Below are 142491 nucleotides of genomic sequence, written 5' to 3'. Positions count from 1 at the left end.
GCATTCGGTACTCCCTTTTTATACAGAAGTTGGCCCCAGATTACCAGGCAGTAGGATTGAATGTTTTCAAATTGCCATCTCCTCCACGTAGAACAGTGTCGTGTTTCGATATTCTCGGTTCTGAAAACTGTACAGCAGAATATATTTTTATACAGGTTTTAATCAAATAAAAAAAAATAAAATAAAAATTGCTATGGAGGGAAATATATAGAGGGCATACAAAGTACTTACACTTGGCATCAGTGCCTTGATATTTTTTTTGCACCTCTAGGAAAAGATCTTGAATGAGTCAGCGGTCTGGGATGAGCGTTGTGATGGATGGCACTCCCTGGTACAGTGAGGCATTACATACACTTGGAGCTAGATGTTTAAAATCAGTATCGGTTTGATTCTTTTTAGAAGATAAATGTTGCTTCATTGCAAGGATTTCTTCTCGCTTATTTCTTTGGGATTTGGAGAGCTTACGTTATGAATATTTAATATAAATGTTGCTTGGCCAGTGAGTATGTGTTGCTGAAAGGAGACAAATCAATAAAATTTTCAGCAGAGAGAACCTACAGCAGTATTTGAGGTAATACCTAACTCCTACCTTAATGATTACAAAGCTTTTAAAAACTAAAACGTTGCTGAAGTTGAACAAATACAGGCCTCACCTTCTCATGAGAAAATCAGAGGTGTAGGTGGTAACCCATGTGAAAAGGTGATTCTGTACTGACAAGGGTGTGTTTTATGTAAGCCATTTGTGTAATCTAATGAAAAGCAAAGGCCAGTAAATCAAAATGTCTCTTACAGCACTTGAACGCTCGTGAGCAAAACTTGAAGCATTTATAAATTGTGCACGTTTCCAAGGGGTTTGCTTAAAAGCTCCCTCTGTGGTTTCTGTTACAAGAAAAAAAAATCTTTATGGCAGTGCTAGTGCAAATGGACTGTTGAGCAGCTTGCTTGGTTTTCACTTTCAGTTGAATTTAGGGCTATTATGACATTGTGTATATTTAATTTTGACCATCAGCGAACAAAATAGAGCTTATCATTTTAAAGGGGCCACTTGAGAGATTGTGTGGGATTCGTCACATCTAATTTTATAAATGTACAGCTGACCTAATAATTTGTGGTTTTCTTGATAGTCAGTTGGAAGAAACAGATGGTTTATTCTAGAGTGTCTAAAGTTATCCTATTCTGATTTAGGATGAGGCAAAATATGCTGCAGAAATATGTGTTGCTTTCCATATACTGTAAAATGAATTTGCACAACCATTTCCCATGTAGACATCTACATTTGGGTCAGCTAAATCTTGCTATCTGTGTGAAAAGAATTCCAGACTGATTTTAAAAGTGTCCCCAACTGAGCCAACCGTTTTGTTCAGTTTTTATATTGGGAAATTTAGTAACAATAGCCAGAATTAAGTTGACTTCACTTACAGTTTTCTCAGCGTGTTACTGTGATGCTTAGGTTTCCAGCACTTCAGAAGTGTCTGTCTGAATTTTGCTTAATGAAAATTAATGGTCATATGAAATCAAAGCTCTGGATATAAAACCCGATGCTGATACTTTATTTTTTAAGTTCACGCTGAAGCATTTTTCTTTTATCTGATCCTCTGTCCTGGTAGCGTTTAACTTCACCCCGTGGTGACTATATCAGCACCAGAACTTGTTACCACATGGTTAATCATTTCAAAAGTGAATTATCTGGAAGCAGAGGTACAGATTGATTGAGAGGGGGTTGCTGAGAACTAAGAATACAGTGTGGTAGTCAGTCAGATGAGAAAACAGCTGTCTTTATAGAGCGCTCATAGACAAATAAACGATATGTCTGTTTGAGAGAGGGTAGGCTTATTCAAGACGAAATTTATCTCTCACAAGAGTGTTTTAATATTTTTGTGGTTATTTGAACAGCTGTTAGGTCATTTCCAGTTTCTCAATGAATTTGGCAGCCAAACTGTAATTGTGGCTTTACCATCTATACTTTCTGCCGAATTGTGCTTATTGGCTTGAGCATACTCTGAGTATGTTTGCTAATTTTTGATACCATTGTTTGCATCTAGCATTACGTTTTAAAACTCTGTTCACTGTAAGCGGTGCAGAACATACCTGCCTGGCATAAGACAGGTTCAGTTTTGAAAGAGTGGCTCCTCTAAGGAGTTTTCTACTGCTTGAGTACTACAGATGAGTTTTACTTTCATGTAAGTTCTAGCTATAAATGAGACTTCTGCAGAATAACTGCACTTGGGCCTGGGTGCCCCTGCGTAATGCGTTGTACCTGTGTTTGGTTTCCTGTGAAGTCCTAAGGGTGCTGTCCTGTTTTGAAGCTTTTAAATGAATTCTGGAGGGTGAAAGGAGGACGTAGTGACAGTATTTTTTTATATTTTTTTTTTTCTGTTCTCTGCTGGATGTTTTAGAACCTTTATTTGCAGTTTTCTTTCCCCTGAAAGATTATGTTCTTGGGGGGTGAGAAGAATAAACCGCGCTTAAGTTGTTTTTTAAATTCAAACCAGGTTAGCGTTAGAAAGCCTGCGTGCCTGGATATTTCTGAGACTGACACTACAGTGGGAAATACCATCCAAAGAAATGGGGAGAGGGGGGAGAGAGATAATGTTGCCCTTAGGGATTTAAATCTCCTAATTCATGACACACAGCAACTGAGAAGACAACCTGAGATCAGTAGCTTTCAGCCATGCTCCTGACCCGAAACCAGAGGTTAACTTCCAGCTAGAACTTTGTAGAAGCAAAAAGAATGTTGTGTTCAAAAAGTTTGTGCAGTCACTTAAAAATCCGCAAACTTTTGCGTCTGCACGTGCAATTTTTCCTCCCTTGGAAAGAGTCATCTGCCTCAGCACTTCCCCAGCAATGAACTGATGTTGCAAACCAAAAATTGTAGTGGGTGGGGTTGTTGAGAACAGTCCTTCAACTCGGGTCACTGGTTGAAATCCAAGCAGAGATAATGTCAAATGTTTGAGGGAATATGGAAACCATTGAATTTATGCAGTATTTGGTAAGGGGTGTGCATAATTGATACTGCTGCTCTAATGGCAGTTTTATAGAAAATGTCTCTAGTTAAAGATGGCAAGTGGGGTTTGTTGTAAGAGTCCCTCTCTTCATGAAGGACTATATACAGGTCTTTTAAAATTTGTCTTTAATCTATACCATTTTCCTTCACAGAATAATCTGGGGGGAAAAAAATGGATCTAATTAACACAAATTTTGAAAGTTAATGCAAGAAAATGACCGAGCTTTTTGAACAGGAAGAGCTATTACTCTTCCCTGTAGGCTGTCCTCCTGTGACCTTTCGGTTGCCCTCTTGAGCAAACTTAACTACTTCTGTCTGAAACTTTGGTCAGACAGTGGCCAAGTAAGGGTTTGCCTTTTAAATGAAGAGATCGAGTGGCTTTGGAATGTGACATATCGGTAGTGCTGCATCTCTTTCTGCTTAATTTCTGTTTTGTTAACATTTATCTGCATGTGTATTTATTGCTAAATGATCTTGGCGAGATGCCAGGTTTCTCATTGTGCTCCATTATTGCAGAAATCATTGGGATTTTAAAAAACAAAACATTCCCACCCCTAAAAAGTAAAAAAAAAAAAGGGGGGGAAAAAAAGAAAAAAAACCATAATGACTGCATCTGGACTTGATAATTTAATTTATATGAGAAATTTCTATATAGATGCTTGTGGTGACCATGAATGTTAAATATCCTTGGTTGTAGAAGTCATAAAATGTTGAAACAGTTTTTTCTTTCAGCGGCAAGTCTGATAAATGCAGTGTGACATTTTTTTATGTGAAGAGAAAGATCTAATTGCTGTGCCTAATACATTTTGCATTGCTTGATTTATTTTTCATTCCTCAACCCCTTGATCAGGAGAACTGGGATTTCCTGAAATAACACATTTGCAGCATGACCTAATGCATATGTGAGCATCCGACTTGTTGTGGGAGAACCAGAACCTTCATCAGCCTGAGAGCTTGAGTAATCGGATCTGGTGAGGTGGCCAGCTTCGTGCCACTGAGTCCCATCACGAGCCACTTCTGTCCCTGCTGTAGCTATAGGCACTGGCTGTGAAGTGTCAGCGCGTATCTGTTATCAGTGCTCTCTCTGGCTCTCAGAGCGTGCTCCTCTGAGGTGAGCGTGGTTTCCAAAAGTATACGTTCTATTACTGAAGTCTCACAGACCATGCCTAATTAAGAAACGTAACTGGAGTGATTGACGTCTGTGATGACCAAAGCAAGAGAGTAAGAGGAATATCTGGATTATTTTAATTTCTGCCTGTGCATTCCCTGGTTAAGTAGATATAAAAAGTGAAGAATAGTGTTAGCCAGTGCTGCCCTTAGGGGAAGCTGGCTTCTTAAAATCAGCGTTGCTTGTTGGTGGTCTGGTGGGGAGACCAAAACTAGGAATGTACCATCAACTTAATGTTGAATAAGGGTGATGGCGTTATAAATTTGAACACAGCAAAGTAGTTCTGCTTTTGCAGGAGCTGAAATCCCTGAAGATGTGTGCTGTTGACATCAGGATAGCGTTTGATTGATTCACGTAGAAGAAATCTCAGGCATGGTTCGAGTTCGAATGCATATGTTGAATGGTGACATTGGAAACTGAAACCTGAGCTTTAGCTTCCATTTCGGGCCAGGAAAACTACTACTCTGATTTCAGCCTATTGAGTCACCTTCCTACGTGTTTTGCCAAAGTTTCCTTTGGCTAAATGAGAGAAGCCAGGAACTGAGATGAGAGATTGCTAATATAAAAATCAAACTTCCCCCCCCCAAAAAAAAAAAAAAAAAAGAGAAAGAAAAAAATCTTTCGGGGGAAACAATCAGCACCTTCGTAGTTGATAAGCAGTAATCAAAATGGAGAAAATAATTGTTTGCCTTGTTACCTTTTCAAGTTGAACTGCTGTTTCCCTTGTACATAATTTCTAGGTAATTACAGGTCAGGATGAAGTAATTAGATGATGGAATTTTGAAAGAGAATGACTTGCCTTTTTATCATGAATTAAAGGAAGTAAGAAGACATCGCTCCTTGGAAATGAATGTTTGGCTTTGTAATCCATTAGTGTGACAGGTCACGTTCCAGATGTCAAACCTGAATCTGAATTGCCTCCTTCATGTTTCATCCGCTCTTCATTGGGTGTGAAAGCAGCTGAAACATGAAATTTTTATTCCCCAAATCATATCAAAAATTCTGAGAGAAGACTGGTGTGAATGCTGTCCTTCATCTTACTGCAATATTTCATGAACATATGTATTCAACTTTATGCTCTTAGTACACAGAGCTCTAGATTAAAAAAAAAAAAAAGCATCATCTCGAATTTGAAATGTCATTTATGAAGTACTAATTCATTTCAATGTGTTAGCAGTGTGGCTTTTTCTTGCTGCTACCCTAGATTCAGCAACCCCAATTTTCCCTTGCAGCACCTCTGCCTGGTGTTCTCTAGCTTTGTGCCTTCAGAGGTACCTCTAACCAGAAGGAAACACCTAGCACAGGGGATAAAGTGAAATTAAAAAGAAACTGAGGGTAGGCCACAGTGATATATGCTTGATCATATTAAATATATTCCTTTTGTCATCTCATATATGAAATTATTGCCTGACATACAATGTCTGATTTGAACTTCACCACCCATAAGATGGGTGCAAGTCTTTATCTAAACTATCTAATGAGTTCTAACATAAATGATTCAAGTTCTCACTTCAGTTTTATAGTCTTAGAGAAGCTCACTTAGTTTAGGTTTTCTTTAAGGAGTGCACTTTAAAATTCTAAATTTTAATATATACAATAAATTGTTAATTAAAATGCATGTCATTGCTGAAAAAGACAATTTGGGCCTCCACATTGAGGAACACATAAAAAAAAGCTGTCCTGTGTTTGCCACCAGTTAAACGCACATTTAAATTCAGTTGTCAACTACAGAGAGAATAGTCAGAGCTAATTGGAAGTAAAGGAAGTTAAGAAACTGAACTCGAGAAGTCAGGAAGGCTTTCTGGAATCAAAATTAGGTTGGAGAATGAGATCTGCTAACTCCAAGCTTTGTTTAACTGGGCCAGAGTTTTCAAGGGCTTTACAAGTTAGATGTCTGCAATATAGGGGTTGTTCAAAAGTTGTCTGATTTGAAGGGCTTTAATATTTCATGGCTTCTTTCAAGTGCTGAGATGCTATAAAAACTGTTTTGAACAGCATGTTTGTTCATCAGATGTATTTTTGTGGATTTATTAAGAAAAACTAAATGCTAGAAGTAACTCGGTGCATTTAAGCAACTTCTCTTACTCGATTGTTTTTTTTTTTTAAAAAAGACAAATCATGACAATTCAATCTGGCATTCAGATTTTCATTTAAAATCAGATATAAATATTTGCAAGCTTACGTTTCGCTTCACAGTAAAAGGAGTTCTGTTTAAAGGCATAGATTTTTACCTCACTATGTTAATGTCTAGTCAGTCTTTGTTGCTGCAAAAAAGTGCCTGTTTAATTTGAAGCATTACTAGTCTGATCATTCATGTGAGAAGTCGTTGAACAGTTTGATGCTGTGTTAAACTTGTGTTTCTTGACTATTAATCTCCATATTACAAATGGTGGAGATGGGGAAGTATGAGATGAGTCATTCTGGCAGTCATCTTGCCTATTAGCGGCACAGTACTGAGCAGAGCTCGCAGTCCAGTGCCTTAATTCTCCTAAGTTAGGCTAAATAGAGGAATACCATTTAAGAAATCGGGTTATGTACATGCTCAACACTTGCTTAGTCAGGCTTTTCAGGCTTTTTTCAGATTTCAGGCTTTTTTCTCCTGATGGCTGTTTGCAATGTAGTGTGTTGTCATGTTTTAATAGTCTCCTCCTCCATCCCACTCCGCTTAGTTTTATACATTTACCTGAAGTTGTTGTAGTTCAAACTGTGAAATTGTTTTTGTCAGGACAGGGATCTCCCCATGTATCCGTCAGTGGCGTTTCTGGAGATTTTTGATTTTCAGATTGCAAGTTGAAAAGTGTTGCTGAGTTAGAAGCAGGTGAAATTACTGTAATACCATTGAGACTTCAGTGTCCACAATTCAATATAATTTGGAATAGAATCATATGTCCTTGGTGCACAGATCTTAATTTTCTACCCCAGTTGTTAAGTGTTTTCCCAGTGGCAGAACCTGATTTTTCCACCTTCCCTCCCTGTTGTCTGTCCCTCCCTGTCCGTCTGTCCCCCACCCCCTGACCCTATTGCGTTTTCTCCTTCTATTCTGGCTGGTGTTTTAACATTTTCTCTGAAATTTTCCCTGTTTAATTTTCAAGGGTTGTTACAGCTGGAGAAAACGTGGCTGATGATTGTTTTAATTCTGGGAGTTTTAGCCATTAACCAGGGTCTAATTTTTTTTTTTTCCTTAATGATTTTGGTGATTAATGTGATTTGAAAACGTTCCTGCAAAAAGATAATATAAAGGAGAGTTATAGAGAGGATTTTTATCAAAATTGTTACACCTGAAATTTGGGTGGTGTTTTTGCAGCTCGTGCAGAATTTGGAAAAATATGCCCAAGACGAAGTAGTGGTAGCAAAGGATGTACGTGATCTGTTACATTCTTCAGTTAATGTAAATACAGTGTGAATGTTTGCAGTCACGTTTCTCGTAGTGTAGACAAGCTTTAGGACAGATGTTATCTTATGAGCTAATTTAGTTCCCACTCAAAATTACCCGGTATCACTTCAGCTAGAGCAGCACTTGATTCTGACAAAAAAGTATTGTTTTACCACCATAACGCTGTTGAGTAAAGATGTTGCGGGGCAATTCTCTGACTGATGCAGTGTGTACATGGGATTCTATTGAATTTTGGAAGCCTGACCGCACCTTGGTTTAACCTGATTGAGGTATTTCTGTACCACGCTGTAGTATACTATGCATTTTGTCCTACAAAAAAAGTATGAATCCTCCAACCACCCCTAAGTACTTTTTTTCCCCACTTTCTCATTGTTTCCTTCTCTTCTTTATTACATCATCTTCATTTGCCTCTGCTTTGAACCAGGTTATTGGTCCCCCTTTGGGGAGCTGAAAATTGTACAAGCACTTTGCACATGGGATTGAAAGGTTTAAACTGCAAAGCCTTCATCAGTGGATAAAATCCAAACAAGAAGCTCCTTTGCTGAAAAAGTTGATATTCCTGTTAACTGGAAACAGTTTCCTCTTTCTTTATGAGTTGGAAGCTCCCAGACTGACTTACGGAATTTAAGAACCACTGCAATAGTTCAACCTGTGAACTAGGAATTGGCAAATGTTTGCTGCTTCTTGGTCTAGCGTAGGCTTTAGCCGCGGATTGAATAAGCTGGTGGCTGAAGTTACTTGCTTCACACGGTTGCTTAGTAGAAATCATGTTCAAATGAGGAACCTCAATAGCGTGCTGTTTACTAGCCTGAAAATTAGCTGAGAAGTTTTCATGGTACGGTATTGGCAAAACATTGAACAAAAGTAGGAAGGTACTGCGTGAGTGGAGTCCTTTGCAACTCTGACATGATCCCATCGATTTGTGTGTATCCTTGTTTTGGAAACCCATTTTGGCCCAATGTCTAGAAGTCTCAGTAGAAGCTGATACTGTAAGGAAATTTTTTTAAATGCATTTGAAAGTAAGGATTCTCATAAAGAGGGAGTCTTTGGAAGTATCTTTCTGTGAAAATCTCCTGCAAAAAGTAGAAACTGGCTGTTTTGGGTTTTTTGGGGTTTTTTTTTAATATTTTACATTTTCAGAGGATATGCTGTTAGGACACTGATGTACCTGGGAGCCTTTTGGTACATGGCATTTGAGGGAGAAGGCACACAGGATCGATAGTTTTCTTGCAAGGATTACTTTTTTCCTTGTAATTCTACAATGGAAATTAGGTTGTTAAAAGCACTTGCTGTATTTTATTCAGTGCAATCAAATTCTGAACTACATATTGCCATACTCCTTTAAAAGACACTATTGATCCGTTCATTGTGTTTATTTGGCCAGATCTGAGGCTGTCAAAAATTTTGTGGAAGGCTTTTGTATTGTGTCTTTTGGTTTCCAGTTCTTTGAGATTTTAAGCAGTATTTGCTTTATGAATATTCTGTCTCAATTGTGTTTTCCTCTTCGCTTTGCTGCCTGTAGGCCAGTAACTATATGGAGAGGAATGGTATTTCGTGTACGTGTTTTATTCTGGAGTCTTTTGTTACCCTTAACTGTATAAAAGATAAACATTGGGGGGGGGGGAGAATGATGATTGCAAATTAAATGTATGAAAGGAAGATTATGAATACTAGTAGAAGTCCTGTAGCCTGATTTTCGTACATGTATATTGTATGGTAGATAGTTCCTAAGTTTTAACTTTACACTGTTTATTTTTTTTTAGTAATACTCTGCACCTATACCTGACCTTAACTAACATTTTTGCTAGTATTCTGGTGAAAACAGTATGGAGTTACCTTTCTTTTAGTTACTTTCATTGCATGTCTTAAGTAAAACCTGGTGGGTTTTGCAGGCCCCGTTTTAAAGAGTCTAGCTTTTATCATTTGTTAATTATCTGGTGTTTGGTGTTTGAATGGAATAAGGTTAAGTGAAATGCTGAAATGTAATTATTTTAGGCTAAATTTTCTTACTGTTTTTCTTCTAGAACAAATTCTGTACAACATAAAACAGGAGTACAAACGCATGCAGAAGAGGAGACACTTAGAAAATAGCTTCCAGCAGACAGATCCTTGTTGTTCTACTGATGCACAGCCACATGCATTTCTTCTTACTGGACCAGCTTTGCCAGGTACCCAGAGAATTCTGTGTAATTCTGCTCGGTGTTCTTAGACGCTGTTTGCGTAAATAATTTTCCCTGGTTCTCTGGTGGTTTTTTTCACTAGTTACTGTTGCTTTTTTTTTGGCAATACTAGCATTGATCTGGAAGATTGTAGCCTCTCATTTTAAGAATCAGTAGGATACAAAGCTTGCATTGTTTTCAAGAGAGCATCCTGTATACCCTGCTGCTGATACTGTAATAGGCTTTTGCAAAGCAGCTGTCTTTGCAAAAATATACTGCGCTGGAAATTTTACATAAAATAGAAGCTTAAATTTGTAAATGGCAACTGTCATGTCAATGGTGTTCACAGTGTTTGTGTGGCACGCCTCGTGTTTTGATACCCATGTGTATTGTCCATTGTAGATATCTTCCTTTTGAGTGTCCCATTTTACTTTGATAGTAATTATAAGTGTTCAAGTGGCAGAGAAAGACTTCTCCAAGTGTTCTGTAAAGTTCCTTTAATGTAAAAGATGTGAAAAAAACATTATAAAAATGGTTCCAAACTACTTGTCAGTTTAAATTTGTGTGCCCAAATATTTAATCTTAGGTACTTCATCTGCAGCATCATCACCATTGAAAAAAGAACAGCCGCTGTTTACTCTCAGACAAGTTGGAATGATCTGTGAACGTTTGCTGAAAGAACGTGAAGAGAAAATCCGTGAAGAGTATGAAGAAATTTTGACCACAAAACTTGCAGGTATGTTACAGTTCAAAATAATGTGTTAGGATGAGTTTGAAAGCTTAAAACTTTTCCTCGTTTTTGCGTTACACTGTTTTTTCTGATCTAATCTGATTAAGGAGTGAGATTGCATACAGAACAGAAAAAACGATGTGTAGTCTCTTTGATAGGTGTTTTTTCTTCTATGCTGCCTTGGATAGAAACTGTGACTCCTGGGTATTACTAATCAATGGAAACAGTGGTTTTATTTCAGATAGAACTTTCTCTTGCTATCATGTTTGAATTGATCATTTCCTCCTCGTTTTTTTGCCAGAAAGACTTTCTATTCTACTGGCTTAAGAGCTCTTTGTGAAGGACTTTTTTTTTTTTTTTTTTCCTGCTTGAGAACTGACTTCCTTTTTGTGGAATTTGGCAAGAAGACAGTACCTAAGATTTCCCTTTCTTTTCCCAGTACTTGCCATTACACTGCTGCTGGCGGTGTTTGGTATCTGCCCGAGTGTCAGTAGTTTAGCTGCATTTCTGATGCTCTGTGTTGAATTGTTGTATTTCACATCATTTGGCTGATACTTTTGGCGCCTGAGGCCAACTTACCTTTTTCGTAAGGATCATGTTAATGTTAGCATTGTAAATGTGACCCTTCTTTAGTTGTTGGGGTTCTCTGCTTCTAAGCATCTTGCCAGCATTTGAGCACCTAGATTCTGTTGCATTCAGAGGTAGGTGCCTTCACAGTGATTCAGTGTCTAATTTATTTGATGATAATGAACATCTGAGTGCACTGTTTGGCAGCAAACCTGCTTTTGAATACCCACGGCTGTTCTGCATCCCACCTGAAAACACATCAGAATCGGAGTTTGCAAATCTCTTCAGGTGTGGAAATAAACCCTTCTACAGGCATGTCCGTGCCGAAAGTCACTAGACTGGTGTCAGGCTTGCGGGCTGCCTGTGACAGAATTGTCTCTGCAGCTCAGCCTCTGCTCATCTTCTGTGCTTGCTGATCTGCCCGCCACTGCTGTGTAAGAAATGACCGTAGTTCTAAGTCCCTCTTAAGTCTACATCTATTTACAGCTATAACTAGAGCCCTGAACACTTCTGTTGCTTTGGGCCTAATGTTCCATCTCCGCATTTTTCTTTTTAACCCACTTCAGACCGATGAATGAGGACTTGCAGAGCTTTTTTTTTCCTTCTAATTTATGTATGTTAGGAATCGGGTCATTTCTTACATCCTCTTGAATGCGTTTCAGTTAGCAGTGATCATAATAACCATTTGAAGACCAGATATATTTACATTTGTTCTGAGTACAAACTTGTCGTTCTTCACAGCAGAAACCCCTCTGGCAAATTCCTTACGTGTGCTCCATCTGTCAGTCCCAAAGGGAAAAATCTTTGGGTTTGTTTTTGTGAAGGGAGGGGCTGGTTTCTGTTTGGAGGGTTGAGGGTGACAGTGAGATGACTTAGGTTTACTTGTTCTTATGGTGGTGGTCACCAAAAGAGCTGTTGGAAAGACCATGTTACTGCATCCCGTATATCAAGCCAATAATAAATTTTCAGCATTATATGGAAATTTTGAAAGAGAAGACTGCGAAAAGAATCTAGAAATTCCTTACGTAGAAGGCCAGTTATATTTTTCTACTGACAGAATGATTATATCTTTTTCTAAACTTTGTATAGTAAGGTGGTACTCATTCTTACAAAAGAGTGAAGTCAATGGAAATGTAACTGGAAATTCTGTAAAATCTGAATTGAATAGCTTCTTTCAAGTGACTTTAACTGAATGTTTGGATCTCGCATATTTTCCTCATTCAGTTCTCAATCACGGTTTTCTTGCAGGTAGGTAGCCAGATACTGCCTTTCTTTTCCACTCTCCCATGTTCTTTGTGAGCAGAGTTGCCTTTCATGCAGCATCAGGGTTTGATAAATGGAAAACTTGGATCACTGTAATGCCCTGATTTCCCCTCCTGCCCCTGGTACCTGATGAAACCGCTGTGTTAGCATAAACTTGGGTTTCCAAGATCCTTTGCGGATTTTAAAACTAGAGGAGGAGTTTAAGGGGCTGAGGGAAACTTTAGGTTGAAAGCTTTTCTAGAATCTGTTTGGGAAAACCAGCTTTTCATACTAAAAGTCAAGTTGTAGAGTATAGTAATCATATTTGTATTTGTGGCATTCAGTCATCTTTTGACTTAAAATAGCTACTGAGAACATCTATGATACAGGATGCCAGTGGTGTAAGTATCTTTACAAGCGTTCACTTAAATTTTCAAACAGTTCCCTGTAGGTTCCCCTTACCTTTGGATTGCTTAACTTTCCCAATCTGAATGTCACAGGGGATTTTTAGTAACCATGGATTCTTTAAATTTTCAAAGCCATAATTTTAACAAAGATGATGGTACGAAGCAGCTCGATGTGTTGACTTAAACCTTTAAAGAAGAAAGTTGCTTTCTGGCCTTTCATGCGTACTTTTAGGAAAAGTTTTAGTTGCTGTTATTTTTGGAAATGGTTTCTGGGCAACAGATCCTTCAGTGTGCTCTTTGTGTTATTTTGTTGTTTGGCCAAGCTCCTTGGCGTGGCTGATGAAAAGCCATCAGTGAAACAGAGGTCCTGCTTGTTGGGCAGAGGGGAACCGGCTACCGTGACCCCGGGTCCCTTCAGTCAGGGATGGATGTCCTTAGGTCATCGGGTCAGGTCCGCACTTGGGGCTGGTGCTGCTGCTCTACTTGCTGATTACTGATACCCTGTTTACTTCAAAGGTGAAGCTCATCCCTGCAAGAGGATGGGGACTTTAATGGGGCAAACCTGTGGGACTAGGAACCACTACAAATCTAACTGCATTTTTGGTTGAAGATTGCCTTCTTTGACCTTGCCCTTTTCTCAGAACACCCCACATTGCTGCACATGTATTTTCCCACAAGGGAGGAAGGGGAATGGAGAGGAGCGGCATCTGGTAGATATTACTCTCCTTGTTCAATTTCCTAATTCTGAAAGGTGATATCCTGCTGATGAGTGCAATATCGAAACTGAATCAAATATTGCGAATGTACTTGTATGGATGTGTGTATAGAAAGAATAACCTTTCTGGGAAATAACAATGCTTAGTTCAAAGCCAAATTAATACGTTTGATATCTAAATTTCATTTCAGATTACACAGTAGCCGTTTTCATGAACTCCACAGTCAACTGTGTCTCCTATTGTGGCTACTTCTGTGATTGGAATTAGTCAAGTGTTAGTCACTCAGCATTTAATCCTTTCAGTTTGCCATTTGCTTTTGATTCTCTGGTGGTCACCAAAAGGAATTTCTAACTCCGTAGCAAGTCCCTTTCTTGTGTCCCACTTTGTGTCTGTGTTTCCATTTCATTAAATTAATTTTCTTCCATCTGGCAGTGATAGGAGCGGAGGGAGGTTATGTTTCCAACTCAAGCGCTGACACCTTAATTCCACGTTTGCTTAACCGCTCTGCCCCCATTACGGATCTGTGAAATGGGCGCACTTGATTACTTCAAAATACAGTGTCTGACACTTAGCCAGGTGTTAGGTGTATTGAGGTCTTCGTGTACGTGCGGCATAATTCTCTTTGAGCACATTCCCGACTTTCCCATTACAGAAGTTTGTAAGGGAAAGTCTTTTAATTAAGGGAACGTGTGCTGCACTGTTGCTCTTGGGGATGAAATGGCAGCTATGAGCTGTGTAAAGTCACTTAAAACTGCTGTTAGTGGATGCGTGTTTTAATTGATATGATCTGTATGTATAAAAAAAGTAGCCTTGAATATTTTTCAGCTTGAGTTAAGCTTAATGTACTCACACTTGTGATGCTTCATGCTTGCAGAACAATACGACGCATTTGTGAAGTTCACGCATGATCAAATCATGCGACGATATGGAGAACAGCCTGCCAGTTGTGAGTATCTATTTCTGCTGGTTCCTAGAGCAGCGTTAAATTACTGAACCTTCAATAATTTAAGTGGCTGTTGTTTGTTGTTAAGCTTCAGCTGGGGCCCAAGTTATAATACTTTCAAATGGGTAGTATGGAAGACCGAGGTTGAAAGGAAGATGTGAGATAAAACGCGGCTTTTGTTTAAAACATCTAAAACTGTCTCCCGTAACATGCTGGGGTTTTATTTTTGAAGCAGCATTAGATATTGCTATAAGAGGTTTATGATAGAGCTGCAATTTGTTAAGTCCATCATTAACTCTTGGTTTGTTTTTTTGTTTTTTCTTTTTCCAGACGTTTCATGAATCACACTTTCTGCATATGTGGGCTGCCCTATACACCCTGTTTTATTGTTGCAAGCTGTCCCAGTAAAGACTTGCAGCAATGCCATATTTTTTTCCCCCTGTGAACACAGGTTATTTCAAGCTTTTGTCAGTGGCAACCACTCTTATGCAGCAACTGGTTTTGGAGTGCTCCCTGATGTCAGTACCACCTGGATGTGGACCTTTGCTACCTGTAATAATACCAGTGGCCTCATTTGCTGTATCATTACAATTTGGCTTCTTATGTTAATAAGTTTGAAAAAGTAAAGGATTAAAGCTGGTGTTCTAGAAGTTGCCCTTCACTGGTTGTGTAAATAAAAATGTAGAATGACACTTCTGACTGAAGTTAGTGTGGTTTTCATAACTGTGCACTACAACGAAGCTGTAATCACAGTTAAGTTAGAATGTAATCCCAGGACAATTTTAAGCAAATAGCCCACAGTACTGCCTGTGAAATAGTGAAGGAGGGCATTTCTGTATTCCATGACTTTTTTGGGGGTTAAGAATGGGTTTATATGATTTCTCATTTTTGTAGTTTTTATTTATTCTCTCAGTCTTTAACAAATGTTTATTGCTGCAATTTTTCAGTGTATCATTGTTTTACTGCCCTTGTAGTACTGGAATTTAGTTGGAAGAATAAAACATTTACTTCTAATCTGTTTGTTTTTAATATGCAGGTGGAACTTTTGCTGTGTTATGAATAAACTTAAATCTGCGTGTTTAAATGAAAACTTCATTTACTAGCAATAGCGGGGTGGGTCAGAATTTTAGATCAGGAGAAGGAGGTGGATGAAAATCTCAGGTAATTCTTCAGAGGCGAAGAAATCTTCCTCAGATTGGCTGTATCGTTTCCTGTTGTGGAAGCGTGTTTATTACAGAACTGACAGGAAACTGTTGGTTTAACTCAAACAGTTGTGCTCGTGTTCCTTCAGGTTTAAATGACACATCCAAGGAAATCTGTTCGTGAGATAGAGCAGGTGCTTGTCCCGCGAGCTGGAACTATGTAGGTATTGGAAGAGCTCAAGGTGTGTAATCTTTTTTGTGTTGAGAGTGGAGGAGTTTGTCGTTGGACGCGTTCAGCTGTTTCCAGAGTGCGGTATCGGTGCTGGCTGCTGCCAGCTGCGCAATTCCCAAGCTTGGAGTGAATTCCTGATTCCTGAATTACTACCTGGCAAGTCCATATGTGCCTGCTGGGGGTAGAAGTGCAAGCGACTTGGGTTATCTGCTTTGGGGACTTTAAAGTAGTTTCAAAGTAATCCTTCGATTATGAACCCTCGTCTTCTCTAACTTACTCTCTGCTTCTGGTGAAGTGGAAGCCTGTTGTGTAATAGGTCTTTGTACCATTTCAAATTAATTGGAAGAGTTTTAGTTGAAAGGTAATTGAAACTTCAGCTGGTAGATACATGTGTTAATTGGCTTGTGCTGATGCTTAAGATTTCAGAGAAGCCACGTGATGAGCTCTAGTTCTTAGTGAACTTTTACTCACTTAGAATTAGGTACATTGCCACAGTATCAGAGTATTTTCTGCTCACTTTCCTGAAACTCATCTTACCCAAATATTTGGATTCTTTTTACTGTATTTTCAGAATCTCGGAAATGGGAAACCCTACTAGACTCCCCTTTCAGGTCTTCTGTTACTGAAAATAAAACTATCAAGGGCTGTAATTTCTGTTGATTGGCTCGGGGTTCTCAGTCCCTCTCCTGCCTCCTCTTCATTGTTGCACCTCCTTTTATTGTTAATTTGCCCAGGGTACGAAAACCACTTCTAGGTGGACCACAACCCAAATTCCAGCCTCCTGATACATTTCCTGTATCTCCTGTGTTCTAGAAGATCCTTGTTCTGACTTGATAGAAATGTGTATGTGCCGAACTGATAATTTGAGATAGGAGTAGAATTAAGATACCAGCCATTGTGATCATCTCTGTGTCTCGGCTTATCTTTCCCTTTGGGATATTATGAGTTATTATAAATAAGAAGTGATGTCATGTTAGCATCCAGCAACTCCTCTGCTGCTCCAAATTAATGCATAATAAGCAGTTTTCCGGTAGATGGAATAAAATGCCACCGTGGGTGCTCGTGCATCACAGCTGTGGGATGCTTAATTTATGCCCATTTTGAAAACGAGGTTGCATTCTTCGAAATTTTTCATTTTTTTTAACCTGCTGCTTGTTCTGTCTTGGATTTAAACCAGATCCTTCTCCTAATCTCAGTGCCAGTATCTGATGTGATGAATTTCACATGAAAGGCTAGTTCTAACAGGTGCCTTACTCTTGAGCAGGAAAATGGCTGGCTGCTCGATTACTGTTGGAAAAAATGAGGGAAAGTGGAGTGCTGTGAGGAGCAGGCTGGTGCTTAAAACCAAACCTGCTTTGGAGAGCCTTTTCGAAGTCTTTCGAGTCAAGTAGAAATGGGTAAGATTGAATAACTACTGAATTCTTGGCACTACGCTTTGTGGTGGCCACATTTGGAATATATTTGTGATTTGTCCATTAACTGCAGCCCGTCCCAAAGCAAAGCTGAGGACAGTGAATTGCAGCTGAAGAGAGTGAAACCAAAGATCCCAGTTAACCTCCTTTTAAGGTAGCGATGCGTAAATTCTTTTCAGGCAGGTCTCAGTTACCGAAGGCAGCATGTCCATCCTGACTGCCTGTTGATTTTTGTGTCTAGATGTGAAAGATGCAGCCATAAGGTGCAGGGTCCTGCGCCTGGGACGTGGCAATCCCAGGCACAAATACAGGTTGGGCGGAGAACGGCTGGAGAGCAGCCCTGAGGAGAAGGACCTGGGGGTGTTGGTGGATGAGAAGCTCAACATGAGCCGGCAGTGCGCGCTGGCAGCCCAGAAAGCCAACCCCATCCTGGGCTGCATCAAGAGAAGTGTGGCCAGCAGGTCACAGGAGGTGATTCTACCCCTCTACTCTGCGCTCGTGAGACCCCACCTGGAATACTGTGTCCAGCTTTGGAGTCCTCAACACAGGAAGGACATGGACCTGTTGGAATGGGTCCAGCGGAGGGCCACAAAGATGATCAGAGGGATGGAGCACCTCCCCTATGAAGACAGGCTGAGAGAGCTGGGGTTGTTCAGCCTGGAGAAGAGAAGGCTCCGGGGAGACCTCATAGCAGCCTTCCAATATCTGAAGGGAGCCTACAGGAGAGCCGGAGAGGGACTCTTTGTCAGGAGATGTAGTGACAGGACAAGGGGTGATGGTTTTAAATTGGAAGAGGGGAGATTTAGATTAGATATTAGGAGGAAAATCTTTACTGTGAGGGTGGTGAGACACTGGAACAGGTTGCCCAGGGAAGTTGTGGATGCCCCATCCCTGGAGGTGTTCAAGGCCAGGCTGGATGGGGCTTTGAGCAACCTGGTCTGGTGGGAGGTGTCCCTGCCCATGGCAGGGGGTTGGAACTCGATGATCTTTAAGGTCCCTTCCAACTCTAACCATTCTGTGATTCTATGATAAGATTATTCAGCATTTTTCGAGGTCGAAAAGGAAGGAGATTCAAGCCACCTTGTGTGTCGATGCTTGGGAGCTGCCTGTGTGCTCTGGAACAGCAAGACCATGAGCAGATTCTGGTTAGAAACTATTTTGTGAAAGGTCTCTTCATTCCTGAGTTGGGAATTGGGAAGGATTTAGCTCCGTGATTCCACGGTAGAGAGGAAAAAAAACCGAGGCGAGTAAAGTATTGAGAATTTCTGCTCTTGTGAACCAGCGCTGGTGACCTTTGCATTGGAAATCATTCTCCGAGTTGAAGAATGTGAGGATGAGTGTTTGGCTTTTACAGGCACGTGGCTTATTCCTACGTTTTAGTGCTGTTGTAGGCTCCAAGATAGAAGAAAAATGACCCAAGTTTGTGTTTGAAAGCAGTAGCGCAGTAAAGAGGTGTCAAAGAACAGCATCTGTAACTAGAGAAAAACGGTCCTGTTCAAACAAGAGTTAACTTATTTTCAGGTCTGATTTTTGGCAGTAGTTCTTGTTGAAAGATGTGGCTATGGAAGAATGGAACACAGTTACCAGTTCAGAGGTGAGGCTTTACGTTGTTACAGTTCCAGAGCTAGTACCACAGTACAAAAATTGGCTTTTTTTTGTCTTGCTTTCAGTGAACATTGCAGACAGAGGCGGTTTCCTGGAGTATCTGCAGAACATTATTACTATGCGGACAGTTGTAGAAACCTACATTTAAAAATTACGTACGTATTTACAGTTGAAATCTCCTGTGTGTCTATTTCAGCTCAGGTATGTGAGGGTGAACTTGGAATATTTACAACAAAAAATAGTCAAATAAATGATGAGGGGAGCTAAATGTAAATAAAATTCATACTATGTAGCCAGATTATCTTCAAAGAGAAAGCCTGGTGTTACTAGACCCCTGGCACCAGGATTCCGTTCAAGGAGGAAAAGCACGAGGTGTTTTTTCATAGCTGCAGCGTCTCTGCTGTTACTGATGTCGTTTCAGAATTCGAGGATGTTTTTTCCAGGCAGGTCGGACTCTGACTACAAAGTCCAGCCTCCGAAGAAAGGCAAACTGAATGAAATTTATGACCACTTGGGCTTTTTTATAGTGTTTGTAACTGTCCAATTTTCCTGCCCTCCTTGCTGAAGAAAATTAAATTACACAGTACTTCCTACATACTTTTAGTCAAGTATGTCCCCTTTATGCATCTACCAGTGTGAAGTGCCAAATGCTGAATTAAAAGATTTGATCCTGAGAAACTGTATGTAGCATAGAAAACGTGTCTTTAAGCTTCAAAATTTATTTTGCTGGTTTAACGTCATGTCGCCTGCACATTTGGGGATTAAAAGCCACACGCCACTGGGGCTTGCTTCTCTTCTATTTCCAAATATTTTACCCTGCAGAGGTGTGAAAGTCGGATGGCGTGGGTGAGGGGAGGCTGGTGGCAGAGGACAGCTTGGCTCCGTGTCGACCGGTGGGACATGGGGCTGTTCTGCTCCCTTCCGTTGGGTCAGGTGTAGTGGGAAGATAAAGAGGTGATGTTTGGGACAGAGGAGGGCTACTGAGCATTTCCCTCCCACTGAAATGTCTCATTTTCCTCTCCACTGCTGGAAATCCTTACGTATAAAGACCACGAGGATAAAAGTGCCCTGGCTTGGTCTCTGGAGCGAAGAGCAGTTGGGGTTGTTTACCCCCATGTCCTGGTGGAAGAGAGGAACTTGAAACCGCTCCGCTGAGATCCCGAGAATTCTTGCTGTGAGTTCTCATGCCGTTTCCCAAGCTGTACGTTCAGGCAGTATCAAAGGCAATAAACCACTCGTCCTTCCTCAGCCTCTTCATTTGCCTGGCAACAGGGAACTGGGCCCTCCCCGAAGTGCAGCAGGAAGCGTTACTGTGTGTCTGCAATTACAGCAGTTGGAAAATACATGACTCCTGCCCTCTCTGAGGGTATTATTTCAAACAAGCCTGACCTATCTTATATACATTCCTGGGTAAGTTACAGGTTCTTGTAGTAGGACTTCCCCCCTGATCCTAGTACAGATCCGGTTTATGCGAGTGATTCAATCTTCGGAGCCGCGGGCTGTTGTTTTCAGTCGGTGTTGAGTCGGCTAAAGTGCCGGTGCAACCGAGGGGCAGCATCTGGATCCTACTGACAGCTGAACACAGGCGCCAAAAGCAGCGCTTAAACGCTTCAAATAGAAGGGAAATGACGTCCTTAATCCTCTCGGTCAGCTGAGGGGGTCTGGGAGTTTTTTGGAGGTACATACAGTCTTTTACAATAAACCAAGTAATCACCGTGTAACTTCTAAGTGGGTTGAGAGGGACAAAGTCTAAACATCTCTAACTGCAGCCCTTTCCCGGGTGATAAGACCGACCTGAAGTCTCCGCCTATACTGTTGAAATGCACGTGAGGTGGCCCTGGGGACAGTTTATCAACGTACGGCAGACACACAGACTGTTCTGGAGGGAAACGCAGCTTTTCCCCTTTGGTTTCTAAAGCTTTTTCCAGGGTTGGAAGACATGGGACACCGACATCAGCATAAACACATTTTTATGTTTAACCAAACCAAGTCTCAGGGGAAGCTGAAGCTGGATGCGGTAAGATCTGCAGCACAGCTTTTGAGTGCCAAAAACGAGATGGGGCTGGTTAGGACTATACCCATCTTACTCCGTACCTGCGTTACTCCAACACCTGGAATCAGGTGTAGGCTTTTCCTAACAACCTCAGCTTCCTCAGGGACCAGACCTCCAGCAATGGCCATGGGTTTTTTTTTCCCAGCTTTTTGGCACTGGATTTATTTGTGGCTTTTTTTACAGCATCGGGCACCGATGTGTGACTGACTCAAAGCAGAGAATAGCAGCTCTTTGGTCTGTCCCGACCAAAGCAGAAGGAGCCGTGAGTTGGTCCAGTCCTGTTCCTACAGAGGGGACAGCACTGGGAGCTCGTGCTCAGGTGGAGGCACCGCTCCGTGCATCCCAGACTTGCTCGCTGCCCAGGGCCAAGTGGCAGAGAAGGTTCTTTGAAGATGTATCAGATAAGCAGTGCTTTTTAACACTCGGCCAACAGTTATTTTCACACAGCTGTGTGCGTACAGCACAAATCCTCAGCAAAGAGAGACGTTACAGCGGGTGCTTCAGGTGTGGGTTTTACTGCCTTTCTCCAACGCACTCAGTCAGTCAGACAGCAAAAATCAGAACTTCACCAGAAAAAAGGAATGAGTTTAACAGTTTGCTTTTGCTCCTCTCAAAGAGCGAAAAATTTCTATCTTCAAAATTATTCTGTCCCTTTCTCCCTTCTTGGGAAGCAGTTTTAAGGGAGTTAAGACCAGTTTTGGTTTGAGGAACGTGCAGCAGAAGCTGAACATGGAAGCTTACTGTCTTTTTTAGCATACTGGTTTTATTTATTTTTAAATCTGTAGTTCGAGGATCTGGAAGGCATTTCATAATGATGACTCAAATCCTGTCGGCTTATAAGCAAGTTAATAAAGCTGCTTCATGGCTTCTGTAGCTTACACAGCCAGCGTTGTCCCTTTGGCTTCCTAGCCTGAAATATATCACTATAGTGTTAAATATCACACACCAAAGAAGATTAAAACTGGCACAGCGCTACAGTATTTGGACCATGAGCATTACCGTGAGGGAGGCTGAGTATGAAAACCCAACATCGCTATTCGAGTCTATCCAGGCCCTCGGAGCGGATCTGTCGCCGCTCAGTCCTCGTTGACTTTGAGTCAGTGCTCAAAGTGAGCCAGGACTGGTTTAGTGGGAACACGGCCATTGCACAAGGTTAGAAAGAACAGGTTTATTAAGATCTGGCTGGCACATTAACAGCCTCCCCATGTCAGCCTTGCCACGTGGTCGGTTTTCTGCTTGCTGGGCTTTATGAAGCCCAAGAGCTCCAGTTCGGAAACAGCTCGAATAAAACGAGCACTGGACGCGTCAGTAAAGGAAACTGAGTGTGTTTTTTATGACACTCGCTGATGGAGACACCGTTCTCTCTCTGAGGGGAAGACTTCTAAGTCACAGTAAGCACAGATGACACAAAATGCTGTGTTAAACACTAAAATTGTTAGAAATAAGGGCAGAGCAAGTCTTCAATCTCATCAGTATTTCTTTAGCTACATGCGTACAGTGTGGCAACGAAGGCAGAGTTCCTTTCCCCACTGCTGGGAGAAGCTTAAAGCCAACAAAGATACCGATTTTGTAGTCTCTCAGAAGAAAGAATTTATACTTTCATGCCCCATGACAAAAAAAAAAATGGGAAGATAGATAATTATAGAGGGTTGTTTTTTTTTAAGGTTTCATTAAACAGCATCACTTTTTCTTTACTCGCTGTTCACTAATGTTTCTTGCTGCCTTCCTGACACACAGCTCGCTCTCTATATATATATATACATATATATATATATATATATATATATATATATATATATATATATATATCCTTGAGTTAAATAGAGAACTTAGTTTTGTATTACCAGTGAAGCTTGTAAAAAAGGAAAGGCCTTACAATAAAGGAGAGCTAGGTGTAGTACTGGAGCATGTAGATATTCTTCCTGTAGTTAAGCCTCCTTTTGTACAACTATTCATCTCTTCTCTGTGGCAGCACGATTGTTGTAGCCACGAGTTTTGGTTCTAATGCTCATCCTTCAAATATTTTGCAGACCTCGCTTAAGAATCAGGACAAAGTGAGAAGCAAAATGTTTTGTGGGAACCAAAGTTCTCAGCTCTAAGGTCCTAGAACTTGTGCCTTCTACAGAGAGATCACTTTTGTAAGCATTTCCTCTGCCACTGCTTCCATCTTCCACATAAACTACCGTGTCTCCATCTGCTCTCTAGGTCACAGCTCCCCTGTCATCTGTTCCCCAGGAATGCTCTTCCCCTACAGAGCAGCTGCACCAAGTCTCAGATGATTTAAACAAGTAGAATAGATTCAGCTTGTTTTAGGGATTGTTGGTTCTGTTTGAGACCCAAAGACCTCCCCTGGACAAAAGCTGCTCTCTACTCTCACCGCCTCCAGCCCAACTACTTCAGCTGATCTATTTCTGTGACGTTTTCAGTACCTTAAAAGCCTGTTTAAACTATTCATCTTATTTTTCTGGAATTAGTTACCAGTGCACCTGAAGCTGTGTTTTTTAAAATCCTGGTTCATTAATCCTGTAAGCGTTTGAATGTAAAACCTGAGAGAAATAAGAAAGGATACTGGATAACATCATCCACCTGGTCTGAGGAAGCTGCATCTGTGTTTGGTCCCTCAGCTGCCATCACCACAGTTGAGAAAGCCTAGAAAGGGAAAAGCAGCACAGATTTAACACGTCACGGACAGACAGAGCTGCATATAAAATGATGAGCTCCAAGCTGATGACTGTCACTTGGGAGGAATGAGATCGTGGAATGGTAACTCCGGGAGAATGTCAGTTCAGCAGCAACCAAAAGAGCGAGCGAGGTTACATATTACCATGGCAGGAATGCAGAATGAGAGACATCACTCCATGAACTTGTGTGCCTGCATTTTAAATCCCAAAACAGTTCTGGGCCCTGACTCATTCTCAGAAAAAATACAGAACTGAAAAACATTCTGGAAAAACAAAAGAGAGAGTTGGCTGTGAAGAAATCTATGAAACTGAGGGACAGCAAGAGCCTGGGTTGGAATCTTCTGTCCACTTTTATTTCCAATACACAAACAAGGCAGCAGCAAACAAAACATACTCCGAACAAGTACAAGGAGTGTCCTCTGCGCTGCATGTAGTTGAGCTACTGAATTTCTGGCCAGAGGATGCTGTGGGTGCTAAAAAGTTATATTGGTAACATAATCCAGGTAGGCTTACAAAAACCAGTAAACCATTCCAGCTTAGGGAACTTCAGAGCTAAAACAGTTGTTAGCTATGGAGTTTTGGAGAATGTATCACAGCTGCCTGGCAGAAAAGGACCTGGGGGTGTTGGTCTGAACTGTCGACTGAACATGAGCCAGGAGTGTGCCCAGGTGGCCAAGAAGGCTAACAGCATCCTGGCCTGTATCAGGAACAGCGTGGTGAGTAGGACTCGGGAGGTGATGGTCCCCCTGTACTGGGCACTGGTGAGGCCCCACCTCCAGTCCTGTGTCAGTTTTGGGCCCCTTCCCACAGGAAAGACAATGAGGTGCTGGAGAATGTCCAGAGGAGGGCAACGAAGCTGGTGAGGGGTCTGGAGAATAAGTCTTATGAGGAGAGGCTGAGGGAGCTGGGGGTGTTCAGCCTGGAGAAAAGGAGGCTGAGGGGAGACCTTGTCGCTCTCCACAACTCCCTGAAAGGAGGGTGTAGAGAGGCGGGGGTCGGTCTCTTCTCCCAAGTCACAGGCGACAGGACAAGAGGAAATGGCCTCAAGTTGTGCCAGGGGAGGTTCAGATTGGATATTAGGAAAAATTTTTACACAGAAAGGGTTATTAAGCCTTGGAATGGGCTGCCCAGGGAAGGGGTTGAGGCACCATCCCTGGAGGTACTCAAAAGACGGGTAGATGAGGTGCTTAGTGACATGGTTTAGTGATGGTTTTTATCAGAGTTAGGTTGATGGTTGGACTAGATGATCTTAAAGGTCCCTTCCAACCTAGACAATTCTATGATTCTATATTAATGTATGTTTTCTTGTTATACTCTCTCTGCTTTTGGTCCCAGTGTGAGACTGGAAAGACCTTTGCTCTTCCCTTGCATAAGGATTTTCTCCAAGAACCCTGCACTCGCCAAGGAGCAGTGCTTGCCTGTTTCCATAAAAGCATCACAGAACACTTAAAGGGGGGAAAAAGGGTAACTTTGTGAAGCATAAAATCTGATCTCTGCCAAGCATAAAATAGAAGCAGAAGCAAAAGATTTTCATCACAGAGTAACGATGCTGGAAATAAATGATTTACAGTAGTCAGAGGAAGACTGTAGGGTGGTGACTGCAGTTACTGCGCGTTCTTGCACAGGAGGGACCGAGGTGGGCAAGGATTTAAGCTGTTGCAAAGGGGCACTGAAGAAAAGCAGACGTGCAGCAAAAAGATAAATCAGAACACTGAAAGCGGGTAAAGGCACCGTTTGCATCGTCACATACCTCTAACCAATCCACGAGATTAATCAATCTGCCACACTCCAAATGAAGCTTATAGACTATGCATATGTCCGGGACTTTATTAGAGATGCTTCCTCCGTCACTTTTCAAAGCTTGATTCTGATAAAAAACAAAGGTAGTAACTTCCATCAGTTTTTAACCTTGAACGATTTTCAGGGCTAGGTATTATTTCAGAAAATTCACGTTAGGTATTTTAACCAAATGTTTACTGTTTGTGTGTTTAATGGCAAGTTGATGGTACAAAGAAAAAAACCAAAAGCCAAACCCTCAGGAAAATAAAATAAAAATCCATTAAAAAAAACCCAAAAAACAAACAAAAACCACAACAGCTACTTCACTCCTGCTCCTTCTACAATTTTATAGATTTATGCAGTCTCTGCTTTAACGAGTGATTATCTGATTAGGCTTTTCCCCAATTCTTTCGCTAGTTCTATTTACGTATCAGAGAGAAATACTCCCTTCTGTGGATTCAGGAAAAGCAACTAGTCGCGATTTGCCTCAGACCACACGATATAGAAACCAGAAAAGTGTCCTTTCCCCCCAAAAGGAAAGAGGAAGCCTCAGTATAGATCTGTCAGACGTACTAAAAAGCAAAATTGCTTCTTTCATCACAGAGTTTTATCTTTGAAACATAGCAATCATTTTTCTCCGGCTTGAAACTCGGCACCTATAAAGGCAAAAATCTGATTCCTTACAATTATATGTCAAGAAATTCAGGTCATCGGCACTGAACCATTTACTTGCAAAGTAAAAAAGCCACTTGAGGCAGAGGCAAAGGTCTCTAGAGCTGCAGAAGTTTACAACATTTTGTATCGGTTCATGATTTTTTTTCCCCAGTTTTCAGTTTCATGCACTCTAAGAAGCCAGTTCTCTTAGCGTGAAAACAAGCACTGGTCATTCCTTGCAGTTCATGGGATTTTTTTCTAAAACTGCATATTTTACTAGCTTTTATATGCTTGTAAAATATGCAGGTTACTTTTGGAAAGTCTATAAAGCCCTAGGAATGATACCTTCATAAATAAACGCTTTTCAAGATAGGAAAGAAGGTTGGACAAAGAATATAGCTCTGCTTAAGAATCTGTAGTTTACCTTTCATAGGTCTCAATCCCTGCAGTTTGTCAGACCGATTCAGTTTGGCTGTAGCACTTAAGAGACATTTCACAATTCCCAGAAAGCCTAACGATTTTCAAGTTTATTTCTCCTGTATGAGGAACTCAAAAGCTGCAGACATTTAGGTTAATGTCTGTCAGTTCAGTCCAGATGGTCTCCAGATAAATTCAGACTAATGTGTTTAACCCTTCCAAATGTTACAATCCAGACATTAATTTACCAGACTATAATTCAGGATTTTACCATAATAGTTTAAAATAATACTACCATGTTACTAACTGGCAGAGGTGAAGGTACACCTCCTGGCTGATCCAGCGGCTCCCCACTGCACGGAGGGATAAACCCATACCCGTCTCCTTTCCCCTCTGCTCCCCTGTGACTTCCTACCACTCGCCCATGTGCCGACTCTGGCGTTGCTGGACACTTTGCACTGATTTTCTAATCTTAAAGCCAGAAGAGTTATCACAAACAAGAGAGGATGGAACTTCTAGAGCAACCACACTCCCCTGAAACAGGTTATCTGTAGAAATTAATATCTAGCTAGACCACATGTAAGTGCCGAGAATGATCCAGGAAAGATATTAATGGTAATATTATAGAATCATAGAATCGTCTAGCTTGGAAGAGACCCTTGGGATCATTGAGTCCAACCATCTACCCTACACTACAAAGTTCTCCCCCAACACCACATCTAAATGTCTCTTAAACACACCCAGGGATGGTGACTCAACCCCCTCCCTGGGCAGCCTATTCCAATGCCCGACCACTCTTTCTGTGAAAAATTCTTTCCTAATGTTCAGTCTAAACCTACCCTGTTGGAGCTTGAAGCCATTCCCTCTCGTTCTGTCATTAGTCACCTGTGCGGAGACCAGGACCAACCTCTCTACAGTGTCCTTTCAAGTAGTTGTAGAGAGTGATGAGGTCTCCCCTCAGCCTCCTCTTCCTCATACTAAACAGTCCCAGCTACTAAACAGTCCCAGCGCTATATATATGGAGGGATAACGGTTTTAAACTGTAAGAGGGGAGATTTAGATAGATATTAGGAAGAAATTCTTTCCTGTGAGGGTGGTGAGGCACTGGAACAGGTTGCCCAGAGAAGCTGTGGCTGCCCCATCCCTGGAGGGGTTCAAGGCCAGGCTGGATGGGGCTTTGAGCAACCTGGTCTGGTGGGAGGTGTCCCTGCCCAGGGCAGGGGGTTGGAGCTCAATGATCTTTAAGGTCCCTTCCAACTCTAACCATTCTATGATTACTGATTGACACTGCAGGGTCCCTGCCAGAATTCAGCCTCATTTGTGATAATTAGGCCATAGCGGGAGGGAGCTGCAGCTGCGTGCGGGGAAACCTCAGCTTCCTGAGGCGGCAGCACACACGTCGGCCCCCAGAGGAAATAACGAGACTGACAAGCAGGAAGCTGCCCTAGAACCAGCAGCCAGTTGTGAAACCGCCTGTACAGCACAGAGTTGCTGTTTCAGAAAGAGAAGAGCGTGGGAGTGGGAACAACCCAGAACACCACTGATGAGGGGCTTCTCTTGCTTGACCCTGTCCCCAGAGGCTTAGACAGAGGACAGACTTGTATCGTGCTCTGGAATCAACATCACTACCTTTCCTGAGGACCAAATGCTGGTATCCCCTTTCCCTGATACGGCAGCTGATTGCAACTGGAGGATTTTCATTTCATAGGGATCCAAGTATCTTCATGGGTAACAGGGCTCATTCCTTGAGATCAAGGTGAAAAATCACCCTTCTTACCCAAGGCCAAGAACAAAACTTGTGTGACCATCTAAACCCCAGGAAGATCCAAAATCAGATGGCCTTGTGCTGACACAACACTAAGCAGTGCCTTGCTGGTATTCCAAGCTACAACTCGTTGAATTTTCAAGGGATCAGTGAAAACAGAATTACACTTTTTTTTGTGGTGTGTTTTTTTTTTTTTTTTTTTTTTCCAGGATAAGCATGACCCTTGTTTCACGCTTTGCTAAATAAACAACTGGAGTGGATTCCTGTAAGAAATGCATCATATATTAATCATTTGCTGGTACTCCACTGAAGCAGATCCTTTTCTGTCCTAGGCTTCTGGAAGGAACAGCTCTAGAGAACTTTGCTCTGGTCATGGCCCAGGAAAGCACAAGCCAATGCAGAAGTCATGGATACAACTAAGAAAAAAAAAATATTTCTTTGACTCACACGGATTAAAATGCCAAGCGAGGTACTTGGCCAATACTGCTGCTGTTAGAAACTACGCCAAACCTTCACAGTCTACTCAGAAAACATCGGAAATACATTAAAGTATGTCAAAGAACAAAGTGCAGGATGACAGAGGGCTTTAAATCCCGTCAACTCATCAAAGAGAATACTTACTAAATACATCAGCATTTTGCTGTCTCTCCTAATCTATATTTTTACAGATTCGCTAAAAACATAAATCACTGAGGTTTATATTAGGCCTCTTTAATGGGAGCCCACTGGCTAACTACTGTTTTCAAAAATAAGCTCTTTAAGTGGTTTTAGAAGTAACTCCTGCGCACAGCAAAACTGACAACCCTCCCTCAGATAGAGGCAGGAGGCCAACAAACCCAACACGAATTGGGCCATACATTTCAAAGACTGATCTTTATCAAGTATGATTCCTGATACGTGTTGGCTTGGACTCCAGTAACATAGAATCACTCAGATACAGCTCCAATCAATGTTTTCTTCAGAACTATAATCACATTTTTGAAGGGAAATGTTAGGGCATGAGGATAACTCCAAGCAGCATCTATAACCAAGGACAAAACAATGGAATGTTTGTTCACTCCTTTTTCCAAATCCCGCTCTATTTCTTTCTTTGGGTCATCCCATGAGTTTGATTTATGAAAGAAGTGGAAAAGGGGCTGCTTTTCTTCTCTAGAAAAGGGCAGGGTTAACTAATAGAATCAATGACAAACTTTTTCTTGGACTTGGAAAAGATACGATTTTAACACACAACAGATATTAAAATAGATGTGAAAAGATAAAGGAAGGATTCCTTTAAATATGCTGTATTTAAGCTACTGTTAATGTCGTCTCTCCACCTGAACAGAGCCTTCACCTCACAGCAAGTCTACACTGTGAGGAATAAGCACTAACCCTGTAAAGGAAGTCTCTGGAAAGAGCCACAGACACTGTACTTTTTTTCCCCATGGACAAGTGTCATCCCGTTTGTAATGGGCAACAAAATGACTTTTCTGCTACGTCTACAGAAGAAAGAAAAAATCATGATCCAGAACAGGCTCTGGAAAATGAATTCCCCAAATAGAACTCTTTCCATAATTAGCTGCTTTATTTCAGCCAGACGGGTTCCTTAGCTCTTTGCGAAGTCCCCTGTTCTTATCAACACTAGCTTGTTGGTTCTCTGCAAAACAGCTGAACGTGTGCCAGGCTCCGTGAAACAGCAAAACTGAGCCTTTACACATCACCCTTACGCGGAGCCTTCAGAAACGGCTCCAGCGCCACCACCAACTCGCTTGTTTCTTACCTTCAGGTACCAGTAGGGGTTATTTAAAGCTGTATGAAGTGCAATCCTCGGGGCAGCGTTCAGGTGCTCCCGGAGAACGCTGGCTGTGTTGAAATACACTATCTCGTGCAGAGTCTTGTGGTCTGCAGGAACAAGGTAATTTCTGAAAAAAGCCACACGAGGTATGGGGGAAGGGAGGGGAGATACAACCTTTACCTTAAGGAAAACAACAGAAGCCTACAGCAATCAGAGACTACAAGAACGTATGTTTCCCAACCAGTACTGACAAATCTCTGAAAAAACAAGATGAATGGTGCCGAAATCAACTTTTAAGCAGGGAAGTAAGTTCTTACCAACTCTACATCTAATGGATTTAGTGTAGAACTCTGGCTGGGCCACTGACAAATTAAAAACTAAGGGCAGCAGCTGAAATGCTAACACCAGTCATGTACCCTACTCCACAGATCACGCTTATCCAACTCCAGGCCTCCTGATGAGCTTCTTTCTGCTCACCTTTGTCTTCATATTTGAAGCTTTTTTCTTGGCACAGTCATACCGTTAGCTTCTCTGCCTCCCCCTCACCCCAAAGGTCTATAATTAAAATGCCTTCACCTCTTCCCCCAGCCCAAGCCTTTCACATTTTCTGCTACAGACCTGCCTCCAAAACCCTATCTGCTACGCCTTGCTCCCCAAAACAGTTCCCAAAATGGATAGGATATCACACTCGGCATCTGTACAGTTTCATAACTAGAACAGATCAGCAAAGATTAGGATAAAAACTCCTGACTTTATTTTACCACAGTCCTCCTTCAACTTTTTTCTGTAGCTAAAATAAGTTGGTCAATTTGTGTGCCAATTACTTCTACTAATCCATGGAAAAAGAGATTTTTTTTTTTTAAAAAAAATAATATTATTTTTAGAGCCCTCAAAGAAAGAACAGGAAGGGAAAAAAAAGTCTGCTTCATACTGTAAGCCCCAAGACACGATTTTGCCAAGATTAATGTGTTAGCAAAATTTCTGTTGGAAAACTACTGCAGGAAGATAAAAAGAGGAAAGCTCACCTTACGAGACTGTCTATATAGTCAACAACTTCAAACCGAAGCATTTCAAACTTTGTCAGTTTCTTAGACCTCCTCGATTCCTTCAGCTCCAACAAGGTCTTTAAAAAACAAAAAAGTGGTGCATAAAACTATATGGGAGGTAGTTATTTTCTGGAGAACACAATCTATGTGCTTAACACGTAATCAATTTTTGCTGGCATGTCTTCACTGATGAGGTTTGAGAGTGTGATCATGCAGTTATTTTTATTTAGGCCAGTGTAGTCAGTTCTCAAACTGGTAGGAGTTTAGGAAATTCAAAGAAATACGTGTTAGTCAGAACATGTAATTTGCAAGTTAAATAAGAAAAAAATCCCTAATTTGCATTTTGAAATCCTAGTTTATGATATTTTCTATCGTTTTCTATGCCTCAGGTGGGCCTGATACACATAGTTGGTACTTATTCATTCATTTTTAAGAAGAGTTACTTATACACAGCCTTTATATGCAGGGCTCCAGCAAGCCGGGAAGAACTATTGCACCTTAAACGATTCAGTGAAGGAACTAGTCAGCAAAGCCTACTCAGGCCTGACCTTCTGAAGATGATAGAGGTCTGTCTTCTTCTGGAGCTCCTTTTGTGACGATACGGACACATCTTGTTCTTGGAAAGCTTCTGCTTCTAGAACAAAACTAAAGTTTGATACGTGGGCTAAACTTTTCCTGTCTACCTAAATAAACCCCCTAACCCAAGCAATCTGATGTGTTTAGATACTGGTTCACTGAGACCCAAACACAGGCAGCTTTTGGCTCTTGCACCTTGTAAAAGCTCGTTAACAAAGAAGTCTGCAGTGCGGATTAACCAACAACAATTAAGTAACCAAAGCAATTCCGCTCTGAGCAAAGATCCAGCGTAAGCCTCGCACATCACCTGAATTCTGCTTGTGTCATTCTTCTTGTGTCATTCCTTTGGAGCAAAAACTCCAAAGGCACAGTCAACGCCAGGATGAGTGATAATTGAAATCAAAACAAAAGGTAGCTAGATTTCTTGCCTTACTTATGAAGATGGTAATAAGATGGAGATTCCACCTACAGATCACACGTAAAGCTCCAATCATGAAATAGAAAAGCTTTCTGGTGACCTACATAGAATGAGCTGGTATTTTCCAGTGCCCTGTGGACATTTGTACTTGTGTTGAAGGCTTCAAAACAAAGAACTTCCTCTCTCCACTACTACGCCGATACATTTTGAGATATTTTTTAATCAAATCCTTCTGCTCGAAATAGCCTGAACATAAAGATATTTTGTTTCCTCAAGCTTCATGTTTTTATTTTTTCCAGTTCATTAAGCAGTCGGGAAGATGGACTTAGTTGTTGTTAAAAAATTTTGGGACTATCCTTTCACTCTAAGGGCTCTGTGGGAGATTTGGGCACATAACATTTCTGGCAGACTTCTGAAAACTCCTGCTGAAGATCAAAACTATCACAGAAGCATACAGGAAGAAGTCACCTAACTCAGCAACCTATTCATGTTAAGTTTATCTTAACTTCCCCTTCTCTCATTTTCATTATATCTTAAATCCACTCTGAAAACAAAGTAAGCTCATTCATAGATTCGTTAGACCTTCTCTGCTTTAAAAACATCTTCAAATCCTAACTGAAAATAAATACTGCCTTTTTTTGTTTTATAGTTCTGCATGTCCTTCAATTCCCAGAGTTGTTTTTTTTTTATTTATTCCCTAAAGGTAAAAATCCAACTTCTTTAAAGACCTTTGCTTCAATTCTTTTTTTTTTTTTTTTTTTTTCCAAACTAGATGAACCTTTAGGTTTTCCATCACAGTTCAGAATCTTCAGTGCTGGTATCTTCAGCTTTTTCAAAGTGATCACCTCTTTCCTTTCCCACAGCCCTGCTGTTATTACATCTATTCAAAAATACATGGTACAAGCAAGAGCCAGTTCTTCCAAACAAGCCTCAGTTAATCCTAGAGCGTTCCATGACTGCTTAAATTAATATTAGCCTGCGTTTGGCGATTTACTCCCTACTTGTCAAAATGCTGGGTAGTAACCACACTGATAATGAACTTAATATGCATAAAACAGACCAGATGATGAGCACTTCATCTTCAAAAGGGAATCATAGGGGAGCACTTCTCCGTAGTTCAGGGGAAGCAAGGAAATTCCTATTCCAGAAGGATGTTGGAATATGTTCTATTCCTATTTCAGAAGGAATAAATAGGGCAGTTTCTGTAAACCTGCCTCTGAAAGATGGAAGGCTGCTCTCATTTGCCTTATTAAACTTTCAAGTATGTCCTCTGCCATAAGCAATCCAATATATGGGCCTGACAAGTTACAGCATGTCAGCAGAGCCCTGACAACTGGCACTTCGTGTCCTAGCCCTTATAGGAATTTAACTGAAGGCTCTGGTGAAAGAACGCTCTATATAATTTGGATTAAATACCACGTCATAAGGAAGTCTGCTCCTATTTATCTTTCAATATCTGTTTTTATTTGTTAAATGTTGTTAATGATTGCAACATCCGGTAAGAGTCTCAAAATAAACGTATGACAGATTTAGCGAGTAATGTTTGCTGATCTGTCCAATTTCTTATCTTGCATCACTCTCCCATGTTATAAAAAGCATGAGCCACATACCAATAAAGAATACAAACATTCCCTAATTTTATGTATATATTTAAAAAAATATCCTGAAAATCTGTATCTGACGGTTTGATACAATGACAGGAATGACCAGGGAAAACGATACCCACTGGTTAGATTGTAAAACAGCTTAAATTATAATCTGCAGTGGAATGTATGATGGTACACACCCACCTTCTAGTTTCTGAAACTGGGTCAAGAACTCCTTCAACTTCTCTACTGTCTTATCAAACTCCTTTCCAGAAGATGACACAAAAATTTCCACACATTGTTGAAGCATGGTTACCAAATCAGACTTATTCAACATCCTAAAAGACACAATTGTTGGCTGAAGTTGAAACGCAGAATGATGAAACAGCTTTCAATGTTCTTAGTTGGAAAAAAAAAAAAAAAGATAAAAAATAATTTGAAAAACTCCTTTTAAAAGAGAAAACCTGCAAGATTTCAAGCCATTCAGTCTTGCAGTACAGTCAAGTTTTTTCCTTGTTGCCATTAACAGAAAGAAACAAATCAAATTGGATAGATGTCTGTCACATTTTCCCGCAAAACTGACAATGAAAACTTTTCTGATCATCTATGAATCAGATAAAAAAAAAAAGTATGGTAGAGTTCATAACTCATGCCCAAAAATGGGAAATGAAATGGTAAAAAAGTATCAGATTAGCATGTATTCACACATCCACAAAATCCATTATTCTCTGTGATTCAGAAGGATTCTCGAACAAAATCCAAATTGCTGTTTTCTGTATTTAATTGTTATAAACCCAACCACCACTAGAATCCCAAGATCATTTAGGCTGGAAGGAACCTCTTGAAACCATCTGGCCAAACCTCCAGCCTAGCATTTACTTTTAATTACGTATTAGGGCATTTTATAAATGGTCCCAAGTGCTGCTCAGCCTCAGAATCTTCATTTAAAAAGATGTCAAAAGCAAATCATTGCAAATATCCATAAATGAAATCCAGAATTGCAGTCATTGCATCAAGCCAGTACCATGACGCGTGCATGTAACTTTTTTTTATGCAGTGTGAGAGTTTCCCATTGCTAAACACCCTGGTCCTGAACAATCACACGTGTAATACCCGCTGGTACCAGGAGCCCTTCCCAGCCTATTCTTGTAGTTTTGCTTTGCCTCATACAAAACAAAGATGCTAATACAAAAATACTAAACAAAGGTGTCATTAGTTAAAGGATTTTAGAAGTCACAAAAAGCAGAAATGCACAAAAAGGGGAGCATGATAAAAGAATGAAACGATGGTGATCGGGGCATCAGGCAGTGGGTCTCTGTATCAGCTCCCTAAACATTGACTGAGAGAGACGTAAGGAAGAAATTAGAAGAGGCCGGCGAAGCTTTATGGATGTCTGGAGAGGGAACTGCAATTTAAGCTCTAGCTTCTAACTGGCAGTTGACTCTAAACGCCAGTAAAGCCTAGAATTTGAAATTTCAGTTTATCTGATTCAGGGTTGTGGATTTTTGCAACTCAGATTTTTGTTTGCCTTCAGAAACACTCGTTTTGTACAGAAAAGCGTTAGGAGTTAACAACAGAAAGGGTGACCTTGACCACACAAAAAGGCTGTTTCAAAATGTTTTCTATCCTTGTAGAATATAATGGGTAAACAGACAGCCTTCTTCCAGGCCAGAGAAAATACCACAATAACTAAACACCTAAGATGGAGAGAGGATAACCAGATTTGGAGAGCTGTGAAAGGAAAAGATCAAATTTATTTTAGTCATTACTCAAAAAGAAGCTTGCAAGTTCTAGAAAAACTTGGGGGAATTACAGGACCCAAAGAACAGGCAAGAGGATGGTTATTACATATGAGGAAACAGCAAAGCATCCCTTTCAACATTTTGGGTTTGATATTACTGCAAGGTATGCCAGATACCAGAGAGCAGGGTTAAGATTTTAATTCAGTCAGGAGACAGGCTTAAAGCAGAGATCTTAAAGATCTCAGATCATCCAATGACAGTAAATAAATATATCTCTGATTATCCAGAAACAGCTTATGAAAGAGAAGAAAGGAAGCCAGGATGAAGTCCATAAGAACTCCTTCTGAATGCTGAAGTGGGGAATCATCTGAAGAAGTGATGACAGAGATCGGTCAACAACAAAACGACAACAGTCACAGCAGGGCAGGACTGTGAGAAGCAGTGTGATGAACCATGTGATGAACGGCATCAGTGATTAGCAGACAAAAACAGTGTACAGTATCTAGACAGAAGACAATAGGTCAGACAGTCCTCAAAGTTTGGCCACCTAAAAGCTTGACCTAGATGTCCCAGCCAGTCAGCTCCCTATAACCAACCAAGTGAGACACTCTCCAACATCTCTTCATCTTATCTCTCTTCTGAGTGGATTAATCCAATGTGAACTAAAGCTCACACGCTCTCCCTGTCTCCCCATGATATTTTTTAGACTCGTAGACAACTAAAGTAGAGTAACTATTGTCTAAATTGTGTGTTCGAGTTAGATCACTTGAAGCACCATCTTCATAGCACTTTTAGCAGAAGGGATAAAAGCCGGTGCGAAGAAAGGCTGAAGTAGAGAAACAACCAACCAACCACACAAGAAACTCAATGCAACAACTGAAAACCCCACATTCAAACATAATTCATGAAGGGCAAAAGAGAAACTTTGTAACAAATTGAAAAATAAGCTGATCAAAAGCTTCTCTATTTTTTACTTTCTAAATAAAAGGGAAAAAACGACAGACTCCAGAAAAACACTGAAAAGAATAATAAGGGATGGGAAAGGGCGAACATAAGGATACCAACAGGTCATGTGGCCCCTGGGAAGGCAGAGAGATTAAGGAACAGTGAATAACTTCCATACCTGAGCAAAGGGGGAAAAAAAAAGAAGATTGTGAGTAGAAGGGGAAAGGATGACATTTTATCATTTTCTTCTAAGAGACAGCAGCAAGACTCTATGCAGAAAAAGCAGAAAGAAGAGGAAGTAGGTGTAAAATGGAAGAGAGAGGTAAAGAAAAAGTTAAAAGCTGAAAAAATAATAATCACAGCTGGAATTCCAAGTATTTGAAGGAATCATGTTGAAGGAGCTTTGTTAGAAAAATGACAGAATTCCTGTAGGAAAAAAACAAAACCCAAACCAAACAAACAAAAACCAAACAAACAAATAACCCCACAAAAAAAAAAACCCAAAACAAACAAAAAAAGAAACAAAAAACAAAAGATGACAAATTATTTATGAAAGGGATGACTATGACCACTATATTTCTATCAGAAGCTCCCACAGTGGAAGCCAGGACCAGAAAAAAAGCAGGAGGGAGGTGAACAGATAAGAATAAAGGGAGAACCAGCCAGAATCCAACGGCAGCATCAACTGTGAGACAAGAGAAGAGGCAGATGAATTCAGAGTGGAAGAAAGCAAATTAAACATAGGAGGAGAAAAAGGAGAGGAAGAAACGGCCAAGAGTTATTAGAGATTACAGAACAGACAGTATAGAAAAGCAAAATGACACATTTGTGGGGAAGGGTTGATAGGTGATTGAGTGCTGTCAAGATTCAGGAGAGTCAGAGAAGAATTAAGGCAGCAAGACTGCAGAATGACAAATCAAGCATATAATCCTTTCAGAGGGATGAGGATAAAGAACATAGTGCAGCGGCGACGCGCAAGAACCACTGGGTATGGCAAAGGTACGGTTTGACGAGTATGTTTCCTTGGGTACATGAGCCCAGAAAGTTATCTTCCATCCACCACTGACAGGGTTTTTCTACGCAATTTTACTGTCAGACCCATCAAACCTCACAAGCTCAGAGGCTCTTGAAGAGGGAGTTATGGCAATGGTGTTGCATTGGCTCTTTGTGCAACAGAACCGCTGTATTATTTGCCTGAACCCAAATATCAGGGAACAGGCAATTCCCATGATAAAGCCCGTTTAAAAGTCTGTAGCTACAACATTGCAATTGAAGGGTTCCCTCTTGTAAGAAAATTTGCTTAGATGACTTTCCCATTTTCCCCCTCAGCCTGGAGAATAGGAGGCTGAGGGGAGACCTTCTCGCTCTCCACAACTCCCTGAAAGGAGGGTGTAGCCGGGGGGGGGGTCGGTCTCTTCTCCCAAGTCACAGGCGACAGGACTAGAGGAAACCACCTCAAGTTGCGCCAGGGGAGGTTCAGGTTGGATATTAGGAAAAATTTTTACACAGAAAGGGTTATCAAGCATTGGAATGGGCTGCCCAGGGAAGTGGTTGAGGCACCATCCATGGAGGTGTTCAAAAGACGAGTTGACATGGTGCTGGGGGACATGGTTTAGTGATTTTTTTTTATTTTTATTTTTTTGTCAGAGTTAGGTTGATGGTTGGACAAGATGATCTTGAAGGTCCCTTCCAACCTAGATGATTCTATGATTCTATGACTTTAAACACTGACAGACAACACAAGTGTAGGCTTCTCCTAAAGTCCTCAGCTCACAATAACACAAAAAAATGTACTCAGTCCCTGTGCAAACTGTTTGACAAAGGAGGCAGGGAGAAATCAGTAAAATAAAAAAAATAAGAAAGGCCTCAGCTACTCATTTGGAATGGATTCTAATTCTCATGACAGATTAAAATTTAGGCCAACTAAAACTAATAATTTGGTTGATAATATCTAACACAATCATACTTTAAAAGACAAAACCTAACTGATGTTCTCATTCGCACACAGTAATCTCAGTGGTTTCAGCATAATGACTCAGGGCACAAGAGATACTAGAACCTGGTTGAGTTTCACGGAAAACAGTAGAAAGACAAAATGGAAACAGCAGTCAATTATACTTGCAAACAATCCTAAAACTAGCTGTGAAGAGGTAATAGCCTCAGCTTTAAGTTCCAGAGTAACCGATGACTGATATTCTCCATGTGTACAATGGTATTAAAACAAAATGAGGAAAAAAAAATAAAAATAATAATCACCTTGCTAGCTGAAGAGATGACTCATACTCCTCTGTCTCCCACACTTGGTTTTCCAAACATGCACAGTGCAGCTCCCTGATCTGTTATGCAGAAGGTGAAGAAAGGATGAAGTGTTTTACAAACAAAGTAATGCGGAACTCTTACAACAAGCTTTCCAAAGTAATATCTAATTCCTTTGGAGCTTGTTTTCCAGAGAAGCAGAATGATTGCAAAAGAAATGAGAGCATTTAGCATCTTGCACATCTAAGCTACTAGTGTTGCTGGAGTCTGTGTTGCTCTGCACCAGGTTTCAAACAACTCACATTCAGATGAAGATAACTGCAGAGAACAAAGAGGAACTCTAACCAAATGTCCCAGCTAAAACATCTGTTTATTTGCTAATGCTGGGACAGTTCATGCTGATTTTGTAGTTAGGGACAGATTCTAATAACAGTGTGGAATACACTGAGAACTGACAGACAATTGCACGTGCACAGAATATATTGCTCTTCTCGTGCAAGAAGAAATTGCTCAGCATGAGAAGGTGGATTTAATGACATTAGAGCAATATGGCTATTAAGAGCAATTATCACTGTTCCCTTACTATCATTTTATTCTGTACAGAAGGTTGCTAAAACTCAATCTCTTCATCTGAATTTGACTAGTGAGCTAATAGGTAGTAGAAGAGTATACATTGTTCGCAATGCATACAAATAATCCCCTATGTGGGAAAGTCAATGTGTGGATTCTTTTGCTGATAGTGCATCTGCCTCCTCCTGGAAACCCCTTCCCGTTGACTGACAAGGTATCATCCATGCCATGAAAGAAACCACATGCTGTTGCCCCCTGCCCATAGCAAGAAAGCATCTGTCTCCTTTTTAAGAAGTAGGGTGCAAAGCAGCAGAATAGTAAAACAAAGACAGATAATAAATACTTCTTCAGATGTCATACTTTGAAAAACAAAAAGACGTGTTTCACTGAGATGGAATAACAGTATGTCACCTGCTTGCCCAAAGGATACTTCGGAAGAGAAGACGTGAAAACATGAAGACATCTCAGAACTGAAATGTAATTTTCATGGTACACATGCAAGTCCTCCAGCAACTTCTGTATTATTTCCTACAGTGACAGAATAATTGTTTTATAAATCATTCTGACATCCGTTTATTTAAAACTCCCGTAAGGTACTTAAAAGGACTCTGAAGTTTTGACATTGTGGTGTGCTATGATTTAGATCACCAGTGTTAAATCAAGACCACTATGCAAAAAAGTTGGTTCCAGTGAACTGTTGAAATACACATTGCATATTGTTAACTTCACTTTATTCATCCATCTCACTGAGGAATTGTTATCAGTTAGCATTATTATTTTACCGTTTTCAACTATATTTAGTCTTTAGATCTAGTATGTCATCTTGCAAAAATGAGACTATACAGTATACCTTTAATATGTAAGGTAATGTAATATGTAAATGATATAACTTCTTTTACGCATATCATTATTTGCATTTTAAAATTTACACACAAGTTTGTATTTTAATTCTAAGCAGGATCATTAAAAAAAAATCCCCACCACAAAAAAAAGCTGAGAAGAAAACAAGTTCTCTCTAATGCTGCTACATCAATCTTATTCCCCCAAACCCACAAAATTATAGCATCTCTATTTCCCTCATCTTGTTTCCCAGCTCAAGACTGATATAGTTATTATACATAAATAGCAATGCAGTAGGACTATGTATTTTGTCAAATAACGGAGTGAAAAAGGCATATCTTCATTTAGAAGTTTGAAAGCATTATTAGAAGACTATGCAGTGTTATTTCCATAAATAAAGATTGCCATACTTAAATAATTTCAAATGAAATTTGCCATTAAAACTTTCAGACAGAGCTGTAAGTAATTAGGATGTAAAACTGCTTTCAAAACTGCTTATTCTAAATAGGTGGAACTCTTCCCATAGTTATTACAAAAAGTGGTAACAACATGGAATATAAATTGCAGCTGACAAAGGGTATTGCGGGTTTGGGTGCTAAGGTTGAACAGCAAGTTTACCTGGTCCTGAACGTGAACAGTACATTTATATGAAGCAGTACCATTGGGAGTTTGAAAGGGTTTCCAAAGTTCGGAACGATATTCTAGATTAGTACAACGTACAGAATAAATGTAGTAGGGTTCCCACTAATGCTTGGGAGGCCTTCTCTCCCCAAGCAGACTACACTGCCAGCTTGGCAATGCAGTAATAGTCCTACCCCTACTGTAGAGATTAGAACAAGTGTCTTCAATTAACATTTGTCAGAAGCATCTTGCACAGAAGCACAAGCATCTCAGTTTCTTTCCCAAACTTACAGAGTGAGGCTTGTGAAATAAGGGGTATATTACTAAACATATAAAATTTAAAGCATATAACGTTTAAGCTGATGAGTATTCAGCTTTCAAAGTAGCAGCCCATTACATGGTCTTTAAATTTGAAAGAAATAGAATCTCAGCTGCTCATCCCCACTCCATCCCTCCTCCTATTGTTTCAACAGAAGCATTTGTGCACCTGGAGAGTGAACTCCATTGGGGAATCATTCTGCAGAAACAACCCAGCAAAAAAAAAAATTCCATGCCTTGTCTTCTTTTTTTTTTTTGGTCAGGTTACCTTAATTGGATTGTTTCTCTGATTACATTGATTGCACAGCCACACAAGCAGTTGTGCTGGCACATCTGCTGAGGCGGGAATAAACAGGAAGGGAATAGCAGTAGCTTAAGCTATTTTTGCCACTGAAAACTATGGATCCTAAAATCACGTATAAATCACATCTTGATTAGTATAATTGCACTGCAGTTGCAAACTTGCCTGCTACCAGCCTCTCTTCCTGCCATTACCATTGTTCTTGGAAAGTCCTTACAGACCAGGAAGCTCTGAGAGGATAAATTGCTTTATCTCTAGTAGCACCATTTGCCTTACAGGTTTAGCTGTACCTGAGACGAAAAGTTAGGAGAAACTTTTTACCCTGTGCGGTGCTTCTACGGGGAGTGATTCTACTGGTGAGAACAACCAACAGATCGTTGCTGGTGAATTCCTAAAGGGCTCACAATAGTAGTAGCCTGACTTTCATCACTCGACCAACCTTCAGATAAACGTGTAACATAAAAATTCAAGTTTTAATCATGTATGACATCTAGTGTGAATGTGCACCTTGGGACCCAGACTGACCTACCGAGTTTGCGCAGAAATTACACAGACAGTATGGAGGATTAAGAGCTTATGAAATAACCTCTAAGATTACTTACTCATTATTCAAACACTTCACTGACTTTCCAAGAAAGTCAGTCTGAGTAAGCATTAGAAGGCCAGGCCATAAAAAAACCTTGCAACCTTCTTTTTAAGCAGTTGTATTTCTAGACATAGCTAAAAATTGATGTAAGAAAAGTTGTGCAGCTTTGTATAAAAGTATACCTGCCAACCCTAGAGATTTGGAATTTTGACCCACCGATCCTAGTTTTCCATTACTGGACACGAAGCACAGTATGTACTGTATAAAAGACATTATATAGAACTGTACGTCTAAGTTCCTTATTTTATCATGCTCCACAAACTAATATATTGGGAAAGTTATTTTTGCTTGATGTTCTTAAAATTTTACCTTTAAGTAGCTGTCTGTCGTCAGCAGTGCAATCTGTTTCTCCGATGCTTGACTTTCCACATACCTGATGGCAAGAAAAACCAAGAACATAAAATTGTAAAGTGTAATTAAAGCTTATAGGGTTAAAAAATTCAAAAAGTTTATGCTGCCATAAGGATTTCTTTGGAAAGATTCAAAAAGGAACAGTCAAATCCAACAAACGGAAAGGCTACTCCAAAAACCCTAGAGATTATGCTCTAAGTCAGTTTAACAAGTTCAAAAGTGATTTATGGTTATTTGTCATAATAGCTTGTTTCTGTATTAAGAACAAGAGAGGGAAAAAAAGAAGTTCAAGGGCTTATGCATCACAGAAGCTGTATGCTCTAGACCAGAAGATTAAGGATTCCTGGAATTATTTAGAACTGTCCTTTTGATCGATTTACCTTTGCTATAGAAATATACACACAAGTGATCTACAGTTTTCACGGAGCTAAATTCTAAATTTACAGAGTCCTTTTATCTTTTTTAAAGCTGACTAAATACAACATTGTCCAAAAATTTATTTCCCCTTTTACCTTCTAAAAGAGGGCAGCCTTCGAATGTTTTCACACTGATTGTGTGATAAAGAATTTACTCTCTTCTTAGCATCTACCAGCTGGCAACAGAGTATACTAAGAGGCTGGGTGTAGAAGTGCTCCACAATAGAGAGCTGAAAAACAAAGCAAGAACGAGTGATGTTAATAAAATTCATCCTCTCTGCTTTTAATGCTTTCTTATTACTCCAGTGCATATGCTACAATGGTAGTAATGGTATTCCTTTAAAAAAAATTCATTACAGTTCATAAATATTCCATAGGTCACTACAGGACACTGATTATTCAGTTTTAAATAGTCACATAATTACCTTTTCTGCTGTATGTGCTATTCATATTCAGTACCTCATTTCTCCCCCCTCTCACATAAAGGTAACTATAGCTCATCAAATATTTTCAATTCACTTATATGAATTACTGCATTCTTTAGGCTACATATTCAGCTCCAATGCTCACAAATAACAGAGCATATTTAAGGATACGAAAAGCACCTACTGCACAGAAGCAAACTTATCCCATGCCTTAATTTCAATTTCTGTTTCATGTGCACAAAACCACACCGCTAAGCTCTTACAATCCATATGTAAAAATGCACTTTATCGCCGATTTCAGCTGCACTAAATGTTTGTAGCATCAGGGCCTTGCAGAATAGGAACAAATGCTCATCACATCTATTCTTAAAAACAAAACAAAAACCCAATCAAACAGATTACCTCACTAAAAACTTTTTAAAAACATAAAAAATGTCAAAGGGGAAAGACAGTTCCTATCAGAAAAGTTAACATCACTCCTAGACATAAGGAGATGATGTATCTATCCCTTGTATCTATGACTTAGAAAATCTGACATGAAATTGCTTCATCCTTGAATACTTTTAATGCACAAGGACACAGCAATATGCCGTCAGGGCTAGGACTTGTATTTTGTATCAGGGCAACGGGGAGGCATTAAATGCTGGTGACTCTTTCAAATAACAAGATGTCGAAACCTATGAAAGTCCATGCGGGTCTGTCTGTAGGAAGAGGTACTACAGCCAGGGTATTTCTCCTGCCCACGTGTAATCATTGAATCTTAGATATCAAAGAATCTGAGACACTCCAAAGGTATCTGACACCAAAAGGGCATGCTTTACTAACAGGTTCAATCACGGAACCAGACAAGAAAGAAACAATTTCACAATCCTGCATTAAAACAGATTACAGGGACTGCAAACTCTTTGGAGAACTCTTGTCTGCAATCCACAAGGAGACTCAGACACGGAAATACTTCTAGATATGAAGAACTATATAAGCCAATACAAATATCATTATCATGATCTGTATAAACTATTTTTGGAAACCTTGAAGTCTTCCACTTTGTCTCCTGAGAGAATAAATGTATCTCCTGCATTGCTGCACGGCTGCTTGAAGCACGAGCACCACCTACTCCAAGGCACAAAGTGACCCTACAGCTCCTATTTCCCTGAAAAGGTAAGAAGTGCGCATCCAGAAACGGTGCCAGAAGAGTTCAAGCGGGGAAGAGACACTGCTGTAGCCTCCTCACACCATGACAAACCAGACTACAAGGAACAGAAGATCAGAGCTGGAGAGTTCTGCCAGGGGCGTTAGAAGCTGCAAGTTAATCTACAGCAAAATACACATCTTTGTACCCACTAAGGCAGGTTACCCTTTTAAATGTAACCTTTAAATACAGGGGTTTTTTGTGGCAGAGTAAGCTTTTACATGCTTCTTTATACACCTCCCACAATGTTAGCAGGTAGGGTTTTAACTTTAAAACATCCACCCGTTCACAGATCCAAACTATTTCCAAAGGAAATGAATCCGATTCAGTGACAGCAAGATTAAGACCTAAGAAATCTTTCAGTGCCTAGTAATTACACTTTGTTTTCACAACCATAATTTGAGTTCTTGTTACCGTTGCCTACCTGAAATCCTTTGATAAAATTCTGGACAGAAAAATCATGGTACAAGAATATGTTGATGAGAACCTGCAGAACCTTCTCACCCAGTCTAAAGGGGAACTGGGCTGTCAGAAGCAGCTAAGGGAGACAAAAAAGAAAAACAGCCATTTCAGGCAGAAATTCTTTCCTGAATTCAACTCAGCAAAATTCATACATAGAATTTGATACAACTCTCAGTGTGTGTTAGCATTCAACTAAAGGAGATATGAAATACACTGCCAACTTCTAAAACCAATATCCACGCAAAGACTGATTTTCAGTTTATTATTTCACCACATTTTTGTAAGTACCTTTTAGTAATATGCAATGTTTGAAGTCAGCTTTGCTTACAGTTATTTTTGTATTTATTTTTAAAATCGCAAACAACAGAGCAGAGATTGCTGTAACAACCAGGAATACCACTACTTCCAGCAAGTGTAACAGCGACTCCGGAAATTCTACACGAAATGGTGTGTACCAATCAGTTGGATAACCGCTCATTTTTTGACAGGCAGCAAAATTCAGGCTGAACTGAATTATTTTTTTTTTTTTACGTTTAAAGATATCTTTTTCCGGAACAAAGTAAAAGCACTACTTTAATGAAGAGGTGGGAATGTCAAAGTGTAATTGCCTGAGTACGTACGCACAGATGTCAGTGCAAATGAAAGATGAAAAGCAAGTGTGTGAGTGTTTCAACGTGAGAAGAAAGCTCTCAGTATTAAGCCACTCTGCAGCTATAAGTAGAAATATCCAAAATCCATAGCTCTCAGGAACAACTTCTATTTCAAAAGCTTCAGATAAACCTACTTTTAAAGGCCACACGTGTACACTGTGCTTGAATATACACACAAACACACACTCTTCCTTATTTAGGAAGGCAATTACCTTGTCAATTATAGTAGACAGGTGCTCCTTAGAGGAAAGGGACTGGAAAAGCTCTATGCACAGCAGAGGGGACACGGAATGAGGAAGCAAGCTGTGGATAATCATTGGAGATGTAGCGATTCCGAAAATCAGGATTAGAGGTAATTCGTGGATATGCTGACTAGATCATGGGAGAAGGGAGAAAAGAACCCAACATAATAGTTACGTGATAGAAAATCATGAAATTATCATAATATGCATTATGTTCCTACTACAACACTGAGCTTAGATGCAAAAAGGGGTAAATTAGAAGATTTGTTGCCAGTAAATCAAAAGAGTTTTAATGGGGAATAAAACAAAAAAGAAAGGAAGCAGTTTAGAGCCCTAAAGCAGAAAAGCAAATTGAATTATATTTTAGGATTCAAATTTCAGGAAGTGGCATAAAAAGCATCTTTTCAGTTAGAGTATTGTACTGGTCCTATCTTCCCAAAAAGTTATATTCAGAGAACTGAATCTTACAAATTTTTTTTCAAAGAAATAGAGAGAAAATAAGAAGACCCATTAAACAGCTAACAGTCTCAAGAAAATTTACAAGTTTGACACCACTTAATAGATTTAAAATAAATATGAAAACCCTCTAACTTTCCATGTTCCCACTACACTTAAAAGAAAGAATTCCAGCTTATCCAGATTGAATCTGCCTCTTCAGCTAATTTTTTAGTATAAGCTTTCAGAACCGATAGCCAGGACTGAATGCCATATTGCTTGTGAACAGCATACAAATTATAAAAAATACAGTGGCTTTAGTATTATTTCATCATTATTTTCCATTTTTTATTAGTTTCAAAGAGATACAAATTCTGCTACCTTAAATACCCCTAGGTTAAAACTGATGATTTCTTCCTTTCCTGTTTTCACCACAGCAACTTTTTGACCTTTGTGTTTTAATTGTTATCCCATAACTATTTCATGTCTCTAACTCTCCAAAAGTCATCGCTAGAGACTTAAACATATAAACAATAAACTTCATATATTACTGTCCACTGTTGATAACCTAAAAGAATATCGGAGAGAAACTGAATCTTGTGATTAACAAATCAGAAGAACCTCTCACCCTTATTATTAAATATGTTGAGACTGAAATGGAAAGAATAAGTCCAATCTCTACAATTATCCCAAAGATCTTTTTCAAAGTATCATGCACCCCTGCTGAGCTTCTGTTTTACCCATCGTCTACCTTAACCAAGACAATCTTTAGTTATAAGATTATTTGAATCCTCTAAACTTTTTTTCCTGAAGAAACACATAGTCTATGAAAAAAAGTGTATTTGCAAATAGTAGACTGATAGACCCAAACCGCACTTCATCTACTTTCCACGTGCTCATAATTAGGCATTTCTGCTTGCCACAAGAGTAAAATAAAACACACCACTTAAAAAAAGGCAATTAAAACCTCATTTTTCCCTGCCTTACACCCTAATTATTTCCAGATAATTGTACATTTCTGATTTTACTTCTTGAAATGTTCCCCAGAGAACCCACCTGCCAGATCTGAAGTAGAAAAATATTTTTATTGTGGGTCTCTCAGCGAATGAAATTGTTGTCTGCCCTTGTTTAGAGGTAACGTCAGGTATGCCCGCTACAGCTGCATTAATTGTACAACTGCAGCCCCAGTTCTGCTGCAACTGTAGTTTCAACCTGGGGACTAAGTGCAAGATGCTCTTTTTGAGAACAGCATGGGGGGATTGGATTAGAATGCATGAGATGATATTAAGGAAGACAGGTTAAGGAAGGACAGAAGCACAGGAGCACCTGAAGTAGTCAGCCACTCACTACAGGTCCTGTCCAACACTAAGAAAATCTCTGGGTAAGTTTTATATGGTCCTGTTATAAGTTAGTGACCTTTAAGCAGCATTACATCACTTGTCATACAAAAATTATACTCTGAAAACAATTTTAAAGGTCTACAGAAGAAAGGCATCTTAAAAAATTAGTTTCACAATCACAGATTCTGTAACAACTAGGACAAATAAATCCTCTCCTGTAAAGAATTCAATCAGCCACCCAATATCTCAGCCCAGCCCTTAGGTACGCTGGTTCAGAGTCCCAGGTTAGCTTTAGGATAATTTATCCCCAAAACCTAGCCAATAGGTTTTTGCTCAATCACTCCAGCAAAGCAGCAGCATCAATATTTGATTCCAACCCTCCCTGGCCTCATTGTTACACTTCAAAACAGCTGCAAACAGAAAATGGGTAGAGGAGTGGAAGAACTAAGCCTCAGGTGACGTTACCTGCTGATGACTATGAAGTCTTGAAGTACTTTTGTGGCGAAACTTTCCATGTCTTTGAATACAACTACAACCGGAGGAGATTGCCAGTGTCTAGAAGAAGATGTTCTTTTTTTTCTCAGAGTTTCAGAATCTGTTTTCTTTAAAGCCGTTCATTATGCATTAATAAACAGAAGACAGGAAAATAAAAAGACTGAATCACATCTACGATATTAGAATGCTCCTAAGTGAGCATGACTGGCTTTTTGCTACAAGTTGTATTTTGTATTTATTATTAGCATCTAGAATTGGAATTTTTCTTCCTTCTGTTTGGCATAGCAAGAAGTATAAACAAATTTTTGAAATCCACATTCCAACAAAGACAAAAATAGCTCTGTGGGACAGAACTGGTGAAATTCTGTTGGGATAGAGGGAGAAGATTTGAGTTGTGTACATGGACGGTGTCCGTTTCCTATATCTTTACCCAGTAATAAAAAAAAAAAACAAAACCAAAACATGTACTCATTAAACTTATTTAACACGCTGCTCTGATTAAGTCATCATAAAAATCAGTTCTAACTTTTAATCATGACAGAAACAAAACTTTAAACTTCATTAGCTTTATTAAATCAAAGACACAAAAACCATTTTGAAAGTTATTTTCTCACTGCTTGTCAACGTAGTGAGGGCTGCAAATGAAATAACGGCACATTAGCACTAATACGGTGCCTTTCCCCCGAACGGCTGTTCTTTCTTGGTTTTGTTTCAATAAACAAAACATCTCAGCACTTCTGGGAGAAAAGCATCTGGCATGAAGTTGATACTGCATTTTAAGGTTCTAGTTCCCAATTAAATACATGATAAAATAGTACTTTTCGCTTGTTTTTCAGAATTCTGACATCCGTACCTCATCAGAAACTAACTCCACATTTGTTATATAGGTTACAGATTTATATTAAAATCGCCTCAATCTCAGTTATTTTTTAGCATTAAATGCAAAGCTAACCTTTGGCATTTTTTCACTATGGCATAGAAATTTGAGTTACCCAATTTCTTTTTTTTTGAAAGCATCTAAAGGTCAGGCATTTTTATAAACTGATGATACAAAAAAAAAAAAATTTAAATCATACCTTTGTTACAGTATTGTACCAGTTGATAAGAGAAGTCATTGAACAACGTATTCTGTTCTGGGAAACCTGCACATAGTCCTCATCTTCCAGCGAGTCCACATCTACGTAGCAGTTCATCAGCTGCCCCATCAGCTTCTGCATCAGATTTTTTATGCCTTCACAACACATTTTTAGACACACAGTAAAGACATTTAGTTATTTGGAAACACTTCTCCAACTCATATTCTAAAAAATTACCCTGTTATCACTTACTATTTTCCACTTTTCTAAATTATTCTCCTTCTCTCTCCAGAATGCACACCTCATGCTCCAGAAAGCTTGAAACAATTTTTATTTCATTAACAACATGCATATCATGAATAATCTTATTAATTTGCCTAGACAGCAACAATTCAGGTTAAGATGTTGGCCCTGCATGTTTCCTGAACTCCAGCCACATACTATTAGCATAATCTAAAAATAAATAAGCCAGCCAATTCACAGATTTGGGGATGCTACCGTAACTGATTTTAATATTTTTACTTAAAAACCAAAAAAGGAGCAAAGAGAGTGGGACAGAATTTTATTCTACCCTTTCCCTCACTGTAATAACGTGACTGCAAGCATTGAAAGAGTGGAACACATACATATACTGTCCAATTAAACAAGAGGAAAGCCAATCTACAATATCAATGTGCAATAAACTAAGCAGCACGCTCTTGACGTTTATGCTAGAACCAAGTAGTATTTCAATCTTCAGTTTTTTCAACAGAACTGGATACCTCTTAAAATACAGCAGGCATTACTGCTATGTTAACAAAGGATTCAGCAAGTCTTTAGAAAGTCTTCAAGATCCGCCCCATCCCATTATTCTTACATTTGGGGGCAAAAGCTAGAACTTCCAGTTAATTGGCAGCTTATTCAAATGAAGAAGTAAAGCTATTGCAATATTTACCTGGGCAATCTTTGGCTTCCAGCAAGGCTATATAAGGAGTAATGTTATTCTGAAGGACTTCTGAGAGACTTCTAAAAGTCAAGTCATGATCTGTAACATTTACACCTAGAAGACAGACAAATTTTAAGGGCATTTTTGCTGTGACCACAATAATTGCATAATAAACTGAACAGCAAACAAAACCCAGAAGATATCTCAAATATTCAAGAAAGGAATGAGAAGTGTTGCATTATCTATGAGGAAAAACAAAAAAACAGCACGAGATTAGACATACATGTTAATACTACCTGATTAAAAGCAACAGGGAATCACTGCAAAGGCCCCTCATTTAGTTTGTTTTTTGGTTTGTTTTTTAAAGAAAATTCTCAAGGGTGCAAACCTGCAAGGAGTAGGATTGGTTTTCTAACTTCCTTGCTCCTCATACCCTCAGAAGCCATCCACAGTCATCTAAGACCTGCAGACAAGAAGATGAACTTCACCTTCTCTAGAAGAGCAGCGCGTACACCCGAGACTGGATCCTCACGTGGCTTTTGTAAGGAGGAAAATTACTATGAGTTATTATGAACTACAGTCTGAATTTACTATGAACTACTCAATATCTACTGCCCTTATTAATATCCTTAGTCAACTGAAAAAAAGAAGAGTAAGCCCCTCCAGAAGGCAATTCACAACTTCTTCCACAGAAATATTCAGAGTAGGAACTTCTCACTTTCTACTATCTACAAAAGTAGACTACCTTTCAGGCCTCGTTAGTGCTCACATGATAAATCTGAAGCACAAGCCTGATTTTAAGTTCCCTAAAATGACCCACTGAAAATGCAATCAGGTTGCCTTGAACCAGGTTTAGGATTATAGTTACAACCCGTTGAAAGAAACTTCAATAACTTCAGTAATCGGATCTTCAGCTATTTTCTTCACCCTCTGCTCCTTTTCCAAGATAATGACACCGCTTTCCTACGTGTAAAAATGCACTGCAAGAACATATATCAGAAATACACAAGCTGTGTAATTCCACTGTTAGTCATAGAAACCACCAAGCGTGTTGGTGGCAGAAACAGGGAGAGAATCAAAGCATCTCCAGCGCATCAGGAAAAAAACACCCAAAATCATTACCAGCTGCCTAAGACAGACCTTTATGGGAGGTGTTACCTTACAGACATAATAATGTCTGTATTATTATGTCTGCTTTATTATGCAGACCAAGGGGAAGGAGGTCTTATCCTGCTTCCTTCTCCCAGCCCAACCTTTTCTGTTAACATTTCTGAAACTGATTATGCTCACAGTAATTACTGGAAATCAGCAATATATTTTTCTTTGATCTCTGTGTCAGTTTTAAGCAGATATACATAAAAAAATATATCTTAAAAAAATTACCTAAGACAAGAGCTGCAGTAGGGATTTCTCTGGACTTCATCCGACAAGTCCATTCTGTCGTCTTCTCTTGGAACTCAGAATGAGACCGCCTCAAAAAACTTACTAGGTTATCAAATAACTGCTTATTCAAGTCTTCCTGTATTTGCTGTAAACAAACACAGAGAGATTTTATTTATAAAAATTCGGAAACAACAGAATATCTTCTTTTTCCTACCCCTTTCCTGCATAATTTTTCATCCTTAAAACTCCAGGGTAAAATTTTAAGTAACACTAAGTTTTCCTGTGAACTATGAACATGCAAATTTATTCACTATGTGGCAAACACAGACATTTCCTCTCTTGGAACCTCTTGTCAAATGCCTCAACAATAACTTGGAAAGCAAATGAGCTTAACTGTGGTGTCACACTACAGGCTTTAAAGGAGAAAAAAGCCCACCATAGTGACAAAGTGTAAGTGACTTAGGAGGAATAAAACAATATAATTAGTTTCTGGAAGAATGTTCATGAAAATTCCTACTACTTCCTTTTGGCTTTCAAAACACCTGTAAATATTTTTTCTGAGAAATTTATATGAGAGCAAACATTCAGCTCCTTCAAATCTAATTCAGGATGAAAGAAAAAATACTAATAATAAAAGAAGGCATTAAGTATGTTTTATAGGAAAAAATACTAAACCATGACTGCCACATTTGCTACACTGTCTTTTGCCCTTCAGGATGATTTTCATGCAAGAATATGTATATGTAGGAATATATGAAAAGGTGAGAGAAAGCAGGGGGAGGTAAAACTTTTAAAGGCAAATATATAGAGGCAGCATTTTGTATTTCTTTTATAATGTATGTGCCTTTGACAACCTGTCTCTAATCCAAGATATGTCTTCTGTTAGAACAGACAAACACCGGGGTTTGAAAGTATCTAAGAAATAAAATCCTGACTGGATAAAGCCCTCACCCACCTGGTCAGACTTCACAGGTGAGGACACTTTGAGCAGGAATTCAGACTAGAGACTTTCTAATGTCCCTTCCAACCTAAATTATGACACAATTTTACACGTAACAAAAATCATCACCTCCATGTTTGCCAACAGTGGGACAGAAGAAAAATATCAGAGATACCCCAGAAGGAGGATAAAGAAAATTGTACGTATAGCAGCAAAAGTAACTTCAGGTAATCTGCCCTTGAGCAAATCAAAGTCTAAGGCAAGGCCCATGTCAATTTGTCAATGTAGGATGAACTGTCTTCCATGAGGAGGAGGAATAATAGAGAGTTTGCCAGATAATTTCTTCTAGCAGCCTCAAAGAAAACAAGGGTAGGAAATTTAGAACAGGAAAAAATGATGATTTTCCAGATGGCAATGGCTCTGTGCTTCTGAGTGGTTAAGGCAGACTTTCGCTATGATGGACTGTGCCTGATGTTCTGAGAGAAATCCTTGTAGAGCACTAGGAAAAAAAACCAACAACGCTTCTTCAACCTGGAAATCCTGCAGCCACTGTTGGCGATGTAGAAGCATTGTCTCAAAACACTATGCCAAGGAAAGAAGATCCAAGAAAAGGTCTTCCAGAAGCAGCTACAGAATGTCATCTTCCCTGAAGTCCACTGTGTAGCTGGCAAGGCAGTTTCTGGTGCAGCTGCCAACACTACTGCCTGCACTGGTAGCTAACCCATCAAGCTGAAGTAGTTGGCAGGAAGATATCAAATATACTTCCACAAACTCCTGTGTGTTCTCTGTAATCGGCACCACGAGGTAGCGCACGGCGTCGCACAGCCTGGCTAGTTATGGTTTGAAAAGGGTGCTGACTAGTCAAAGCAAGATGGATCATGGAATAGTAGAAACAGAATTAGAGGAATTTATGAGTTTAGCCCAAGGGTCCAGATTGTAAGCTACATCCAGCTGGCTTCTACTGTACATCCCAAAACAAACTATGGAAAAAAAATTCTCATAACGTCTAGAGCCCAACAACACTTGCCCAGAATCCTTGACACTGAATAGAGGAGGAAAGCCCTGCTGAACGGAAGCAATTATTCATACTATAATACAAGCCAGCTGGCTATAGGGACACAACAGCAGCATGCCATCTAACACACAACAATTAGGAGGCCACAGTTCAGTATGAAATTAACTCCCACCCCCACCAGACAACCCCACTGACACTGTCCGTATTAATTCAATAGACTATGCTTGCGGCTGCGTCATTCAGTGTTTGACATCCATGCAGTCGTATTCACATAAATCCACTGTGAATCCTGAGCTGCTATGAACTCTCTAACACCGAGGTCAAGAGCAGCCTCAAATCCTCAGAGGGCTGGCAAGCACGTAACTGAATTGAAGGTAGTAAATAATAGTGTGCCAGGAATTAATAAAAAGGACAATTAGTAAGAAGAGAAGCTTAGAAGCAGCATCTTGAAGCAGCAAAAGCATGTAGTTGTATGGTTAGAAGTAATGTGTGATTGATGGATTTATTATTACTATTTTATATTCTGGACAGGGATTTCAGTCTCAGTCAATATTTCCAGCCCTTTTATGGCTTTAACTAATTGCCCTTTAAGCGTGTTAAAAAAAAAAAAAAGAAGATCTCCAGAAACAAAGAAGCAAACAGCGTTGTTACAAATGCAAAACACTGCTTTAGTATCTGGTGCAAGACTCACCTCTGTTGCTGATTTGATCTCATTCCATAAAGACTGACAAGTAACAAATCGCAAGTTGGTATCCTCCGAATCATCTTCCCTTTCTCCAAAATGATTAGCTAGGAAGACAGAAAGCAAAGGAAAGCACACGTAAGATTATTAAAACAAAACATTTTTTGTTGAGAAAAAAAATGAAGCACCCAACTGAAACAAGAACATCTTAATATACCTATATATCTGAGGGAAACGACTTTTCTCTTTACCAATTAATTAACTGCCGGTATGTGGTAGAGTAAGTGAGGGCACAGGCAGACACGTACCACCCACGTATGCAGGCAAAAGAACTGGACTCCATCTCAAGTCCCAGATGAGCTAAAGGCCAAATCAGAGCAAACAGCCTTCACTATTAAAATAAAATTAATTAATTAATTAAATAAATATCTTTCCCTTGTCTCAGAAAGCTTTGTGGCTCTCTTTCACCTATTAAATATTCAATCTTCCTTCATTACTACGGTCAGACATGAACCATAAAGGCCTGCAAGAACAGATACATGAAAATCCTTTCTGTTCCCCAGGGAAGATGTAGCTAAGACAAATTTCCTGAAAATAATAAGGTGTACTGGGAAGGGACTGTCAGGTTACATGAAATACAGATGTAATTATTTTTTTTTTCCAAATACATTTAACCGACACAACTATGCCAGCCAAACTTTGAAGCGCAAACCAGGCCTACATTTCTGGCTCACCTCTAAATTGCCTCTCACTTCTACAAATGCTCTCTATGAAAAAGGAGAATCAGATCCTTTTTGGCAAAACAGTGTCTGGGCACATTTCATCTGGCTTCCCAGGTGCTGCTCCGCCTCACAGATGTGACTAAAGAGCCTGTCCACCAGCTCCCGACTGGGAAGGAAAGAAGGAAAGACCGAGCTGGGAGTAAAATGGGAGACTAAATAGAAACTAGTCTAACTGAGTGAGATTTTTCTTGTTGTTTCTCCTCCCACATTCACAGAGTCTATATGTCCCTTAAAAAAACAAACAACCAAAAAAACCCCAAAAAAACCAACAACAAAAAACAACCCAAACAAAAAAAAAAAAAAAAAGCACAGTCTTGGTGAGAGCAATTCAGTCTCCCAAAGCATGAAAAGCACCCAAAACAGCCCTGTAAATAACAAACAAGAGGCATCCCTCACCCTGCATTTTCATTATCTCCCCTAAACTAACACCTCATTTGTATTGCTAAGAAAAATCACTTAAAATACATAACCCACTCTAATTACACAGGTCCCAGGCTTTTACTTAAAAGGAAACACAGCCACCACATTATTGGTAATATACCAAGGCATGATATTACTTTTAGACTACCAAAACTCAAGCTACAGGTGCAAATGTGCACAGAAGGCCTTTTGTGGGGTGCAAGAGTATTATCAACAGTCAACTTTCACAACTGAAACTTCACGCTTGACAAGTTTGGGCTTCCAAACTGGACAGATGCACATCAAAGTACCGTTTATTTAAAACGCCACTGTAACCGACTGCTGTGAGCAGCCAAACTGTCCCACCTCCGCCCCTCTTTTAGGGGTAGTTCAGTTAAATTTACTTTTATGTCTCAAAGCATTTGCTAACTAGAACAACATGTTTAGTAGGATTTATCCAAGCATTACTAATCTTGCAAAGATTAAAACAATACCCAGTAAGGGGTAAAATTTAAATGTGGTTTAAGCGCATAGGTCTTGGTTGTTGGTTTATCTTTAAATGACTTGGAATGACAGACTGGATTTTATTTCCCTGCCTCTCATTCCCTGAGCTACAGATGTTCCAACTCCCATGGAAAAAATAATTTGGGATTAATTTTAAAGCAGGTGTTACAGTAAGTCCCTATGGTAATGAATGAGCCTGTGGCGATTTCCACAAAAATCTGGCATTGTTACTTTCCCTTCCATTTTCTTTTTATACAAACTGTCACACCTTTTGACAGCTCTGGTGCTGCCCAAGAAAGTTTAACCTGGGAATAAGGACATTAAGTTTCCGAACTGAATCTCAAACAGCAACTATTTAAGCAGCATTATTTGTGTCTCCAATAACAGCCAGTCCTGTTCAGCCTTCCTCAAATGACAAGAGACCTCCATACACAGCATATAGGCTGGAGAAAAAATATATATAACAAACACTACTGGATAGAAGCCATGGAAGCTTCACAAATGGCTTTTCTTCTTTTCCTCAAGAAACTAAGGCAAACTGCTGAGAATATGATGAGACTTATGAAGGGGATATAATTTCTGACTCCCATGACTCAAAAGTGGCTCAATCAGACTCTACAGACAAATAGTTAGTCAGTAAACAATTTATGGTAGCTTGAAAAGGAGTTATCCTGTAAAAAAAGAATTTGCAAAGACAAACACAGCTATATGATCTTGATTGCTAGAGATGAAAAAAACATTTACTCTAGCCAACAGTTTGCTGGGGTTCCTCTGAAGAAATGAGTTTTCAGCAATATCGACACCAAGGAGCAACAGAAACCCTCACACAGTTATGACAGAATTGAATCAGATGTGGTGAACCTTCCAGGATTAACCCAAGCATAGCAACATATATCAAAATGCACTAACCTGTTTTCTGAGACACCCTTCTCTTCTTGGGACTTGGTTTAAAAACAAAGCATCCCTAAAGAACAACAACAACAAAAAAATAATAAACTTCAACATAAGCATCAATCTGACTGGCGTCTAAGGCCACATTATTCTCCTTTAATTTCAGTGCCCCATTAAACCAACAATTTCAACTGAATTGCCAGCATCTTAAGGATATCAATTTGCATGTTGTCCCTTTTTATTTCTGTTTCAAGCTGGAAAACTAGTGGAAGCAGCATCCCAGCATATTCGGGAGGAACTTTTTCACCTTTCCATTACATTCTTCAATTCAACCATCAACCAGAACAGCAGCAGATTCTTTAAATTTCCCATAACCTCCAAAAGATTTAGAATGAAGAGAAAATGATTCCCTGAGGACACATCAATAGAGTTTTCTCAGCAGTTTCAGTTAAAAACAAAACAAAAGGGGAAAAAAAAAAAAAGCAAGAGGCTGGGATGCATAGCAAAGTGACCCAGAATAATGCAATGAGTATTAAGTCACTTAAAAAAGTCAATGACACATAATAGCTACAAAGGACAAGTGCATCCACCCTCGACAAAGTAAAGATGGTTAGAAGCAGAGTGATAAACAGATTGGAAAAAGCTCAGATAAATAAAAACCCTGCCCTCCAGACAGAAGTTGTGTCCCAGTTCAACCAGTTTCATCACAAAAGAGGAGGAAATAAAACACAAGTATTAACATTTGAATTCTGGAGCATTTTTTTTTTTTCCTTTTTCCTCTAGAAAATCTGAAAGTTCTCCCCTCATCCTCTCAAACAAAAAACTCATCTCTTTTGAAAAGTTATAATAATTTCCTATCTCTCAGAAATCATACGCATTCCCCAACTCTCACTGCGAGGTTCCTGCACTACAGCATGGGGGAAGGAAACACACAAGTGTTCAAGACAGATAAACAGACTGATTCAATCCCATATTTCTCAATGGAGACACTTATATAAACAAAGATTACTGACCTCGACCTAGGACAGTTCCAAGAATGATCTAGTGACAACAAAACCCCAGAGGCATGTTCAATTTTGATCAGAGGCACTAGCCTGTTGGATGACTTTGGACATGTTATTTCCCTTCCGATATAAATAGGACACTGCAGTAAAACACTGATAACGATACTGGCCGCCTCTGAAAAACAGCCTTATGAACTGGAGATGCCTTCACATACTTCACATTTTACCACTTGTATTAGCAACCATCTAAAACTGGTTGGACAAAAGTTGTGGTTATTCTACAGACGCTAAACACTGTGGATCAATTCTACTACAAAAAGCTATGCTACAGCCTTATCTATGCTGCAGTATGCACTTGTCAGAACAGTAATTCACAAGAGCACAACTGGAACCGGCCAAAATAACTATAAATCATATGTATAAAAGAAGAAATAATGTGTGCTTAAGTCAAATGAAGCATAAGTATTATTTAATGCTTTACAAGCATTGGATTTGCCTACACCACTGAACGTAGCGGAGACCAGAATATAAAATGGCAAAGAAATATTGCATATAGAATCATAGAATGGTTAGAGTTGGAAGGGACCTTAAAGATGATCTAGTTCCACCCCCCATACCCTGGGCAGAGACACCTCACTCTAGAGCAGGTTGCTCAAAGCCCCATCCAGCCTGGTCTTGAACCCCTCCAGGGATGGGGCAGCCACAGCTTCTCTGGGCAACCTGTTCCAGTGTCTCACCACCCTCACAGTGAAGAATTTCTTCCTAATATCTATCTAAATCTCCCCTCTTTCAATTTAAAACCTTCTCCCCTTGTCCTATGGCTCCACTCCCTGATCAAGAGTCCCTCCCCATCTCTCCTGTAGCCCCCTTTAGGTACTGGAAGGCTGCTGTAAGGTCCCCCGGGAGCCTTCCCTTCTCCAGGCTGAACAACCCGAACTCTCTCAGCCTGTCTTCATAGCAGAGGTGCTCCATCTTCGTGGCCCTCCACTGGACCCGTTCCAACAGGTCCACGTCCTTCTTGTGTTGAGGACTCCAAAGCTGGACACAGTACTCCAGGCGGGTTAATATGAGACACAGGAGACAAGGGCACACACACCTATCACAGAATCTTCTAGGTTGGAAGGGACCTTCAAGATCATCTCGTCCAACCATCTACCAAACTACTTCACGGCAACAGCCATTTTCGAAAGGGAAATCTTCTTGGTTTGGATTAAGTTTTAACTTTGTTTGGAAGTAATTCCCTTTAGTACTAAGGGTAATAACCTGCACAGCGACATCCACAGGGGAGGACCCAGCCGCACATCACAACTCGGTGAAAAACAAAGTAAGGGAGAGGAGCCTTCCCCATGATAAAACGCACCCCTTCCCGCCGTGAACCACTGCTACTCTGCACTGTGCCATCAAGCCAGACGGGAGTGCAGTTAAACGTCCAAATGCCACATTTTAAATCTCACTGCCCATCAACACTGACGAATGCACTGTCCCTGCCGCCAACCCCGACTGCGGGCCGGATGAAAGCCTTCAGCTCAGGAGTATTAAGGTGATAACGGGTGTTTAACGTTACGTGTGAGTGACAGGGCTTTTATTTTTGATTTTTTTTTTTTTTTTTCCCCCGTTAAATTAGCTTGCGGAAACGGCAGCGGACGGGGATAGGATGGGGAGCAGAGGCAGGGCAACCCTGCGGGTCAGCTCCTCCCGCACCACCGCCCTCTGCTCCTCACGCCGCCCGGCGGGAACGGCTCGGAGGGGGCCGCTCAGGCCGGACGAAGCCCCTATCCCGCCGAGCTTTGGGCCCGCCCGCCCGCCGTACGGGGCCCCGGGCGGGAGCGAAACCCGGCGGCGGCGGCGGCCGCCCCCCGTTCCCCCCCCCTCCCCTCACCTTGGAGACGGAGCACGTGCTCATGTCGCCCCTCCGGCGCCACACAGGCCCAGTGGTACCGGACAGGTCGCCCCGCCGCCACCGCAGCCGCAGGGGGAGGAGCCCTCCGGGAACGACGGCCTAGCTCCGGTGAAACGCTCCGGCCTGAAGGGCTGGGCTGGGCTCGCCTCGCCGCTCTCGCCACCTCCCCTGCGCGGTGGGACAGCCCTCCGCCTCCCCACACCTCCTAGGCGCTAAGAGGGACCGACGGGCTCTTCTTTCCCCCCTCCCCCCCCCCCCCCGGTGTGAGGATGGTACGACCCATCCCGCCCCTGGGCGGGCGGAACGGAGGGCGGTGGGAAGGGGCGGCTGCGGCCTTCCGCCCGGCGGCGCAGCCATGGCAGCCTGTTCCTTTCGGAGGAGCATCGCTTCCCAGGTACGCCGCTCCCTCCCGCGGCTTGCTCGGAGGAGGGGCGCGCCATAACCGAACCTTCCCCTTTTGCGCCCTCACCCAAACACCACTACCTCCGTTACCCGCCCCCCCCCATCCTCTTACAGTGGGCCCGGCCCGTGGGCTGCGCCGCCCCGCCCCTCGGGGGCGGCCTGTGAGGGGAGCCCTCGGCGAGAGCGCTGAGGAGGCCGCTGTGGCCGTCCCCCCCCAGTCTCCTCACCGTCCCTTGTATTGCCTGCCGTGCCAAAAGCCTTAACGCCGTTTCCCTCTCCCTGTGGGCGTTTCATCGGGAGTCTCTTCATCTTGGCAAGAATGCGGCCGTTTGTAGCCTATTAGTGAGGTCCTGGCGTGGTAGGGGGCCTCCTCGTCCCCTGCGTACGAAGTGCGGGATAAGCCGCTAAAGGCATGAAGGGGTTTGATGGAATCCTTCATGGGAGAAATAAACAAATCAAAAGACCTCTCCGTGGTGTTTTGTCTCGCTTTTTCTAAGATCTCTTGTGTTTGTATTGCTCTTGTGAGACCCCCTACTGAGTCCAGCTCTGGAGCCCCCAGCATAAGGACATGGACTTGCTGGAGTGAGTTCAGAGGAGGGCCACGAAGATGCTCAGAGGGCTGGAGCCCCTCTGCTGTGAGGACAGGCTGAGAGAATTGGGGGTGTTCAGCGTGGAAAAAGAAGGCATCAGGGAGACCTTAGAGCCCCTTCCAGTACCTAAAGGGGCTACAGGAGAGATGGGGAGAGACTCTTGATCAGGGAGTGGAGCCATAGGACAAGGGGTAATGGTTTTAAACTGAAAGAGGGGAGATTGAGATAGATATTAGGAAGAAATTCTTCACTGTGAGGGTGGTGAGACACTGGAACAGGTTGCCCAGAGAAGCTGTGGATGCCCCATCCCTGGAGGTGTTCAAGGCCAGGCTGGATGGGGCTTTGGGCAACCTGGTCTGGTGGGAGGTGTCCCTGCCCATGGCAGGGGGGTTGGAACTGGATGATCTTTAAGGTCCCTTCCAACTCAAACCGTTCTGTGATTTTTTTTGTATTGCTTATAATAGATAATAAATACTTGCTTTTTTACCTGGGTTGAAATTTGCTTTCAGATCTAAATGATGCGTCCCCCACGAGTATTTAAACAGAAAGCAGTATTTTTCCTGGATCTCTTTTGCTTATGCCACTTTGTTCTTTATTTCATATTTAGCTTTCAAAGGTTTTGGATCTGCCACCAGAAAATTTAATAAAGTCCATATCTGCAGTTCCAGTCTCCAAAAAACGGTAGTGTTTACATTTTATCATCCAATATTATGTCATGTTTAATTATTTTTTGTTGTGCTTATTATTGCAAAAGCTTACCAGGACTTTAGGGAAAAAGAAATACAGAAAAAACAAACCAAAGCTAGTATACCAATCCAATTATAAGAAGATACCTAAATCTAATTAAATCACTGGTTTTTTTCAAGCGAGCTCAAAACAAATAATTGCTTAAGAAGCTGTACAAATTATGGGCAGTGGTTGAATGGCAAATGTTTCAGCATTAGTGATCTGAATGTAAAACTGCTTGGAACCAATGTGAAGTTATGATGGATTTTTTTTTTCAGTGTCCTGCTTGAGAGGTGTAATGATGTTAGCAAGTAAATTACATTTATTTGTGAGCATAATTTTTGTTCATTCTGAAATGGTGTTCTCACCATATCTGCTTTCCAATTGTATTAGTTAGAGCAAAGGTAATATTTGGCCTTCTATTACAGCTTTCTAAACATAGTGAACTTTAATGTATCTCTGACTGGTTTATGTTTGCCAAGTAGACTTGTCATATGCAGAGTCAGCTTGGATCTGCCAAATCTCCCCAACATTTCAACAAGGGTTTTTTTTTTTTTCTGATTTTCATCTGTTCTTTTTTTCAGGCATGTTGCTGATTTCCAGCTTTCCATTGCTTCTGTAACAGAAGACATTTCTAGTAATTGCTTAGCACAAGATCTTCCGCTTCAAGCTCAGAAGCTAGCTGAAAGGGTATGCTAATGCATTAATCTTGTATATTTGATGAAATAACAAACTTACAGACCAGAGGTGCAACAAGAAATGGTATTCTTTCTCCATGCATCTGTTTGGGTCAGAGTAGTTTACTGACTGCACCTAGTATAATTGTACACAAAATCTTCACAGGGAATTGGAGAAGCAGTTTTAGTTATGGTTCTTGTGAAATTATTGTTTTCAAGTAGATTGAGAGTAAAAAATATTTGTGACATTGCAAGGGTATCTAAAGGGTATTTCATGGTCTGATCTATTGCCCGAAACTTGAGGAAAAAAATCGAGTATGTAGTGGCTTGAAAAATCAAAGACAGCAAAATCCAGCACTGAGATGGCAATGGAGAAATCCAGCTTGTGGGTCAGACAGGCCAGATTTTCAAATCCTTAACTGCTTGAAATGAAGGTTTCTTAGAACAGCAATTTTTTTCAGGTGTGTTAGTCTGGGAAATGGTAGCAGCTGAGGTGTTAAGACTAACTACAGCATAAAAAAGAAGCAGCATGGATTGGAAATAATAAAATCATTCCTTTTCCAGCAAGATTGATTAAACGATCTACTTGTGGTTGTTTCAAACAAATAAATAATATTTAATGTTTATACTGGATTAAATTAATATTTATAATGGATTGAACTACAATTTTCCAATTAAGCTATTTTCATATAGAATTTCTGTTTTGTTTTGTTCTTCTAGCTAAAATGTGATGCTGTAGTGAGTGAAATCAGTGCTGGTCCAGGAACAGTGAACTTTACAATAAACAGGGAATTATTAGCAAAGGTGAGTACTATATTTCATGTGCGTTAAGGTACACACACAGTGGCTGCACAATGAGGTCAATTCTCTAGTCAAGTTTACTGCTCACAAGCTCTCCTCCTTTTTCATCCAAATCTATGGTCTAGTTCTACAAGGTACTCTTTTTATTTTAAAAAGCATTACCTAAATTAGGAGAGGCGAGAGTCCTGTTTGGAACCCTGTTTACGTGAGAACTCTTTCATTTTACATGAGGTCACTGTTCTACCCACATTCTTGGACTTAGTTTCCTTTCCTGCCCACCAGTTATCCCCGGGTTGTTCTCTTGCCCTTTCATGTTATGTAAGTAAAAAATGATAAAGTCTAGCCTTTCCACTTACGGGTTTTTTCCACCAAAATCTCTGCCTATAGTTTCTCTAACTTTTTAATTGACCGGATGCAGCTTTCAAAAGTTAATTGCATTTTCATCTGCACATGAGATCTTGTTTGCTTAGCAGAGCAGCCGCCTAATTGCTAATGTGAACAAAGGCTGTGGGGTCAGGCTCTTGTGTGATTGTTAAACAGTTTTCCTGATCAGGCTTTCTGTTGTTGAAACATATTTTCCTTTCTTTTTTTTCCTTCCTTGTGGTTTAGACAGTGTTGCAGCAGGTGTTGAAAGATGGCTTAGAGTATGGAATCAAAAGTGAACTTTTCTCTACGGTGCCGAGACAAAAGGCAGTGATTGAGTTCAGGTAAGTGTGTGTGATGAGTCCTTTGAGAAAATTGCCTTGTGTGCTGATTGGTAGTCATAGCTGTAATGTGTGAGGCCTGTGAAGTTAAACCATATTTACGGTATTATATTCAGCTGTTTTTGATACTCTGGTAGATTTGCCAAGTAGAATATAAGTGATGTTTAGGGAATTGAGGCTTTTTCCCAGAAGATATTTTTGGTATTCAAAGAGTTCATGCCTCACACTGCCCTCCACTAAGAGTATTCTCATTTAGCGTATAATAGCATTTAGTTTTTAAGTAGGCTTCTTTTATTTTGTTATCAGGAAACATCATCTGAATTTTCAGCCACTAACTGGCTTATTTTTTCACCTTAATACACCTTAATACCCGCTAACTTGCTAAAGCAGCCAGGCATTTGTCTTGCTAACTCTTCTCAGTTGCTGGCTCCAAAATTCCTGTCCAGTGCAATTTTGTTTATGGTCACCTGCTTATGGAATGAAGAGTGGCTGACTCAGACCTCTTTATGTATTTTTGTTCACTTACACTCCCTCTGCAGAATTCCATAGTCATGGAAAGTAAGCACTTGGCTTTAATTTGGAGGGTGAATTTTCGTAGCTGAACTTCCATTTTATTATCGGGGGTAAACAGTTGTGGATACAATTTGTTTTTTGTTTTTTTGTGGGCCACTGTTGGTAGAAGAAGATGTGATTTTAGTTACTGATTCTTGTACACAAGCTCCTCTGTTCTGGTATGAGATTTATCTCTAATAAAGGTATGACGAGAATGATCCCTGTGTCCAAAACGTAAAAAGTGAGAAGGTGATGTAAGTCCTTTGTCACTAGTGTAGCTGGGTTTTGGGAGGTTCTTTGGTGTGGGGTTGTTTGGAGGAAAAGCTGGCTGGATAGAAAAATTTGCTGTCTAGAACAGAAGCTAATCAGGGAATTTCAAAGGGAAAATTTAAAATTGTGGTTTTATTTCAGTTCTTCTGCCATATGCATGAGCTGAATACTTTTGACTTGATGATCTGACAGTCTTGTACATTGAACAAACATGATTTGTGAAAATTTGTTACAGCTCCCCTAATATTGCCAAAAAGTTTCACATAGGACACTTGCGTTCCACAATAGTAGGTAAGTGTGCGTTTATCTGCCTCTTAAAAGGGCTGCTTTGCCTTCCTGTTTCACTTGTCAGGGGAGCCCTGCTAGCCTCTCACTCTAGTGGAGTGGCTGTATCAGGTTTGACTTACTAATTAAAAACCTTTTTCTCATTATGCAGTGAGGAAAAGAGCGGGATGTGTTGCTGATAGATTTATTAAGTCACACCTAATATAGTTTTATGGGTGCGAACATTAAATAAAGTAGTTTGAAATTGTTTGACAAAGACACCCAGGGCAGTTTTCATTGAGGTGTTAGGAGAGTACTTTGAATTTTAAATTTCCAATTTGCACCGGACTGCAGAGCAGTCAGATAGTTATGTCTTGGTGGCTGTCTTGCAAAAAGCTTGCCTTTATATGTTAATTACTTTATGCCAGTATTACTAACACAATAGCTGTCATTAGTAATGGCATAATTAATAGGTTTATTATGCAGTACTCTAATGGAAAACGTTATTTCTCCTTCCTTTCCCTCTCTCAGAGTAAAAACTAGTAGGTTATTAGCAGAAGATTCTACAGCATCTGTGCAGCTAATAATGTATTAGTTTTTAATTATATTTAAGGTATCAGGTGTAATTATTAATTACATAAAGTTGATAATTCTGCCTCTTCGTGGACTGATAGTTGAGTGAAATTACATATTTTTGGCTCTTTGTGTTCCATTCCTGGACCCTTTGCTGTAAGAAAAAAACCAAAACATTTTCAAAAATAGTTCTGTAGATCAATGTTTGTCCAGTAGTAAGAGAAAGAATTGTAAATTGCAAGCTATGATAGGGTGTTATAATAGCAGCAGAAGAGAAAGCTTTCTGCATCCTTTTATGTCAGTAATCAAAAGGTACCCTCGAAGCACAGGAAAATAGAGGAAGGGGTGCAGGTATTTCGTTTTTGTAATTCTATGGTCGTAGCTACGCTCAGGAGAAAGATGAAGGGGTTTTGTTGTAGTAACACGTATATGATATGGTAAGTTTGGAGTATATCAGCCGCATAGAGTGGCAAGTGCAGAGCTCAGTACAGCTCCAGCAGTGTATAGAGATTCAGGACTTGGTGTTCTCTACTTAACGACTGAATAATAATAATACCTTTTGGTTTTTTTTTTTTTTAACTTAACAGGGAATTTTATAGCAAATCTCAAAGTTGCGTTGGGACATGAAGTAACAAGAATAAACTACCTTGGTGACTGGGGCATGCAGTTTGGTATGTTTTGATATTTGTTTCTCCTGTTCCCTTTTTTACTGTATAGGTCTAGGTTTCCAGCTTCAGTTTTTTGCAGGCCCATTGGATTCACTCTGGGCTTGTAAAAAGTAATACTGTGTTTCCATGCATGTAATGTGTAGTTAACCTCCTTAATATATGAACAAAACAATCCAGAATGATTCATCAGCAGTGTGACCTGTACTACTGTACAAGAAATAACAGGAGAAAATTTACCCAACAGTGCCTCTGTCCGTCAGTAGCTCCTCTCAGATTACGTATGTGTCATTTTGAAAGGATAGTATAAATAATATAAATATTTTCTGAGTGTCCTGGTTATACCTGTGGAGCTCAAATAGCTGAAGAGACTTGTGTTGCTGCCTCCAGATGAAATACATACATATTACAGTAGCTGTTGCATGTCTACTGGGATACTGTCTTCCTTACTCAGGTTTTGCATGGGTAACAGTTGGGGAAGAGTAAGCTTGCTAACACCTATGTCACACTTGTACATAACAATACAGTAATTTTACCAAAATGTGTATTTTGTAGTTGGTTGTCTTTGTGTGTGTTGTGGCCTTTTCTTTATCTGTTTGTTTTTTGGTTTTTTTGTTCCCTCTGGAAATGAGTTCATTATTTATAGAGCATAATCAACTTCCACAGCAACTGCATTTTGGCATGTTGAGGCCCAGAGAGTTTGTATCTTTAAAGATATCCCAACACTTCCCCCAAAATATTCAGTCTCCCTTTAAGAGGTAGGTTCTGAAAACAGTGTCCATATATTTACTTTTAAATGGCAAACACAAAGTGCAATGTCTATGAAGCAGTCACTCTTGCTCGTTCCAGCCCTTATGTTGCCCCCTTCAGTTTCACTGGTACCACTGTTTATGGGGGCTTTAATGAATCAACTTTATGAACAGAGCTGTTTTAAAACCTTAGTGTAAATACCCTACTTTTACTCCATTTATGTATTCAGATTCAGCAGTGTAGATAACGTAATTAAAATGTATTCAGTTCTACCTATTCTCCTTCTAGAGTCAGTTCCTGGGTTTTAGACAGTTGAGTGAAACATTCTTGTGACTGTGAGAACAGTAATAGAATATCTTTTCTTTTGTTAAATTATTTCCTCTGCAGCTCCTCTTTCCTAATCCTGTTTCTGATCAAAGAGTAGTTTATAGCAGAGCTTTTCTTCACTTAGGATTTGTTTCGTAGAAACTGAATACAGAATGAGTTCACCTAAAATTCAATACTTTTCATCATTGCATATTTCATTCATTTTTGCCCCTTGGACATGATTTTATCACTATGTTATTGTATAACGAATGTGGCAACGACAATTAAGCAATGAAATGCAATGTGGTTAAAGGGCTTCTCAACTGACCTCACTCACTCTGTCTTTGAAGATACTAAATTGTACTCCTAAGTCTGAATATCAGGAATTTTATGTATTTTAATACGAAGTTTCCAGAATGTATAAAGATGACATTGCCTGTTATTTACGTGTGTACCTGTTGTCCAGCCCACAGCTGTTAGAGTCATGCTTTTGACCTGGTAGTTCCAACTGTTTCTCGCAAAATGTGTGCTCCCCTCTTTATTTGGGCTGGCTCAGCTCAACTGTATGACAGGTCTTATAGCAAATAATATAGTCGTGCTTCACAAAATTATAGCATAGGAATATTATTATAATGGTCCTTTCCCAGAAGCAGTGCTATAATTAACGATCTGTCAGCATTTCTATTACAACTGTTATTGTCAGAGGCTCTGAAACACTATAATTGAAAACATATTTTGCTGAAACATGGCAGAGAAGTCCTCAACCTTTAGGCGGTTTTGGGGCAGGTTTCTTAAGGTAACAGAGCTTATGCAGTCACGCTGTCTGTCCGTCTGTCTTCCTGTCACTCTGCTCCTAATAAATTTTGAACCCATTGGCCAACTTCAGCCAGATCTGACAAAGAAGAATGTCTCCAAGAAAACAAATTTCTTTTGATACAGTGACAGTTGGCAGCCGAGTACGGGTAGAAATACAATGTAATGCCCTCGGGGAGAGAAGGTTAACTCGTGTGTTTAGCCTTCTGGCTAACCATTCGGCATCTAAGTCAGAATCAGTCCCAACACATGCTGCATCTTGCCAATAATTGGTGAGTGTAACAAGAGCTGGGGTTAGTTTGGGGAAGACGAAAATATGTGGAAGGATGTGTTTGGGTTGAATAAAAACTGGCAGCCTTGTTGGAGGTTGGAGTGTGAAGCCAGCATTGAAAATTGGAATGTGTAGGTACACTAATATTAAAGAGAGATCATTAGGACATCAAGCTCTGATTGCTCATCGAACAAGCTGTCCTTAAAGAAACTCCTTTTCAGTAGGATTAGACTCATTTTATTTCCTAAACTTTAACTTCTTTTTCTTGCCTAAGCCTGCCACGGCTTCTATTGCACTCAGTGTTCTAAGAGGGAAGTTGTTGAGACAATGCTCTTTGTTTAGTTGCAGAGGGCTTTGCAAAGGGATATCTCTATACTTATTCCTCAGATGCTGTCTTCACGTCAGTCCTGGGCCTTGTCAGCTCAGAGGAATGAGATGGCCTTAAAAAGAGCCTCAGAAAATCTAAGAGGCTGCCGGGTTAGTATTTCTAGGTTACTGAAGGAGTTAATGGGCTCTTCTGATTTAGACAAAAAGATTGGGGTTTGGATTTCTTGCCCTTTCAGATGATTTTCAGAATGTGCTGAAGCCAAATTGGACATGTGGAAAAAAAAAAAAAAGCTGCATATTCTCAGCATGCAGCAAAAAGTTCCCTTGAAAACGTTGCATGAGTGGTATGTGGAATACCATCTTGTGTCCCAGTTTCTATTGTCCTTGACGTGATAATACTATTAAGGGAGGAAGCCAATCAAGGAGTTTTGAGTGTGCTCTGTTGCTGGACAGTTTTCACTGTGTGGCTTCTCATTTACAGTTGGTTGCTGTGTAAAAGATAAGTTTCTCTATGAGTCCAAAACCACAAATTGCATTTATGAGGAACTGAGAAATCAATGTAGTATTTCTTACTACTTTATAGCTATTATAGTTTTGTTTTGTTGTTGTGGGTTTTTTTTCCATGCAGTGGAATAATAGGCTATGCTTTTGATTGGTTTTTGTAGCATGCATTAGTATATTGCTTAAAAATGTAAGGCATTTATTTTATTACATACGGTGTTAAGACTTGCTTATGAAAACAACTAAACAAAACAATATACTGTGAGCTGTTGTCTAACTCTGTATTTGTTATTCAAGGCTTATTGGGCGTTGGTTTCCAACGCTTTGGCAACAAAGAAAAGCTAAAGTCCAGTCCTTTACAACACCTTTTTGAGGTAAGTTCAGAGAAGACCAAATAGAGACTTCAGAGAGCAGTTCATGACTTAGCTGTAAATTTTGTCCAGAGTGCTGTGTCTGCAGGATCATCATGAGACTCGTGCTGGATTTAAATGGCCTGGCCTGAAGGACCAGTGCTAGCCTGGGCCATAGCAGCCCAGACGGTTTTCACTAGGCCATGGCGGCAGAGACAGGTTTCATTAGGCTGAAAAATACACCCCGTAAGGGAGGTAATCATATGGATACTTAGATTGCATCGATTGCTGCTGCCACCACAGCCAGCTTGACCGGTGTCAACTATCTTAACTGGGCGTAGGTGACCACTGACCTCACTGTGCAGTGGAAATGGAGTCTCGCATCTGATGCTGGAGTATGTTGGTTACCAAAGTTGTGAAAAGAAGTGGCACATATGGTGTAAAAATCCTCTTGTTGCTAGTATTTTTAGAGTAATATTTAATTTCTGTTGTTCAATACATAGTTCACTGCGGTTGGGGAAAAGGATCTTTAAAGTGGTTTGCATCTCATAGTGAGTGACCGTCACTTTCCAGAATACTGTTCTGGCTCTGCAGAATGCTCTCCTTTCTTCCATGACTCTGGAAGAGCCAGGAGCGTTAAAAGGTGCGGTTTCTGCTGACAGGCTCTCAGGAAATGCCTTTCAGCAGTAGGGAAGGTTGTTTCATTGCAGGAGGTTGCTCTCTTGGTTGCCCACCGTGCCCACCAGCAATTGAGTTGAATTATTTGGGTCTAAATATATAGCATAACCACTAACTAATTTAATTATTTTTACATAGTACTTTAACTTTTTAATAATTCTTCCATGGGCTTTCAAGATGCTACATGTGGAAAGCAAGGAATCATTGTCTGGGTGAATATTTGGCCTTTAGATGTAAAGGAGTATGTTAATGAACAGGAGATCCAAATTAGCTGTACATAGGTAAACCTGGCTAATACAAGTTTGCAATGCTTTTTTTAGGCAGTGCAATTATTATAAGTGTCAATTTTGTAGTCCTCTGAAGAAAAGTCTCTAGTTTAGAAGTCTGTGACAGTTTCTCTTTAATGCATAAATTAGTTTTTCCATACTCTGCTGTTGCAGTTGTTTCAAGGTTACGAGGGGGACGATAGCGACAGCAGTAAGGAATTATGGCATCGGTCTTGTTTCAAGATAAGCTGCACATTTTCCTGTTGGAGTTTGGACTGCTCATTCGTCCTTTAAATGTGTTCCTTTAACATGTCTTTTAAATTTTGACATTACAAATGTCACCTTTAAATGTATTTTTCTTGTTCTTGTAGAATTTTGCTTATTTTTACTGGAGAAGATTAGACTTCTTCAGCATTTTCATTGCCATTGTATTTTAGGTGTATGTGCAGATTAACAAAGCAGCAGAAGATGAAAACACGAAAGAGCTGGCTAAGGATTTCTTTAGAAAACTGGAGGAACATGATGAGCAGACATTGTCACTTTGGAAACAATTTAGAGACTTGAGTATTGAGGAATACATCCGAATTTATAAGGTACAAATCATTCACTGCTTTTTCTGTGTTGTTGGTTAAATAGTCTCTTTTTACGTGTTGCTCCATCAATCTAATTGACAGTGCACAGCACCTTTTCATCCAAGAGACTGCTAAATTGACTTAGGAACAGAGGTTGCTGTAATTTTGTCAATTCCTTGCCTTTTCAGTAAACTTTACAGTGTTGTGGGGAAGATGTTTCTTATCATGTCAGGTTGTGCCCCATTCTGTTTGGAAAAAGCGCGGTAGTTGATTTAACATCCAAGCAGACCATCACTTCAGTTGCTGACACCCTAGATACGTTTTATTTAATGAAGTCCATGTAATTAGCCTTTAGACTAATTCTCCCTTCTCAGAAGCCCTGAAGGTAGGACTATGGTGCTAAGCAGCAAAGCAAATCAGCATTAAATAAATATCGTTCAATTTTGCTTTATTTTTGAAGTCAGCAACAACCCGCTAAATTTAACAGTTTCCGTGTAATAAATTTTATTAGGAGATAACTCTGTTTTGACGTTTCTGATCTAATGTTATAGTGCAGAGCTGTGTATGTTGCGTATTAAATGGAGTGTAAGACATAGCAGCAGGAGTTTACAGCAGGAATCAGTGCAGAAGTTACTTGCAGGTTGGGTTGATGCAACCCAACCATCTGTTGCATGCTGTAATCTCAAGAATGGAGACGGTGTCCACTGTTTTGTGGGAAATGTTTGTGCTGCTGACCACAAAATGAACCTTATGGATTTGGGAAACAGGAGCGAGATACACCTTTCCCTGAATCCAGTCTCTTGGTATTAATACTGTGTAATCTTACTCAAGAACCGAGTCCATCTGAAAAACAGCTAGTGCTTTTCTTTCCCACACTCTTGCAATGGAATTCTGGAATGGATGCCCAGTTTTGATGGGATTAATTTTTTTTTTTTTCTAACTTGCAGCACCAAAGAATTTGTGACTCGTTTTATACCACTTCCTTCTTCCAGTATTACTCTTTACTTAAAATTGCACTTTACCATCTCCTTCCTCTTGATGTATGTGTAGAAATTGGTCATGTCTTCTTTCATCCCTGATTGCTAAGTTGGAAACAGCCTGTCCCTTCCTCAATAATCCAGATAACCTGGCTGTGCTTTAATTTCTTCCCTGAAATACATCACTGGATTCATGCCAAGTACTTTAAGTTAAGATCGAAGTGAGACACAGCCTTGATAATTCAAGTGTAAAGCTGCCCTGTTTGGGTAAGCAGGTGTTGGGGATGTGTATACAGCTGCGTGACGATGGTCACTCCTCATTGATCACGCGATGACTGGTACAGCTAGATCTTTCTCTCCCAATCCCTTTTCAAACCACTAAGTATTGAGCTGATGGACTAACAACTTTGTTGGCCTCAGTTAAAAACCTTGTCTTTTGTACTATTACATTTCACCCAGTTCTGACAGTTAAGGTCCTTCTATCTCTCCTAGGTGTACCCTCGGCCTTCCTAGTACAGGTGATTCCTGTGTGTTCAGCAATGTTTGTGAGCAGCTCCTGCTTTTTTGAATTTCTTTTAGTATCTTTTTAAAATAGGATTGGTTTCATGTCCAGATAACTTCTCTGCAGTCCGCTGGTTTTGCCTCTAGCACAGCAAGTCCCTACCTCAAAATTTTTTACTAATTGCTCTATCCAGTTTACACTTAATTTCTCATGAATATTATATCCAACACTGTATTCAACTCGGGGTGATTAAATCTAATGCAGAAATCGGTTAAATCAAAATCCAGACATCCTTTCTTTTTAACAATGAAGTGACATTTCCTGGAATAAAATTAATCTTTGCATTCTGTCTGACCTGTGACACAGACCTATCATCTGACTTAGTTTGAAGAAGTGATTAGCCTCAATCTTAACAATGTTACCCTTCTTCGATATTCTTGGAATTTTTCAGCGTCTAGGAGTGCACTTTGATGAATATTCTGGAGAATCATTTTACCAAGAGAAGTCCCAGGAGGTTCTAAAGATGTTGGAGGATAAAGGACTCCTTCAGAAAACAACGTATGAACTCATTATTCAATCTGTTGGTGTAGTTTACTTAACATCTCAGCTGCATTTCAAATGAGATATGATGAGTAAGGTTTGTATGTAATCTAAGGGGAAGAGTTTTCTTTAGATGGTTTTGGTGGCTGTTCTAGTAGAAGACCAACAGGATTTGTACAGTCACAGCTCAAAATTAAGTTTGCCTTTTCTGTGGCTAGCAGAGAGCCTGGCCATGACAAATTAGGTACAATGACAGTGTTCAATTCCTAATGGCCTCTTAGGCTTTTAATTAGTTTGGTAGCTGCATGTGCCATTTAACAAGCTAAGTTAGATGAGCTTCTTGCCTTGATGAAGGAGCTGCGTGGCTGAGCTGGGACAGAAGCTGTAGTCATGGAGTGCACCAGAATGTGAGCAGGCGGTTCCCTGGCATCAGCAGTGGTTACAACAAACTTAGAGGAACAGTCTTCAAAAAGACTTAAAGGAGACAGTCATTCAAAGAAAAAAATGAGATTGTCTAGAGTGAGGGGGGGTTCCATGGCAAGAGGCCTTTCTTTTGCTTCTGACCTCTGTCTTATCTGAACTTACCTGTATGTTGGATCTGGCTTGCAGTTACTTGCAGTGTTTTCTCTCAACTTACAGAAAAGGGACAGGAATTGTGGATCTTTCGGAAAAGAAAGACCTCTCATCGTTTTCCACTGTCATGCGTAGCGATGGGACATCTCTTTATATAACAAGGCAAGTAAGCCTATGTCTGTTCATTGCCATTTGTTTTGCCAGCGAACTTTTGGACATGAGTGCATTTGTAACTGATAGTAGAGATATTGAAGCTTTTTATTTCTGGGATGGAACATCTTGACGAATGAGTAGTTGAAACTGGGACCAGCAATGTAGCTATGATGGGATGGAAATGGCTCAGGAAAAACTACTGCTTTTAAATACTTTTCCTCCCCTTAGGAAGTCTGCTAGTAAGTCTCTTCTTTCCATAAATCATAATACATTCTCCAGCTAATGACTTTGAAAATAAAGCTAGGATCTCTTCATCTAGTAAACACTTGCCAAATAATGAAGGTTTTAGAAAGACCTTTGCTTAAAATGTTTGTTGATAGTGTGATGCAGAAAAAAATGGCTTGTTCAGCCATGTCTTTGTTGACTCAGTGGACCACCAGCACTGACATCAATTTTATCACTGTTTTCCTGCCTTCTCATCAGTATCCTAAAATTCCGCTTGGGTATTTTAATATGGAAGCCTTAACAGTTTCTTTGTGCCAGTAATGTAAATAAATCGGATGTCTAGCCCTAAGGGTAATCTGTGTACAGCTTTTCAGGACAAGACTATTAGAGAGAAGCTGCAGTCAATCCTGCACGTTAGGGAGCTGCTGAACCCTGTAGCCAGGTAGAGGCAAGGCTGCCGCAGCTCCATGCCCACAGGTCCAACCAGTAGGAAGGCTGAGCAGCTATTCCCAGTAGGCGCTCAGCACTCAGACAGCACAAATGGCTTCATTTTCTTCCCCTCTGGAGGATTAGGATGAAGATCTATTAGTGTGAAGAAATATACATGTAGGTATGTGTGCATATATATACACACGTGTGTATGTGATATAAATTATTTACATAAGTAACATACACATGTATTTTATGTACAGAATATGTATGCACAATGTGTATCCCTCTCCTCTAGCTGAGCTCCAACACTCAGTCTGCCCATTAGTTGGCCCCTGTATCCCCAGGTCTCCCCAGTTGCTGGCACATGGATACGCGAGCCCCCAAGGCCCATAGCCCCACTCCAGCTGCTGGTACAGACACGGGATCCTTCTGGTGACTGTGCTTAGACACGCGGTCTCTCCAGCGGCTGGCCCTGGATCCTCACTCTCCCCTGTTGCCTCCTCCATAGCGACACGCATGTACACGGACAGGTCTCTCAGTCAACCCCCAGGCCCCACAGTCTCTCCAGCAGTTGGCTTGGAGCCCCTGATGCCACCAGTACAGACTCCTCTGGGTGCCTCATCTTTGAAGACACACACTTCCCTGGCTTCCAGGGCACTTCACCTACTCCCTAGCTAGTTCAGCTTCGTATTTGCTGTCAATCGCATGTGGACGTGTGTTGCCCTCACTCCAGTTGTTGGCAGCAGAGTCACTTTGGTCCCTGTGACCCATGGTCAGACTCCAGTTGCTGTCAGTTAATATAACTTACCTCCAGTCCCTTCACTTGCTGGCACCACAGATGCATGGCCTGTATGAGCTGTAGTCCCCGACTCCAGTTACTGCTACTTAGACCTCCAAACACACGTGCACGCAGAAGAGAGATGCCCTCACCCAGGAGAAGTTTGAAATGGAGTTTAGTGAGAAGACAGGACAGATTGTGCTGATCAGGTGCAGAGCAGGACTGGACAAACATACTAATCAGCAATTGGCTTATGAACCAGCTGTCCCTTTCATCATCATCTCCCTCTCTTTTCCCATCTTTGGTTCCTCCCCTAAGCACCTCATAATAAGTCTTGTGCAATTACAAAATCCTTTTCCCTTGCATCCCATGTGTCCCATGTCCCTTAGGCAGTAACCTCCCTCAGTCAGAAGGTGGTTTGGAGAGCTGTTCCTGCTGACCCCTGAGGTAGGTTTCAGACTGGGGACACGGGGCTGGTGGCTTTGCTGTGACAGCCCTGGGAGGGACTCAAACAAGTTGTTTTTCTGTACTGCTTTGTGTGTGTGAAGATGAGCTTTTTATCACATAACCTAGCGCTGAGAACTGGGTTAGTTCTTCAGGAGAGGGTTGTTTCTCTCAGATCTCCCAGTTGATTGATTGTCCCAGTAGGCTGACAGAAACCAGACTTACTCTGTGCATAAGAACTGTTTCCTCAGTAATTTTCATAGCTGGTGGTTTAAAAAAACATTTCAAATACGTCATGAACAAAGTAGACACGTCCTCTTTTTTGTGTAAGACATACATGGATCCCTCTAATCTGGCAGTTCTCTTCCCTCCATAAGAGTAGTTTATTTTCCCAAGAGGCAAATAATGAGGTATGTTTGAGTGAAAGTCCAAATAGTTTCTCATTATCTCTTTCAGAGATCTTGCTGCTGCTATAGACCGAATGAATAAGCATAGCTGGGACACCATGATTTATGTGGTAAGTAATTCTAGACTCACCAAAGCCTTTAGAGCCTGACTCTCGCCAATAATCCAGGGGGCCTCTTGCTCCCAATATGATTGTGGGAGATGGTATTTTTGGCAGTAAAATAATGCCATTTCTGCCCAGCAATTGTGCCTCAACATGGCGGTGTTTCTTGGGTTTGTTTCAGTTCGTGACCCACAGAACAGTTGAAAAATCAGCTCTGGAGTTATTCTGTTTTAAAAATTCATTACAATTCATTTTAAATGAACTTTTACTCAATTGACATTGTATTTTCTATATAAATGTTGTAATTAATATTTAAACAAGTCAGAAAAAGCTGTTAGTGTTATAAGGGGTTGTGAAATGTTAATTTAGAAATAAATGTTCTAAAATGAATCTAAGTCCGCTCTAAAGTCCTGATATCTTATCTGAAATGTAAATTTTTATGGCTTTGAACAGTGCCTCAGTTTTATTATGTAGAAATCGCACACAAAGTACTGCTTAATCCATCTCGAGCAGTTGTAGACAGGGAATCTTTTTATTGTTTCTTGGTTTGATTTTTTTTTCTTTTTAACAATTCCAGCAGTATCAGTAATGAACAGCAAGATTATATCACTTGTGTGAAACTTTTTTTGCTTTAATATTACCAAAGACATATCACAAGATGCTTTTAAATTTTCTCCCTCCCAGTTTTAGGAAAAAAAACCCCACATTTTTAAAACCATGTTCTATCATGTGAAGTCAATTAATGACCCATGGAAAAAATCTGTAGGTTTCTGGCATGTTCTTTATGATGTGTTTGGTAATGCCCATAAATCTTCTCTGGCGCAACCCTTTCAAAAGCCACTATAATGTTACAAATACCATGATTCAGGGGAGGAATCAGTAAGCATAAAATTAAATACCCAGATAGCTTAAAGTCCGCTTTTTAGTTAAGTCACATTCCTCCTTCTTTGGGAAGTTTCCACTGACTTGTCATTTCCACAGATGATCACAGAACAGGGCTTTGTTTATTGTGTTTTTTGGGGGGAGGTTACCTCTACTGACTGTTTCGTTTTCAGGAGGGCAGCTGAAGCCTGGAATTCAGATTGTGCTGTCTAATAGGTATTCTTATCTTGGCCTCTCTTTTCACACTCTTATTTCCATGGGAGTTTAAAGGATTATTTAAAAAAAGCTATTAGATTATTATTAGATTATTTTCTGTTAATGATTTTAAATATTCTGTGTGCTATTTCTATATGTGCTGGTCAAGACAAGTAATTACAAAATTAAGTCTGCTTTTAGTTCAGTTTTAGCTGAAAATTCTGCTCGGTGAACAGTCACGAAGAAGCAATTAAGTTCGGAAGGATTGGAGTCTTTTGTCAGCGAGTATTGTCAGGATTTGTCACAATATGTACTCACAAAAGGCCGCAGTCCTTCAAAGAGGCTTTTAAATGCTGTGATTGTGGTCCAGGTAGCAAGGGACATGCTGTTGTGCACACAAAATAAAACCAGTGTCTGTCATAGAATGTATAATCTGTCGTGAAAAAGGAGAATGGAGATGAATTTAGATCTAGAGGAAACAGAGAAGCAGCATTGGCCAGTGCAGTGAGCTGGCCTTAACCTAAACTTTATATAAAGTGTATTGTGAGATCTTTTAGTAAGAAAAAACTGCAGATAAGCACTTCACTCCCTCTATTGGACACCAAACAAATAAGGAAGTAGTGGTGATTTGGTTATCACAGCAGTGTTTTTTAAGGAGGGGTTAAGGAGTCTTTGAGTGATGTAGTCAAAGCAACTAGCTAAGAAGGAACTTCATAGTACCAGCTGTAGCCAGAAACACAAATGAAGATCATCATTAGACATAAAGAAGCTTCCGTCAGAAATTGTCTTAAGTCATAGGAGAGAGTAATTGGAAGTGGAAGAAAGCACAAGATACGTTATTAATATGAAAATGTGGTCATGTATACTTTTTTTTTTTAAAATAGAGCTCCACAAGTCACGCTGGAGACAAAAGAAACTAGTGGGTTCTGGAGACAGCGAGCTTAAAGAGGTGTTCTGTTTCTAAGCCAAAGGAACCTTAAAGTTTGGTGATGTAAAACATGGGAATATAACGAGCAGCAAGGTTCTGAAGTGAGACTAGAGACGTTTTGTTTGATGGGCAGCTCACAGATGATGTGAAACTAAAGAGTGCCAAGGTTTCATTTCATGGCTTTGCCTTCATGACCTAGGAATAATAATTTTTGAAAAGGTAGATTACTTTTTCTGACAAGATGCAAAATCCCATTGCCACAGACTCCAGCTGTTACATTTTTTCAAATCTTGCCTGTCTTCATAGCTCCTAGTTCTGCTTGCAGTGACTTACTGGCAGTATCTGTGGTCGTGTGTGTTTGTGTGTTAAAAGCTAATCCTTATCAAACTTGGAGTGTTTTCTGACATGCACCAATTCTATTCCCTAGACAGACAAAAGCCAAAGTAATCACTTCCAACATTTGTTCCAAATACTGAAGCTCATGGGTTTTGACTGGGCAGAAAGGTATGTATTTGTGAATCTTAATTATATACCTTTTTTTTCGGTTGTTGTTGTTAAAGAATGGGTAAGGTGCATTGGAATTTCAGTGGAGTGCTCTTTTGAAGAGAATCTCCTGATTCCTGTCCACTCCTGTCCACCTGCCACACTGTGGCACACAGCATATAGGCATTTTGGATGAAACTAAGATGTGCTGCTGATGTGCAACTAATGAACTCCAGAGTGCGGGCAGACGTTTGGCCTGTAGGATCCAACTAATGCTAGTCCAATAAGGAGGAAAAAATAAGAAAACTAAACCCTCAGAATCGTGTGCCAAGGCCTCAGGTCCTTGGCAGCAACAGTTTCACTCTACATGTCCGCTCCTGCTGGCCTGCTTTATTTTCGAAGGGAGGCAGGGCCACATGTTCAGGGTGTGAAAAACAGCCCTGTCTCTCATTTAACAGGTCTTTCATAGCTACTTGATGTAAAAATGGGAAAAAGGGAAACAATCTTTCAGAGACTTTATGGCGTAGCTTCTGGGATATTGTGTGATCTCATATGAAACGATTACTTCTTGAAGTATGATATTTTAGCAGAGATCTGAAAGTAAGTTTGACTTGTGCTTCAGGCTTGAAGTACCTATTGCAGGGTTATGTATCCCCACTCTTATTCATTGTCATTACCAATCTCGTTAGCAATCTGAGCAAAGGTCAATAATGGATCTGCAAGACTAAATCATCTTCCTCTCTGACAGACTGCATGTCTTTTGTGGTTAAATATAGGATTTTAGCCATCAGGAATATTAGTCTGCCTCCTTTCATGCTGCTTAAAGTTGCACTAAAATTACTTTAGGTTATGGATCCAGAATAATGCTTGGGATTATTGTGAGCAGAAGCAATGACTGCTTTATTATTAGCAATGATTAATTACACTTTTAGTTTAATGTGGCCACAATAGAATTATTATGACTCCCTTTCTAATGTTATTAACAAATCTGTGTTGCCGCAGTAATTTGATCTGTCTAGATCCTGCCTCTCCTCGATTTATTGCAATTTATTGTGTTGAGTCCTCTGTACTAAAGCTGGTAGCGAGAGAGGTTCCCAAGAGCACGCAAATGACCAGGTTATCGTAATTCTGATCATAATTTTCCCATTATATAATAAGTGTGGAGCTTTGGTTGCTGAAATGAGAGTTACTGATTATATCACTGAGCTTCCCACGTCGGAGCACTATTTATTCAGCTGTTATTGCTGTTTCCTGGTAAGAATCCAGCTCTGAACAAACACTGCAAACATTTCTCTTGATTAAAATGTAATTTTAGGTCCTGCTGCTTTTCAACACAGGTGCCAGCATGTGTCTTTTGGTCTAGTTCAAGGGATGAAGACTCGGAGAGGAGAAGTCATTTTCCTGGAAGATGTTTTAAACGAAGCTCGCTCAAGGATGTTACAAAACATGGCTTCCGCAAAAAGTTAGCTATTTCAGGTCTTATTCATTTCTTTTGATGTTCTGTGTTGATCAAAAATGTGTCGTCTTTTCTACCCTTCGCTTTTCCCTGCGTCGTACTAATCACAGTGATGTGCCCTGATCTGTGCACTTTTTCTATCTCCCGTAATATAAACAATGTTAAAATAATCCTTTGCAACTCTGTCAACTTCCCTAAATTACACATTTGCAAATTTTAACGTTCAGTGAAATTATTTCATCGTGCTTTTGCACTGGGAAGGAAGTGCCTGCCTTTGGGGGACAACAGTGGCTTTTTTTCTGGAGGGACAAACTAGTCAATAGTGGGGGTTGAGGCTGGAGTTCAGGGAAGAGTAAGGTTTCATCAGATTTCATTTTCGTTTTTTGTAGTTCTGACAGTTTTCTCTGGTGAGATTGACTGTAGCTTGTCTGCAACCACTGCCTTGTCATCCTCTCAGCCTCATGACTGTTTCCGGAGTCCCCAGGAGGTCACTGCTCTGCAGCAGAATCTGCTGAAGGGGGTGTTTGCCTGCACCTCGGGCTGTGGCTCTAGAGCAGTTTCCTTTTGACGCAGTAAAGATTCAAGCAGTTCCCGGTGAAATGCTGCCCCCTCTTGTGCTTTCTGGACTTAGATGCTGAATTGAATCGAGGAACTATCAGGTTAAGTAGTGTGCGTCTTCCTTGCTCTGCCTCCTCAGCTTTTTAAATCCAGATAATGTTGCTTGTAGAGTGGACGAGGAGAAGGGAGGGCAGGCTGAGTGATAGAAGGGCGACCCTCGTTTCAAACCAGTTTTACTGAAGAGAGGAATGGAGCTTAGAGCTTCAGTTTAAAGGTCAGTATCATAGCTGAGTGCAAAGCAAACTTATTTTTACACTGGACTGAACTGACATCTGACATGAACTGAACAGGCTGCCCAGGGAGGTTGTGGAGTCCCCTTCTTTGGAAATTTTCAAGACCTGCCTGGATGCAGTCCTGAGTAACATGCTCTGACATGCTCTGGGCAATCCTGCTTCGGCAGGGGAGTTGGACTAGATGATCTTTATGGTCCCTTCCAACTCTAAAAAAATTCAGTGAAATTCAGTGACATGGCAGAGGTACAGGCTCATGTTCCATTGCACCAAGTGATAGGCAGAAGAACGGCTAAAAGAAATAATGAGTTCAAATGGCACTGCAGCATTCCCCAGAGCTTCTCCGTTGATCCTAAATCCTACCTGTGCTTGTAGAAACTTTCCCCCTTGTGTTGGAATTCCCGCCTTGCTTCCCCTTTCTTAAATAAGAAATCTTAAATCCCTGACTCTTAGCAATGTCTTCAGTGTTTGTGAAGTGTTTGGATACACAGGGGAAGATGTCACAAATTTGTGTGTGGCATCAAAATGCCTCACTCTCACTGGAAGGATTTTGGGAGCTGGGCATCTAACAGCCAATGCTAGCTTTAAAAATCATGCCTGTGTGGAGCTCAAGCTGGTTCGTTAAATACCTTTGTATAAACTCTTTCTTTCCTATTAACTGTACATAGTTTTTCTGCTATTTAAGTTTCCATTATTGGCGTCTTTCTTTTTTTTCCACTCATCCCAATGAATCCTGCAGTCCACTCTATAATGCCTATTATTTCCTTTGCTGCTTTGCTTTCTCTTCAGTAGCTTTGTTGGTGTCTCATCAAGCATCTAAACAAAAGCCTGAATTCTGAGACACTTGTTCTGTTTTGAAACAAATCTCAGTTATGAAATGTAGTCATGTAATCTAAACGTAAGTCTTTGTGAATGAACAGCCAGTCTGAGACTGGCTACTTCGAATTATGCCCACGCTTTTCAAGCTTAATCCTTTCTGAGTTTTGTAAATAGCAAAGGTACGAGTAGTGTGAACTACTCCAGGTTCTCTCAGTTGGCTTTGCTGACCTGGCACGAAGAAATAGCAAAGCGAAAAACGGAAATCTAAGTGTACTAAAACCGTACTGCAAAACTGTTGGAGCTTAAGTGGTGTCTTAAGAGAACAGCTGAATTCTCCGTGTTCTGCTGTTACCTGAGAAATCAGCTGGGAATCAGCAAATTGTAAGCTGAACTCTGCGGATTTGATAGATTACATATACATAACATAAAACAACATAAAAATATCCACCCTGCACCTGGGTCAGGGCAACCCCCAGTATCAATGCAGGCTGGAGATGAGGGGACAGAGAGCAGTCCTGCCGAGATGGCCTTGGGGGTACTGGTGGATGAAAAATTGGACAGGAGCTGTCAATGTGTCCTTGCAGCCCTGAAAGCCAATTGTATCCTGGGCTGCATCAAAAGAAGCATGTGACATGGTTTAGCGGTGGTTTTTATCAGTGTTAGGTTGATGGTTGGACTAGATGACCTTAAAGGTCCCTTCCAACCTAGACAATTCTATGATTCTAAGTGTGGCCAGCAGGTCGTGGGTGGTGATTCTGCCTCTGTGCTCTGCTCTTGTGAGACCCCACCTGGAGTTCTGCCTCCGGCTCTGGAGCGCTCAGCACAGGAAACACAGTTGGACCTTTATTGGCATCTCCAAGTCTGAGCGAGGGAGTTATGCTATTACGGACTTAAGATTTCTGTTTCTCTCCAGCAACCAAAGAGATAGAAGACCCTGTGGAGACAGCAGAGAAAGTTGGTCTTGCAGCACTAATAATTCAGGTGAGTCTGAGCTGCCTCCTGAGGTTTTTGCATCTTCTGTGAAAAGTTAAAAGTTGAGATGGAGAGCTGTATTTAGGTGACATTAATTTATTTTTCCAGGACTTTCGGGGCCTTCTGTCATCTGATTATCAGTTTAGCTGGGATCGAGCTCTTCAAAGTCGTGGAGATACAGGCGTGTTCTTGCAGTACACTCATGCCAGACTCCACAGGTGAGAGGAGCGTTTGTATGCACAAGTACTGTTTGACATGTATTTTAACCTTATTAACTTCCCGCTCTGTTAAGTAGTAGTGTTAACTCCTTCCCTAAATAGGACACGCGTTCACGTTTTCAGCAGAGGAGTGAGTTTATGATAGGAATCACTGAGACTTTCCAGAAGAGCAAACCAATTAAAATGAAATTTACACCTCATTTCCACAGGGCTGAGCTAACCGTCTGCGTGCTTTCCCAGTTCTAGGAACAGCCTCTCTGTGTGCTGGGTGTCAGTGAAGAACAGTAGCCCTAGGATTAAGGAAACTGATGTAAAAACCAAAATGCCCATTCTTGTAAAATATAACAAATCACAGAACTGTGATGTTTTTGGCCACCGCTGTAGCTAGTGGGGTTTTGTCAACATTCTATTACTTCCCACTGTTGGTAACCGAGGTTAAAAGCAGGCCTCCTTCCTGTTTTGATTTAGGTCAAACACCTGATATGTTTAATTAGTTTTTTAAAAGACTTTTAGAAGAGCCCAGTTTAGTGATCTTTCAGAGAATTTTTAATGTAGACACAGATAACGTATTTTCGTAAAAGCATGTGAGATACCTGCCTGGATCAGGCCAGAGGTCCGTACAACCTGGTACTCTGTTGGACGCGATGGTAATAGGAGATGGTGTTCAGGGAGAGCGTGCAAGCCTGAGCCCTTTCTGTAGGCTGTTCCTCTTGTACTCCCATATTGTCTAGGTATTGGTATCATCTAGGTATCGTCTATAGGCAGATAGAAGCAGCATCGCGCTCGCACAGCCTGGTCCTCATGGGGGACTTCAACCACCCCGATATCTGTTGGAAGGACAACACAGCAGGGCACATGAAATCCAGGAAGTTCTTGGAATGCGTTAATGATAATTTTCTTCTTCAAATGATCGAGGAGCCAACAAGGAGAGGAGTCGTGCTGGACCTTGTCCTTACCAACAAGGAGGGACTGGTGGGGGATGTCAAGTTCAAGGGTAGCCTCGGCTGCAGCGACCACAAAATGGTAGAATTCAAGATTCATAGGAAAGCGAGGAGGGTGTGCAGAAAGCTCGCTACCCTGAACTTCAGAAGAGCAGACTTTGGTCTCCTGAGAGATCTGATTGGCAGGGTAGCGTGGGAGAAAGAACTGGAGGGGAAAGGGGCCCAAGAAAGCTGTTTGGCATTCAAGGGTCGCCTCCTCCAAGCTCAGGAGAGGTGCATCCCAAAAAAGAAGTAGTCAGGCAAAATAACCACAGGCCTGTGCGGATGAACAAGGAGATGCTGGACAAGCTCAAGACCAAAAGGGATGCCTACAGAGGGTGGAAGCAGGGACGGGTAGAATGGGCAGAATATAAAGAAACTGTCCGAGTGGCCAGGAACCAGATCAGGCAAGCGAAAGCCCAGGCAGAACTAAATCTAGCCAGGGACATAAAAAACAATAAGAAAAACTTCTACAGATATGTCAGGGACAAAGGCAAGACTAGGGAAGTTGTGGGCCCGCTCCGGAAGGAAAAGGGAGACCTGGCCTCCCAGGATATGGATAAGGCTGAGCTACTGAACAACTTTTTTGCCTCAGTCTTCACCGCCAAGGGCTCTAACCACACTGCCCAAGTCAGGGAAGGCAAAACCAAGGGCTCTGCGAATGAAGAACTGCCCACAGTAGGAGAAGATCAGGTTCAAGACCTGTTAAGGAACCTGAAGGTGCATAAGTCCATGGGACCTGACGAAATCCACCCACGGGTCCTGAGAGAGCTGGCGGACGAAGTTGCTAAGCCGCTTTCCGTCATATTTGAGAAATAGTGGCAATCTGGCGAAGTTCCCGCTGACTGGAAAAAGGGGAACATAACCCCAGTATTCAAAAAGGAAGACCCAGGGAACTATAGGCCAGTCAGCCTCACCTCTGTGCCTGGCAAGATCATGGAGCAGATCCTCCTGGAATCTCTGGCTAAGGCACATGGAAAATAAGGAGGTGATTTGAGACAGCCAGCATGGCTTCACCAAGGGCAAATCGTGCCTGACAAATTTGGTGGCCTTTTACAATACTGCCACAGGCTTGGTGGACAAGGGCAGAGCAACAGACGTCATCTACCTGGATTTATGCAAAGCGTTTGACACTGTCCCGCACAACATCCTGGTCTCAAAATTGGAAAGACATGGGTTCGATGGATGGACCACTCGGTGGATCAGGAACTGGCTGAACGGCCGCACTCAAAGGGTTGTGGTCAATGGTTCAATGTCCAATTGGCGGCCAGTGACGAGTGGAGTTCCTCAGGGGTCGGTACTGGGACCAGTGCTGTTCAACATCTTTGTCGGAGACATGGACAGTGGGATAGAGTGCACCCTCAGCAAGTTTGCCGACGACACCAAGCTCGGTGGCGCAGTCGACACGCTGGAGGGAAGGGATGCCATCCAGAGGGGCCTGGACAGGCTTGAGAGATGGGCTTATGCAAATCGCATGAAGTTCAACGAGGCCAAGTGCAGGGTCCTGCGCCTGGGACATGGCAATCCCAGGCACAAATACGGGTTGGGCGGAGAATGGCTGGAGAGCAGCCCTGAGGAGAAGGACCTGGGGGTGTTGGTGGATGAGAAGCTCAACATGAGCCAGCAGTGCGCACCGGCAGCCCAGAAAGCCAACCCCATCCTGGGCTGCATCAAGAGAAGTGTGGCCAGCAGGTCACAGGAGGTGATTCTACCCCTCTACTCTGCGCTCGTGAGACCCCACCTGGAATACCGTGTCCAGCTTTGGAGTCCTCAGCACAGGAAGGACATGGACCTGTTGGAGTGGGTCCAGCGGAGGGCCACAAAGATGATCAGAGGGATGGAGCACCTCCCCTATGAAGACAGGCTGAGAGAGCTGGGGTTGTTCAGCCTGGAGAAGAGAAGGCTCCGGGGAGACCTCATAGCAGCCTTCCAATATCTGAAGGGAGCCTACAGGAGAGCCGGAGAGGAACTCTTTGTCAGGAGATGTAGTGACAGGATGAGGGGTGATGGTTTTAAATTGGAAGAAGGGAGATTTAGACTAGATAGTAGGAGGAAATTCTTTCATGTGAGGGTGGTGAGACACTGGAACAGGCTACCCAGGGAAGTTGTGGATGCCCCATCCCTGGAGGGGTTCAAGGCCAGGCTGGATGGGGCTTTGAGCAACCTGCTCTAGTGGAGGTGTCCCTGCCCATGGCAGGGGGGTTGGAACTCGATGATCTTTAAGGTCCCTTCCAACTCTAACCATTCTGTGATTCTGTGATTCTATGATGGTTCTAGGGTACCATTAAGAGGGTATTAACTACCTTCCTAGTCCTTTTAGCATCAGCTTCTGGACCTGTTGTCCATGCATTTCTCTAATCCTGTTGATACTGATTATCTGATTACTGATTTTGGCTGTCAAAAATTTTATTTTTTTTTATCTTGGATTGAAGTCAGCTGGTCTGTCTCGGTGTTCCATTCAGCTTCAGTGGATAAAAAAGCCTACCCTTTTTTCTTAAAAACACAAACGACTGTTTTTCTTGTTCAGCTTTTTTTTTCTTGCTTACATTTTAGTTTAGAACAGATGCATGGGAATGCGCAGCTGACTGATGTTAATGTGACGTGCTTGCAAGAGCCAGATGCCATCTCTGTTCTTCAGCATCTTCTCAGGTTTGTCTAGTTTTCTTTCCAAATACCAGTTCCCTTAAAATAAACTTCTGGATTTGCTGCCAGCCTGGTGAGCAGATGCAGACTGCATCATCACAGGAGGAAAAATGGCTTCTTCGGGCCATGGCTTGTCTGTTGGGTCATACTGATTGCAACAGTAGCTGTTACTTGAAATCTTCATGGACTTTAGAAGCTGTATGAGTGGAAAAAAAGCAGTATTTGGAATATACTCTGCGTACATGAGCCTTTTAATTATTTCTTGTCTTTGCAAAAATATGCTAAGCTCTATATAAATAGCAGCTGCAGAGTTGCTTGGTCCCTGTTGCGGATGGAGTGATGCCCTTCACTCGTGGAGAGAAGCAGCGGTATGTTTCTTGATATCAAACAGGGGTTTAACACAGTTTGGTAGTGAATGCCACAGTGTTTTAACAAGATTTGATGGCAAGGTACGCTTGGTTATTTACTGCATGGAAGACGTGGTCAGACAGAACCGTCAGGGAGACTCTCCCATTGAGTCAAGGTTCAGAAAGGACCCCTTTGCTTTCTGAACTGCTTCTCAGAGAGGAGTCTGGGTGCAGCTGGATCCAATCCCAGTCCCAGACTTGGTCAACAGTTTTATGTCTAAAGGATTATATATGCGTGATCAATCCTTCATATCACTTAATTTAGATTTCAAAGTTTAGCATGCTATAACTCACTTACCGAGGATCTGTTGCGACAAGGAATCTCTGAATTTTGAGAAGTAACCTTGAGAGATGTCCCTGCTCAAGGGGAGATCCCGGCGTGCAGCCTGCTGCCGTGCAGGAGAGCTCAAAGGGCTCTTGGGCTGTTAAGTTTTTATAGGGGTAAGATGATTGACTTATAGTCATATTTGCATTTCAACCACAGCACCAGCATCACTCAAGCTTGCCCTTGGCTGTTGTGTTGTTAATCTGTCTCCCCGAAACCACCTTTGAGGCCCAGATGCAGCCATCGTGACTAGATGCACCCATGATGACCACCACGGGTGGTTATCACATCGGCAAGGTTAGGGGAGATAAAGGTCAGGTTGGGGACTGGGGGAGCACTCTGTCACAGTCCATCTTGTTCTGGTTTTGTCATGTGGGAAAGGGGAGAGGAATTTCTCCTAGGAGAGGTGAAACGGAGTACGTGCACGCACATTCAGTAGCTCAGCACCCTTAAGAGCTATGGAACATGCACAACTAATACCTGTTAATAACTGTAATGTTCTTCATTAATTCAGTCTTAAAGTTGAGCAGTTTCTGTTTTCATTATTTCATGGATGTGTAATTAAAATACGGAGGCAGTGGAGTTGTCCACGCTGCACAGCCTGTGATGGAGTTGGAAGAAATGGAGGCTTCCAGAATTCCTAGTGAGAGGTCCTATGTACCGCATTGCGCACTGCACGGTGCCAAAGAATTAACTCCTCTGGCCACGCTAAGGCCTCCTTGAGGGCATGTGTTTAAAATTCGGACTTTTCAAAGTCCTGTCAGGGTCCCAGGTGGCTCCTTCCAGCCTGCAACTGTAGCTTGGAGAGCCCTACCGTTAACTGTTAATTACCTCAAGAGCTGCCTGCCATTTATCGTGTGCTGCAGGCTCTCCTGAGGAACAGCCAGCCCAGCCAGCACTCTAAATAAAGACCAGTAGTGTCTTATTTATCCAGTGCAATTGTATTTCACAGAAACCTCCTGGGTTTTTTCTTGCTTTTTATCAGATGAGTGTGTAGCTGCCTGTCTTCTGTGTGAAAGCTGACAGGGTTAATGTCTTCCAGGTTGATTCGCAGGGATCGCTGCATCCCAGACCTGTCCGTTTTCAAGCAGAGGTTGTTGCTGCGCTGCAGGGCTCTTATTTTTACAGGGCTTCAGGTCTGCTTATCGCAAAGGTCTTTGAGTCTGCCCAAACACCGTATAGAATTTTTATGAAACATCTCCTGGGGCCTTTACTTCCAGCAGAAAACGGTGTTTAGGTTATCCGTTAGACCAGGCACTCGGTGGCTAAAAAATTCACGTTAAAATATGCCGTGATTTCAGGAGTAACAATTAGTGTTCAGTCCTCCTTGTGAGTTGCCGTGAGTAGATGCTGCTGGAAGTTTCCGTGATAAACACTCCTGAGTTGCCAGAAGCCCAGTTCCCGGGGCTCTGCTTCTGCTCTTTGAAAAGATGCTCCCAAATGTCTGCCCTAAAAATGAGCCCACCGGTTCTCGATACTATTAACTTTCCAGACTAATGAATAGTAGATTGAAGGCAGCATCTCTTCTGCCCAGAGAAGCTGTGGCTGCTCCATCCCTGGAGGGGTTCAAGGCCAGGCTGGATGGGGCTTTGAGCAACCTGGTCTGGTGGGAGGTGTCTCTGCCCAGGGCAGGGGGTTGGAACTGGATGATCTTTTAAGGTCCCTTCCAACTCGAACCATTCTATGATTCTATGAATATCCCTGCAAAACTGGACTTATTTTAACTGATAAAATAATCTAACAAGTTGTCATAGACCAACACTGAAATGGCAGCTTCATGAAGCAACAAAGCTGGTATCAAAAGAGGGTCCCCTTCGTTTGATACCAACTTTGTTGCTTCATTAACGGTTGTTTGATGGTGCCCCCCAGTTCTCCTGCAGCTTCACTTTTAAAGAAAGAAGATCCCAGGGAAGTTCAGCCCGGGCACGCTGGTGGGAATGGGCCTGGGAGCTGAGCAAAGACCAGGAATTCCACTCCCCAATTGGAATTTGCAGTCTCTTCAGCCCCATAGGTGTTGGTAACTTCTTGCAGGCTGTGAAAAAGAGGATGTGCACAAGCGGGCAGCAGAACACACGGATCAAAAAAACATGGCTCTCCGTGACTCTGCCTGTTATTACCCAGTTTAATTAATACTGCCTTACATAAGTTGATTTTATTCCAGGATTATGTAAACCCACTTTGGTTTTGTCTTTTCGCATGTTACAAGATTCTCTTCAGCTGCTTAAAATTCGAAGCTGCATTTACTAAAAGCAACATCCTCTAAGGGACTGTTTTGACCGCCTTGGTTATTTAATACATGGGTTTTTGCTCCTAGGAGCTTACAATTAGTGTCGAAATGTAAAACCAGACGTAATGTTCCAGGAGCAAATACAGCTCTTGTGTTCCTGCCTCTCCGAGCTCTGCCATCTACAGCGTTTGCATGATGAGGACTAGAAATCTCCTTCAGTAATAAGTGAGCAAGGAAGAAATAATGAATTGTGTGCTAATTACACAGCTCGGGTCTGGTTCAGAAGATTATCAAAGTCCTTGGGTGTTGCTCTTTCTTCACAGGTATGATGAGGTCCTGTATAGATCTTCTCAGGATCTGCAGCCCAAGCACATTGTCAGCTACCTCCTCACGCTTAGGTAAGGTGATTGCCGATACTGGCCTCTGTCTCCAGTAAGGACAGGTCTTCCTGAGCGGGCTCTGCAGCCCTCACATCTGCTCTGCTTTGAAGAGTAAAAACAGTGGGAAGATGTAAATTTGTGGGATGGTTTCTCTGGAGCAAGAAAGTTATAAAAGTAGGATAGTAAATAATATAATAAATATTATTATATTATAATATAGTAGAGATGGTGATTGGAACCAGGAACAAAGGAGCCAGAAGCCTCCTCAGAAACAAAATGCTTTCAAGAAAAAAGGAATCACTTGGCTGTAACCCAGTGTCTGAACCCAAAATCCTGCTGGACTAATCGTATCTTGAAGAGCAGATTTATGCTCTCAAATCTCAAAATTTCAGCTGGGAAATTTTGTCCAAATCCCTTTTAACCACCGACTTCAGCCTAAGTGTTGAGATGGACAAAGCCCATTCTGACTGTAAGTCATACTGCGTATGTGACCTCCACAGGGAGGGTCCCCATAGAGACCTCTCTGGTTTAACAGCTCGGGGAAGCACTGGAGTAGGCTTGCTGGAGGAAGCTCTAGACACCGTGCGGGGAAGGCTTTAACAAGTTAAAGAAAATTGTATAAGGAATCGTGTACCTTGGGAATGACAGGGCAGGCTCTGAAGGATCTTTCCAGGCCAGTTTGGGGGGTTTTTCAGGGGGGAGGGAGTGGAGAAATTGTTTGTTTGGGTTTTTTTTTACGAGCATTAAGTTGTTGGTGGCATGCCCTGACAACACACAGGCTCCAGAAAACCACACTCTCCCTCAGCCAGGTGGAAGAGGCTGTTGGAAATGAGTCTCTGGGATGCTGCAGTTGTGGCTCTTCCAGTTCTGCTGCTTTCCGTAGCCCGTAGCACTGCCCTTGTCGGGAGACGTGCTCATCCTCACCCTTCTCACACTCTTTTCCGTTCCAGCCACCTGGCAGCCGTGGCACATAAAACTCTTCCCGTGAAAGGCAGCGCCCCTGAAGTAGCCCAGGTAGGGCACAGGGTCGGTGGGCGGCTGGAGGCTGGGTAGGGTGGCCCAGGTGGACCATCCACTGGGGCTTTGCCAATCCAACTGGGGTGTAACCACTGGGGGGAATACAGAGAACTAGCCCTGCAGGCTACTGAGCCACCGCTCCGGGATGGCAGGGAAGGGCTGCTCTGCCTGATCTTACCCGGCGCAGGATGCTCCATAAGGACAACTGCTCCAAATCCAGTCAAACCTCTTTTCCTTCTCATCGCCTTTCCTTCCGAACTTTTTAAAAGTAAACGTTTGAGCGTTTAACTTGCTGGTTGATTTCTGATGGTTTCCATCAGTGGTCATGTGGGAAGACAGAGAATGAGGTAACTGAACCTCTCTCCTCCCTCTTGCCACCTACCTATCCTTGGTTGTCTGTACCTGTACTGCCCTTCTAGCTAAAGCCCTGGGGCTGACAACCGTTAATGAGCAGTTCCAAATAAATGCAAATGGTTTTCTGCTGATCTCCCAGGCAGTGTTTGACCCCTTAACCGCTCAGTTAAATGATCCACTAATTGCACTGCCTTCCTTATTTTCTCTTTCATCTATCTCAAAAGCAGTTACCTGTCTGATTTGGGGAGGAAATCACAGTTCCGTGTTGAGCTGTGGTGTGGGGGAAAAAAATTCAGTGGAATTGATGGAGCCGTACTCTGTAGTCGAGCTTAGATGCAATAGGTATTTCTGCCTTTGACGATGGTTCCATGCGTTCTTGGGAAGAACAACAGCCCAAGCTACAAGGAAAATTTCGGTTCATTATCTTGTAAAAAAAAAAAAAAAGTTTCTAAATATCTTAAACTGTGACAGCTTTCAGGAACTATTTCTTTAGAGCAAGGCTGGTAGAGCCCTTCCCAAACAGCCAGCTGTGCGACAGCCAAGACACGGACAAGGACAAGTGAAATTTTCAAAGCAGCCCATAGTTGTTTGAGAGCCCCTAACCCAGGCAGGAGAGGAGGGATTCCAGCAGCCCCCTCGGGCTGTAGCAGCCTGTGGTGCTGAAAGACTTTCACTTTTTAGTCATTGCTAGCTCTTTTGCGGGTGTCTCCTCTGGTCGCTCTGCCCTGAGGGTACTAGACTGGGCTTTCCAGCTTCCCTTCGTTGACAGAAGTGTCCCTCTGGTGACACTGCAATAGGTGTCAACAGCTGGTGGGAATTCTGCCGGCACTGGTGTGTGTCCCTGCATCCCAGCGCCCTGCCTGGGGACAGGGGATGTGCGGGGTGTTTCCACCTTTGACAGGCTGCTCCGAAGTGCTGTCCTGAGAAGCACCCCCGGTTCTGTAGCAATACCATAAGCTGACGGCTGTTCTTCTCTTCCAGGCAAGGCTCTGTCTCTTCCGGGCTGCGCGCTTGGTTCTAGCCAACGGCATGAAACTCCTTGGCATTACACCTGTAACTCAAATGTGACGAGGCCGTATGTGATGTAAAGACACATCTCTTAGTAAAAGGATTTTTTTTTCAAGAGAATTTAAATACTCTCCTGCGTGTCGTGGCTGATGCAGTCTGGAAACTCCTTGGAGGTTTGTACGCTCCATCACACCCACTGAAGAAGGGCACGCACGGCACAGCCACTGGGGGAGGCCAGGGCTGTCGCAATCGCTTGCTCCCAGGCACTTGGTAGGAACAGTGTACTTAAATACCAGCTAGATTAGTGTCTTCCCATAAAAGAGAACCCTTCTCTATTTACCTTTGTAAATATATCCTTTTGGCAGAGGAAGTGGTGTTAACCGTGCCGCCCTGAGCGATCACAGTTCTCCCCTTCTGTGGTTGCCATTGTGTGCTTAGGCCCTAATGGCACAACAGCTACAGGTGGGCTCGAGACTCTAACAAACCCAGTCAGACCACGCCAGAGAGGTTGTTTCTCCCGTGTGTTGTACTGTACTAGCCAAGACCAACTGCCAACGCTGTCAGATCCTGTTCCTCGCCCATTCCTCTGTCACTCCAGCGTGATGACTGGAGAGAAGAGGGTTCGCCGCCCGGCTGGTGGAACAGGAACCGGGGCGCTCCCTCAGCACCGTACGCACCATCAGACGTGGCAGGTAGCGTTTGGCACCCCTGAGCCATCACACAGCTGCAGAGAGGTGGAACGTCGTTACAGCTGTGTTTAACACGCCCCACTTCCAAGTAAAACCCAGCTGGTTAATTCACATCTAAAGGAATCTAACCAGGAGATAAACTCAGTCATGTTTTTGATTCCACTTTGAATGTAAACGAGTTGCCCAAAACACCAAAGCGAGTTTTCCCTCAATGCAGAGTTGCAGTTTCTAGAAAGGCTGAACTGAGTGAGGCCTTAGAAAAGGAGGGAGGAGGTTGAAATAACACAGTTGGCGCTCATAAATGAAATTAAAGCCTAAAAAGCATTACAGGAACTCTTTTCAAGCATCACCCTGTTATGCACAAAAAGTTTTAGAGATAAAATGTACAGATAAAAATCTCCTCGTCTGACGCTTTGCGTTCACTCGTCCATACTTAAGCCAGAGATACAAGAAGACACGTGAACCTCCCCCCCCGTCCCCGTACAACTGGGGTTTGGCAAAACACATAGAATAGAATAAGAGAGTCCTCTACCAGCTACAGCAGGTATAAAAAACATTTGAAAAGTGAAAGAAAATCTGCAACGTATAGAAACACCAGTCTTTTATCCTGACTTTTTAAACCAAAGAGCAAGTGCTGCTTCTAACTGCTTCCAGGTAAGTGATGCCTGAAGCACCGATGCTCCTGGGGGAGTTGTGTCAGGACACGCAAGGCTTGATTGCGTGGAGAGAAAAAAATATTATTAATTCATCGTAAAAACACTGGAGAAGGACTCTGTTCATCTCATATATATATCACCTAGAAGAGAAACTTTTCCTGTCGTCGATGGAACTGCAATTGCTAACTAGCTTAAGAGAAAATGCTGGCAATAATTGCTATTTTTAATGTATTTTTATGAAGCTTTTGGGCATTTCTGCCCTCAAAGGGCAAGACAGTTTATCAAATACACAAAGAACCGATTTCCCTCTCCGTTATGTACATTATATACAATTGAGTGTTCAGTTCCTTCATTCTGCTTTCCTTGTGTAAGGGGCTCTTCATTGTCCCATGTGAATGAAGAAAACCTTCAATAAAATGCCCGTCCGGGTCCTCGGCCGTAACGTAGCCTCAACGCCAGCCACCGGAAACTCCACGTGTAAAACAGAACTAACTTCTGCTTTTAGTCTATCCCACTTAAACCAGTTCATGACTAGCTTAAGGCTAATTTTTAAAAAATGCATTTTTTTTTTTTTTAAAGTCCATTTTTACCGACAGCATCAGACAGTAGCAAGTCTCTCTTTCGAGCTCTTCGTCTCTGCTGGCTGGAGTTTTGTGGTGTCTTGTCGAGGTAATCCATAGAGGTAAATAGAAACACACACCAGGAGAGCACCCAGGGAGAAGGTAACAGCTGAAAGGAGACAAAGCAGTTTAAATAAAGACCTCTGTATAAGGAGAAACCTCCAGAAGACTAAGCTGTGTAAGTTATGATGATACCTGAATGAAAGTATTAAAGCTACTCAAAACTAAAGAGGACAAGAAGCTGTTAATAATTCGCAGAATCTAGACATCCTGTGTCACTGAGAAAACTCTTGAGCGTTTACAATCCCCACACCGTTTCAATTAATCTCATATCAACAAGAACGTGGTCAGAAAAGCAAGCGTGAAACATCTCCTGGAGTTCCAGATGCCACCCGACAGGCTTATGTTACAATAAACTTAACGATAACGACACCGTAGATGGGATAAAGCAGCCCCCAGTAACACACTTTGTTTGCCTTTTAAGAAACGCTATTAACGAGGCTTTCACAGAAAGATCATCAGTTTGAGTTTGATTTGTGTCAAGCGCCAAGAAAATCTTCTGCCCAGAACGTTTCTTGTGAGTTTTTAAACTAGCTGTGATTTTTCAATCGCTTGCTTTAAGGTGCTCTTTTTCAGCCAAACACTGATGATTTCCTCCTCCTTAAATTTCATCTCACTAACGCCACATCAAAAAGCTCTTTTTTTCCACCATCCCATCTTTGGATTACGGTAGGAAAGTAAAAAATACCCCAAAACTGAACAGTGAAGGACTGAGCAGGATCTACCGGGCGCAGGCAGTATCAGACCAGAACCGAGTCCTTTGCAGTTGCAGAACAGCCCAAAAGGATCCGCCGTTTCCTCTCAGAAACCTTCACCGCATCAGTCACGGCCCCAGCTGCTGTTTGACTCGCTCTCCTGTGGTGTTGGCCACGGCAAACGGGGAAGGTAAAAGTCAACGCAGCAGCAGCAGGGACGTGTAAAGCCCTTGCAGAAATAGCTGAGGAATTAATTAGGCGCTGGCTGTACCGAAACCAACACGAAACGATAACTTCTCAACAGCAGCCTCAGGTAAACTGCTGCATCGCACGCTAAACCGCATCAGAAAGGGATTCATGACCAAAGCTGTACTCGCTCCTAAGCTGTTTAAATCACAAAGAACCTTCCTGTTCCAGGCTGTAGGATGTCTCTGAAAGAACAGCCCGTGAACGCCTCTGAAAGCAGAGGATCATCAGGCTCCTTGTGCAGCACAAGAGGGACGACGCGTTAGCGCGCAGGAGTCCGAGAGTTAAAACCTCAGGAAAAGTTCACAGGAAGCGTGAATGATGGCTTTGGCACGAACTGGGTACAGCCAGGGGGGAACGCGTGTGGACGGTCAAATGGAAGGCAAAAAAAAAAGGCACTTACTTATCTGGAGGCCAAAGAGGATGACTGAGGCCACAGTAGAAAGAACAATGGCTGCCGCTGCAGAAAAGCCTTTCATAATGTTATCTGTGTACTTAACAACCACCGACGTGTAGAGGCCGCCTACGCTGGCCAGAACTGGAAAGCAGAGAACATGCAGTCGGTTACTCCTGAAACGATGCGTTTTACCCCACTGGTGTCCTCCTTGTTTGGGCTACGTCATCCCCATTGGTGATTTAATGTAACATTCTGCAAAATGGGATGTCTACATCCATACAGCAGATTAGCTAGGATGTGTTTAAAGGTGGTCTACTCGCTACTGAGTCACTTAGGCTGCTGTGTCAGCAGAGTTTTCAACTGAGCAATTGAACTGCCCCTCTGGTCTTGTGAAACCTCCACCTGGAGTACTGTGTCCAGCTCTGGAGCCCCCCAACATAAAGACAGGGACCTGTTGGAGCAGGTACAGAGGAAGCGAGGAAGATGCTCAGAGGGCTGGAGCACCTCTGCTGTGAGGACAGGCTGAGAGAGTTGGGGTTGTTCAGCCTGGAGAAGAGAAGGCTCCGGGGAGACCTTAGAGCCCCTTCCAGTACCTAAAGGGGCTACAGGAGAGATGGGGAGGGACTCCTGATCAGGGACTGGAGCCACAGGACAAGGGGTAACGGTTTTAAATGGAAAGAGGGGAGACTTAGATTAGATCTTAGGAAGAAATTCTTTCCTGTGAGGGTGATGAGACACTGGAACAGGTTGCCCAGAGAAGCTGTGGCTGCCCCATCCCTGGAGATGTTCAAGGCCAGGCTGGATGGGGCTTTGAGCAACCTGGTCTGGTTGGAGGTGTCCCTGCCCAGGGCAGGGGGGGTGGAACTAGATCATCTTTAAGGTCCCTTCCAACTCTAACCATTCTATGATTCTTTGAATAATTTCCAAGATAATGATACTTGAAAATAAAAACCCTCAAAACACGGTAAGGAACAGTGGGTCAGGGTGAATTTGTAGTGTCATGCAATCAGTTATATCATAGTTAAAAAAGGAAACCCATGTAACAAGACCCTAGAAGCACACGATACTTACAGATGACAAACCAGACGTAGTGTGTGTAGCCGTAGAAAAACCCTTTCTCCAGAACTTGGGCTCCGTCTGACATGTACACACCAAATAAAGTCACCACAATCCCAGATAAGTACATCTGAATATTCCTCACCCACAAGGAAGTATCCGAACTCTTTAAGACCTTCTCAAAATAAACTCCTAAAAAAAATAAAAACCAGAAAGGTTTCAGTGAGATGAAGCATCATCCTTAACAATTCACGATTCACAGCGTTTCAAAGCCGGACAAGGCTACTGGGATCATCTTGTCCTACAGACTGGTTTGTTTCACAGAAGTTCTTAATGCAGAAGGCCCAAAAACCACATCCTGGCAACGCGTGTCTTCCAGAACATCAAAAATACATTTTCTTTCTCTTTACAGTTGTTTTAACAATGAACCTTATTGACAGTTGAAACCACTCCTCATTTGTGTTTGATTTGACCGCCTTCGGTCCTCTCCCCTTGGCACCTGGTATTTTATCCCCAGGACAGTGGTGTTAGTATGATGTAGAACTTTTTCCCCCCCCCCTCCACTGGGATACTGAGCAGTAAAAAATTAAAACCAGGGGTGGGAACTATATTACCTCAGACTGAGACCAAAAATTCCTCGGAAGCCTTGTGCTCGCGGAGTACTTGGCAGAGCGGCGACGTTCTCAAACCACAGCTCCAGGGGATTACAAGAGCACATCAAAACCCGTGCCTTCTGCTCACTGAAACTCCAGATCGGTTTTGAGGAAGGGGAATTCGTTTTAATGCGAAGCTCTTGTTCACAGCGCCACGCTGATGAGCGTTACTTTTATGCCTCGCGTTACTGAAATTCCCCAAATACTTTTTTCGTTATTCTAGTCGGGAGGTGCACGTCGGGCTGAAAAAGGCCAACATTGGACAAGGCCATCACTGCCTTTCTAACCATCGCTCCCACGCCAGGACTCCCCTAATCTCTGGAATTTCCTCTACATTAGCAGGGGAGGTGGACTAGATGATCTCTAGAGGTCCCTTCCAACTCTGACAATTCCATGACTTCAAAACACGGACAACGCTTTGCTAGGACTCGGATCTTCTCAGCCCCTTCTATGATTTCCTGGTGTGAGTCCTACTGACTGAACGCTTGTTGCTGGTTAACGTCACCCAAGATCTCTCATACGATAAGAGAAAACTATATGGAGCTGACACAGATGGCACAGAGAGAAGTCCTGCGGGTCAGAAGCCCAAAGCACACGCTCCTCCTCCTGAAATCCCAGAGTTGGCTTCAAGGAAAATCTTTGCTACTCTTTTATTCATGAAAAATGCAATTTATCATTTAATACATCATATGGAATATTTATGGTGAATAAATCAGAGAAGAGATTTATATTTCAGGGGCTCAAATAATAAGTTGAGTTTCCCTGTTTGATTTTATCTCATACGAATATCCATTTTTAAAGTCTAAACAACAATATCAACAAAACCCCAGTCTTGTTGGCGACGGCAGTGATTAAAAGAACCCACGGGAATCACTCCCCAGTTTTCTGCCCGCTGAGAAGACCCACAGAGCACAACCAGATGTAACCAACCCACCAGAAACCTGGCTCAAGCGTAAAGCCTACTTCTAAATTTTATGGACTAGAACTTGATAAACCAAATAAGCCAATAAAATTACGCTTTCTGATTCCTGAAAATGCACAAAAATCACTCCACGAGGCAGGATGAAGGAAAGAATGGGAGCTCTTTAGGAGAAATTATTCCTCAGTACTGTTTCCAGTCACAAAGAATCTGCCGTTATATATTTATAAGCGTTGTTGGGCCCTCGGATACTTGGAAACAGTCTGAAGAAAAAGCTTTTTTCCAGCTCCGAGGAACAAAACCACGTAATTTTTTTGACTTTGCTGAAATAATATAAAACACTTAAGGTGGTCAGTCCAGCAACTGGAGGTTTAATGCCAAAGTAACTTCTTCATGTGGGCGGGGGAAGGCAGAAGTTTGAACAGGACTTATGTTTTCGACATATAAAGCCCCAAGGGCACAAGGAGCTCCACGGATGAAACGCTCTGTTCTCCCGGCTGGCAGTGAGGAAACACCCCAGCTGCAATCCTTCTGCGGGAGAAGAAAGCCCTGTGTGTCTAAACCCTCTCGAGCCCCCTGCATCAGCCCTTTGCATGCTCCGAGTCTGCAGACCGTTAGAAGCACAGCGATCTCCTCGCGTTATCACAGAAAGCTGGAGAGCTTTAGGAGACTGAAGGCTCGGCTGTGGATGCTCTATTTTGTCTCGTGGCTTGGGAGCATCTATTGAAATGAGTAAATTTCTAACCTCCCAGGAAAAGCTGACTGAGCTCTACACAATCTTTATTTACTATTTCTGCTTCGAAGCGCCCTTTTCACTGAAAAGACACCGAAAAAGAACGACACCCTCCTCCTTTTCCCTCCTGCCAGCCAGAATGTTTTCCAAGAGCTCCAAGCGAGTATGCACAGCACAAGATTATTCCTGTGGGATTGTATGGTGCTAGAGGTGAGTGATAGTGCCTTGTTTTCTTACACTGAAGAATCCGGTTTACAGACAGGAAAATATGCCCCTGTGAGCCGAATTTCAAATTAAGAAGTAATTTGCATTTCCTTATTTCTTAGCACCAGCTCACTTGTCCTCCAGTTCTGGTCTCCTTCTGCAGAAGCCGGAGAAAAACTACTCTGAGGGGACACGCTGTTTGTAAAAAAAAAAAACCAAACAAACCCAAACAAAACAACAACAAAACCCCCCAAAAACCACTCCCATTACCAAAAATCCTTCAGAGTTTATCTAGGCTTCCTGCTACTCATCCTCCTCTCTGCTTTCCTTATGCTCCCTCTGCATCTCAGTTAGATTTACCATCTATAAGACTATGGTAATTTGGATTTTGGGGCTGAGCCTGCGCAAGAGTTGGGTGAGGAGCTCAGTTCCCCTTATAAAAAAAAATTAAAAAAGCAAGTATTTCACGTGATCTCCATAAGGGAGCTTCACTGTAAAGCCAACTTTATAAAATCGATGTATATTAACTAATTGTACTGAGTGAGTCGTTCTGGATGCTCCCCACAGTATTATTCTAAGCATTTGAAAGACGCTTCCAGTTGCAAACCAGCCTTCTAAGTTGCATCACGTAAAACCAATAGTACATGCTCCCAGTCACTGGCTTGACAACTGGAGGAATCACGTCACGAACCTCTCATAATCACTGCGAGTAGAAGGCAATTACGGGCAGAGGAGATAAAGTCCTTTTTTGATCTTATAATCAACAAAGTTAACTAATGTAGAATGTTCTGTTTTAAACATCGTGAGTTCTCCAGTCCTTTAGATGTGACCTGCGTGCGGAAATAACACCATACCTGCAAATCCTGAACACAGCACAGCAACAGCGATGGCTCCAAACCCCAGCCATGGATTCTGCTCCACCTGCAACACCAACCGTTACTTTAAAAGGAAGCAACGCTTCTGTCGTTAAGTACAGCAAAATTATTAGCATTTTATTATGGTATAAAATGTACTTGCTGAGCGAGAGCTGCCCTTCAGATGGGCTCGGCGTAGCTTCCACCTTCCATGTGTCTCTTCCCAACCCCTGTGGTGCTCAGAGGCACCGTCTGCCTGGCTGTGGCCAGTATACCCAGTTGCGTGACCTGCCCTTCTCACTAACGCCCCTGAGCAGCAACTAAGACCTAAGAAACAGAAGCCACTTGTTTCCTCCTAGCACAGGATTAGGTCAGTGCCTCCGAAGTGTGTGTTTAAACGACGTACCCACACCCACAAGGCACTGGAGTTTCACTCCTAATTCCGCCAAGTGCTTCGATTCCAAGTTCTCTGCTCCAACAATTACAATGACACCAGGGCCAACTGCTGGAAACAATATATTACTCAGATATCCTATGATGGTGCATTAGACTGTGGTAATTTATACTAATTGTAGCAATCAAGTGCCTTTCCAACAAGCGAGGCTGGAGCAATACCGCAAGCCTGCCTGAACTGGTACGCAATAAATGTGAGAGAGAATGATCAAACTAGTGTTTATGCTGTAGATGAAGTGTCTGGAAAAAGAAAACGGGCACTGCTGTATGGAACGCCAGAAACCTTACCTTAATTCCAGCTGCTGTGAGGTGCTGCACATGGGGAGGAATAACCTCCCGCACCAGTACAGGCTGGGGGCTGACCTGCTGGAGAGCTGCTCTGAGGGAAAAAGACCTGGGAGTCCTGGTGGAAAACAGGATGACCATGAGCCAGCAATGTGCCCTTGAGGCCAAGAAGGCCGATGGCATCCTGGGGGGCATCAGGAAGAGTGTGGCCAGCAGCAGGTCAAGAAAGGTCATCCTGCCCTTCTGCTCTGCCCTGGTGAGGCCCCATCTGGAGCCCTGTGTCCAGTCCTGGGCTCCCCAGTTCAGGAAGGACAGGGAACTGCTGGAGAGGGTACAGCAGAGGACCACAAAGATGATGAGGGGCCTGGAGCGTCTCTCTTATGAGGAAAGGCTGAGGGACTTGGGTCTGTTTAGTCTGGAGAAGAGAAGGCTGAGGGGGGATCTGATCAAAGCCTATAAATACTTAAAGGGAGGGTGTCAGGAGGATGGGGCCAGTCTTTTTTCAGTGGTTCCTGTGACAGGACAAGAGGTAACAGGCACAAACTTGAACATAAGAAGTTCCACCTAAACATGATGAGGAACTTCTTGACTTTGAGGGTGGCAGAGCCCTGGAAAGGCTGCCCAGAGAGGTGGCGGAGTCTCTGTCACTGGAGACATTCCAAACCCGCCTGGACACATTCCTGTGCAACCTGCTCTGGGTGGACCTGCTGTGGCAGGGGGTTGGACTAGATGATCTCCAGAGGTCCCTTCCAACCCCATAACATTCTGTGATTCATTCTGCTGTTGAGTGAAATACAAAGTACAAGGCACTTTATTCTTCGTCATGAAGTGGCAAAATGTAAACTCTTACCTGTACTTTCGTAGCCTGAGCAGGCTTCCACTGGACAAGGGTGACACCACCACACAGCATGAAGACAGAGAACCACTGCAGCTTACTGAGGGTACGGTTCAGCATTAGGACTGTACATAAAGCTGTACAAGGGATCTTCAGCTGGTACGTCACCTAAAGGAGATGAGAACAGAAGCACAGACGATGTGGTTTTATAAACTCCTCCGAAACAAGAAAATAAAACAGAGAATTCAACTACAGAATGACAAAAATTTATCCTCGTTGATTTCCTACAGAGCCTTGGGTTTTTGTACCATCGCCAGTTACGGCAGAGAACGTGAAGTGCCTCTAGCAGGGAGTGGGTTAGCTCAGAAAACCAGAGCTCCACGACAGAGTGTAAGCTCTGAATATCACAGAATCATACAATAGTTCGGGCTGGAAGGGACCTTAAAGATCATCGAGTTCCAACCCCCTGCCAATATAACAAAGCATATTAGGCTTTTAACACCGAGGCTAACGAGAGCACCGCGCGCTCGGCAGACACATACCCAGCACGAGACTCACGGAGCAGGGAAGAGAAATGCATTTACAGCTCAGTTACTGACAAAAACGTGTATTACCTGGTAGACTGCTGCATCCAAGTTGCTAAGAGCCACGAACGCCATGTTGTTTTGGAGAGCATACACCAAAGATGGGACACTTAATTTCAGCAATTCTGTAGGACTTCCGAACACATTTTCTTTTAAAGTTGTTATTAACCTTGCCAGACTTCCAGTTTCTCTGCAAAACAAAAGAGTAATATAACCGAGGGCTCTCTTAAACTGGTATTTGAAAACAGAAATCAAATCAATGAATCCTTTGGGAGGGCTGAAAATTTGTTCTCGACACTCAGTTGCACCTTCTGCTCGCTGAAGAAAAATTAACTGGGGAAAAAACAGCGAGGTTATCAACAAGTCGAAACCCCTGAAGGCAAAGAAGACATTCTGGAATCGGGAGGTGAGATGCATTAACGTGTAACAGGTTAAACAACAGCCACGAACACTGTAAACAGTGGAACAAGTAACTAAGTGTACAGGCAGGGGGACAGAAGGCTGTCGTCGTGTGTGTGTCCCCTTTTAGTGTCCCCTTATTACAGCTGACCTCTGCATTGCTGGTTCTTCCTTCTCATTTCTACATCAATCTGACGTTTCTTGCTTACTCGTGGCTGCTACTCGAGCAAGTCTCTGCGTACAGCTGAGAACGCACAATAAGGTGCTCCAAGATGTACGCTGCAAAGCCAAATAAGAAAATAAAATATCATCTAGCTTGAATTTTTGATGTTGGCCTAGATTTGACTTAAAAAAACATGGTGTTTTCTTCAAAGGTCTGAACAGGTGATACTAATAACAACCAGTTCTGCAACAGAAACATGCATTTCTTAGAAAGGCTGATGTTAAACCTGGAGTTTGCAAATCAGCTCCATTTTTCTTCATCCGTTGCCAAGTAATTATGTACCATCTAACAACGTAGACAACGTAATTACCAGATGGTGAACTGGACTTTAAATAAATATGAGATGTTGAGAGTACAGTTGAGTAAACAATTAACACAGCTTAAACTATCATAAACTCCTCTTCTTTGGAAAGACAATCTTTCGGCATTCATCCATTCAACGCGCCTTCCAAAAGAAACATTAAAAGTAAACACAGGGAAGGCACAGCATAAGAACGTGGAAGAAAACAAATTCTGCAGCCGGAACAATGCGAGAATCAAACTCCAGGATCCTGTACGTTGCAGTAATCGATGCTGCCTGTTCCAAACAGAAATGGCTACCCACCCAAATATATCCCGCTGTACAGAAAAAAACAGATGACATTCTATCTTCTAACTGGTTATTAAACTACAAAGGCACCTTGCCTTGGGTGAGACAAATTAGGGGTGAGACAGGAGAGATGGGGAGGGACTCTTTATCAGGGAGTGGAGCCACAGGACAAGGGGTAATGGTTTTAAATGGAAAGAGGGGAGACTTAGATTAGATATTAGGAAGAAATTCTTTCCTGTGAGGGTGGTGAGACACTGGAACAGGTTGCCCAGAGAAGCTGTGGCTGCCCCATCCCTGGAGGTGTTCAAGGCCAGGCTGGATGGGGCTTTGAGCAACCTGGTCTGGTGGGAGGTGTCTCTGCCCACAGCAGAGGGGTTGGAACTGATCTTAAAGGTCCCTTCCAACTCTAACCATTCTATGATTCTGTGAAATTGGTTGGGACTTTAAAACTGGAAGAAGCTGTAAAGGAGACAATGAAGGAAACTATGCTGGAATTTTTGCTGTTCAGAATATTCACAGGTAATCTAAAGTAAGAGATTACTAGGAAATCAGCAAATTTTCCTGATTACACTCAAGTATAGGTGATATCCAAAAAGAAACTTTCAATAGTTGCCACAAAGAGATAGGGAGAGACCCTAAAAGAACGAATTCTACCACAAGAGTAAGAACTGGGCTTTGGAAAAGTCCAGAATATAAAGGTTCTTTCAAGAAAGGATGTAGCCCAGGGAAGCTGAAAGGAAACTCAACAGACTGATGGCCTCCCGGCTTCAGATGTTCTCGTGTGGACTGAAGTTCTAGCTCTTAGCAGCAGTCTGGGGTGACAGAAACTCTAATATTTCCTGACCACGCAGCCTTTCAGCTTTGATTCCCTGGGTTAACAGAGACAGCAAAACATCTGTCTGTAACATTGTTTGGCAAAATTTATAAGTAGGAACACTACAGTTTTATGTAACTCAGCAGAAGGTGGCTCACAGTCCAGCTTTCAGCTGCACTACTATTGTAAAGACCCAAACCATCGCAAATAATCCACGCTGACATTTTGAACCTATTCCAAAGCACACAAACCCAGAAAATATGTAGAAAGGACACACCTGAACATTGTGGTGTTTACAAAGCAGTTTCAGTTGAGGAGGACTCACAAGCTCCAACCCGCACTCAACGTCTCTGTGCTTCAGCGTCTGAGACTCATAGAATCACAGAATGCTTTGGGGTTGGAAGGGACCTCTGGAGATCATCTAGTCCAACCCCCTGCCACAGCAGGTCCTCCTAGAGCAGGTTGCACTGGAACACGTCCAGGTGGGTTTGGAATGTCTCCAGTGACAGAGACTCCGCCACCTCTCTGGGCAGCCTTTCCAGGGCTCTGCCACCCTCAAAGTGAAGAAGTTCCTCATCATGTTTAGGTGGAACTTCTTATGTTCAAGTTTGTGCCTGTTACCTCTTGTCCTGTCACGGGAACCACTGAAAAAAGACTGGCCCCATCCTCCTGACACCCACCCTTTAAGTATTTATAGGCGTTGATCAGATCCCCCCTCAGCCTTCTCTTCTCCAGACTAAAAAGACCCAAGTCCCTCAGCCTTTCCTCATCAGAGAAACGCTCCAGGCCCCTCATCATCTTTGTGGTCCTCTGCTGTACCCTCTCCAGCAGCTGCCTGTCCTTCTTGAACCGGGGAGCCCAGAACTGGACACAGTGCTCCAGGTCTCTCTTCTGACTCCGAGGTCAGAAGCTGGGATTCGTTTTCAAAATACCACTTAGCATTCCGTACGTACTTAGCCAAGATGCCCACGCTCAAGAACAACTTGATAACTTCTGTGATGCACACAGCCGTGGTTGAAAAGTAGAGCTCCGTCTCCACTGTCCTTGTGTACCGCAACGCCACCGTGTACGTCGCGGCGACCAGGGTCATCACCGTCAGGCAGTACAACTTGAACAGTAAGCTGACATTTTCTGAAAGAAAACAAAGACGAGGGGAGAGGACTCAGCGCGCCCTTCATTTTAATTTAAGAACTGAAGCAGGGTGTCCTCCAGCCGGAGGACCGTATCACATACTACCCTGGCAGCATACCATGTTGTGAAACACTCGCTATAAAAAGTTTAAGTTAAACTTTAAAGTCTCTTCTCAAAGGAGCCTGTATTGGACCTCCAGGTGTTTGAAAATAAGACGTCCTCTTGCCCTCATAACCATCCTTCGTTCTAGAAAAACTAATCATAGGGCTAATGTTTATCTAATTGTAATCAAAAGGTCTTTCTGTGCTTTCCTGCTCTTTAGCTGACAGTAAGTGCTCGCTCTGAAACAGCGGCTGGTCCTCTCCAGGTAGTGCACTGGGGTCTGACACAAAGAGCGATGACAGACTAATAAGGCAAAGGGAGAGAGGAAAAATTCAGTATCAGCAAAGAAGGGCATCACTGTATCACATCTTAATAAATAATGCAGCATTTCCTTCACCTTTATTTTCCACCTAAGTTAGGAAGAGAAGAAAGTTTTGCTTAGAACGGTGAAGGCATTTCACAGTAAGGGCTTTCTCGAAAAATAATTCTCTGTAGAAAACACTAAGGTTATGGCTATTTGATAAATCAAACCGTGGGAAGACTATGTATCATCTGTGTTGCCCCCTCTGAATTCCCTGCCCCTCTCCTCCTACAACAGTAGCAATTCTTGTAACAGTTTTGCCCTGCGCTAACTACCATCCGGTATAATTTGGGAGTTTTTCAAACTGGTGAATTCTTCTTCACGGTGAGGGTGCCAGAGCCCTGGAACAGGCTGCCCAGGGAGGTTGTGGAGTCCCCTTCTTTGGAGATTTTCAAGACCCGCCTGGATGCAGTCCTGAGTAGCATTCTCTAAGCAATCCTGCTTCAGCAGGGGAGTTGGACTAGATGATCTATATGGTCCCTTCCAACTCTAAAAAAAATTCAGTGAAATTCAGTGAAATTCTTGGTTACGTATGGCGTCTGCTGGGGGGCTGTTGGTCACTCAGCAGCATCTTTGGGGCCATTATCTCTCGCGTTCTGAATATCCTAAAGAAACGTACTTTAATTGGTATAAGTTTATGTTCCTCTGCTGATTAGGGAATGAGCTAAGAGATAAGCTCCGAGCAGCTTTGTAATATGTTCATTTAATGTGGGAATGAGTTGCTGAATCCAGCGTGACTGATGTTTTGGTTCATTTTTCTTTCAAGCCAGCGACGTCTTCTATTGCATAACATTTCTGCGAGGTACGGTTAATACCTCCTGCTGCTCTAATCATTTAAATTAGCTGCTTCCTTGCAGATAAAAATCTTACCCACGTCAGTAACCACTTTTAAAAGGTAGAGCCAATTAGTTTTTGGACTAACAATACTTAAAAGAGACTTACAAACTGTAATCCATTTTTAAATTAAGTTTGGATTGCGGGGAGGGTGGGAATCCAAGGGCATAACAACCAGGAAATAAAATTAACCCAGTCTACTTTTGAAACTTTTACAGAAGTGTATTTCCTCGTATCGTTTCTGTCAGCACTAAATTATGGTTAACAATGTGCTTTTACACATTCAGATTTTTAATCTACATGCTGCCGAACTAAAACTAAATTTAACACCTACCTATATTGGCTACTCTTAAAAAAATAATAAATAAATTGGGGGTTGGACTACATGATCTCCAGAGGTCCCTTCCAACCCCGTATCATTCTGTGATTCTGTGAAATGCTTCAATTTGGCAACAGTTGGCAAACTTGGGTAAATCAAACGCGTCAGGACAGGATAAGGAATCGAGTAACTATACTAGATAGTCCTAGGCTTATGTTAAAAGCTATTTGCAGTTAGTTTTTCAGCCAGAATATTTCCCCAGTCTGGCCCACGTGTCTGCATCAGTCCCAGTGCAGCACTGGGGGCAGAGGGGAAGCATAGTTGGGGCACCCATACCTTCTGCTGATAAGCCTGGGAAAAAAAAAAAAAAAAAAAAGCCCTTAAAAAAAAAAAAAAAGAGCTGAAAAAAGCACCAGGGATGGTGCCTCAACCACTGCCCTGGGCAGCCCATTCCAAGGCTTAATAACCCTTTCCGTGTAAACGTTTTTCCCAATATCCAATCTGAACCTCCCCTGGCGCAACTTGAGGCCATTTCCTCTTGTCCTGTCGCCTGTGACTTGGGAGAAGAGACCGACCCCCGCCTCTTCCTTTCAGGGAGTTGTGGAGAGCGAGAAGGTCTCCCCTCAGCCTCCTTTTCTCCAGGCTGAACACCCCCAGCTCCCTCAGCCTCTCCTCATAAGACTTGTGCTCCAGACCCCTCACCAGCTCCGTTGCCCTTCTCTGGACACGCTCCAGCAACCTTCCAGTCGTGAGGGGCCCAAAACTGGACACAGCACTCGAGGTGGGGCCTCACCAGTGCCCGGTACAGGGGGACGATCACTGCCCTAGACCTACCGGCCACACTGTCCCTGCAGGGTTGAAGCCCGCCTGGCTTGCCCAAGGGCTCTGGCCTGGGGACCGCGATGGCTCTGGCATGTCTGCACACACTCCCGGCGGTGTTTTTAGGGGAACCACTCGGGGCGGGTAGGGGGGGCCCGGCTGGGCTGGCGACCTGGGCCCCACGGCCTCGGCCCAAGCCCTCCCCCAAAAACGTCGCGCCGCGTTCAGACGCCTCCAAGACCGGGAACCGGCGACAGAGCGGCCACCGCTGCGGAGCGGGCCCAGGGTGCTCCCGCCCGGCGGAGAGGCGGCGGCCGCGGCCGGTCACAGAGAGCGAAAAGGCGGGGCGGGGGGCAGAGCCCCTCCCCGGCGCGGCCTCGCGCCCCCTCACAGCACCCCCAACCCCCCCACTCCGCGCTCGCGGTGGTGGCGCCCGGCGCCGCGGCCGCCCCCCCCCCCCGGGGCGGACAGTTCCACTCCCTCCGCGGCGGGGGGGAGGCGGGGAAGGGGGGGGGGGAGCGGGGGTCGCGTCTCGTCTCGGGGGCCTTCTCCGCCGGTACCTCCCAGCGAGCGCCACGGTTCCCCTCTACCCCAGCCGCGCCGCCGCCCTCACCTTTCGGAGCCGACATGGTGCCCGCGAAAAGCTCTCAGACCGCCGGGCCGGAGCCGTCCGCCGTGCCCCGCCGCTCCTCCCATTACACCATAGAGAGCGGCGCGGGGCCGCCTAGAGCGTCCCGCCTCCCCCCTCTCACCATCGAGACGGAGGGCGGCCTCTCCTGCCCGCCGCGGGCGGTGACTGGGCCCGGCGTCGCTCGGAGCTGGTTGTTGTCAGGCTTTACCGATTTTAACCAGTAAATAATCAAAAAAAAGGGAGCTCGGTGGTGTGTCCGAGCGGCCACGGGGAGAGGAGGGGGGCGCCGTGTGAAGGGCCGGGCCGAGGGGGCGGTGAGGGTTTGGAAAGGGAGCGGCGGTTGATAAATCAATGGAGCAGCAGCCATACAGCCAGCGGGGATTGCAATGACCGTACCGATGCGCGCGAATTACTGAGTGAAGCGTAAGGAATTCACATGGAATCATAGAATGAATCATAGAATGGTTTGGGTTGGAAGGGACCTTAAAGATCATCCAGTTCCAACCCCCCTGCCCTGGGCAGGGACACCTCCACCAGACCAGGTTGCTCAAAGCCCCATCCAGCCTGGCCTTGAACCCCTCCAGGGATGGGGCATCCACAGCTTCTCTGGGCAACCTGTTCCAGTGCCTCACCACCCTCACAGTAAAGAATTTCCTCCTAATATCTAATCTAAATCTCCCCTCTTCCAATTTAAAACCATCACCCCTCGTCCTGTCACTACATTTCCTGACAAAGAGTCCCTCTCCGGCTCTCCTGTAGGCTCCCTTCAGATATTGGAAGGCTGCTATGAGGTCTCCCCGGAGCCTTCTCTTCTCCAGGCTGAACAACCCCAGCTCTCTCAGCCTGTCTTCACAGGGGAGGTGCTCCATCCCTCTGATCATCTTTGTGGCCCTCCGCTGGACCCACTCCAACAGGTCCATGTCCTTCCTGTGTTGAATTCACGTCACATGTGTCTCTCCTGCTGTCTGTGTACCCGCCCCGCGCCCCCCAAACAGCAAAAACTAAAAAAAAAGAGGAGAAAAGCCCCCAAACCAGCCGTGAAGGCAACGGACGGGGCTGTGCTACAACCGGCCACCCTTTGAACAACCCTAAAGCCTGATAATCTCAAGCAATACAATCACAATACAAGAAAGTGATTTCATTAAGCAGCAACAGGGGGTTTTCTCAGAATAAAAAACGCCGCAGCTGGTAACGGCATTCATTTTTTAATTAATGAATCTAAAAATCGGTGCCAGCTCAGCACCGAAAACCACGGAGGAGCAGCACATCTGGCTGCTGTTGATTATCTTTTGACAACAGGGAAAATCACCGAGGGGAAACTCCTCGAGCTAACTCTTTCCTGCGCTCCTCTCCTGGTCCTTTGATTGTATAACGCCTTGTGGATTTGTCCCAGTTGTTGAAACAAAAAGTGAACCGTGGAGGAAGCCAAACGGAAAGAGAACGTTACCCTGCGCAACACCGCGGAAAAATCACCTACCTGCCTGAATCTTCAAGCTTCGTTATCACACGTTTGTGTGACAATGACCCAGGGAACCACGCTGCACCTGGCCAAGAATAAAAAGAGATTGAGAGAGTGTAGCGCACCCTGTGCGATCACAGTTCACACCTGGACGTTCTGCTGATAAGAACTCGTGGAGTTCTCAGTGGAGATCACTGTTGCTGTGAAAAGTATCTCTGTTTTAAAGTACTCCCTAATTCCGATTGAGAAGATGTTTCATCTTGTAGCTCAAATGTCAGGTTGCCTTGGTCAGACCTGGCCCGTATTTCCCTGCCGCAAGGAAATAAAGCTAAAACCCTTTTTCCTGTTGTGCTTTAGTTTTTCAAACACAAGTGAAATAGAGCTTTCAAAAAGGTGACCCCGACTCAAGTTCCTGCGGTTCCCAGTGTCCCCACCGGTTTTACCTTCTTGACAATTCTGCTGTGACATTCGGGTGACGCTCCTGGGGTCAGTTTTATTTCATGCCACCGGGAATGACAGCTCCAGAGGAGCCGCAGTATCAGCCCCAGGTTTATAAAAGCAATTTGCCCAGAGAAGCTGGGGCTGCCCCATCCCTGGAGGGGTTCAAGGCCAGGCTGGATGGGGCTTTGAGCAACCTGCTCTAGTGGAGGTGTCCCTGTCCATGGCAGGGGGGTTGGAACTTGATGATCTTGAAGGTCCCTTCCAACTCAAGCCATTCTATGATTCTATTTGTCTTACATGATCCTTTTCACGTACCAAAGACATGGCTCTTAAGGACAGTGTTTCAGCAAACAATCATTGTATTAAAACCTCAAGAAAATCCCAGAACACACACTACACATTTAAATGTCAGTTTAAGTTAAAGTCTTTGGGAACATCTTGATTCTAAATTTCCATTTAAAATCTGGGTGTTAAAATCTGGGTTAGAATTTCTGTCACTTAATGCCAGTCAGCAGCCCTGACAGATAAAGTAAATGAAAGAAATCACCTGCTCCTGGAATCAACAGACACAGTAAGATCTTTTGTATCTCAATTCAGATATATGCAGGGATTTTTATATATACATTCAATATATATCGTTAGGTTTCTCATTTTCACTTAGTTTTCATCTATGGGTCTTGTTAAGTCTACTTTGACCACACGAGTAGTGGGTGATGATCCTCCTCGGAGACCTTTCAAGAAGACCTGCGGTCTGGGCACGTTGCTTGAGTTGTCGCGCTTGGTCTGGGTGCTGCCGTCTTTCGGCAGGTAGACTTGGGTGGAGTTCTCTCTTCTCATGTGGCTGAGATCAGTCTGCATGGCGTGAGTCAGTTTGCGGCGCAAATTGGCCTAAAGACACAAAAAGAATCAGAATAAGCAAAATTTTGTTTCAACGCTGAAGCCTTTGTTAGAGTAAAATGTCGTTTTCATGGTTAGCTCTTCCAGTGCTTTAAACTAATTTCAATCAATCTGAATTTTGGGTCCCTTACCACACTTTGGGCCCCTTCCCACAAAAAAGACATTGAGGTGCTGGAGCGGGTCCAGAGGAGGGCAACGGAGCTGGTGAGGGGTCTGGAGCACAAGTCTCATGAGGAGAGGCTGAGGGAGCTGGGGGTGTTCAGCCTGGAGAAAAGGAGGCTGAGGGGAGACCTTCTCGCTCTCCACAACTCCCTGAAAGGAAGAGGTGGGGGTCGGTCTCTTCTCCCAAGTCACAGGCGACAGGACAAGAGGAAATGGCCTCAAGTTGCGCCAGGGGAGGTTCAGATTGGATATTGGGAAAAACGTTTACACGGAAAGGGTTATTAAGCCTTGGAATGGGCTGCCCAGGGCAGTGGTTAAGGCACCATCCCTGGAGGTGTTCAAAAGATGGGTTGACATGGTGCTGGGGGACATGGTTTAGTGATGGGTTTTATCAGGGTTAGGTTGATGGTTGGACTAGATGATCTTAAAGGTCCCTTCCAACCAAGACAATTCTATGATTCTATGAATGTGATGGCAGGTGGTGGACATCACACTTGGACATCATCACTTGCTGGGGATGAATATTAATATAAATTGCTCAACTTGCAAAAAAGTTTTGCCTGATGCAAACCATTCTGCAACCTTTTTTATTTTTTTTTTTACAATGAAAGTGTATAGCAATATCTTCAACCTGTTAAATTTATTTCAGTGTAGAGAAACAATTTTAAAATTCAATGCTAATCAACAAACTCTTACTACTTCAAGAAGGCAACTGAAAAAAATTGGAGTGAATAGACTCAGCAGTGGAAGCACTGCCCAAAAAACTGGGGAAAAATATGGGAAAAGTGAAAGAATAAGAAAGTCTAGAAATAAGGAGAGAAAATACCCGGAAAAAAATATTGAGCCAGTTGTAACGGAAGTGTGCATCATTGAATAAGATTAGATTTCTGTTGCAAGGAAAAAAAGTTTACAATAATTTATTCTGAACTTTGTTATCCAGCAATGAAAATACGGTAATAACAATACAAACCAGTTTTATGGCTTTTCTTCTCAGTTCCCATTCATTCCATTCATAGGATGGCACAATAGTTGGAGGCAAGATGTGAGTATCAGTTTGAGTACTACTGTCACATTGCGTGGTTGATTTTATCCAACGTTTGCCTGCGTTTCTGGCCTGGATGAAGAAAAAACCACAACAAAACCAAGCAGGGCATTAATGAGAAGAATACAGACATCTCAGAAAAATAGCATATTTTTAAAAAGCAAATAGAAACCTGCAAACCACAAATGGATAATGATTTTTACATTCAACAATAGTTTCGTTCCCCCTCTCCCTGTTAAAAAGAAGAAACCATTAAGTATTTGATGGATTGAATTTCTGACAGAAAACTCTTTGGGCAGAGGCCACGGTTGAATTTCAGACTCACATCCCAAGTGAGTGCTTAGTCATTGGATTTTGGTAAAAAGGGATCCCACCATCACCACCAGTATTTTATGACGCAGGCACTTCAGTTTATCTTTATGAATGGACTAAAAATCACAAATCATAATTGGGAGAAGTGGTTACATCTGTGCCGGTGCCAGGATATAAACTACACCTCTCTCACCAAGGCCCAGTTCAAGACTCCTTCTTTCCATTGCTAGGGACTAGAATTCACAGTGTAGCAGAGAGAATGTCTATGAATCCAAATCAAGTCTTTGGATTTCACGTGGTAGTCCTGTCATATTCATTATTAATGGGTCCCCTTTCATTTTGTAATATATTCCATAATTCCTGTCCCCAGATATTGCTACACCTTCACCCAGCGCCTACTGATGAACCGCTGAGCTAAAGCTCGGGTTAATATGGTACCTGGGCTTATCTTCTCTTGCATTTATTTACTGTCTCTTGAAGCTACTTTTGCAAAAATGAGGAAAAGAAACATCAGACATGGGATCTTTCTAGACTAAGGACAAACAGCTTTTATCGCTGCCACAATCCTTTGGCTCTACACGCTCTGCTATGAAGAGATAAGGTTAGAACAACATTGAGGGAAAATGTTTCTTATCAACACCCTGAAGACCTGGAAAAGATGGACTTTCAGACACTCTGTACGACAGGCAGATGATGAGACTTCTTTTCTAAAGCTGGGTATCATCTATTCCCTTTATGTTCTAGAAAGGACAGACCAACCAGTGACCCAAGAACTCTTCAGCGAGAGGCATGGACAATGTGTACCTGTTCAAACGGAGCAAAGTATTCAAACTGATGACAAAGCTCAAGCAGCAGAATTAGCTCTGCGTGTTCTTTTGCTTTTTCTATGTTCAGTTGAATGAACTTATCCGGATCTTGAGCAAAGGTGTATGCAGCTTCTTTGGAACTGAAAACATAACATCTCTCCTTGTGCTTTAAAATTCCAATAGCAGGATTTCCTTAAAAAAACCCAACAAAACAAATCAAAACAACCCCCACAAAATGAAATACTGACCAGTATGATATCCAACACAAAAGACATTTGTAGTCAAGATTCTTTGTTTCCCTCAAGTCAGTTTCATTTCCTTTTTTTTCTGAAATCAGAATAAATCCCTGAAAGTAAGCTTTTTAAATACAGAACAGTCTCTTTTGTTAAACAGATAAAACACCTATAGCAAAGGCATAACAAAACAGCCCATACCCCCAAATGTTTCCCCCCCTGTAATCTCCAGCAAACATTTGATTGCAGGTCAGCAGTTCATTTATATCAAAGGGCATAACACTGAAATTAACTGAAGAAGCAGGTGAAGCAGTTGAGAAGCTGGACAATGAATTAACAGAGAAAGTTAAATGTCAGTAAAGGCCAAATAACTTATACAGGAAAACACAACTTGAGCTCAAAGAGGCAGGCTCCGCTTCAGCTGTCACTGCCCCGGAAAGACCTAGAATCATCCTAGACGGTGCCTTGAAAATATTCAATGGCACTACTCAGTGGCAATCAAAAAAGCAAAAAGGATGTCAGGAATTATTTGGATGCAAACAGAGGGGGAGAAGAAACCCAAAATTATAACAACCTTTAGGATAAAAAATTCTACATTTTGTTCCAACCCAACAGAATAAGAAAAAGTAAAACGAAGGGAATTGGGAGTGATCAGAGGCTCAGAATACCTTTCACAGAAGGAGGGGTTAAAGAAAGAGGCCTCTTCAGCAGTAAAAAGAAGCAACTGAAGAGAAATAATATGATATGGGGTTATAAAACCAAAAATTATGTGCAATATAAAATTACTATTTGCTAATTTTCCTAATAGAAAGACTATCAGACTATCTGGTCTTTGATGAAATTATCAAGCCAGAGCTTAAAACCATCTCGAAAAGAGGTACCTTTTCATAGTATATATAATTATAATTGTGGGACTCTTGACAATAAGAATATCCCATGGCAAACTCTAAGTGGATTCAAAAAGCAATTAGATAAATGAAAAACCTCTATCAAGGATTATTCACCAGGAGGGTACAGACACAATATTTATCTGAGGAAATCCACAACCACTGACTGCTAGAACAGGGAAGATATAATTAAGGAAGGATCATTCCTCCTTGATTTCTCATAATCTTCAAGTGTTCACATCCAGAAATTGGATACAGGGCTACAGAGACCTTCACTCCAACCCAGGGCAGCTGTTCTCATATGCAATACTAAATAAGCGTAAGTAATTCACATTGCCATTAAAATATCTATTTTTTAATACTGCCAAGTAATGGCAATATTTTTCTTCTGACTTCCTGTAGGTTTTAAAAATAAAATCTATATTGATGGGTTCTACAAAGGATAGGGAGACAGAAAACACACACTGATGGGGTAGCTGAAATAAGGTTTTCAAGACAAATGACCTTAGAAGAGACCAAAAAATTTTCTATGATTAGTTGACTTAATCAAGTGCACTTTTGTATTCTTTTCAGAGAAGATTTTTGGTACTTTATAACCACTGTTTAAAAATACATATGATGTAGGCATGAATGGGTGTGTTTGCAGCAGATATACAAAACAGAAGGAATGACCATTTTCCTATGGCTGTATTAGAACACATTAACAACAATAAACAAGCCTGCCTTTAGCTGCAGTGTAGGTTATAGAGATGCATATACAGCAGGAGGAAACATTAATCCATCCCAGCTTGTTTCTGCCTCTGCTTGCTCGTGCCTGCTTTCTCTTGAAGCCCTTCTACCTTCTATTTAGGGCAGTTTACTTGGGTATTTTTTAAAAAAAAAGACTTTAACAGGGGAAATAAGTTATCTGGGGTGAAAATTACAAACGTGAAAATACAGTACTCCAGCCTTGACATAAGAGGATGCATTCAGAACATGTTCTTTACATTTTCACTAGTACTTGTGTACAGATAAAGTAAGGAAAAGACCTAACTACAAAGCGTACCTGGGAGGGTGAGGCCTTTCACACCAATTGCATGTGCACAGAAACCGTGGTACTGGATCAGCAACTGATCAAAATTATCAGTAGTCTCTGGAAAAAGCCATTCCCGGTTCTTGAAATCAGAAACATTCACTCTGGTTCCTAAGAAAAGGTTTAACAAAGGAAGGATTTCAGTAACAAAACATCAGATGTTTAAAATATAGTAACGTTACAGGATGACCGGATTATTGTGGTCTTCGCAGGATGACCTGCAGTGCCAAGATCCCAAAATCCAAACTTTAGCCCTGCCTTAGGAGAGATCCTACTGAAAAATTAGTCCTGCAGGAGCCTTCTTTAGTAGCATTAGTTTTCTTTGGAAACAAGGGGGCAAGAATGGGAAGGTAATACTTATTCTTCTATTTTGTTTTCACCCACTCACGCATTACAAATCCCCTGGAGTACAACTTGGTTACTAGGGATACCATCTTACAAACCAACACTTCTGGTAACCAAAGCATCATTAAATTAGCTTTTTTATCCCCCCTTCCATTTCAGCAGCTCCAAAAGGTATAAAAAGACATAAACAAACTTAAGAAATGTAAAAGAAATAATGTAGAAATATTCTTCTCTGATCATTCTGCCATTTTCCTGAGGTATGTTTGTATCTAGCAGCTATATTTTAATTTTATGTATAAAAATAAAAGCCCAAACTACGCTACATGAAAAATAAATCCACACACTACAAGACATTTTAATTTATTGTGTAAATTCTGATTATTAAAAAAATCAATGTGTAACACCTTCTGTAAATAAAGTTCATACCACAAAATCTTGGAAAATTAAGGAAAACAGAAAAGTAATAACTTCCAGTACCCATGGTTTCTCTTATCCTTTCCTCATCACTTTTCACAGTCACTCCTTCCAGAAGAGATGTTAGCAATTCCTCAGGAAAAAGCCGTGATTGGATTTCCGAGAACTGCTGCAGACTGTTAGTCATATTTGTGAGGAAGCTTAGCAGTAGTATCTCATCCTGAAAGCCGCTCCAGAGGTTAGAAAGTGCAATAAAGAGAGGCTAGAAAATAAAGAAAATGATCTGAAATCCAGGATTGGTTGGTGTCAGGATGGTACTTTTCCACATTTTACTCCAAAGCCTTTCCCAAATACGTTACTCTGAGACCGTCCTTGGAACTGGGCGCTTCACTGACAATACACTTTTATAACTGAAAATAAGGTGTACAGGAATAACAGGGCCACAAGAAATGCACCTGTTTAACTACTAAATGAAGTAAAACCACACCTATCTGTACAAACTATTAGATTTTGTTATTTTGGCCGCCCTGCTTCCAGAGCGACTTGCCACCACAGCCCCCAGGCCATCATGTGTGTCGTATTAATGGTGTGCAAGCATCTTCAGAGCGGTACGGGGTTCAGCACGAAACTGGAAGCTGCTGCTCCCTGCAGCGATGCTGACATACGGGTGTACGCACATACAGAATGTCCTGCTTTGAGGTAAAACAGAACCAATTTTCTTTTCAGTAATTTAACTTTTCAGTTAAGCCTCTTCTAACCACAACACAGAAGCAGCCTACGAGCTTTGAGTGTAAATGCTTGATTTCAATGACAGTGACATAAAACGTGCCCTGACATAAAACATCTAAACACACCGAGCGTTTATGGGAAGATATTCAACAAGCCTGAAATGCAGGCTAACAACATTATATTTTATGCATGTTAACAACATCATTATAAGAACAGCCAACAGAGTCAGCTCTGGAATTCATCTGCATCACTAACGCTGTGGAAATGTTATGGTTACAAAATTGGGAGAAACTGAAGGAAAGGCAGCAAGCTCAAAATCATTCCTACTAGAATAAACAAAGAATATTAATGAAATCTATTATGGTTCCTAAAACAAATGTTTATGACATATATAGGCCTCATCCTGTAGTTTTAGCAGGATGTCCTGCTTCTCTACATTCCTGCAGGATCCAGCTTCTCAGCAACTAGCCAAAATCAAGAACTGCTTAAATGGGGCTGTAATAGGGAAATCTCTAAGACAGGCTGAGAGAGCTGGGGTTGTTCAGCCTGGAGAAGACAAGGCTCCAGGGAGACCTCATAGCAGCCTTCCAATATCTGAAGGGAGCTACAGGAGAGCCGGAGAGGGACTCTTTGTCAGGAAATGTAGTGACAGGACAAGGGGTGATGGTTTTAAATTGGAAGAGGGGAGATTTAGATTAGATTTTAGGAAGAAATTCTTTGCTGTGAGGGTGGTGAAGCACTGGAACAGGTTGCCCAGGGAAGCTGCGGATGCCCCATCCCTGGAAGTGTTCAAGGCCAGGCTGGATGGGGCTTTGAGCAACCTGGTCTGGTGGGAGGTGTCCTTGCCCATGGCAGGGGGGTCGGAACTCAATGATCTTTAAGGTACCTTCCAACTCAAGCCATTCTATGATTCTATGCAAAAGACCTTGAATCAGAGGACATTACATATTCTGTCTTCAGCAGAGAAGAGAAAACAACCAACCCAAAGAGAGAAGAAAATCTAGGAGGGAAGCAGAGAACAGCAGAGAGCTTCTAGGGAAAAGGGTAACGTGTCTATCAGTCACTTAAGCCCCTCGAAGAAGAGCCACTGGAAGAGAGGGGAAAAGGTTCTCCAAATGAGAACAGTCTTTTTTCAGTGGTGCCCAGTGACAGGACAAGAGGGAACGGGCACAAACTTGAACATAAGAAGTTCCATCTAAACATGAGGAGGAACTTCTTCCCTTTGAGGGTGGCAGAGCCCTGGAACAGGCTGCCCAGAGAGGTGGTGGAGTCTCCTTCTCTGGAGACATTCCAAACCTGCCTGGACACGTTCCTGTGCAACCTGCTCTGGGTGACCCTGGTTTGGCAGGGGGTTGACCTAGATGATCTCCAGAGGTCCCTTCCAATGCCATATCATTCTGTGAGAACATCTGGCTTATAAACTCACAAGCACACAGAAACTGAAGCGTCAGACCGCACCTGAGATGCACCTCGGTCAAAGTGCCATCCCCATGAGTTTCCAGCTCAGATGTCGTTACAGGAAGTGTAAAAAATACTCCTGTGTAGGTTGTGGGGGCACCATCTTCCATCCCCCATCCTCCACAATAGACTTTATTTTGCTTTCTAATTATTTGGTTAGAAGGATGAAATATAACCTAACATATGTACGAACTGCAGGCTAGTTCAGCAGCTAACTACAAGGAATTAAAACGATAGACATATCACAGAAAATAAGGAGCTCTTCCATGAGAAGCAAATTAAATGAAGCTGGTTTTGGACACATTTGTCTCCCATTTCCTTTATACCATGCCATCATAATAATCCCAGGTTTTCACAGGGTCACCAAGCACCCTCCTTCACAATACCTGCAGTTCGCATCACTCATTCCCTCTTCCTCCAGCACCTCCCTCCCATGCCCCGTAGCTCCCAACTCGCCTGCGCAGAGGGACGTGGCCGCTCGCTGGGCAGCCAGCACAGAAACCAGCAGGTAACTGTGGCATTCCCATTTCAGACTTCATCTTAGGAGGGCTCTAACTGAGTCTCTCTAGTTGCTTGAGTTTTTTTTCACAAAACTTGCAGAAAATAACATATTTTGAGATCTCCGGCCTGACAAATTTGACTGAATCTGGCCAACAGGTTCAAAAGCTATTGGGAGGGGCAAAGAGGATGAAACCTCCATCACAGAAACCTGATTTCTTCAGAAAAATTCTATCAAGGAGCCATACTGTAATTACAGGAATTGCTTTCCGAAGGGACTTTAAAAGAATCACACCCTGATGTGTTGTTATCTGTCATCACTGTGTTCGTAATATTTCTGCAAGGAACAGGAGAGACTATTTACACAAAACAGGAAAATATCACTGTAAATCTACAAATACTGACAAATGACTCAAGACGCTCATAGCAAAATACTAATTAATTCTTTCTCTCCCTTTTCGTACCTTCCTTTTACCTTGAGATCAAGTCTTTTAGTTTAGTTGCCCTTTCAAAAATCACAAATGCTGTTATAATAGAAAAGAATGTAGCCTTTTTCTTAACACAAACTATGCAAAAATACACAGGCAAAGTATTTTGTAATACTTCAGTAATTTTTTTATAATTAAGAAGAAATAGGTTTTCCATCCAAAATACTTACAAAAACTTCTTTGGTATCTACGGAAACCTTATTCTGCACCGTGTTTTTCAGCCGCTCCATTGTTGCTGCAAACTGCACATTCATCTTTTCAACCTCTTGAGCACTTGTAATTGCATCGGACTGCAAAAAGAACTTACTTCGGGTAAGAAATATGACAGTTAAAAAACCAATTTATTTAGTATTTAGTATTCAGTAATAAGTATTTATTTGGGCCTCTTCATTCAACTGTTTTCAGACAACTGTTTTAAGGAACAAAATGCACCCTAACTCTCCACAAAATACATTTTTTCCTAAGTGTTCAGGTGTAAAAATAAGATGCTTCTCTCAAACATATACTAGTAATTTTTATAGAAAACCTCTATATTTTTACAATGAAGAGAACTGAAAAAAAGGTAAACGATAAATATTTTTGAAACCTTTACGATATACAGCAAAAACTAATAAAACCCCACGGTTTCTCAATGGACAAATGAAAAAGTCTGCATAAACAAAACAAGTTTCATGAATTGAAATTGTATTTTTCAAAAACTTCTGATGACTCCATATGTGTTCGGGATGTCTGCAGACGAAAATTGAGATGATATATGGATTGAACAAGGAAATTTTTTCTCTCATGCCTTTTGGGGCAGAGTGAGGAGCAGTCGGGAAACAAGAAGAAAGTCCTGCTTTTTCAGTCCTTTGTTAATGAACTTAACCACAAAAAGAAACCTCTAGAAATGAAATGGAAGCACAGTTACATTGAAGCAAACAATTAATCCATTTTGTCTTTTACCTGACAGTAACCAATCCCAGCAAGTTAGGTACAAAGTTCAGCATGACAGATGATGTAGGTTCTCATATATTGAGATTAAATTTATTTCATTTATTTCTGAATCATTTTTCTTCTATTTCTGTCCTGCACAAGTAGGTAACTTGAATACATTCCATCTGCAATAAAAACCCACAGGATATAACATGATGGTATCTCACCAGGAGGATGCAAAGGAAGGCCTCATATTGTCTCACATTGAACAGCGCTTCTTTTAATTTAAAAGAACTAAGCCGTGCATATCTGTGTTGGTCTTCCTGCGTGGATTCCAACAGAGCTGTGTACTGGTGGGCCAGCCTGTGGCAAGCATTAAGTCTTTCATCCACAGTCTGTGTAGCTGACGGAATGGATTCATTCAGAATGGCTGGCACTGTTTATACAGAATACATATAAAAATAATTATTTCAATCATTAGCAAAAGATTACAGTGCAGTAATCGAGCAAAGTAGACTTCCAATAAAATTTCTAAATTCTGTCCTTGTATTCATGCACTTCCAAATGCTTGCATGCTAGATTCAACCACTGTATCTTACTAGTCAAGTGGTTCTAAGTAGAATCATAAAATGGTTAGAGTTGGAAGGGACCTTAAAGATCATCTAATAAATAGTCAGATTTATAGATGAGGGAATATCACAGTCGAGTCAAGGACTGTGCGAAAACTTGCTTTACAGTAGATGCAGTTCAGTTGATACTGCTGACGTGGCATTCCTGAGAGACTTTAGGCAATCTGCACAATTTTCAGTTACCAGTTTCCTCCCAAACTGGGCTGGCAGACCTTTCTTACAAAGAATTCTGAGCTCCAATACTCCACGCATATTCATAAAAACATTTCTGCTGACGAGGATTCAAAATGCAAAATTTTTGAGAACATGTTAAGAATCAGGAGAGGCTACTCTAAATTATCAGAATACAGATAACGCACCAGCAACTTTTATCACGTCTCATTACACATATGCAACAGGAAATTGTAGTTGGATTGACAGTGTCCTTTCAAGATTTTAATTAAGTGCTTTTAAAGGTAAACATTACATATTTAATTCACTTAATGGCAAGGGATCAGGGAAAAAGTTATCATGAGGTAAATTAGTGCATTAAGTTAATACATATAATCCTTCCACATCAACCATATAGGGCCCCCTCTTAGCTAAAACGTAGTAGCCTACGTGGAAACCTATAATTAAATATCAAATGTGTACTTTTCCTTCAGGTTTACAGACCCTGAGTCAAAGCTGTTTATCCAGAGAGATGGGATATTATTGGAGCTGGTCCAGTGAAGGCGGCCACAAGAATTAATTGGGAATACACAGCCCAAACGCGGTTGCCTACTTACAGTCATCAATGCTGCTTCCTCCTTTCCCGCATTCCTTGTTGTACAAACGAATTCCTGTGACCAGCTCGGCAAGATTTTTCAGCTGTTGCTCTTTGTTCTTCTTACTGAGTGAGATGAAAGTAATCATTTCTCTCTGGGGGAATATACTCTGCAGGCCAGCTATAAACATTACAAAGGGTGAGAAAACTGTCAATATGAGGGAACAGAAAAGAAAATCATAAAACAAACAAAAATATCCTCTCCTGAACAGCTGCAAAAAGTAAGAAACCCATGGCAAACTTAGACTTCAAGGCTGATCGGAGACAGTTTGAGTAGTAAACATTCATCACAGTTTATCACATCTGTATCTAAAGATCAGCAAAGAGAAGATGAAATTTTATTTTCCAATAAGAAAAACCCAGTTTCACAGCTGGGAGCTTACTGACCTGTTACTTCCCTGACAGCCTCAATATCTGTTGGGGGTCCCAGGCCAGAGCTCAGCAGCACGTAGCTCACGATCTTTCCGTACATACTCTGCAATTCTTGTACATGAGGACGACTATCTGTGATATCTCTGACCGCAGGAGCCAGCTTTCCCTCCAGAACACGGTGCTGCTCACTGAGTAATTCAGCTAGGAAAGAAGGACAGTTAGAAAGCGCTATCTAAATTCTTTGGAATTTGGCTTATACAGAGGGAGCAATTCATTTCCCCAGTCAGAGCACCAACTTAACATTTCTAAAGCACAGATATGTGGAAAACATGTTCAAGGTACCATACCATTATAATTAACTACAGTAATTAGCATGATTAACATCAGTCAGTAGAGTCCAGAGAACTATTCAGGCTAAATTAAGCAGCAACTCTGACTGCAGTAGGACCTAACACACACACACACACATATTTCATGCACACCTGAAGTTACATGCCCAAATTCTGAATCAGAATCTTACTGGACTTCTTGAGCTTACTGAGCTAATTGAGTCCAGAAGACTTTGGAGCAGCTTCCTAGTCTTGCTAACTTTTGGGTTTAACCCATGCTAACAAGAAAACATTTTCATGACCTCCTCATACAGAAATGTTTTTTTTTTGTCTGCTCTTGTTCTGTGTCTTCTGTGTCCCAGCCAGTCTTCACTGTCCCATTGAGATCTGAAGTGACAGTTACAGCAGAGACATTGTCCCCATCTCATTTTTCTTCCACATTCCCATTCTCAGACCATATGAAGTTACCACTGATGAGACCAAAACATACTCGGTTAAAACTGTAACTGATTGTTCAAGATCGCTAGTATCTCTCAATTAGGGATATTGATAAAACATCAAATATGAGAAGAAACTTCTTTATGGTGAGGGTGACAGAGCACTGGAACAGGCTGCCCAGGGAGGTTGTGGAGTCCCCTTCTCTGGAGATTTTCAAGACCCGCCTGGATGCAGTCCTGAGTCACATGCTCTGACATGCTCTGGGCAATCCTGCTTTGGCAGGGGAGTTGGACTGGATGATCTTTATGGTCCCTTCCAACTCTAAAAAATTCAGTGAAATTCAGTGAAATTCTCTTTCAGATCCATGAGTGCAGTTCTGGGTACTGGTTCTCTTTCAGACACACAGGTGCAGCGCAAGTTTTTCTTGCTGAAGGCAGCTACCACTGCACCTGAAAGCATAATTGTTCTCAAGCCATCCAATTCATTACATTCAGTAAACCTCTCAGACAGGATGAGATGAGTGTACTCTCAAATCTAATGTACATTTTTTTCCCTAATATATCCATAGTGAAACACCATACTCCTATATAGTACATTTCTCCAGGGATTTTTATTTTGCTTTACTGCCAGCAGTCATTTAACAGGAATCATTATTAGCCCTACAGAGAGAGATATTAAATCCTAAACTCGTCATCAGCTTCTTCTATGAAAACATATTTGAAATTACCTCGGTTTGCATAGTTCATATCAAAGAAAACTTGCATCTTAATTGTGCTGAGGGATGGGTTTGTTGTGTCAAGCAGCCTGGTAACACAGAGCTAAGAAGAGAGACAGAGAAGTGAGTTCTTTCTCATCGCTGGGGAAACATCTGAACTGACAGTGATTGTGCTGCAGGTTTCACAACAGCAGCAGAGCCCCCTCGCTACCGTTCTCTCTATACAAGGCATTTATAAGTATAAGGAATTATTTACACAAGGAAACACATAGTTCATAGAACCAAGAGAATAAAGTAGCACTAGAATTTGAAAGTATTCATATAAAAACTAAAATGGCATTTTAGTTACAGGAACAGGTAGCAAATAATGCTTAGCTAAGTATTGACTCTCAATATTGTGTCAGAATTACCTGGATAAGATTTTGCACATCTTTTCTTATAAGGGCTTGATCCACATTAAAGTCATTCCTTGGATCTAAAGCAACAGCTTTCACCTAGAGATTGCCAAAAGAAAGCTATTAATTTACATCTCAACATATACTATTTGCAACTATCCTTTTATTTTCTGAAAAATCTCAGATGCGGTCAATATTTCTTTACTATTCTTTTTTTCCATTTCAATCTTTGATAATGAAACAAAGTTAGTTCATTTCACATGTTGCTAGTTTCAATTTTAGTTCTTGGACTTAAGAGGAAAAAAAAAAAAAATCTACTTGTGATGCAAACTTTGCAGAGAAATATTTAAATTCAGTTCCTTTAGAAATTTCCTAGAAAAATATTTTTCTAAGTAACATTTTACAAAAATCCATCATGGTCATTTATAAACTTCTCAGTGGCTGTTATATGCACCAGTATAAACATTTACCATTTGGATAAAAAAATCATAGTGTTCTGCATACAGGGAAATATGTGCATGTTTGCAACTGGTATGCAGGCTGGGTATCTTGCCAGCCACTTGTATAAGTTTTTTACTCATTAAAATTTCCAAGCTTACTTTACTGCTTTTACTTTACTTTACTGCTTTTGAGCTCGATGTATTTTGTAAAGCCACAGTGTCACCTTCAGGGAAAAAAAAGGCAGACTAACAGTACTGCTGTGAACCATTTACATTCACATACCAGTTTACCAAGAGCTGCTTCTGTTCTTACACCATCAATAAAGAAAGAACCGAGCTCCATCTTTCTTCAGACACAGCTTTGCAGATGCATTCAGACTATATTATAGGATATAATAGGGTAGAATAATAGGATACTTATAGTTGACTACCAAGGACAACATTGAGATTGATTCCATTGCATTTTGAGTTTAAGTGGGATCCAAGCCCACTCCTTCAAATATTCAGCCCATTTATACTACCTGGCCCTGCCTAAAGAGAAAAACAAACAAAAGAATCCATCACAATAGAGGGAAGAAGTAAACATCAAAGAATAAATATAGTTGCTGCAATAAACATTCACCTATGCGTCATGCCCTTTTGTTCATTTATGAGAGTGGGAAGAAATGTTATTAAAACTTGGGAACACTTCTCTTTTTCACTTTATCTGCTTGTAGAAGCAAACTGAGGAAGAACTCTGAGTCGGGGTTCTAAGAGTTCCCAGGACTCAGGGCCTGCAGCCTGTTCGGGGTCTTAAATTCACATAGATAGCATTTCAGAGGAATGAAATAGTTTTTGACATTTTTAAAACCCTATATTGAGTATCACTGAACGCCCCTTCAAAACTTCTCAATACGGGCAATCAGAAACCGAGATATCTCAAAGATCAAGTCACCCCTGAAAGCCTCGGCTGCCGCCATCCCAGCCTGGGCAGGGAAGTTTATTGACTTTTAAGACTAAAAGAATGATTGATGTCCTCGCTTCCCGTTATTCAGCCTGAGCAGCGTCAGTCAGCGACTTCGGGGGAACTATTCACGGTGCGTAAAATGAAGCCTCTGCCTCCCAAAAGCCTTAAAACTGGTTTCAACTGCCAAGCTACGGGCATCCAGGTTTGAAACTCCTGATCTATATGCTAGACAGGGCTGGAGCACCTCTCCTATAAGGACAGGCTGAGAGAGTTGGGGGTGTTCAGCCTGGAGAAGGCTCCAGGGAGACCTTAGAGCCCCTTTCAGTACCTAAAGGGGGCTACAGGAGAGATGGGGAGGGACTCTTGATCAGGGAGTGGAGCCATAGGACGAGGGGTAATGGTTTTAAATTGAAAAAGGGGAGATTTAGATTAGATCTTGGGGAAAAATTCTTTCCTGTGAGGGTGGTGAGACACTGGAACAGGTTGCCCAGAGAAGCTGTGGCTGCCCCATCCCTGGAGGTGTTCAAGGCCGGGCTGGATGGGGCTTGGAGCAACCTGGTCTGGTGGGAGGTGTCCCTGCCCAGGGCAGGGGGTGGAGCTCAATGATCTTTAAGGTCCCTTCCAACCCAAACCATTCTATGATTCTATCAATACTTATTTGTCTTAATATTTTACGGATTACAACAGAATTTGAACTTGATGAGAAAAACAACCTGATTAAATAATAATTAAAAAAACCACCCTAAATATTTCATTTGCGCTTACCATGAACGCCACCAAGGTTTCAGAAACGGTTTGTCCCCGGGCAGTGCATTCTTGGCCGATTTTGCGAATGATTTTCTTGAGGATGCTGTCTGCCTGGACACAAGACATACTGGACAAAACGCCCAGGTTTAACGACATCAGCGTTGATGTAAGATTTCGGGTTCCCCCTTTCAACGTTTCTCCTCGGGGTGCCCCCTTTCATCCTTTCTCCTCACGCGGCAGAGGGTCCCCCTCACCCCGGTCCCCCCGCCGCTGCTCGGGGCACCCCCCTCCCGGCCTCACAGCGTTCCCGCCGCCCCGGGTACCCCCAAAACGTCCTGCTCTCACCTGCCCCCCTCGGCCCGGTCCCCCCTCGGTTCTCCACGGCCCGGCCCGGCGGAGAAGGGCGATGGCGGCCCGCAGCCGGGCCCAGTCGCCGGCCGTTGCCATGGGGACGCGGCGCGGCCCGGCCTCGGGGCCCCTGCGGGGAGCGGCGTCGGTGCACCTATGGATGGGGGCGTCTGCACCTATAGGTACAGATCTGGGTGGGCAAAACACGGGCTTACTTACCGCACAGGGTAGAGAAGTGCATGTTGATATAGAATATATATGTGTGTGTGTACATGCAGAACATTCATACATGTAAAACAAACAGATGCATATAGAGACACAGCAATATATGGGCACATAAACATCTATACGTGCATACAAACCATGTATGTGGACGTCTATCTGTATATGTAGGCATGCATAAATACACATACACACATGTGTATAAATATACATACATACCTATGTATAAACATGCATACATAGGTATATGTACCTAAATACAGGCTCATATATACAATATATATGTATATGAATAGGCAAAACATGTATACGGATGTATGTGTATATGCAAAACACATATATGGGATATGTAAGTCTGGATATATACACGCAAACATATATGTGTATATACAAAAACCAGAAGTATGCATATATGCTCTATATACATGGGTATACACAAGTTATCACGAGGTAAATTAGTGCATTAAGTTAATGCATACAATCCTTCCACATCAACCACACGGGGCTCCCTCTTAGCTAAAACGTAGGGGGGTTGGACTAGATGATCTCCAGAAGTCCCTTCCAACCCCATATCACTCTGTGGTTTTGGGGTTCTGTAGTAGCCTACATGGAAACTCATAATTAAATATCAAATGTGTACTTTTCCTTCAGGTTTACAGACCCTGAGTCAAAGCCGTTTGTCCAGAGAGATGGGATCTCATTGGAGCTGCTCCAGTGAAGGCGGCCACAAGAATTAATTGGGAATACACAGCCCCAACGCAGTTGTCTACTTACAGTCATCAACGCTGCTTCCTCCTTTCCTGGTATTTGGCCGGTTTGGGCCAGCTCTCCCGGCTCTGTCCCCTCCCAGCTTCTTCCCCGCAGGTCCCCCAGGTGCAGGGGGGTCACAGCCCACAAGCCCAGTGAGCCCCAGATTCCTCCTCAGCTCTTGCACAGTGAGCATTGCTGTTGGATGACAGCAACGCCTCGCTGTAACCAGTTCAGTTAGTCAATACTCGATTAATTCAAGCTTTTCCATGTCAGATAGAGGGAAGAGTAATAGCACGTTAATTGAATTTAAAAGCCATGTCCCTAAAGGCAATCAAGTAAGCTCAAAAGGCACAGGGAATGCAGGGATAAGAGCTGACAAGCTACACCAGTTTTCAACTGATTTAATTTTTTCGCTTCGGTTTAAGGTGTCAGACAGAGAGTACTCTGCTGAGAATCGCGACGAGATCAAGATCATCATTTTGTTCCTCTGTGACCCCAGGCAAGTCACTCTTACCAGTAAAATTAAGACGATAGTATGCTACCTGGCAAGTAGCTGCAGGATTGCATCCACCTTCTCAGTGTGTGCACAAAGGTACGGTGCAACGAGTCCTGGCATCATCTGTGGGAAATGCTTTGGGAAGGTCTGTGGAGCAGGCATCAAAATAATCCTGCAAAGGACACTGTGAAGTCTTAGGTTTCACTCTAGTGGCACAGCTAATGGGGCTCCTGCATTCCCATTTAAAAAAAAAATCAATACCCTTAAGCTCAGTAATTATAGGAAGACATTTATCAAGAGAACAAAAATCTACAGAACCACTTTTTCCACAAATTGCAGGAGGAGAAGCTTTCAAGGCCCTTTCCAGAGCAGAAGCATGTCGCTGTTAGTGAGCTTAGGGTCACAGAGATTCCCCTCTGCACTTCCCAATAAATGGCACAAAAACCAGCTCTTCTGCAGTTACAGGTGAGGAGGAGCAAGGGGAGAAGATGACTGTAGTTCTGGGGATTAGACAAAAAAGAGAAGGCGCCACTACCAGGTTTCTCTGTACAAGAGCAAATTCCAAAACTCAGTCCTTGGTGCTCAAAGCAGTGACAGTAACACTTTTTCCTGAAAAGAGATCAATGGTTTCACAGAGTTTAACCAAATATTATCTGCAGTAGAGATGATGGTAGAGGCCACCCCATCACGGTCTGAGGCTATGGCTAACGCAGGCTTACACACTTTCGGAGGGCAGGAAGCCATAGGTAGGATTTGTCCAGGTTTTTAGCCCATATGCAGAGCCTGTATAATTGTGCAGTTTTGGCTTGACAATTTAAAGACTTTTTAAAGACAATTTAAAGACTGTCTCAATAAATTCACTTTCCTTCTGGTATCTGTGGCTGTGTCTACACCTGCAAGTAGCATAACCTCTGCAGAGCAAAGGAGTTGGTGCTGAGGAAAGAGGCAAGGAGGAAGAGAGGGAGGGAGGGAGGGAGGGAGGAAGGAAGGAGAGAAATGAAGGAGGTAAAGAGGAAGGGAGGGAGGAAAGGAGGAAGGAAGGAAAGAAAGGAAAAAGGGAAGGAGGAAGGAAAGGAGGGAAGGAGGAAGGAAGCAAAGAAATTAAGAAGGTAAGGAGGGAGAGAGGGAGGAAAGAAGGGAAGGACAGCCAATTATATATTTTCCAAAAAAAATCATGGTTTCACGGGAGGTTTGCATTCAATTTGTTGTTAAGCTACTGAAGACTTCAAGTCACAGAACACTATTTAAGGATCAAAGGAGTTGAATTTCTCCCCTAAAATTAGTATTAAGTTTTAAACATAGTTTCTGGAAATGGAGGCCTGGTTTATCCAGTGTTCTTGTAACTAGAATTAAAGACACTTCTTACTCCCTCAAAAATTTTTAGTATACAGCTTCTCACAGTCAGCTTCATACCAACTTGAAAGACGGATAAACTATTCCCCCTAGTGGTGTGCATAAGCCATTGACGTCTAATAAAACCGATAGTAAAAAGATTCTCGGCTTTGTGATATAAGGATTTTAAATATTCGTTTGAAGAGTCATTAAAAGCACCATATTAGTTTTTAAATTGCTATAAAGGTTGATGCCCTAGTGCTTTCTTCAAGGGAAAGCATATCAGCTGTTTGATGAGGCTGCTGGCACGTTAGACTGGCTATCACACTGCAGCGATATCCAGAATCGGAATTTTAATCAGGCTCACGCCTGAGCACATCCCCTCATTTTGCCAGTGTGGGGACAAACAGCTGGATGCTCTTATACCACGGAGTTGGAGGGGAAACAACCCAGAACCAGTGACATGACTCAGCAGGTGAATTGAGGGCACAGCCTTAGCTCTTGGCAGTCACAGGAGGCAAGTGGAGAGCTTGCGCCACAGAAGACACAACCGCCAGGATGGCAAGAAGCGTTGCCTTATGAAGCTTCACCCATTGCATCAACCCGTTGCCTTGTGCGCACTGGGGAGGCGAGGCTGGGGAACGGTCTGTCTGAGCTCCACTTACATAGTCATGTGCACCAAGGGGTTCTGCAACGACTACTCCTTTGGTCATTCTCACTCATCATTCATCTGAAGGAGACACTAATCAAGTTGACCTTACAGCTCAGTTACCCTCTCTCTGTGCTCAGGTCTCCTCTGACCCGGTGGCCTGCTAGTGAGCAAGCATCATCCCTCTGGCCTGAAGGTCTTCTGCTGTCAGAAACAATGCAAAGCACCAGTTAAAACTCTTTGAAGATGACACACCAAAGTGCAAGGATTTACAGCTGGTGATGCGGGATCCAAGCAAAAGTTGAGTTACTGTTCCTTTCCTCATCTCTGAAGTTAAAACATAAGCCATGCAACGCAGATTTTTGTTTGCTACATTTCAGGATCCCGAAACTACCTTGTACCTTGATGCAGAAACTAATAATCACTTGATTACACTCGATTCTTCCCAAGGAGCAGTGCAAGGAAAGCCTGTATTCACACAAAAATGCAAAGTCTGTCTCTTTCAAGAGGGAAATACACTCCATCTATCTGGCTTTCATTATTTCCAAAGAGTCACATGGAAGTCACACAGTCAGAAATCTACTTTTTGAGGGCAGACGTGTCATGTCACCTTCTTCAGTTTGTCTGTTAGTTCACAATAAAACTGATTTCCGAAGCTGAAAAAGTTTCGGTGACCTCCTGTGTGAGATTTTTTTATTCTCTCTTCCTCCTCAAACCTGCACATAAGCAACCGGGGTCCTCTGTCCCCGCGCTGCCTTGCTTGGAGCACCACACGGTGCCAGCAGACAGTGCTGACCGCCTCAGCTTTAAGGACACATTCACACAAGAACGTGCAGCACTATTTTAAGTTTCTAAGACTCTCCTATATAAATGGTAGGTATATATCCATTTTAGGCTCATTGGGGCACAGTGCAGACTAGTGGTTCACATGTAAGGGAATCCCAGATGACACCTCTAGCAATTATTTAAAGTATTGTTAAGGGTTTGAGGCTCCCTTTTAGAATATGCTAAAGGAACATTAGACTGCTCTTCTGTTTTCCTCTCCCAGCTCCATCATTTTTCTGCAGTAAAGAAGGGATGTCTGGGTGCGCTAGCACTGTGTCTCTCCCGAATTCCCACTATATCACAATTTCACTACAATATGAGAGGGAGTTGGACTAGATGATCTTTATGGTCCCTTCCAACTCTAAAAATTCAGTGAAATTCCGTGAAATGAGGGTACCAAACAGGGAACTTAGCCTTACTCATTGTACAGGGAGGCTGACGGTTGTTCCCAGGATGAAAGCGTCGCCAAGGCAGCAAGATTTTGCTGGACAAAGAAGTCCAATTTGGCTTTTAACTCATAAATAAATAAAAAAATCATTCACAGATAACACAGCACTAAAGGTTTACCCTTCATTTGAGCATTTCTGGAAAAAAACCCAGAAGTGTAGAAACCCAGAAACAAACACACTGTTGTTAGCCTGGATCCCTTAGCAAGCACAATGGATGCACTGTATTTGCCAGGTTACAGAAAAGGGTGCGGAGTAAAATTATTTGTCCTTCAAACCTTGAGAGCTCTGGCATTCACTGTGCAGAGGGAGTGGAGGGATTCCAGACATACCATCATCGAGTGCCTCAACTGGAAACTCCTGCAAAAGATGCATTATTCAGCTGTATTCAGATGAATCACTACCTAAGGCTCCTAAACAGTATTAACATTACATTAACATTTTGGTCAAAGACATTAGTAAAAATAACACAGATCAAGAGCTTTTCCCATTAATTATCCCTCTAAAAAAAATCTGCTGAAAATTAGACCCAGGACTTATCATACTACTTAATATACATCAAGTAGTTCCCATGTATTCCTGCTGGGTTGTTTCAGAAGAGCTGCAGTTTGGCCAGAAGCACACACTGCTATTCCATGGGTTAGCTACATATTAACTAGTCCTTACATCTGTACAGATGCTAATGATTCAGAAACGTTAATATTCTTTTTACAGGAGACCACCTTCTTGTGCAATGCTAAGATGAGTCATTGCAACAGCCCCAAATATCCCACCAGTAATTTTCCTACGACCTAAACACGCGTAAGAAACAACTGCTGGGCAGCACCCCACACTGATGGGACCCATCAGGAGATCCATGACTGAGGACTTTCTTCTCAGTTCAGGTTATAGGAACTTCTTCCAAAGTTATGGAAACACAACTGTCCGGTACGTGGGTAAAGGAAAGAATCTTATAGGGAATATGCTGCTATGGCTCTGACTCCATTAGCGGAGAAGAAAAAAATGCACTAATGATGGGAAGTTTGTAAATTAACTTCTCGCTCACCTCTTTTTTATCCAGCTACAGACTTCTCACCGCTGTACAAAGATGCTCTTCATTCATCTGTCAGAAAGGAAGGGAATGATCAGTCAATCAGAGAGGGAAGGCAAGGGGATTATTATCCACAGTACTCTAGAGCCCTCCCTGCAGTGTTTTTCCCCATGTCAAGAAATGAGCTGGGAACCAAATGGATAGCCTCACAGTTATGTATAAATTTGCAAATCCTTCTCCAAAATTCTGAATTTTGCTGCCCAAAAGCAATTCTATTCCCAGTGCAGCTTCTCTCCCCTAGAGCAGCTATTAAGGCTTAAGATCCTGTCAATTTGTGCTGAATACTTGGCAGAATAACTCCTCAGAGAGCTGTGCCTGTTTGTAGTGATCTTCAAAAGCAGCATTAAGGACTGGAAAAAAGTGGTATTTCAACATCGTGGGATGCCTGCTAACCCTTAGAAAACCAGAAGAATTGCTGAGTTAGCACTTCTTCTTACCTTTTAGTTTAGAAATGAATTCTAAGACTTTTCTACAGATATGCAGCACTGGCCAGCTGTGACTGCTTTTTTTTTTTCATTCTGGCATGTCAGCTAATCTTGGTAATAGAAATTAAACCAATATTTAGATAGAAAATATCCCAAGGAGATAGAAAACCAATTTGTGAAATTACAAGTACAGAAAATATGTGACGTAGAAATAACCATTTAACCGTAGACATAAAATGTGACTGAGAAGGTCTTAGAGATGGTCATTAAGTCCATGTGCTGGTTTTGGCTGGGATAGAGTTAATTCTCTTCACAGCAGCAAGCATTGGGTTTGTGCTGAAAACAGTGCTGATGATGCACAGACGTTTTCGTTAGTGCTGAGCAGCCCTTACACAGAGTCAAGGACTTTTCTGCCTCTCACAGGTGGGAAGCAGTGAATGAATTCCTTGTTTTGCTTTGCTTGTGCACAGGGATTTTGCTTTACCTATGAAACCGTCTTTATCTCAACCCACGAGTTTTCTCACTTTTACTCTTCTGACTGTCTTCCCGGTCCCAGCTGGGAGGAGTGAGCAAGTGGCTGTGAGATGCTTAGTTGCCGGCTGGGGTTAAACCACGGCAGCCCATCTTGCTGAAACAAGGATGGGAGAACTGTTCCTTGGCGTGCACAAACGTTTGAGAACGACACATTGTTTTGCTTTGAATCAAAGGCTTCTCTTGTAAGAAATTTTGAAAGTCCTTTGCTAGGACAGTTTACCATGCTGACTCCCTCTGACCTCCCATTCAGCTCCTTCCCATGACAAGGAGACAACTGAAGTGAAACCAGAGTTTTCTTCAAGTCTTTATCAAGGTGTCAGATGTACAGACTGACTCCAGTGTACAGCCACGGCACAGAGCTCAGGAGGATTTTGAGAAGAGAATACCTATCCTTTAGAGTTCCGGAGCAGTTAGAAATGGATCTGCTGCTAAGTCATTTTGAGCACAGGAAGTCTTAACGGCAGATCAGAAGGGTCTTAAATATTTATAGATATATAAGACAAATGCTCTCGTGCCCACAGCAAGACATTGCTTTACTGAGAAATATAATGTGAAGCAACAGTTTCCAAAAAGCTCTCATTCTGGGCAGCTCTTTCCAGTTGGTCATTTGCAACATCTAGGACTATGTGGAAAAAGCAAAAAGAATATCCCTACATTCACACTGAGTTCTTGCTGCCAAAGCTGTCCCAGTTGCTTCCTCTGGCACTTCCTTAGTAACAGCTCCATGTGGAGATATTAGGATGCAAAAGACATGACCATCAGCCATGAGCGTGACCTGCTCCCTTGTAGTGTCTGAGGTAGTCACCATTTCAAGAGAGTCACCAGGCAATGCCACAGCCCCCTTATCCTGGAGGTGATCCGGGTGATCATCTGGGTATGATCAGCTTTGTAGGACAGACCAGGAAGTTCTTGGTTTGCTTTTCTTCTGTGGCTTTAGTTAGTCTTCTGTGGGCTTCATCTCTAGTCTGGCTTTGTTCATCTTTCTGAACTTCATTTAATTCTCTCCACTTGTGTGTCACTGTATCGCTGATGTTTAAGCAGTGGTGATCTTGAAATGCTGCTCCTAGCTCAATTTCATGTAGTTTCTCTATCCTTAAGCAAGTATAGTTCCTTTAGTCTCTCAATCATCAACTTAATCTGAATTGTAAAATTCTTGTTTTATAGTGTTTGAAGGACTGAGTCATTTGTGTTAATAAAAGACACATCACGTTAGCTGTCTTTAAGCTTGCACACACCAGGCTAAGAACTTCCAGAGGTCTCACCTGTAGCTTCACTGGAAGCTATAACCTAAAGACAATTTAAGACTTAAACATAACTGTGAAACTTCAGGTTTCATGACCTCTTTTCAAAGTTCAATTAAGGAGAGAATTAATTTAAAATGTAAGTGGCCTCTAGGCTGAAGTTTAAAAGACAACACACCTTGAGTATCGACATGAGTGTATTTCACAAAGACAGGACTCTGGATTGAGCTTTGACCTACACTGTCAAGGCAGTAACATACAGATTTTTAAAAATGGACACTGAGCAAAGCAAGGATTTTCATGCCAGTTCTGAGCCTGGTGGCTGCACTTGACACAATTCTATATTTAAGAAGAATTTCAACCCCTCCAGCCAGCTCTACTGTTCTGCAAAAGGACATCCCCTTTTACTTCACACTGAAGAAATTCCTCTTCCTCCTAGAGCAAGAGGTTTTGAAGGAAGCCCATACTGGCATTAAAGCTTAGTTCTAAAGCTTTGTGGATGACCCTGAATGCACAAACTGCTCTCAAAAGTAGCTGTGAAACTCTGGAAGGATGTTTTGCTGAAAGGTCACTGGCCATTTCTTTGACCTCTTGCTTACGCTGGAGGCTTCACAGCATTCTAGATAATGGACATCTAAATGGGCAAATAAATACAGAATATCAAGAGAAAGTATGTAAGTTTAGAGCCTGCTAAAATCTGTATCCTCTCTATATCAGACTTCTTCTAGAAGTGCTGGAAAAACACCCACAGTGTAAAACTTCCCCAAAAGCTTACGTTATTAACTCCGTATCAACAGACGTATCTGGCAGCAAACCTGTTTATGTCCCAATCAAGTAGGACCTACCCAAGCCACACCTTAAAATACGAGCAGCAGATCAAACATTGACACGATATCAGACTGGAATGTTATTGTGCTCAGGGCAGTCATGAAATAGCCTCTTGCTTTGTGCCAGCAATACAACCCCTACTTCTAATGAAGACAGATATTCCTAGCACCCACATCTGTGGTTATCTGTGGGGTGACGCAGTCATCGGACTACTTGGCTTGTAAAAAATTCCCTACCCTGATAACTGGGAGTAGCCTTGCAGTGAAGGGGCTTCTGATCAGCATGTGAAGGCAAAAGCTCTTTCGACATCCCATGGAAGACTTGGGGCTGACTAGAGGCCTGCAGCTAAAGGAAAGATGTTTCCCTCTTATCTGTACTGGCTGTAGCAAAGTGAACCTTTCCACCATTTGGAGCCAAGAAGAGAAGAAGAAAATACAACAGGTAAGAAAAATGAACTATGCATAAAGCTTGGGGGAGGGGGGTGGTGAGGATGAAATAAAGCTAGAGATGGCTGTATATGCATATTGTAATTCCTCAAGGATGCTAGTTTGCCAGCTTTCACACATTTCTGTGCCAGTTCTGGTTTCCTTGACTCTGATTCCATTAGATTAGTGAAAAACATTGAAATACTTCAAAAAAAAGTTGTGATGCCTCCCCTTTGCATAAATACTATGTGTGCACATATGGTGACAGCACACAACGGTCATTTCCACGGGGAGGGAGAAAGAAACTGCCGCGAAATATTCTTCAAGGAGTTCCTGCCTCCAACATGCATTCAAAAAGGTGGCTCTTAAATTGTTGACAATCCTTTTGACAGTCTCAGCAGACTCACCACTTCTCTGGTCCACACACAGCAGATTCATTAAGAGAGCTTGCAAGGAAAGGGGAAAGGTGAAGAGTTTTGCCAGCCCCAGTAAAAAGTCATGCTGATAGCAGCTGACATCCAGCTTTTCCAGCACATTAGTTAGTATCATGCCTACAAGACTTTTTACAGGAAGAACAATTCCAACTTTAAAAAGATAAGTCACTAGAAGGTGCTGTAAGAGCATTAGTGCCAGGAGTCGTAGAAAGAGACCTGAGAGCCTTGCTCACAGTGACCAACCCCACACAGCATGTTTGAACTCAGACACTCCTTAATGCCATAAATTGGATTTACCAAAACACTTCGTGTCCAAGAGGAAAGAGGCCTGACAGGAACATGTTGAGAACAAAGAAAAAGCTACCACCTAACACCAGCTGCCATTCTCCCCGTGGGGTCGTAATGGTTCTTGCTGTTCTCCTGGGCTTTAGACAATAACGTACCTCTCAGGTTTTCCAGTCTGCTTCCTGGGCTGGCATTGGGTAAGAACAGATCAGTAAATTGCAGAAGCATAGATCTTTTTGTCCTAAGTAAGACTGGAAGGCAATTAAAATAAGATGTATACTGATTTTATGCTCAGGATTACAGTATCCAAAGCAATTTTTTTTAACTAGAGGAAAAGAAAGATGTGCAGTTTTAGTATTCTCAAAGGAAAAATAAGTTTAGCGAAGGAAAAAAAAAAAAAAGAAAGCAAACAGCAGGGGCTTTAGAAACTTCCAGGGCTTATAGAGTTGAACCGATATTATTCACTTCCAAATGAGCTCAGTTCTTTCAAGCAGTCTTTCAACACCATGAATGTCCTCTTCCACTGCCAGACTTTCAAGACCCACTCCAAGTCACTCGACATATTGCTGCTTAGATAGAACCAAGCACAGGAACAGATGAAACTAAGGCTTTCAGGCTTTTACAGTATTAGAAGCTTTTTGTTCAGGAGGATCTTTGAACAATGTACATTCCAACATCTTAACCTTGGATTTAAAGCTAAAAAGATTGGGGGCATATACTGAAAGAGCTCTGCTGGTATGGTGTGTGTAGAGAATCCCGGGTTATTCTCCTTCTGAATGGAATAAAAGAAAATTTTGCTGTCTTTTTGGCAGCTTCCCAGGAATCCTCTGGCGAGATCATAGTGGTCCAGCGACATATTATGAAAGGAATCCAACTCCTCATTGTCCTCGGTGAAAGCCCTGCAGAGGATGGTCTCTACGGAGCTCAGTTCTGAATTGGCAAGCCTGCAAGAGCATGTGTCAGCTTACACAGCACAGACACAGATCAAGGTCTCAGCCACATGGGTGCATCTCTAATTGACCAGTAATAACGGCAGTGAATTACAGCTCATGTCCCATATGCAGCAGACTGGGTGGCTGGTGGTTTCTGTAACGTTGCAAGGTTTCCAACAAAGTCAGCCAGGAGCTCTCCAGTTTCCTGCCAATACAGCCCCTTCTGACAGCAGAATTAAAAGCATTCGGACTTTTCCTTGGCAGTAAAGCTAGCAATTCCCAGCTTTTACTTACAAAGCTCAGCTTACTGAACCGAACTGAGTATTACAGCCTTATCCAAGTCATGCGTTGAAACACGGCTTCATTCACACGGTTTGTGAGATGGCTTGGGAAGTTTCTGCTCTTGGCTACAGCAATCAGTTCCATCTAATGTGGTCTGTAACAGAAGAAAAGATCGGTCCAGTTTGTGATGTTGATCAGATTTCTTTCATTAAGAGAGTATTCCAAACCACTCAGGAGTCTTTATCTAGGAGAGGTCAGCAAGTCTTGTATAGAGCACTATTTAATAGCCAAGGGATGGGTATTATTGAATGTATATATATTCCTGAATGTTACCCAGTTTCCATTCTCAATTATTCACAGGCAAATTACTATTTAATCAGTCCCTAAATAGAATGGGTAATTAATATCAGCTGGTTACAAGAATAATGGTTTAACAGTTATTTTATGATATTGATTAAACACATTAAGAAATGGGAGATGCAGCTATTTTTTATTTCCTTGAACTGCCTCCTCTTCTTCACCACAGTGATGGTGTCTGTTGTGTTTGCTTTCTGGTTCTTGTGCGTTAGCACAAGGATGCAATGTTTGGGTTAAATATATTTATAGATGAAAGTCAGAAGTCAAACACATTTACAGCTTGTTTTATTTTCTGTTGTGTAATTCAAGAGTTGCGCTGTAAAGAAACACACCTCAGACAGTTAACTTTAAACCTACACTTGTCCAAGTTATTACTCACAAGTGAACACTAATGTGACTTTGAGTTTCTAGTGGAGAAACAGGTTTTGTAAAAAAAAATAATAATCGAACAACAAAAAGCAAAACAGAGTCAATCTCAGCAGTGAAAGAGTTCAGGAAAAGCTTAACACAAGCATTAGAGCAGTGGCCAGCTCCTCCTCTGCATTCCCCACATGACTCATGATAATGCATTAAACATGCCAGCAAGCATTTACCTTGTTGTCTATTGAATCAAGAGCAAAGGTCCTGTTTTATATAAAAAAAGATCTACATTTATCTGCGATGCTGTGACTCTCAACTCTCCCCTTTTAAAGAGGAGTCAGGTCCCCGATCCAGTTCACAGCACCACAGCAAACGGTTGGGCCAGAATAAAAGAAAAGGGTGGGGAGGAAAATACGTTAATCCGATTTTAATATGGGACACTTCATTCTGTGAAAATATGGCCTTACTTGAAGGTAACACACTAACGTCTGTTTAGCAAGGCGAGGGGACTTTTATTACCTGATTCAGAAAGTGGAGAAAACTGTTTTCAACAGGTAGCTCCAAGTCCACAGTAACTTTCCAGTTTAAATAAGAAAACCCTCCTTTTGTACACAAAGGGAGAGTCTGTACTAAGAGTTACCCCCAAAGGATCCTATATTTAATGCTGCCTTGTAGTCCTGCGGTACCTTAAGGAACATCGACACTTGAGCTTCAGTGCTGACCCAGCCTTGCCAACGCTGGAAGTGTTTCAAGCCTAGTTTAGTGCTTTGACATACCTGAGACACATGCACTCTGGTTCTTTTGGGTTAGCGAGCTTGCAGGCCTCGGGTATTTTCTGACACTTTCCTGTAGTGTTTGCCAGCAACTTTTCATAAAGGTCCTTTTTTAAATTCAATAAGCTAGGTTTTCCTTTTTCTAGGACCGCCCATCTTCAGATGACTTGCACGCATGTTCAACCATGGCAGCTCCTCCTATAACTTGGCAAGAGTCTCCACAAGTTTCTGCTATGGATTTTTCATACTTTTTCTGCTGAAGTCCCAGGTGAGCTGTATAAATGATTCATTTCTAACTCTTGCACCCATGTGTGTTATTATAAAGATTATAAAGCAACCTTAGCCATAAAGTGCCTTAAATACTGTGAGCTGGTGCCCAAAAGTGCTACTTTTTTTTTATCTAGCTAAACAAGAATTGAGAGAACATTGGCTTTTTGAGTGCAGTTACTCAAAACCCTCTGTGTTGGTTCTACTTAACAACAAACTAATGAAAAGACTCAAAAGAGCATTATGATTTCCCTTTGCAGTACCTTTTCAGTGTTATACCTCCCTCTTCCTCAAACACAAAGGGCTCTTTTCTTGTGTGTTACATCTCACGGGCAAATTTGATTTAAAACAAAATTGCTTTCACTTGTATTCTCATAACCATGCACTCTTAAGCAAGAATATGCTTGTATCCAGGTGATCTGACCGGGATTCACTGAGGTGACACGGGGGACAAAGGAACATACCTATAAATGGATCGTATTTCCTGGGTTAGAAGTCAGGTTAAAGGGAATGGGGTACGAGCACAGCAGTAATGCATTTACTCAAACTCATTACTTGCACCATCTAAGAACACTTCTGTTTGAATTTGTGTTTTATGAAAACCTATTGAACAACCCTGAATTAAGCTTTGAATCTAGAAAATATGGTTAGGGAGATCTTCAAGCTAGCTTACTTTAGTTAACAAGAGCTGGCATCTTGATTCCTCCACCCTTGCAGCCAGTGAAAATCATAAGCCAGAAAAAGCAAGTATTTGGTGGTCAGAAGTAGGATGTTAGATCTTAGAGGAAGAGGTTTGACACCTTCAAGAGACACTTTCTAAGGCTATTTAAAGCTATATCTGCAGACAACAGCTTATGTAGGTAATTTATCAAGTCAGGCTGGGTACACAAGTGTGTTCTGAGAGTTGACGACTCAGTCATTTTCTCATGACAGTCAGCTCTAAAGATTTAATGCAATTCAATGTTCTAGTCCAGGTAACCTTTCTAAGAATTCATCTCCTGTTATTTCAAAAGTCTCCAAATTTCATTCCTATATACAAAGGAGGTGTTTATAATATAACAGTACACAGAAAAAACAGTTTCCTCAAAATATAGAAAAGGATACATCCAAGTAGAGATTATTATTGCCATTAGAAATGTCCTTTGTAACTGAGAAATAAGATGCAACACCTAAAAAGTCACCAAATGCGAATGGTGAGGTTGTTCAGCTAGAAGCAGGAGAGAAGAAAAAAAGATTTTATGGATGAGATGGAACCATCTAGTCAGTTGACCCAGAAATAAGCATTTCTTGCAGACATCCAGATTTAGCATTTTAAAGGGAATGTCAGAGAAGGGCTTCAGGTGCTCACTAGAATAGCTAAGTGTCTCAGCATCAGATTCCTACTGATGTAATGAAATTATAAGATTCTTCAAGGTGAAGTTTAAGGCTGAAGGTCCAGGTCACTGACTTGTACATTCACACTGAAAATCAGAATTTGGTATAAATCCGGGTTCTAAACCTCATACTAAAGAGGGACTATCAGAAACGTATCAAAGATGGTTAACACCTTAGGTATAGAGTCAAAGTAGCTCAGGTGCTAGCCTCAGAGTTAAACTACTCTTTTCCAAAGCCTAATACTTGCAGTACTTGGCAGGTAAGGAAAAAACCAAACCCCCAACAATCTGGAATCCTTGTGGGATGCCACAGACAACACAGGGAAGGGACTGGAGCTTTTGTGGCTAACAGCAGTAGTACTCAGAGCCCTGCAACTAATGCCGAGAAGCTGCGAGAGAAGACAGAATGGAGCTCATCTTTGGCCAGCAATATTCCATTTATAGTGTGGCTTGAGTTTTCAAATAAACAAACTAAAAGTACCTGTGCCTTTTGGAAAGTTTATTAGAGGAAGGAGGACTGTAATCTTATGAGAAAAATAACAGAAAAATACAGGGCTCAAACACCTTGACGGGCAGGATTTTTCTTTAGTCACTCAAGTTTTAGGACAAGCATAACAGAGGACTGCAGCGGTATATTAGAAAAGTCCAAGTATGCAAAAGAAACGCAAGATCCAGTAATGAAACAGCAATGCTCTTAGAAAAAGCCAAAAAAAAGTGCTAGAGACTGTTTTAATAAGAGCAAGACAAACTGTTGATGGTCAGCTAGAAGAGCCAAGATTTGGGAAGGCCATGTTGGGGGTGCAGCAGTTTTATTTATCCTTCTCCTTGGAGCTACTTTAGTAGCTGTTGTTAGTTAAGCTGTTCATCTAACTCTCGGTTTGCTCACTGGCCCAAAGAAAGCTAAGGTGACCTGTTAATTGCTAGTCCCAGCAAACTGCAATGGAGGAGGCACAGGTTTCCTCACGCCCCAGGATGTTTCTATCATTGTTGCTGGCCCATTCTTCCTTCAAGGATTTGTCTTTCCCTCTGGTCACTGCCGACATGTCCCCAGGCAGAACCCTGCCTCAATATCCCCAAAACATGGATGTACTGTACCTACTAGCCAATATTAATGCCAGTTGTTGCAGCATCTGCATCTCTCACCAGTCACTTGATGCATTTTGCGATGTCATTCATATTCCTTTACTCAATCTGTATTTTAACTAGCAGCAAATGTAACGCTGAACTGTTGTTAATTAAGCCCCAGCAAAGGAAATCACATCAGTAACTTCAATCACAATTACTCGGTTTCTATCTGTGTGGGTACACTACATCCATGCATAGACAGCGCGTGTTTGTTCTGTGGTCTGTTGCCCGTGAGGCGCTGCGGTTCCTTAATTGCCTCACACGCTGACAGCGTGCACTCACATTCCAAATGCTACCAGCATCATTAGTTCCTTTCACACTTCATTTCTCCATGCCAGGCATTCAGAGATTTCACAATCTGCATATCCTCCTTTTAAGACATCACAGATCTCTTCTGCAGACCTTTGAGGGACTAATGAGCAAGATGTCTCTAGTTTATTAATTAGCTGCTTATCAGCCATACTCCACAGCTCCCTACTAGTTCAGCTGCTCAGCTACAGTAATTAGACAACCCACTTTTCAGTCTTTATAGCATTGCCTTAGAAAGTTTCACTGTTCCTGAGACTATGGTACTTTCTGGCAATTTCAGACATCTCCTGAATGACTAATAGAGAAATCCCGCTTTCTGTATTATTCATTGCAGCCGTTACAGCTCCCCATTCCAGGTTTTGTCTCGTGCACTCTGCCGTCAATATGTGCCATCACCGGCACACCAGCGTCCAGATGTTATCTGAAAGCTCATTTATTTGCATCATTCAGATGAACAGTCAAAAAGCATGTATTCACACTCACTCTGATTCAGAGTGCAAGTGAGTAGCATTACTTTTCATGCTGCAATCCTTCTCAAACAGGAACAAAATCAAGCCAGCAAACATATGCTGTCTATGCTTCATGCAGTGAAAGACTTGCTTGTATGTCTGAACTGATTTTTATTAGCTACCAATAGCTCATGTACTCACAGCTTTCATCTGTTAAGTATCTGACATGCAGAAACTTATGGAATATGAAAAACA

The 142491-nt window shown here is 42.0% G+C and overlaps 5 protein-coding genes across 10 annotated transcripts in view; 2 read left to right on the top strand and 3 right to left on the bottom strand.

The window, feature by feature from the left end:
* Positions 1-15411, top strand: part of AKIRIN2 (akirin 2) — a 17390-nt gene extending 1979 nt beyond the window's left edge. The window contains exons 2-5 of one of the 2 annotated variants that reach the window (XM_074150522.1): positions 9591-9734; positions 10312-10461; positions 14262-14333; positions 14661-15411. In XM_074150522.1, coding sequence (XP_074006623.1) covers positions 9591-9734; positions 10312-10461; positions 14262-14333; positions 14661-14671 — 377 coding nt within the window. In that variant the 3' untranslated portion in view covers positions 14672-15411. The remainder of the gene's footprint in view (positions 1-9590; positions 9735-10311; positions 10462-14261; positions 14334-14660) is intronic. The other variant, XM_074150523.1, reaches the window with a different exon arrangement.
* A 6114-nt stretch (positions 15412-21525) lies between these two features.
* ORC3 (origin recognition complex subunit 3) lies at positions 21526-59454 on the bottom strand. 3 transcript variants are annotated; one of them, XM_074150112.1, is made up of 20 exons: positions 59195-59387; positions 56330-56384; positions 53745-53842; positions 51099-51243; positions 49725-49829; positions 48791-48945; positions 47685-47821; positions 45415-45574; positions 44515-44628; positions 42573-42706; positions 42019-42082; positions 39395-39511; positions 38414-38493; positions 33675-33808; positions 31439-31518; positions 30870-30967; positions 29830-29971; positions 25206-25322; positions 23344-23423; positions 21526-22070 (listed from the first exon to the last, which is right to left on the bottom strand). In XM_074150112.1, the coding sequence occupies exons 1-20, from the start codon at positions 59216-59218 to the stop codon at positions 21965-21967; spliced, it is 2145 nt and encodes a 714-aa protein (XP_074006213.1). In that variant the 5' UTR covers positions 59219-59387; the 3' UTR covers positions 21526-21964. The 3 variants fall into 3 exon arrangements, with proteins under 3 accessions (XP_074006213.1, XP_074006211.1, XP_074006212.1); XM_074150110.1 differs by having other exon boundaries at positions 21527-22070; positions 31439-31524; positions 59195-59454; XM_074150111.1 differs by having other exon boundaries at positions 21923-22070; positions 31439-31521.
* A 30-nt stretch (positions 59455-59484) lies between these two features.
* RARS2 (arginyl-tRNA synthetase 2, mitochondrial) lies at positions 59485-92784 on the top strand. The gene is made up of 20 exons (XM_074150230.1): positions 59485-59609; positions 60815-60888; positions 61518-61623; positions 62331-62414; positions 63021-63118; positions 64173-64228; positions 65362-65445; positions 68705-68781; positions 70139-70294; positions 72204-72310; positions 72932-73027; positions 75354-75414; positions 77838-77914; positions 79231-79355; positions 81930-81997; positions 82097-82206; positions 85740-85835; positions 89112-89186; positions 90119-90182; positions 91521-92784. Exons 1-20 carry the CDS (start codon positions 59571-59573, stop codon positions 91605-91607), a joined length of 1740 nt encoding a protein of 579 aa, XP_074006331.1. The 5' UTR covers positions 59485-59570; the 3' UTR covers positions 91608-92784.
* Positions 92785-93095: 311 nt separating this feature from the next.
* Positions 93096-107788, bottom strand: SLC35A1 (solute carrier family 35 member A1). Of its 3 annotated transcripts, XM_074150231.1 has the most exons (8): positions 107691-107788; positions 104465-104642; positions 101517-101676; positions 100918-101070; positions 99330-99396; positions 95982-96158; positions 94917-95051; positions 93096-93621 (listed from the first exon to the last, which is right to left on the bottom strand). In XM_074150231.1, the coding sequence occupies exons 1-8, from the start codon at positions 107704-107706 to the stop codon at positions 93491-93493; spliced, it is 1017 nt and encodes a 338-aa protein (XP_074006332.1). In that variant the 5' UTR covers positions 107707-107788; the 3' UTR covers positions 93096-93490. The 3 variants fall into 3 exon arrangements, with proteins under 3 accessions (XP_074006332.1, XP_074006333.1, XP_074006334.1); XM_074150232.1 differs by lacking the exon at positions 104465-104642 and having other exon boundaries at positions 93118-93621; positions 107691-107787; XM_074150233.1 differs by lacking the exon at positions 95982-96158 and having other exon boundaries at positions 93491-93621; positions 107691-107706.
* Positions 107789-109942: 2154 nt separating this feature from the next.
* Positions 109943-126143, bottom strand: CFAP206 (cilia and flagella associated protein 206). The gene is made up of 13 exons (XM_074150937.1): positions 126017-126143; positions 125698-125818; positions 123562-123645; positions 123164-123254; positions 121685-121870; positions 121260-121418; positions 120091-120299; positions 119122-119241; positions 115842-116040; positions 114993-115130; positions 112826-113019; positions 111638-111781; positions 109943-110496 (listed from the first exon to the last, which is right to left on the bottom strand). The coding sequence occupies exons 1-13, from the start codon at positions 126124-126126 to the stop codon at positions 110266-110268; spliced, it is 1986 nt and encodes a 661-aa protein (XP_074007038.1). The 5' UTR covers positions 126127-126143; the 3' UTR covers positions 109943-110265.
* Between the last annotated feature and the right edge of the window lie 16348 nt (positions 126144-142491).

The sequence above is a fragment of the Numenius arquata genome, chromosome 7, assembly GCF_964106895.1.
Source record: "Numenius arquata chromosome 7, bNumArq3.hap1.1, whole genome shotgun sequence".
NCBI classification, from domain to species: Eukaryota; Metazoa; Chordata; class Aves; order Charadriiformes; family Scolopacidae; genus Numenius; species Numenius arquata.
Note: the sequence above shows the minus strand (reverse complement) of the source record. Positions and strands in the feature narration are given on the sequence as shown.

What these genes read in the sequence shown, in the direction of transcription:
- ORC3 (XM_074150110.1), bottom strand. Translation starts at nt 59,218, where the DNA reads ATGAGCACGTGCTCCGTCTCCAAG. An exon ending in AAGGGTGTCTCAGAAAACAG is followed by an intron (nt 53,843 to 56,329) that starts GTTAGTGCATTT and finishes CTGTCTTCCTAG; the next exon opens with CTAATCATTTTGGAGAAAGG. An exon ending in TACTGCAGCTCTTGTCTTAG is followed by an intron (nt 49,830 to 51,098) that starts GTAATTTTTTTA and finishes TCTGTCTTCTAG; the next exon opens with GTGTAAATGTTACAGATCAT.
- RARS2 (XM_074150230.1), top strand. Translation starts at nt 59,571, where the DNA reads ATGGCAGCCTGTTCCTTTCGGAGGAGCATCGCTTCCCAG. An exon ending in CTCAGAAGCTAGCTGAAAGG is followed by an intron (nt 61,624 to 62,330) that starts GTATGCTAATGC and finishes TTGTTCTTCTAG; the next exon opens with CTAAAATGTGATGCTGTAGT. An exon ending in ACATCTCTTTATATAACAAG is followed by an intron (nt 73,028 to 75,353) that starts GCAAGTAAGCCT and finishes TATCTCTTTCAG; the next exon opens with AGATCTTGCTGCTGCTATAG.
- SLC35A1 (XM_074150231.1), bottom strand. An exon ending in AGCGTGGGCATCTTGGCTAA is followed by an intron (nt 101,677 to 104,464) that starts GTACGTACGGAA and finishes TTTGTTTTGCAG; the next exon opens with AGAAACTGGAAGTCTGGCAA. An exon ending in GCTGTGTTCAGGATTTGCAG is followed by an intron (nt 96,159 to 99,329) that starts GTATGGTGTTAT and finishes TATTTTTTTTAG; the next exon opens with GAGTTTATTTTGAGAAGGTC.
- CFAP206 (XM_074150937.1), bottom strand. Translation starts at nt 126,126, where the DNA reads ATGGCAACGGCCGGCGACTGGGCCCGGCTGCGGGCCGCCATCGCCCTT. An exon ending in AAACCTTGGTGGCGTTCATG is followed by an intron (nt 123,646 to 125,697) that starts GTAAGCGCAAAT and finishes GGCAATCTCTAG; the next exon opens with GTGAAAGCTGTTGCTTTAGA. An exon ending in TAGATACCAAAGAAGTTTTT is followed by an intron (nt 116,041 to 119,121) that starts GTAAGTATTTTG and finishes TTTATTTTCTAG; the next exon opens with CCTCTCTTTATTGCACTTTC.